The sequence below is a fragment of the Hirundo rustica genome, chromosome 6, assembly GCF_015227805.2.
Source record: "Hirundo rustica isolate bHirRus1 chromosome 6, bHirRus1.pri.v3, whole genome shotgun sequence".
NCBI lineage: Eukaryota > Metazoa > Chordata > Aves > Passeriformes > Hirundinidae > Hirundo > Hirundo rustica.
This window is the reverse complement of record NC_053455.1, coordinates 1,805,219-1,940,297: the sequence shown is the minus strand read 5'-3', so window position 1 is coordinate 1,940,297 and position 135,079 is coordinate 1,805,219. Positions and strand designations below refer to the sequence as shown.

General features: G+C 51.3%; 9 protein-coding genes across 13 annotated transcripts; 4 read left to right on the top strand and 5 right to left on the bottom strand.

Moving 5' to 3' along the window:
- Positions 1 to 19,642: 19,642 nt before the first annotated feature.
- ARF6 (ADP ribosylation factor 6) lies at positions 19,643 to 21,114 on the bottom strand. Its single transcript, XM_040067876.2, has one exon. It carries the CDS (start codon positions 20,798 to 20,800, stop codon positions 20,273 to 20,275), a length of 528 nt encoding a protein of 175 aa, XP_039923810.1. The 5' UTR covers positions 20,801 to 21,114; the 3' UTR covers positions 19,643 to 20,272.
- A 10,328-nt stretch (positions 21,115 to 31,442) lies between these two features.
- Positions 31,443 to 50,290, top strand: NEMF (nuclear export mediator factor). The gene is made up of 33 exons (XM_040066588.2): positions 31,443 to 31,598; positions 32,684 to 32,752; positions 33,070 to 33,172; positions 34,355 to 34,480; positions 34,562 to 34,710; positions 35,577 to 35,644; positions 36,502 to 36,588; positions 37,284 to 37,360; positions 37,749 to 37,819; positions 37,913 to 37,988; positions 39,233 to 39,295; positions 39,457 to 39,534; positions 39,824 to 40,032; positions 41,081 to 41,266; positions 41,568 to 41,631; positions 42,772 to 42,860; positions 43,492 to 43,595; positions 43,934 to 43,996; positions 44,110 to 44,222; positions 44,546 to 44,603; positions 44,905 to 44,963; positions 45,403 to 45,523; positions 45,904 to 46,186; positions 46,611 to 46,653; positions 46,737 to 46,786; positions 47,220 to 47,373; positions 47,663 to 47,740; positions 47,815 to 48,006; positions 48,440 to 48,472; positions 49,102 to 49,208; positions 49,284 to 49,327; positions 49,413 to 49,492; positions 50,036 to 50,290. Exons 1-33 carry the CDS (start codon positions 31,540 to 31,542, stop codon positions 50,111 to 50,113), a joined length of 3,234 nt encoding a protein of 1,077 aa, XP_039922522.1. The 5' UTR covers positions 31,443 to 31,539; the 3' UTR covers positions 50,114 to 50,290.
- A 288-nt stretch (positions 50,291 to 50,578) lies between these two features.
- LOC120753851 (kelch domain-containing protein 2-like) lies at positions 50,579 to 60,425 on the bottom strand. Its single transcript, XM_040066589.2, has 14 exons — positions 60,367 to 60,425; positions 58,756 to 58,922; positions 57,996 to 58,075; positions 57,078 to 57,195; positions 56,072 to 56,187; positions 54,918 to 54,999; positions 54,720 to 54,803; positions 53,735 to 53,815; positions 53,597 to 53,655; positions 53,325 to 53,434; positions 52,816 to 52,888; positions 52,126 to 52,213; positions 51,754 to 51,806; positions 50,579 to 51,405 (listed from the first exon to the last, which is right to left on the bottom strand). Exons 2-14 carry the CDS (start codon positions 58,909 to 58,911, stop codon positions 51,282 to 51,284), a joined length of 1,224 nt encoding a protein of 407 aa, XP_039922523.1. The 5' UTR covers positions 58,912 to 58,922; positions 60,367 to 60,425; the 3' UTR covers positions 50,579 to 51,281.
- A 1,821-nt stretch (positions 60,426 to 62,246) lies between these two features.
- KLHDC1 (kelch domain containing 1) lies at positions 62,247 to 82,627 on the bottom strand. 4 transcript variants are annotated; one of them, XM_040067143.2, is made up of 14 exons: positions 82,008 to 82,541; positions 79,517 to 79,587; positions 77,915 to 78,032; positions 77,214 to 77,332; positions 75,698 to 75,776; positions 74,767 to 74,850; positions 73,832 to 73,915; positions 71,551 to 71,793; positions 69,265 to 69,323; positions 67,497 to 67,609; positions 67,006 to 67,078; positions 64,271 to 64,355; positions 63,622 to 63,674; positions 62,247 to 63,221 (listed from the first exon to the last, which is right to left on the bottom strand). In XM_040067143.2, exons 1-14 carry the CDS (start codon positions 82,107 to 82,109, stop codon positions 63,047 to 63,049), a joined length of 1,458 nt encoding a protein of 485 aa, XP_039923077.1. In that variant the 5' UTR covers positions 82,110 to 82,541; the 3' UTR covers positions 62,247 to 63,046. The 4 variants fall into 4 exon arrangements, 3 of the variants coding, with proteins under 3 accessions (XP_039923077.1, XP_039923079.1, XP_039923080.1); XM_040067145.2 differs by lacking the exon at positions 82,008 to 82,541 and adding an exon at positions 80,326 to 80,598; XM_040067146.2 differs by lacking the exon at positions 71,551 to 71,793 and having other exon boundaries at positions 82,008 to 82,327.
- Positions 82,628 to 85,797: 3,170 nt separating this feature from the next.
- On the top strand, positions 85,798 to 100,413 carry POLE2 (DNA polymerase epsilon 2, accessory subunit). The gene is made up of 19 exons (XM_040067047.1): positions 85,798 to 85,922; positions 87,991 to 88,091; positions 88,924 to 88,999; positions 89,941 to 90,018; positions 90,711 to 90,804; positions 91,170 to 91,244; positions 91,492 to 91,575; positions 92,071 to 92,127; positions 92,490 to 92,538; positions 93,418 to 93,490; positions 93,925 to 94,097; positions 95,608 to 95,697; positions 95,879 to 95,933; positions 96,269 to 96,328; positions 96,426 to 96,503; positions 96,875 to 96,983; positions 99,164 to 99,340; positions 99,448 to 99,515; positions 100,237 to 100,413. The coding sequence occupies exons 1-19, from the start codon at positions 85,855 to 85,857 to the stop codon at positions 100,253 to 100,255; spliced, it is 1,584 nt and encodes a 527-aa protein (XP_039922981.1). The 5' UTR covers positions 85,798 to 85,854; the 3' UTR covers positions 100,256 to 100,413.
- Positions 100,414 to 101,278: 865 nt separating this feature from the next.
- On the top strand, positions 101,279 to 115,462 carry DNAAF2 (dynein axonemal assembly factor 2). The gene is made up of 3 exons (XM_040067046.2): positions 101,279 to 103,195; positions 111,930 to 112,076; positions 113,837 to 115,462. The coding sequence occupies exons 1-3, from the start codon at positions 101,279 to 101,281 to the stop codon at positions 114,323 to 114,325; spliced, it is 2,553 nt and encodes an 850-aa protein (XP_039922980.1). The 3' UTR covers positions 114,326 to 115,462.
- Positions 115,463 to 116,190: 728 nt separating this feature from the next.
- MGAT2 (alpha-1,6-mannosyl-glycoprotein 2-beta-N-acetylglucosaminyltransferase) lies at positions 116,191 to 117,670 on the bottom strand. The gene has a single exon (XM_040067048.2). It carries the CDS (start codon positions 117,668 to 117,670, stop codon positions 116,330 to 116,332), a length of 1,341 nt encoding a protein of 446 aa, XP_039922982.1. The 3' UTR covers positions 116,191 to 116,329.
- A 1,519-nt stretch (positions 117,671 to 119,189) lies between these two features.
- LRR1 (leucine rich repeat protein 1) lies at positions 119,190 to 126,731 on the bottom strand. 2 transcript variants are annotated; one of them, XM_040068484.1, is made up of 4 exons: positions 126,555 to 126,731; positions 126,383 to 126,481; positions 122,272 to 122,999; positions 119,190 to 120,039 (listed from the first exon to the last, which is right to left on the bottom strand). In XM_040068484.1, the coding sequence occupies exons 1-4, from the start codon at positions 126,729 to 126,731 to the stop codon at positions 119,787 to 119,789; spliced, it is 1,257 nt and encodes a 418-aa protein (XP_039924418.1). In that variant the 3' UTR covers positions 119,190 to 119,786. The 2 variants fall into 2 exon arrangements, with proteins under 2 accessions (XP_039924418.1, XP_039924419.1); XM_040068485.2 differs by having other exon boundaries at positions 126,562 to 126,635.
- Positions 126,732 to 130,170: 3,439 nt separating this feature from the next.
- Positions 130,171 to 130,771, top strand: RPS29 (ribosomal protein S29). Its single transcript, XM_040067875.1, has 3 exons — positions 130,171 to 130,331; positions 130,473 to 130,572; positions 130,652 to 130,771. The coding sequence occupies exons 1-3, from the start codon at positions 130,270 to 130,272 to the stop codon at positions 130,658 to 130,660; spliced, it is 171 nt and encodes a 56-aa protein (XP_039923809.1). The 5' UTR covers positions 130,171 to 130,269; the 3' UTR covers positions 130,661 to 130,771.
- Positions 130,772 to 135,079: the final 4,308 nt, after the last annotated feature.

Sequence of the window (135,079 nt, the reverse complement as noted above, 5' to 3'; positions counted from 1 at the left end):
CTGCGATTTATCTACAGGACTTGTGGTGTCAGCACTTCCTTTTGCACAGGGCTCGGATCTCTTCTTCAGAAGATAAAGGGAGGAAGTTGTGCTTTTTCTTCCCTGCCGGCTGCTGCTCTGCTGTGCCCTCAGCTTTGGGCCCGCGTCGCCCAGGTTGTGCCCGTCCCCGGGTGACAGGCACCTCGTGGGAGGGGGCTGGGTTGTGTCACCACCTGCGTCACCTCCTGTCAGCAGCTGTCCCCGGCGAGGGGGACGTAAAACCCGCCTGCTGCCACTGCTGCTTTGCAGCTGTGGAGAGGAAACGGCCGCTAACCAGGGCAGCAGGGAGGGGCCGCCTGTCCCCGGAGCCACCACGTGAAACAGCTGCTTTTTGGGGAGAAAAAAGGCCTTTGGGGAAGGGGAATGGGGTTCTACAGGGGCTCAGCTCTGCTGTTTCTGGAGAGGCTGGTGGCTGCCTGAACTAGGAGAGGGTGTGGAGGCCTCATGGAAAACGGGATGCGAGGGAGGTGATCCTGCTTCTTGCCAACCTCTCTGTTCTCGCACCTGTCCTGTTCGTCCCAGTTGGATTTGTCCCGATTCCTTGGAGAGAGAGCATGTTTTGGTGCCACTTCCATTAAACACAGGGACTCTTTGGAGAAGTCTGGCTGTGACAGTCAGGCTCTGCCTGGCCTCTGGGGTGCAGCGGGTGCCCTGGAGAACTCCTGTCCCTTGCAGTCCCTCCTGCCATGCCAGCCCAAATCTCCCAGCTCTCCATGTAAGAGAGCTCATCCTTGGGCTCTGCCTCCAGGCTGGCTGTGGTGGGAACCAGCAGCACCAAATCCACCCCATCCCAGCTGTGAACCCACCCTGTGCCTCACCTTGCTGAGATTTGGTTGTGTCCTCACAGGAGGGAGCGGGAAACCTCCCTGTGGGAGCCGGTTTTGGTGCCACAGGCAGAGGCATTTGGGAGTTTGAGGCGTTTGCCTAAAGTCACGCTTAAATTGCAGATAATTTTCTGGCTTGGTTTCAACCCCAGCTCAGGCGATGGGAAACTGTGGGTGCGGAGGTCATGCCTGATTTTCCTGGCAGAGCCGTGATGCTCCGGTGCTGGGTCAGCCCGTGCCCGTGGAGGGTGGCCGTGCCTGCCCTGTCCCTCTGGTGACAGCAGTGGCAGTGCCACCATCCCGTGGTGCCTCTGGGGCTTTGCTGGGCTGCTCGCTCCTGGCTGTGACAGCCGCTGGAGCTGTTCCAGTTCCACTTGGACGGAGGGAGCGCAGTGTGCGATGCCAGCTCAGCACCAGCCACATCAGCCACTGATGGCTTCTTGTCACGGTACCAGTCACAAACTGCAGGACCCACTCCAGGGGTGTTTCTCCCTTTTTTAGGACAAGCAGGAGATGTAGGGTAGCTGCCAGAAGGAGTTGCCGGTGTCCAGATCCGGCCATCCGTGAGTGATTCCCAGTGCTGCTGCAGAGCCCCTGGGACTGTGTGAGGCCAGGACCTGCTCCCACACATCCCACAGGGCTGGTGGCTTTGCTTGGGAAAGTGTCCTCCCCAGCTGTGTAATCGTTTTCCACGGCATGTAGTCCTGGACAAATGGATTCTCCTCTTAGAAAATGCCTGTAGCATTAAGGACAAGGGGTTTTATTCCTGTGGATCTCCTCCTGCTCCCCCCAGCTGCTGTGGGCTCCCGCTCCATGGGCAAACAGCTCTGTTAAACGGTGCCTTGGGTTTTTTCTGTGGCTGCTGCTGCCGTTGTGCCATTTCCTGAGCCCCACTGAGCAGAGCACGGTGACAGCGGCAGGGTGACAGTCACCAGCTCCGTGACAGGAGCTCACATCCAGGGGCTCTCCCGTCCCTGCTGCACCTGCCCCCACCTCACGGGGCCCTGGGAGGTGGGCAGGGCATGGAGGGCCTGGACATGGGGAATGGCTTCCCACTGCCAGAGGCCAGGGTTAGACTGGATATGAGGGAGAAACCTGGCTGTGAGGGTGGGGAGGCCCTGGCACAGGGTGCCACAAAACAGCTGTGTACCCCTGGATCCCTGGGCGTGTTCCAGGCCAGGTTGGACAGGGCTTGGATCAGCTTGGGATAGTGGAAGGTGTTCCTGTCCGTGGCAGGGAGCAGAACAAGGTGAGCTTTGAGGTGCCTTCCACCCCAAACCATTCAGGGATTTCATGATTTCAGACCCCAGGTGTTTTGGCAGCCCCACTGGGGGGGTGGGGACACTCCTTGATGGCAGTGGTGGTGTGGATGTGGCTCCTTGGCCCAGGACATGTTCCCAGCACTGCCCCACGAGTGCCTGTACGGCGTGTGGGGTGTCGGGAGGGGGATCCCAGCCCTCCCCTCTGAAATGTGTCAGTTTGATCTGCTTGCTGCTGGTGCAGTGTCCTGTCAGCCCAGGCTGGGGAAGCCGTGGGACCGCGGTCTTGTGGTCTCCTTTCACATCCTGAAACAAATAAAGTAAGTTTCTTTACTGAGGCTATGCAAACCATGAGTTTTGTGCCGCATAGAGGCCCCAGAGCTCCTGTTCCTGCACCTGTGGGCAGCCAGAGCTGTGGTTTCCGGCCCTGAGTCCGAGCCCCAGGACCTCCAGGGTGGTGGTGGTCCACGTTTGTGTCCAAGTTTAGTGTCTTCTTCTGAGGATCAGCTTCTCCCAGCCACCAGCCCATGTGAACTGGAAGAAAGATGGCAATGAGCAGAGAAAGCGGTGGCTGAAATTCTGTCAAACTGTTCCGGCCCGTGGAGATGTTTTTGGAGGATGCTTCCCAATTTTCCCTGTGGGATGGATTTCTGAGTCCACCCCGAGTTGGCCGTGAAAGGTTCCCCCCATCCTTGTGAGCTGTGGGACCTCGTGCCCAGGCACCACCTCCATCTCCAGCCCTGTAATTATCCTGTGCCAGTTCTTCCTGCCCTCACCTGCTCCCATGAGGAATGTGGGAGCAGCCAGGGGCTTATTGGGGTGACTCGGATCACGAGGTGAAACGCCTACTTTGGTGTGGCTGATTCTCTATTCCTCTTGTGCTCCTGGGTTTGCTTTTTTGGGGTTTATTAACAAAAAGGAAACCTATAAAACAGGAAAGGCTGCGGAAGTGAGAAGGCAGCAGTGGGCAGGAGGGAAGTGGGGGTGCCTTGAGAGGGGATGGGCTGGGATGTGGTCCCTGGTACCCCGCCAGCGCCAGTGGGAAGTGCAGGACGGCCCCGTGTCCAGAAGGACGCGTGGCAGAGCTCTCTCCATGCTCGCTGCCATGAGTTCACCCGTTCCCTTCCACGCGGAAAAAAAGCCGCGGTTTTCCCTGTGTTCCGCGTCTGCCCTGGAGGAGGCTTTGCTCGGGGCGATGCAGCGCTGGCAGCCTTGAGGCCCCATCCCGGCACGTCCCTGTCCCTGCTCGTCCCGGCCCTGCTGAGCCCGCGCTTCCCATTGTGCGGAATCCTCTGACTCATCGCTCTCTGCTCCGCTCCGGTGCGATCCCCGGCGTTTGTGTTCCCCTGCGGGGCAGCGAGCGGCCGCTTCTCCCCGCTCTGCCCGGCCTCCGGAGCCCGTCCCGCCTCCAGCTCAGCATCAGCACAATCCTGGCCTGGAGCAGGCGTTTAATCCCCCTGCGGGTCGGATCTCTGCGCAGGAGGGCGGGCGGTGCCGCTGTGCCCGCTGTGCTGGGGCTGGATGTTTCCCTGGCTGCTCCCTGCCTCTCCACGCGCGTCCGTGCCCTCGTGCAAGCTGCAGTTTCCATGCCCAGAGTGCTGCACGGAGCCGTTCCCAGTGCAGGCTCTAGGAACCCGGTCTGAAGCCGTGGATGAAGGTGGTGACGGTTTTCTGTGGGTTTTGCTCCCCCTGCCCAGCCGTGCCAGCCTGACCCAGCTGATGCCCGGTGGGCTCTCAGGGCTGGCAGGGCCGAGTCTCCACGTGTTGTCCGCACTTCCCTGTGGATTCCCAAGCTCCAGCTGCCCTTGCTGAGTGCAGGATCCCATAAGTTACCTTAAATAAAATTAAAAACCAGAAATAACCTGGAACAGCTGCCCCCAGGCTGCTGCTTCACCCTGCCGAGCGTGTTCAGGTGCTAATTCCAGCATTGCTGGTTTTGGGGCAGGGTGTCTCTTTTTTGAGAAGTGCACCATTTTTGGGTGAGCACATCACTTCTTTGGGATGTGCATTTTAGGGAGAGCAGCGTGGATCCAGATGTTGCTTCTCACAGCATTTTCTGGCACGTGCGGGATCCTGAGACATCCAAGAGCCCTGGCAGGAGAGGAAATCAAGTGGGATGGGACGGGTGGGCTCTGTGAATCCCACAGGAGCTGGAAGGTTCCCACTGGAGCCAGGAGTTCCCCAGGGAAGCCAAGAGGATCCCACCACCCACGCCATGGCTGAGTCACTCCAGCAGGTTTGGCACACTCAGGAGAGTTTTGCACCCACCACCCCCCGTCCTCCATTCCATCCAGGTGCCCAGTTTCCTTCGGATTTTGAGTGCAAGGAAGGAGTTAAGCAGCTACAGGCTTGTGTGGATTTGGGCCAGATATTTAAAGATCCAGGGCTGGGAAGGGAAAGGGGAGGTGTGATACTCTCCAAACGCTCCTTGCAAACACCTCGGAGGCTCCCACTGCCGGCGCCGTCCCCGCGCTCCCGACAGCGGCTGGTGGGGGAGAGGCAGAAAATGCCTTCCTCCTATTTTTAGCTCTTCCACGGTGTCATTAGAATAATCTGGGATTGGAGGATGTTGCTGTGCAAAATTGCCTGGGAAGGTAGAACTCCAAATGTGAAGATTTGGGATTCTGCAGGGTAGAGGTGATGGGGATGGAGAGGAGACACGTGGCAATGGTCCGGCGGGAGCTGCCCAGGGAGCACCGGTGGTGACAGGGACGATCTGTGCTGATGTGACACAGCAATTAATAGACACGTCCTTAATTACATCCCAGGAGAGGGGGTTTAAATAGAGATGAGGCACCTGCCAGGGTGGGTTATCCAGGCCAATGGGATGTGCTCAGCCCTGGGCCAGCGCTGAGGACATGTTTTCAGCCTTGTCAGCGATGCCACCAGGCTCCTCAGCTTGTCCACGACAGTGTTCCCTCAGTGCAGCCTTTGCAAATGCTGTCTGGAGCCCGCTGTGTTGGGAATAAAATACCTCAGGAAGAGCTGAGCTAAACGGAGGAGCTCAGCAAGGCCTTGTCAGGGAGTATCCTGTTGAACCAGGACCAAACCAGCAGAAACTACCCCCAGAAATGGCTCCCTCTGAGCCGGAGCTCATGCAGGAGTCACAGCTCTGGGCACTGGCCCAGCTCGCAGCCACCCTCCGCCCCCCCTGGGTCACCCGCCCTCATCCTCCTCCTCCTTTGCCCCTTGGACAACTTGGCAAAGTCCAAAGCTAAACATTAGCTCAGGTGTGGGAGCAGCTGCCAGTGGTCAATGTGCCGCCCGCAGCCGTCCCCTGGCCGGTTGGACCTCGTCCCCTTGGACTCAGCCTCTGTTTCCACATGTTTCTCCGCCTCATTTAAGGCACAGCCTGGTCCCTTCTGCAGCTCCTGGGGCCAACCATCATTTATGCACCTCCTACCCAATCTTTGCCCAGAAAAGCAATGTCTCCCTGATGCATCCTCCATGCCCCCACCAAAGCTCTTCCTCATTGTTCTGCTGCCTTTGCACCCTCCAGTTCCCCTTGCCTCCCTTTTCCTTCCTATCCCAGGAACTTCACCATCCCCAAATGATCTGATTTCACATCCCAATTGCAGCTTGAGTTCAGCCTGGTAAAAGCTGCAAATCCAAACCGTTGGGTTTTCCTTTGGCTGCGCTCTGGTCCTGGCGGGACCATCCTGAATTTGTCCTACCTCCATGCTGAGTCTTTTTTCCTTCTTGGCAAACAAGATCATGGAAAAAAAAATCTTGGGACCCTTGGGAGTGTGGCCAGGTTGGAGAGCATCCTCCATGCCAGGTTGGAGGTGGACCAGAGCATCTTCCTCTGCAACCAGATGTGAAACAGAGCTCACAGGCTCATGGCAAACCCTGAGCAAGTGGATATTAAGTCTTGGGGGATGAGTGGGACCCACGTGCATGTTTGGAGTGGGGCCTTGGAACCTGCTACCACAACCAAGCCAACTGGGAAACTGGGAAAAAGGAGTCACCCCCAGCAGAGTGACAGCCACGAGTCCCAGACCATCTCTCCTCCCTCACTCCTTGCCCCCACACAACTCCCCTCTCTCAGAAAGCTCGGGGTTTTTTGGGAATAAACCCCACTCAAGGCAGGGATGGGTCCTCCACCCCCAGCATTGCCACCCCACCCATCCCCAGGGCTCCCGCGGCTCCATTTGAACGCCGCTGGAGCGCGATCCTTGCACGGTTAATTGGATTTGGCCACTGCGACAGAAGGGCCGGGGATTAGGGTGAAGGGGAGGAATTACAGGCGAGGGCGGGGGCTGCCCTCGGGGTCTTTTGTTCCCAAGGATTATAGGCAGGGGCTGAGCGCGGGCTTGGATGTGGTGGTCGGGGTTGGATATTAAGAAATTGCGGTCGCCGTAATCGTGGTTGGGGTGATCACTTTGTCACAGCACCGCGGGTGGCCCCGGGGAGGGCGTGGGGGACATGGGACTGGCCCCTCCATGGACAAACCTCCAGCTGTCCTCAGGTTCAGAGCTCGGTGCTGGAAATGAAGGATGCTCCAGGTGCCTTTGCAGGAAGGAGGCTGCTCATCCAAACCCCGGGCTTGCCCAATGCACTGGATGCAAATACTTAAAAAGTGTTAAAGTAGTAAAAAACCCCAAAACTTGGTGGTGCCAGCACTTGGGAGTTTTGGCAATTCCCAGCTTGGGGAGGACATTGGATCTACTTCAGGTCGTCTGGGAGCTGATAAACCAGCCAGAGCATGGTTTATCCAACCAAACCAAAATTCAGAAGCCAGCGGAGGTGAGAAAGCAACATAGGACAGTAGCTGGAAGTCACCAAGTGACCTCCCTGCTCTGGAGACCAGGCATCCCCTGGATGAGGCAAATTCAACATGTTGTGGCAGTGTGGGAATTCCAGAGGCAAATCCTGGGGGCAAATCCCAAGGACTTGGTGAGGCAGCAGCAGCCGGCTCAGACCGTGTCACCACTCACCCTTTATCTTGGCAGGGCACTGCCATCCCCTCCCTCCTCCGTATTTATTTTGGGAGACTGGAGAGAGCAAGGCTCATCCGTGCAGGACCCAAATCCATCTGGGAGGGCCGGGAGAGCCGGGAGCTCCTTGGGGCAGCCAGAGCCAAGCAGGGCAAGTCGGAGCAGTCCAAGAACAGGAAATACCTGCTGCACCTCATGGCAGGAATTACAGGTGTGGCCACCGGGGCGTGGATGCCATGGACGGAGAGATTCTGCTCCAGACTCTGCTCCAGACTCTGCTCCCAGACTCTGCTCCCAGACTGCTCCAGACTCCTGGCTTCAGCTATAAAAAGGAGGATGAGTGACCAAGGCATCAGAAGTGCCCTTTGTACCCTACTTTGCTCCGGGCTCTCGGCAAAGTGATCACCACGGCCCGGCCCAGGAGGTGTAGGAAGAGGCACCAGCCTGCCTGAGGGTGGCCAGAAATCTCCTTTTCCACTCCAATTCCCAGCTTGCAGCCAATATCAACAGGTCTGGCAAAGCCAAGGATGTGATTTCACTCAGGGAAAAATGGGTGATTCCATAGGGATGGGATGGCAGCACAACGAGCCCTGGGCTCAGGTGTGGGGTCTGTGGTCAGCTGGACAATCTTCGGGTTTTTCACGCAGGAGAGCAGGGAGGTTTCACACTGCCCAAGGCGGTGCTTGGCGTCCACTGTGCAGGAGTTAATTGGGTTTTCTTTATGTTAATTGCGAGGGGAAGTGAAGAATGCCCTTAATTAATTGGAGGGCAAATCAGCCGTGCAGAACGGGCCGGATTTACCAACCCATGCACAAAAATCCCAGCTCTCCCCCTCGCCATAGCAACGGGAAAACGCAGGGGAGTCTGCTCATTCAGCCAAAAAACCACCCAGGATACCCTCCTGTGTTACCCTCACTGGTGAATGGGTCCTTCCCAGGGAAAATTAAGACTCAAACTAACATTTTTCTGGGATTAAAAGACTCCTGGGAAGATTGGGGTGCCTGGAATGGTTGGGTTTGCCTTGTGCTGAGGGGCCTTGGTGGGGTTTGATGGGGCCTGTCTTGACTGGAGGCATCTTGTAAGACCCAGTGCTGAGCCCTGGGAAGGTTGTTTGTTCCAGGAGGGATGTGCTTCACTCCAGGTTCTCCCACCCCACCCCTCTTCCCAGCGTGACCTAAATCCATCTGTATGGGAAGAGGGGTGGGATTAACATGCTCCCTTCTGCATAAATGATAATAATAAAAAAACCTGCCCTAAAAAAAAAATAACACAATTCACTCTTGTGAACCAAACTTTGGGAGCAGAGAAAGGCTTTGGAGAGACCCCAGAGCTCGCCTCCGCAGCCGCTCCCAGTGGGAAATGAGATGTTTTCTCCACTTCCATTCCAAGCCTGAAACATCCCTGCTGAGACAGCTGGTTCCACAGGTCCCAAAAAAAAAAAAAACCCAAAACCCACAACAACCCTGTGTGAGTATGAAAATCATATTGAAAAGAACTGAAATTTAATTAGGTCACATCCTTGTGATCTGGTGATGCAAATCAGCGCCTGGCACACCGGGGCTCTGCCTGGAAAATGTGACAGCGGTTAATGAAGAAAGCACGCCGGTGGGATTTCCCTCCCAAGCTGAACAGCTGGGGAGAACATCAGGAAAACTTCATATCCCTCTGGATTTGTGTCAGCTGAAACCCTCCTCTGGGGCTGTTCCGGGCCTGGAGCAAAACAGGGGCTCCCACCTGGGGCCACAGTGCGGGCGATGCTCATCGGCATCGGGGTGAAGTCAATCACTGCATTGGCACTGTCATTCCCACTGGAGATTTCCCAGGGAGGCCAACGGGCACTGCCAGCCCCCCGCTGTGGGATGTGGGTCAGTATCGACCTCCTGCTTCATCCACACCCACTGTGGGGGCCATGGATTGATGAGTGGGTGCTGCAGTTCGTGCTCCAGTTTGTGGTGCTGCAATTAGCCCCCCACATCTGGGGCCGTTCCCACCTTCCTTTTGGGGAGAAAACCCAGTGTTTTTTATACATGCTGTCCAGGACATGTCCTGGGTTTAAATCCCACACCCTTGGGGGATTTCTCATGTTCTCCCATATCTCTTGTTGCTTCTGGGATCAAACAACTCTCCACTTCCAGCTTTGGCTCTGGAAAATGAAAGGAAAACCTTCTCCCAACCCCAGCAGCAGCTTTCCCACCACATTCCCTTGATCCAGCCTCCTGCAACCCCACTTGAGATGTCTCAGATATTTTACACACACTCCTGAGTCTCGGTTTAGGAGGAGAGAGCCAGGCCACAGCTCCATTGCTTGGCAACAGATTTCCTTCCCAAAAATCCCACCCCAAACCCAAGTGTTATATATAATTCAGTGGGAAGGCCCGCAGGCAACGCCCTGAGAACGCAGCCTGAGCTGTGAGAGCTTTGTGGAGGGGATATTTTGGGAAGAGGGGAGTTGGTGCCGGGAAGACACGGCTGGGAGATGGGGAGGTGCTCCCGAGGCTTCACACTCGTGTAAAGGAAGGGCAGAAATGCCCAGATCCAGTTCCCACAAACCAAGAGAGGATGGTGTGTCTGCCCAAAAAAAGCACATGGCAGGACTTGGAGCCACATCAGAGCCTTTTTTTCCTTGCCATGAACCCCCAGCAGACCAGAGAAGCTGTGGCTGCCCCTGGGTCCCTGGAAGTGTCCAAGGGCAGCTTGGATGGGGCTTGGAGCAGCCTGGGATAGTGGAAGGTGTCCCTGCCCATGGCAGGGGGTGGGACTGATGAGCTTTAAAATCCCTTCAAGAAACAAACCATTCTGGGATTCTATGTGTGGTGTCACTGATCCATAAAATCTGGGATTTGTTAAACACAAACATAAGCCTTTTCAATTTTTATATATATATATATATATATATAAATAGATATCAATCTTTGCAATTGGAGCCAGTAGCAGTCTTTGGGGTTTTTCCCCTTTCCCTGAGCTCACCCCCAGCACAGAAGTAGATTTAGATCCAACTTAGATGCACATCTAAAGGCATTTCCATCCAGCTCCAGGCCTGAGCACGGCCCCACACGTGGACTGCAGCCAAGCTGAGCGTGTTGGATGTTGGCTCTGCTGCAGAAACATCATCCCATTCTTCTTTCCAAGAGCTCCAAGCTGACAAAGCAGCTGGCCTGGAAAGATGCTCGGGGAGCTCCAGCCCTGGATCACCCAGCCCTGGCAGCTGGGAAGAGCTGCTGGTCCTCCTGCTCCAGTTGGCCTTTTCCAGCTTTATTTTGAGGGGGCAGCACAGATCCCACCAAAGCTCACGGAGAAGTTCGGGACCTGCTGGAAGATGCCAAATCCCCAACCCGCTGCTTCTCCTGGATAACGGATCCTGCAAATGAACACTCCACGTGCATCCCCCTTCCAGCACAGTCAGGGCCTTTGTCAGGACAAGCAATGCCAGCACAGCTGGAGTCTGGATTTCCTTGTGTATTTGGGAAGCAGCTTCATATCTCACATTAATTGCTTTGTTAATTACCCTCATCCCCCTCCGCAGCGTCTCTGGGGGAGCGCCGATGATGTGCTCGTTGGCCACGCTGGATCACCGGGGCTTTTTCCCCAAGCCCTTTTATTTATTAGCTGGAATTATCTTCCAAACTAACAGGATTGAATATTTTTGTTCCACTTGGCCAAGACTTTATTGACCGTGGAGAGGCAGAAATCGCTGCCACACACCCACGACACGGGTGGAGACGCCAAGGTCGGGGACGGGGCGGCCGGATCGACGTCTCGACATCCCAAATCCAGAGACTTGGGGAAGCAGCAGCTTAGGCATCGCTTTTCCCTCCGTGCTGCTCCCAAAAGCCTGGCTGTTGGCACTTAACTGACTTCAGACACGCTGTATGTGCACATACATTCCTTGGCCATGCGATCAGACCAGGAAAGATTGCCTTGAGCCCAGGAACCGCAGCGGGAAGGAGGCTGGGAAGAGCCGTGCAGTCACCGGGGCGGGAGCGCTGCAGCCTCCAGAAAAGCTGCAGTCAACACTTTTTTTTTTTTAGGAGACGTGGTGCTAAAAGAGGAACCGCTGCGGGACGCGTGGATGGAAAGGCTGAGATGGGTGTGGGGAGGGGGAAGTGCTGTTATTTTGGCAAAATCCCTCTTTCCTCTCACAAATCTCCCTGCGGGAGGACTTTGTGCAGCACGAGCGGCTGTCCCTGCGTCCGAGCCCCTCCCAGGATCCCGCTCCAAGGAGCGGTGTCTCCCAGTAGCCCGGATTGTGTCAGGGACCGCTCCCACCGGCACGGCCGAGCCACAGGGTGCCCCAGAGCTCGCTCCTAGGCCAGCGGGCGATGTCCAAAGCACATTCCAGGTGGGAACCGTGGCCGGATCCAGGCACCATCCCCACGCTCCTACCACATGTCTGGAGGGCAGCAGGGTCTCAGCCCTCACAGGGAGTCTTGCTCCAGTCCCTCAAGCTGTGTGTTCCAGATCCTGCTCTGCTCCCACCCCGAGCTGCCATTGGAAGCTCAGCATCCCCAAAACAGCCTCAGCCCCCGACCATCAGGAATTTTGGCAACGCTGGCGTGGCCGAGCCATGGTGTGGCCAACGGGCTGGGATGCTCCGGAGCTGTGGCAGGAGCGGGGTTGAGCCCTCGGTTCCCCCGGGATGGAACAGGCCTTCCATGCTCCAACAGCCCAACTCCGGGCCAGGAGCGCGTCACTCACTCGCTGGTGCCGCACTGGAATTTGCATAATTCCAATTATGCTTCCAAAACGGGGAACAGGCTCTGACAACAACTCTGCAGTGCCTTGAACAATCAGAGAAGATGGAAAATCATTGTCTCGGACCCGATGGCCTCGCGAGCACCGTCAGCTGGCACCGAGTCAGCGGCGGGATTGCGGTGTGGGAAGGGATGCTGCAATCTGGGTTTTGCCATCGAAACCCATGGATATAAATGCGCTTGAGGAAGAACGAGCCTCCCCCAGGCACTGCTCTGCCTCTCTGTCCTCTTGTCCCTTCGTCCTCCACCCCCTGCTTCCCCAGGGGCCATCCCAGCTACCACAGCTTCTGCCTCTCCCAGGTTTCCCCTCTACCCGGAGGCAAAAGAAAAGCAGGAATGATGGAGCCGACCGCGAGTGCCATTGGCGTGTTGAGCCATCGCTGCCCACGAGGCGGGCGCAGCAGGATATTTAATCTCCCTGAGTCACCTCTCCCTCCCTATCTGCCATCTGCGAGTGCTCCGGCCTGAACTGCAGGTTTGGAAACAGGCTGCGGCTGTCCCGGAGCCTTCCCCGCTGCCGCCGAGAACGTTTTTGGCAACATGGGAATGCCGGGGAGTTGGTAGATGTTAAACGAGTCTGCAGATCCCATGCCTTAAATAGCACCTGGTTTCCCAAGGGCAGATGCTGGCAGGTGGGACAGAGCCCAGGAGGAAGCTGCGGGTGCCCCAAGCCTCCTCTGCAGACTGAGGAACCGGTGGCAAAACGCTCCGGGTCTGGTGTTTAATTGCCCGCGGTTAATTGGCAGTCCAAGGGAGGAGGAAGCCGCAAGGAGAGACGTCAATTCATAAACCCTCAAGTGTTGGGAAGCTCCAGATTTTCCGAAGGCTCGAAAACAGCCCGGCTGCTGAATAATGCATCAGGCTGCCGAGAAGTTGGCAAACACCGGAACCAGTTAATCCACGGATCCCTCTCGGATGCCAGCACTCCTCCAGTGCCAACGTGATTAACCAGTTTCACTACTGGGAGCGTTTCCGGGAGCTGGAGAGCCTGGAGAGGGGAAGGAGGAGCTGTGGAGCCCCTTCTCCCCCATGGCAGGGCAGGGCCAGGAGGACACTGCGATGGTGAGGAGGGGAAAAGCGAGTGTGGCATCAGGGCAAGAGGCTCCAGGCTTTGACCTGGAGGCCTTGGGTCAGGGAAACCCACGGGCAACTCCAAACAAGGTGGAAAAGCTGCAGCTCATCCTGGTAGGGAAGTGCATCCCCCTCCAAAAATCGTAATAATGGCCATGATGAAATGAAAAGCTGGGAAGTTTTGGTGCTGTGGTTAAAAGCGTAACCTCACATCCAGGGGAAAATGCAGGGCAGGATTTCTCCGTGAGGCATCGGCCAAACAGGTACGGCAGGAGCTGAGATCCTGAGATTGCAGGCAGCATTCCTTAAAGGAGAACAGACCTCTGCCCTATTCCCTGCAATATTCCCAGCCCTCCCTAAAGAGGCCGGAATGCTGCAGCCAACGTGGCCAAGAGCAGATCCAAAGCAGAGCTGCAGGAGAGCAGCAGGAGCAGCCCAGGAGCGTGGCCAGAGCCCGAAGCCCAGCCTGGCTGGTGACCCTGGCTCTCAAATGCCACATATTCAAAATGCTTGGAGGAGAGGGCCGAAGGATTTCGGATTCATTAAGGAGTCCAAGGTTGTAAGATGAGCCAGATCCAGGGACAGCTCGTTGGCAGCGATTCAAGTCCTTCCACAACGCAGCGCCGGAGGCCAGCGGCTCCCACACCGGCCCTTGCTGAGCTTGGCTCTTCCTGCAGCGAGCAGATGCCAGGGAAGATCATCCCAAACCTTTGTGTCAGGCAGCAAGGAGCCACCGAGCGCACCGGCAGCGTCTGTCCTGCTGCTGCCCCTCACCTCCCTACCCAAATTCTTCTATTTTCAGTGCTGATGTGAAAACCAGTCCAGTCTGAGTCATCACGGCCCAAAAAACTCGTTATATTGAAAATATGAGTAGCTCCAGAATACAGAGGATGGAATTTGAACACTTAACAGACATTCTTTGGAGGCAAAGGTAAAGCCAATCCCTGCTGGCCAAAGCTCCCTCCCGGCGGTGCGAGGCGGGTGCTGGGGTTGGTTACAGCCAGGGCAGCAGCCTGAAAGCCACAAGGACGTGATAGGAAAAGCTCCCCCGAGAGCTGGGTCAGTTCCAGCCTAATCCAGCCCCCGTGGGGAAAGGCATCCTGGCAGATGTTGAGCTAATGGAATAACCGCAGGCGCATCCCGCTCCAACGGCGCGTGGTGGAGGGAAGTGCCCAGCCACGGGCTGGTGCTGCTCCACAGGAGCCCCCTGCTTCAGAGGGGAAAATGTACAAAGCTCCTCAGGGCAAAAATAACAAATATCAACAGCAACAGGGACTCCGCAATCCCACGTTCCACTGCTAAAGTGAAAAGTCTCCCTTGGAGCAAGCACTCCAAGCCCAGTTAGGAGCTGTCAGCACTGGGCACGGCAGACCCTGGAACTCCCAGCCTTCATGGAATGAGTTCCTTCCCCAGTAGCAGCTTTGCAGGAATGGCCAGAGGTATTTTGGGGCTGGACTGGCACTGGATGCTTCCCTCTGCTCCTCTCTGTCCCCTGCAGCAATGAGCCAGGCAGGTGCCTTCCTCTGATGGACCTGCCTGGGATGAGAATCATCCACAAAAAAAGCGACGTCATCTTCTCAAAAATCCAGGATAATCCTGGGAAATGGCTTCTCTTGCTTCTGAGGTCTCCCAGCCAGCCCACCCTGTTCTCTACTCTCCTGTAACTACAGAAGCTGCTTGAGGTTTTCCCCTTTTCCCCCCAAAATGTAAAATGAAAGTGCATTCTCATAAAACAGCTCAACAATCATTGGATGCAATGCAGCGTTTGCTGCAGCTTTCCACATGTTTTCATGCATTGCAATGATGAGAGAGAAAATCTCCCCTCCTGCTCCATCAGAAACTTCAGGATGAAGCCAGTGACTGATCCAGGCAGTGGAAAATCAAACAAGGAATCCATTCTAGGCACAAGCATAGGGATAATTTTAGGAGTTCACAGAATCATAAAATCCTAGAATGGTTCGAGCAGGGGCCTCAAAACTCATCCAATTCCACCGCCTGCCATGGCAGGGACACCTTCCACTGTCCCAGGCTGCTCCAAGCCCTGTCCAGCCTGGCCTTGGACATTTCCACCTGTGCCAGGGCCTGCCCACCCTCCCAGCCAGGAATTCAGGCTTTTTTCTGCACCTTGGCTCCCTCCTCTTCTCTCTTTAACAACCAAGGGAGTCTTCACCCGCTGAGAGGCAGCTGGAGCACAGGGATCCTGTACAGATCCAGGAGTGACACCCCTGGGGGTTGCTCCCCCCTGAAAACCTCTAACAAAACCGAAGGGTTTTGTGTGTTAGCAATTTCCAAGCATCACCAATTTCCATCTCACAGGACACCCATTAAACCCTGCTGAAGCATTTTTCCTAGCTAAGGCTGTCTTGGAAGATGTAACGAAAAAAAAAAAACAGGAACAGAGGAGTGAAGTGCAGCCTCTGGAAGGGAAAACTTGAGGCAAAGCAAGGGCCAGAGCCTGTTAAACCACTGTGAGACTCAGCAGTGACTCACAGTTTGACTTTTTTCCCCCTCCTTTCTTAAGGAGGCCAGAGATACCTGTTCTTAAGCAAGAGCAGAGCCACTTCCTGGACAACCCCCTGCACGCCCCATTTCGCACCCATACAAACCACCTTCTGCAGAGCTCTGACTCACCCCTGCACCTTCCAGAGCTGACACTGGGTGAAAATTACACCACTCTGCTCTTGGGGTGCTCCCACTTTTGAAAGGGAGATGGATTGCGGGGCTCCACCTCGGCCTGAAGCCCTGAGAGCTTTTGCTCAGACATAATTCCGAAACGCGAGCGGCGCCGGAGCGCGCACGCGACCTCAGAAGAGGAACTGAGTCAGTCAGCGGTGGTGACACTCACTCACCAACCGCCCCTGGGAGCTGATGCTTCCCCACGAGACGAGGGGAAAAGGTTTTTTTTAAACTTCCAGAAAGCACCAAAGCTGAGGGGATTTCAGATTCCCCACACTGAGCCCGTCAGGTTGGACAGACATTAGAAGCAAATCCAAGATAAAAAGCACAGGCGTGTGTTAGAGGGAAGTCTGAGTCACAGCGCTCACACCGAGGCTGCTTCCACATCCTCAGCAGGTTCTCTGCCCCTGGCAGTGCCTTTTTTCCCATTCCCAAACCCCAGTGAGAAGGGAAATCACCTCAACTCCACAGCCCCTGTGCCCAGCTGTTCTGCCAACGTTTTGAAAGCGAGACACATTCCTTTGGAAGGGCTTGCGTTAGCGGGGATAATTTCCAGTTAGGAATGGCGGGCACGCTTTTTTGCAAGCCCTACCCGTGGGGACAGGGCCCTGTGACTGAGGGCAGAGCTCTGCTGAGGGCTGAGTCCCGGCACGGCCTGGTCTCAGGCTCGCCGCGCTCCGATGGGACGCGATAAGCGCCGGCATTTTGAAATGTGACTCACTGCTGCAGCGAGAGAGACACCGGTTCCCCCTGCTTGTCTCCCAGCTCCGAGGAGTTTAATTAAGTCAGAGTAAGTTCATTTACACAGCCACACCCTGGACTGAGAGCCAGGCAGAGCCTGAACAGCCTGGAAGGGGAAAGCTCCGGGGAGAATCGCGGCTGCGGTGGCCCCACGGCCCCTGTGCCCACCTGGCTGGACAATCGTGGAACCATGGAATAGTTGGGGTGTGAAGGGACCTCAAAGCTCAGCTCATTCCATAGGCAGGGATGCTGCTCACTAGACCAGGTAATGATGCTCCTGAGCATTCCCAAAGCTTTGCAAGGAGGAGGCAGTTCCAGGGCCGTGCCTGGCCTGGCACCTGCAGCTGCGGGAGCAGCCTGGGAGCCCCCGCCGTGCCCTGTGCCAGCAGAGCTCCGGCTGTGACCCCGCTGCCTGTCCCAGGGGATGGCAGCTGTCACAGGATCCAGATCCCACTGCTCCCCAGCCCCCCCGCAGCCCCAGCACCTGCCCAAGTCCTTTTATCGGCTCACTCGCGTCCTACTCAGGCACCACGGAGTCCCAAAGCCACATCTGTCGCTCCACAAGCACCCCTAGTCACTCATCGGCCCCTTTTGTCCATCCCTGCATGTTCCACAGCGGCCTCGTGGCTGCCCTTTCCCGGGAATTTCCTCCCTGGAACACGGCAGTGCCAGTCCCTCCCTGCCCTCACCTTCCCAAGTCACATGGGGCTGGCACCGAAGATGGAGAACCCTGACTATAAAGTGGGAATATTAAAGCAGCATCCTCCTTCTTCTACTTATAAAAATAGTCTCTCATTTAATTCTCAAAGGAATTACAGCCAGGCTTCCAATCTGGGAGATCCAGAACAGAGCCCTCTTTATGCCAGCACAACGCCCGACTGCGGCACCAGATTGCCCCTTTCTGCTTCTCTCATAATTCAATACAAGTGACATACCAGGAGAGCTCCGCTGTATAATTGCTTTATTTTCTGCTTATTAGTTCTTTACCAACACTACAGCCATATTGAGAACACAAAATTCCTGGGTACTTCAGTCAGGGAGATCACAGGCCACAAACTCAGTCACTTGGTCGGACACGATTGAACGCCATTCAAAACTTAACTCCATACATTCACACGAACACGGATCGATGCACTTGGAACTCCAGACTGGTTTGTTTCGTAGAGAATTCCCACTTTATCCTGCTGACAGCCACTACCTCATGCTGAGGTCCGGCTACAGCCTAGAAAGGATGTGTTGGAAGTGAAGCCTGTGGGTTTTTGTTCGGCGGCCGCAGCCGTTGGTTTCTGACGGCTCTGCCACACCTTCCAGTAACTTTTTCTCCCCCATCTCTTCCTCCCCACTCCCTCCCGGAAAAAAAAAAAAAAAAATTAAAAAAAAAAAAATCCAGAAGCAAAAGCAATTTCCTTTCACCTACAAAACAGAATTACAGAGTTACTTCTAAGGGGATACAAAACCCGTGAAGCCAACTTAATGCAAAGGCTGCCCCAGCGCTTGGAAACACAGGAAACCAACTCGGACAAAAAAGGAAGGTGTTGAAGTTGTCATGTTGACTGAGAATAGGTTTAAGAAAGTTCAAGAACCATTAATAGAGCTTCAAGTTTTCCAGTTTAGGCATTTACTTTGTGCTTGGCTATTTTATTGATGCTCCAGAAGAAAACAGTAACCATATTATTGTAATTTGAAGTTTTTATACCACCACACTGTTCATTAAGTTACAGCAACAGGAAAAGAAAAAGAAAAGCTAGAAAATAGAGCAATGATATTCCAATGGCAAAAAGCCTTGGATTAAAATAAACTAATCTCACTTCCTCTTCTTTAGGGCTGAGATGGAAGAGTTATTTCTACATTAAGCTTCTGCAGACTCTCTCTAATTCACAAAGTCCATCAGTGCTCTATCTTCTAGCACCAAGAACCCATCCAGTCCCATTTGCAACCCACATCCAGAAAAGTCTTTTTTTTTTTGGAACCGTACTCTAAAAGGACTTTGAAGTGCTCCAAAAGCATTGGATTTCAGAAGTGAATTCAGGACTTTTATCTTCCCATACATCTTTGGTAAGAGCTCCATGTACAAGGTACTCAGCATGCAGAGTCACCACTGCAGCAATGTAGTGTAATGCCCCCAATTCCATGTAAAACTTATATTCTTGAAAAGAGAAAACTATTAAGGAAAAAAAAAATAAAAAAAAGGAAAATAAAAGCCATTTTCTTCTGGTTTTGTAGCATACATTCCTAGAATTCCCCATCGGAGTTTTAACTCCTTGAGGAAATCTGAAGTTAATCCTTAAGGCTGAATAAGAACCAGCTGCTTTAACAGTTTGTGCACCCAGCGTTAATTAATACTCGATTGAGTTTTTATGCAAATACTCGCTCTGGGTGGGGTTTTTGACTGGCCAGTCCCAGCTACAGGCTGTGACATGGCTAACGAGCTGCTTTGCCCTTTAAGAACTAATTATGGAAGTTTACATTCAGCGTCGATTCTCTCTCTCTCCCCTCCCCGCTCTCGTTAGTAGTTACTCAATGGGCCTCAGACATCCAACGCAGCTCCCCTCCCTTTCCTACAGGACTACAGCAACACCCGGGACACGGGGAGGCTCCAGCCGCTCGCAGGAGCTCAGGCCAGGCTTGGAAAACTAAAGCAAGAAGTGATTTCCTCAAAATGGCCATTCCTGATGTCGAGCAGAGCTCGGTACGGAACTCGCCCCTTCTCGAGGCTCCAGCATGGGAAAAGAACAGTAATAATAATAATAACAACAACAGTTTCCTTCTTTCTGTTGGAAAGAATCAGGAATCCTTTCAAGGTTTAGGTGTCTCCAGCTGCCTTGAGATGGAAGCGAGAGGCAAATCAGAGCTGGACTTTTGCCAAAACATCTGATTTAAAGTCAAACTCGTTGCAACATTTTATTGCTGCATCTGCTGGAAAAGAGCCTCGGCCCGGGGACCGACACCAAGCAGTAAAAAACCTGCAACTTAAACCTCGTTTAAGACAAAAAAAAAAAAACAACCCAAAACCTGCTCAGTGCCTACCCTGGAACTACAGCATCGTTCATGCCTTGTTTGCTATGTGGTGCGGGGAGCTGGTTCTGCATCCCTCCTCATGCATGATGTATGGGCCAGAAGTTCCCAGCTGACATTCCAAAGCAGTTCTTACATTTCCCGGTGCCCCGATGCGCACTTTGAACACCTTACAGTGGAATTCCCACTCTCTGCCACTGCAGGCAAGAATTCCCCTCGTTAGCCTGAGCCGTGGAGCCAGACTGAGTCACTGTTTAGTTACAGATTAACAGAACTTTTTTTTCTTTTTTAAAAAAAAAAAGTCCTTAATATAAAAAGACAGACTGCGGTTTGATTTTAAGCAATGATTTTCAGTTTACTAGATGAAGTCGACCTAGCAACATATCCTGCAGGAATGCAAAAAAAGTAGCAATCTACAGCAAAGTGAGAGAAGAGAGAGAGAGAGAAAAAAAATATATATATAATCAAAAAAGTAGACCCAGAAAGCATACACTGAAAATGGACCCCCTCCCCCAACATTCCCCAAAATAATCAAACCAGCAAAGGGCTATCGAGAGGAAAAAAGGAAAAACAAAAAAAAAAGAACAAAACCAAAAAAAAAAAAGTTACTTAGCAAGTCTATAATGTGTCCTTCCCCTGTTTGCTGGAAGTCTGCCATAGCATCTAGTGCCTGTGTTCGTGTCACATTCGGAGGTTAGAGCATCCTAACGCCAAGCAGGAGGAGTTAGAACAGGAATCCAGCCAAGGGTGCAGGAGGAAAGGGTGGCAAGTGGAGAAAGGTGATCATAATCCTATGGATGCGGTTTTGTTTTTACTTTTCAGTAGAGAATCATTCTTCTGGAAAGCCACGTGGGTTATTTAATTTTTTTTTTTTTGTTTCTTTTTGTTTGTTTGTTTAATTTTTTTTTTGTTTTGTTTTGTTTCTTTAATTCTTTGTAGACTAAATAGTTCCTCTGCCATTAGGATTTATAATTGGACGTTAACCACGTCAGCCCTTCGTAGAGTCCATCCCCCGTCGTGGCACAGGAGGGCTGCACATACCAATTCCTATCCCTGATCCGGGTCAGGCCCAGTTTCTCCTGGATCTCGTGGGGTTTCATGGCGTCGGGCAGGTCCTGCTTGTTGGCGAAGATGAGGATGATGGCGTCCCGCATCTCCCGGTCGTTGATGATGCGGTGCAGCTCCTGCCGCGCCTCGTCGATGCGGTCGCGGTCGGCGCAGTCCACCACGAAGATGAGCCCCTGCGTGCCCGTGTAGTAGTGCCGCCACAGGGGCCGGATCTTGTCCTGGCCGCCCACGTCCCACACGTTGAACTTGACGTTCTTGTAGGTGACGGTCTCCACGTTGAAGCCCACGGTGGGGATCGTGGTCACCGACTGGCCCAGCTTCAGCTTGTACAGGATCGTGGTCTTGCCGGCCGCGTCCAGCCCCAGCATCAGGATCCGCATCTCCTTGTTCCCGAAGATCTTGGACAGCACCTTGCCCATCTCGGCGGCATCCAAGGGAGGGCGAGAGGGCGAGCGCCGGCCCGGCGGGGAAGGGCGGGCGGGGCTCAGCGCGGGCCGCGCATGGGGCGGCGGGGAGGCGGCTCCGCTGCTCCGCCGGGCCCGCGGCGGCGGCTCCGCCCGCTCCTGCCTCGGCTCCCGCCGCGGCGCCTCAGCTCATGGGTGCCGGCGCGGCGGCGGCGGCGGGAAGGTCCCGAGGGCCGGGGAAACGCCGGGGAAGCGCCGGGAGTGGCCGCGATGGCCCGGGAGCGTCCCGGCCGTACCTGAGGGCCCCGCGCGCCGCTCCCTCCGCCCGCGCCGCCGGAAAGGGGCCGCGCGCGCCCGCGCCCGCTTCCGCCCCGCCGCCGCCCCGCGCATGCGCCCGCGCGGCCCCGCCACGCCCCGCCGCGGCCCCGCCCTCCTTCCGCCCGCGCCTTCCCGCCCGCCCCGCGCGCCTGCGCCGACAGCGCCGCCCCGCCCCCGGCGGCTCCGCGGGAGGGCCGCGGCCTGGCCGCCGATTGGCCGGGGCGGGGCGGCGCGCGCGCGGCGCGCGGGGGGGCGGGGCCGCGGTGGGGAGAGGCGCCACGCGATCGCGCGTCAGAGCGGCGCGCGCGGGGCGCGGCTTCCAGGGGCAGGAGCCGCGGGACGGGGCGGGAGAGGGAGCGGGAGGGAAACCCTGCCGGGACATGGGGTGTGCGGCCAGGGAAACCCTGCCGGGACATGGGGGTGTGCGGCCAGGGAAACCCTGCCGGGACATGGGGGTGTGCGGCCAGGGAAACCCTGCCGGGACATGGGGGTGTGCGGCCAGGGAAACCCTGCCGGGACATGGGGGTGTGCGGCCAGGGAAACCCTGCCGGGACATGGGGGTGTGCGGCCAGGGAAACCCTGCCGGGACATGGGGTGTGCGGCCAGGGAAACCCTGCCGGGACATGGGGTGTGCGGCCAGGGAAACCCTGCCGGGACATGGGGGTGTGCGGCCAGGGAAACCCTGCCGGGACATGGGGGTGTGCGGCCAGGGAAACCCTGCCGGGACATGGGGGTGTGCGGCCAGGGAAACCATAGCACAGGTGCCCGGAGGAGCTGCGGCTGCCCCTGGATCCCTGGCAGTGTCCCAGGCCAGGTCGGACACTGAGGCTCGGGGCAGCCTGGGACCGTGGGAGGTGTCCCTGCCATGGCAGGGGTGGAACGGGATGAGCCCTTCCAGCCCCAGCCGTGCCGTGATTCAGCGATGCCTCATCGGGTTTTATGACTCCACGTTGTCTCGGGTCACTCCCTGTGATCCCCGCGGGTGAAACTCCACGGATCGGCGCTGGGGACACGCAGGGTTCGGGGCACATCCCTGCCCTGTGCCCGGGAGCTGTGCCCGGGCACGCCCAGCGCGGAGCGGAGCGGCTCCTGCACGCACACGCCGGGCCGGTCCCACAGCCCGCGGCCCGGGGCTGTGCCCGAGGAACGGGACACGGGAGCGGTGCCAGGACACGGGAGCGGTGCCAGGCTGCTCCTCCGGGCCGGGGCTGCTGGGGCACGGGGAGCACACCCAGCTCCTGTTGGGAGAGCCAGCCTGGGCTGGTGGCTGCTCCTGAGCTCGTGCAGTGAATGGGGGAAGCGGCACCTGGAGCTCAAATCCCGCAAAATCATGGAATCGCAGACTAGCCCGGCTTGGAAGGGAGATTAAATCCTGTCTCCTTCCATCCCTGCCATGGACAGGGAATCCTTCCATCAGGATGTACTTGATCTCTTTGGGGTCTCCTCCTGGAGGGCACAATGTGCATTCCCTTGAGGTTGTGTAGGATTGACTTCACCATATCTTCCCTTTCCCTTCAGAAATACCAAATTTTGAGTTGATTTATATGGCTGATGTCCTGGCACGTGGAAAGCAATCCCTCTTGGAGCTGCCCAAGGGAACGCTTTGGTGTCTTTAGGAGAACGGGAGGTTTCCTAGACTGCAGAACTGGGAAGAGATCGAGCTCTTTGTTGACCAGGGATAGGAGCGGCTGGAGCTGTGCCAGGGAGCTTTAGGCTGGAGATCAGGGAAAGGTTCTCCCCCAGAGGGTGATCAGTACAGGGGTTGGATCCGTGATCCCTGAGGGTCCCTTCCAGCTCAGGATTTCCCACCATTCTGTAATGTCAACAGAAGTTTTCGAGGAAGGCTTTGCTCTTTTCCTGCAGCGAGCCAGGAGGGAGGATGCCAAGGAAAACACGCCGTCCATGGCCTCCCCTGCTGACCCCAGGGCCCAGGAGTGTCCCTGCCTGCGCCGGGCACTGCCAGAGTTCACGCTCCGCTGATTAAACCAGCAGATAATGCTGCTAATTATCATACTGGATGGGGATTTACAGCAAGCCCTGATCCCGCTGGACGCAGCTGGTTCAGCCTCCTCCCTCACTAGCATGGGATATTTATCTAAACAGACAGCTAAATATTTGCGGGGGCTAAAATTAACCTCAGGATGTGGATATTGGTGGGGTTTCACTTGGCTCTGCTCCGTGTGACCATCTCCGTGCTGCTGAGTTCATTAAATCAGGCAGCACGGGACCACAAGGGTTCAGAATTGTAGGGAAAGGTGATGTCAGGAGCTTGAAGGTCCTTCCTTTGCCCATGAGCCAGAACCAGTCGTTCTTCCCTGGGCCTCGGAGCAGCTTTTTGTGCTGGCAGGAAATGACTTTTGGTGCTTTTGTTCCGACAGTGCAAAGCGTTGAGGGGAGGGTGTGCCCGTGCTGGGGTTGTTCTGCTTTCCTTTTCGAGAGCCGAGGGGCTCCTTTGGGGCGAGCAGCGTGGATCTCAAGGGTTAAATGAAAACAAAGCACAGGTGGTGGAACACGGGATGGGGTCTGGGATGCTCAGCTCCCCTCACTCCATGAAACCCCATGGAATGAGTAACTGTGGGGTGGGGAAGTGCCCTTTCCATCATCTGCTCCCCGTTTTGCACCCAGACGTGCTGTTCCTCGGGCCTCTCCTCTTGAGTCTTGGCTTTTTATTTCGCTTTGTTGGAGGCTACGTTGTCCCTCATCCTTGGGATTGCTGCACACAGCTTTGGCTCTGCCCGTTTCACCTGGCAAACAGCTGAACTCCTTCTGTCCTTTCCCTCCTGGAAAAGTGACGGGACCTGTGCAGCACCTGCCCAGAGTTTCTCTGAGCCGCTCCTGCACTGGAGCCTGTGGAGATCGGGCCCTCCCAGTGACTCAGCAGAGCTTCCTGCTCTCCTCTCCCCGCACAGGACCCTGCTCCCGTCCCTGTCATCCCTCTGCCTGCCCCTTTCCCGCTGTCCCTGGCTGTGCTGAGCTGCTCCGGGCTGTGCTCGCAGCTTCTGCGTGATCCATTGAGAGCACCCAAAATTGATTTTCCCCTGATCATCCACGGCTCAAAACCTGCCAGAGGGGAAGGATGAGCTGCTCATCATCCCACAGGAATCCCAGACTGGTGTGGGGATGTGGTTAGGTGCCCTGAGTGGCTCGGGGTGGAAGGTGGGGTCACCTCCCAGCTCCAGCAGGGCCGTCCCAGGGCGCAGCATTGTGTCCAGCTGCTTCTGGAATATCTCCGGGGAAGGACACTCCTCTCTGGGCAATCTGTTCCAGTGCCTGGTCAATGCACAGTAACGAGTTCCTCCTCAGAAGAGGAATGGGATTCACTCAGGCAAATGCTTTTCCACCTGTGCTGGGATTTATGCCCAAGGATCCTCCCTGCCCTTCAGGAAAACTTCCCAACCTCGGGAAGCACCTGCACCGGGGGAAGATTTGCCATGGCCTGGCTGTGCTTTTAAAGGAATCATTCCTGCTCTTTAGGAGGATAGAGAGCAACGAGACATTAGAGCACTCAGCACTTTGGGTCGTTAAGATCTCAAATTAGTCACTAATAAACTCCGTGCACGTCAGTCCTGGCGGCTCAGGGTTCCCAATCCCGCCGGGAATGGGGGAGAAGCTGGAGAGAGAGCACCACCTACTTTTGGAACAGTTTAGTGGAGACTCCTGTTGGTTTCCGTGAGTGCACAGGAAGAAGGGTAAACAGGAAGCAAATGGAAATAACTTCAGTAAATTAAAAATAAATAAATAAATAAATAAGGGCTTTGCTGTCTGAGGGATCCCACTGCTGCGTCCCTGCAGCTCACCTGGGAGAGCCAGGACATAACACAGCCTTTAAAATGGGAAATGGTTTGGAAAGACGGGTTCTTATTTTTAGGAAATGGGTGGAGGGGGTGGAAATTTGTCACCGCAGATGAAGTGGGATGGTTTGAGCAAAGCAGGTTCTTCATCTCAGGGTGGATATAAATCTGCTCCCTGTAACCCCCCTCAGGGAAAGAAATGTACCTCTGGGCACTATCTACTCCTTATAGCTCAGTCTTACACTGCTGATTGATTTTCAAGGTAAAATACCCCCAAAAAGCACTTAAAACACCCCAATATGTTCTAAAATTGAGGAAGATACCCGAAAATACCTGAAAAACGTGAGCTTTTAGGAGGGGTTCAGTTTCACACACCTGCCTGAGAATTAAAACCCTCCTCAGGCCCTTGGCAGCAAGTTACTGGGTAGCCCGCAGGAGTTAAATATTTTAAAAGCGAGTTGAAGGTTTTAAAAGCGAATTAAACGTTTGAAAAGCGAGGTAAATGTTTGAAAAGCGAGCACTGGCTGGCAGTGCATGGGGTGTCCCGTGTACCTGCCGGAGATTTACAGCCCAGAGAGCAAAAAGCGATTACGGTTATGACGTGAGCAGGGGTTGCAGCAAATACCTGTGGGACCTTGTGGGAGCTCAGCTGGGCCTGGCTGCTCCTTATCTTTCCTTCTCCCTCCTTATCTCTCCTTATCCGTGAGGAACCCCTGGGAGGGCGGTGCAGGTACCAAGGTTTGCATTTGTTGTTTTCCATGGATTCGCACGGCTGTGTTGCCGTGTTCTGCCCTCCACCGTGGGAGGTGAAACGCCAAATCAACCAAACCTCGAGGAAATTGGTACTCGTCAGTCAGAGAATTTTTATCTCTCTGGCTATAAATCAAATGCCAGCCACTTTGGACCGTCAGGCCAAAGCTGTTTTGACGTGGTGCAGCCCATCTTTCCTTGCTTCCCTCTTGACAGAGATGGGAAAAGCCTCTGTTGCACTGATCCTTCAAAGACCTTTTGTGGCTTTCCAAGGAAGGAAAAGGGAATATAATAACGCTCCGGGTCCGGTATCTGTGTTAGATAAATTCTCCCGTTGTGAAAACAAATGACATCCTCGATACAACAATGGCATTCCAGGGGTAGATTTGTCATGGAGATATCTGACACAATGGGCTGAGTCAGGGAGAGACGCCTTTCCCAGAGCACTCGGCCGGGTCATTCCTGCCTGTGGGCAGGGAGGGGTGGGGATGGTTCCCATGGGTGTCTCAGCCCTGTTTCCTGTGATTTTGGATGCGGCAGCGGCTGGGATTGGCAGGAAGCTGAAGCTGAAACCTTCAAAGGTGTCTGTGCTACAGGTGAAGTGGCACCAGAGACATCCCTGGATCTTCCCATGCCGTTAATGAAACGGAGGAGGGGAGGTGGGATGGGGTGTTGGAGAATATCCCGACAGCAGTCGGTCTCTGTCAGCCTGGCTGTGCTGAAATGATGCCGTGAGGATCCTGAAGAATCCATAAAATCCCACTGCTACCCTCAGGAGAAAGCCTTGTCCTGGTCTCCGGGTATTCTTCCCCTTGGAAGCGAGGAAGACTTTCCAAAGAGGGCTCCAGGGAAACCTCAGAGCCACTTCCAGGGCCTAAAGGGGCTCCAGGAGAGCTGGAGAGGGACTGGGGACAAGGGATGGAGGGACAGGACACAGGGATTGGCTCCCACTGCCAGAGGGAGACTGGGAATTGGGAGTTCTTTATTCAGAGGGTGGTGAGGAATTGAAACAGGTTTTCAATATCTTTGGATGCCCCTGGAAGTGTCCAAGGCCAGGTTGGACAGGGCTTGGAGCAGCCTGGGACAGTGGGAGGTGTCCCTGCCATGGCGGGGGGTGGAACAGGATGGGATTTAAGCTCCTTTCCCACACAAACCATTGAGGGTTTCTATGATTTCAGAATATTTAGGGTTTTTTTTTAATACGTCATAAGTACATGCAGATGTCTCTACAGGTACTGTTGGCAAACAGGCTGGGCCCTCCTTTCCCACGGTGTTCTCAGGAGCAGGGAGAGAAAATGAGGAGAGGGATGGGAACTGCCTGACCAAATCTTCATATGCCCAAATCCTGGATCACCACCACGGCAACACCAGCCTGAAAAACCCCGAAGCCTTAACAAGAATAAGAATAACTTGAGGCCCATGGTGGGATTTTGGGGTGTCCTGTGCAGGGCCAGGACCTGGACTTGGTGATCCTTCCGGATCCCTTCAGCTCAGGTTCTCTTCTGTGATTCTTTTGTTGCTTTGCCCTCGGGAGGAGGAGTTTTGGAGCTCAGTGGGATCCCCAGGCTGGTTATTTGTGGGGCTGGAGCCTGGCTTAGCCGTAGCTGTGTGCACAAAGCCCCAGCTCCAGATCGCAGTGGGATCCTGGAGCAGCTGCTCCCGCTGTGGGATGAGCTGCAGAGGGCAGGGAGCTCAGGGCTGAGCTCCCGAGCTGTCCCCAGCTCTGGCTGGGCTCATTTTCCATCTCAGCTTTCGGTGCTGCCCCTGGGCACGGCTCTGTCAGACCCTCTGTCTGCATCCTCACTGTGCCTGAGCCCTCCTCAGCCTGCCGAGGCCATTCCCATCAGATTTCCTCTAGGAAATCACGTCCCCTGCTTGCCCAAATCCCTCCTGCTAAGTTTTTTTTCACCTAGGGAAAAACGTGTGTGTCTGTGGCAGGCAGAAGAATCCCCGTGTCAGTGGCAGGAGGGGGGTGCCTGGATGTTTATTTCTCTGGGAATGGTTTGCCTTTCTCCCTTGTTTGTGGCTGCCAGGCCTCCCTCTCCTCAGGCCTCGACCCCGAAATCATTATCCTAATGCCTTTAGCCAAAACTCCAGCTGTCACCAACAGCTCTTCCTTAAGGAGATAAAAAGAGCCCAGAGCAAGATCTGGGATCTCTCCCGTGCAGCCCTGACACCCTTTAGGCTTCAGGCTTGTGCAGCACTGGGGGAAATCTTATTTTCCTTCTCTGAGATGGGATTGCCCTGTGGACTTTAGCCCTGGACTTTGCTGCGGGGGCTCGGGACGGGCTGGAAGAAGCGCTCAGACACGAGCGGGGCGGGCAGGGCAGGGCAGGGCAGGAGGTGCAGCCCTGCTTGGGCAGGACACGCTGGCCTTGACCTCTGCACCGGAGAAACACAATTCCGTGAGCCATCCAAGGGGAGAAACCAGCCGGATATTGCCATGGGATACCCGGGGCAGGTCTCTGTGACAGAGGCAAAACACAGAGTCAAGATGAAAAATCCTCAGTGAAGGTGTTCCCAGGCAGCTGCAGGGGATGGATAAAAGCAGGAAGCTCCTGAATTTTATTTCTTACTTTAGGTTTTTGTCATTTTTATGGCCTTTGCTGAGAATCACTCAGCTCATCACACCTGCAGGGAGCAGGCTGCCTCTCAGACATTCTGCAAACCCTTCTGAGCTCTCTCTGGGCACATCCCAGAGCAGGACCACGAATTTAAATCTCCTGCCTACAGCAGCACAACCTGGCCTGTCTAAACCAAAGCGTTGTGTCGGATGCTCTCTTGCCTCCTGCTCCTGCCGCTCCTCCCACGGCGCTGCTGCAGCACCGAGGAGCTCCCGAGGCCGCAGGAGCGGGTCCCGGAGTGATGGGGAGCGCTGGCAGCACCGAGAACCGGCCGGGCACGGTGGCTTGTGCCTGTAATCCAAGCTCCGGGGAGGCTGAGGCTGGCGGATCGCTGAGCCCGGGGGTTCTGGGCTGCAGGCGGCTGTGCCGAGCGGGCGTCCAAGCTAAGGCCGGCATCGATATGGTGACCCGCGGGGAGCCGGGGGCCACCAGGTCGCCTAAGGAGGGGTGAACCGGCCCAGGTCGGACACGGAGCAGGTCAAAGCTCCCGTGGCGGTCGGTAGCGGGATCGCGCCTGTGAGCAGAGCCTGCAGCGCAGCCCGGGTGACAGGACGGGACCCAGCCTCTTTTGGCATCTCTGTCCCCTGGCCCTGGCCGCTTTTGGCATCTTTTCCCCCTCGGGCCCGGCCCCTTTTGTCAGCTCTCTCTGCGCCACGGAGCAGCCACAGCAACAGGGAAAGGCAAAAGCAGGAGCAGGGATGCTCCTCCTGAAGATGCCGCGCCGGCCTCGCCCGCCCAGGTGGGAAGTGTCGGGATTGGGATCGCGGCAGGTGTGGCTGTTACACGGGGAAATGCCGCGTTCGTGTGCCGGGCAGCAGGATTTCCCTGGCTGCGAGTCCCCCAAACGCTGCCGCTCCAGACCCAGGCGCTCCAGCTCCCTCATTATCCTGCTCCGGGCAGAAGTTACCGGTGTTTGCTGTCACAGCTCATCGGTGTCCTCGGCTCCGAGCTTCACACCCTCAGGAGAACGCTGGCACTTTGGGAAGCTTTGCTCTACGAGGAGTTTTTCGAAGCAGGACATCCCTGATCCGCTGTGTCCGGAGCTCTCCCGGGGACAGAGCTCCCGGCTGCGCCTCACTCGGCTGGAAATGAACACAGCGCCGGGGTGTGCCTCCAAATGAGGGCTTTGTGCTGCCTCAGCAGCTCCAACCTCCTCAAAAACCATTCCTGTCCATCCGAGCGTTTTGAAACAACCCAGAGGGAGCTCAAGGACATTCCCGCTGTGTGGCCAGACAGAGCTCACACAGGCCGGATGTCAGGAAATATGCAGAGCAGCTGGAGCTGGGGGTTTCTGGATGGGATCCGAGTGCTGGGAAGGCTGAGGTTGGGATTTTGGGCTGCCTGAGGGAGCCTCTGATCCTAAATCCCACCGAATCTCTGGCAACAACGCCCAAACGGTGTAAAAATAGAAGAATTTGGGTTTGTGCTAAAGATGGGGAGGGGGAATCCTTTCCTCTGCCTGGCTGCTTCCTCAGCAGGGAAAACTGAAATGTGTGCTGGGGGTAAGATGGGGATGGAGGGAAAGGGGAAATAGGAGGGGAGGGAGAAGGAAAAGAAGAGAATGGGGAAGCGGAAGGGGTAAGGATGGGAAGAGGAAGGAGAGGAAGGGGGAAGGGAAAATGGGGGAGAAGCTGATAGCAGCAAAGGGGAAAGGGAAAGTGTTGGAGTCCAGGGCATTCCTTTGGCTGCCCTGGAGGGTCAGAGACCTGGGCAGGGGCTCTGGGACCCCGGCTTTCCCCGAGGAGAAAGGGGAAAGAGGAAGGATAATGAGAAGGGATAAGGAAAAGGAGGAGGGAGAAGAAGGGAAATGGGAAGGGGAATGGGAAAAGGAGGAAGAGAAAGGGGAAGGGGAAAGGAGAAACGGGGAGGGGAAGGAGGAATGAGAAGGGGGAAAGGGGAAGGGAGGAGAAGGGAGAAAAGGATAAAGGGAAGGAAGGAGAGGAAGGAGAAGAAGGAGAGGAAGAAGGGGAAGAAGAAGGAGAAGGAGGAGAAGGGGAAGGTGGAGGAGAAGGTGGAAGAGGAGAAGGAGAGGGAATGGAGAAGGAAAGGAGAAGAGGAAGAAGAAGGAGAAAGAAAGGAGAGGAGGAGGAAGAAGAAGAAGAAGAAGGAGAAGAAGGAGAAGAAGGAGAAGAAGGAGAAGGAGCAGCAGGAGCAGCAGCAGCAGCAGCAGGGTCGGGAGGCGGGGCAGGGGCAGGAGGAGGGCTGGGAGGCGGGCCCGGGGCGGCTCCACACAAACCGTATCGCCGGCGGAGCGGGCAGGCAGCGCCGGGCGCGGTGGCGCGCGCCTGTAGTCCCAGCTGCCGGGGAGGCTGAGCCCGACGGATCGCTTGAGCCCAGGAGTTCTGGGCTGCCGTGAGCTGTGCCGAGCGGGCGTCCAAGCTAAGGCCGCCATCAATATGGTGACCCGCGGGGAGCTGCGGGACACCAGGTTGACTAAGGAGGGGTGAACCGGCCCAGGTCGGACACGGAGCAGGTCAAAGCTCCCGTGGCGGTCAGTAGCGGGATCGCGCCTGTGAATAGCCGCGCCAGCGTAGCCTGGGCAACACAGAGACACGCGGGCTCCCCTTTTGCCACAACGCGCCTCCAACGCACCCCGAACCCCCGCAAATACCTTTTCACACCCCACACGCAGCCGCGCAAACACCGCCTCCTACTGACACACAACCTCAACGCACCCGCGCCGCAAACACACACCAATTCACACACACAAACCCACCCCAAACACAAACCTGCCCTCAAGTTATGCACACCCACAAACACTCACCAAAGGGGTCCCGCGGGATCTTTCTGCTGCCCGACACGGACACGCGTGTGGGCTCCTTTGTCCTGCCCAGCACAGAGAGACGCGGGACCCCTGTCCTGCCCTCCACACCCGCGGCATCCTTTTGCCACACGCGGGTCCCTTTTATGTCCCCCTTTTGCCGGCCTCTCCCGGGGCTCTTTGGTCATACACGGACCCTTTTTTGTCACCCCGGACCCTTTTTTGTCACCCCCGGACCATTCTCTCTCACCGCTGGGCCCCGCTCGCCGCGCGCCCCCTCAGCGCCCCCGCGCTCACAGCGCCTCCTGTCGGTGGCGCGCGGCACCGCCCCGCCCGGCCCGGCCCGTGCGCGGCCGCGGAGCGCCGGGGATTGGCGCCGGGCGCGACCCGTAGCGCCCGTGGGCGCAGGCGCGGGAGCCGTGAGGGGCCGGGAGCCTTGCGGGGCAGCCGGGATTACGGAGGGGCCGGGAGCCGGGATCCCTGTGGGTCTCGGCGGGCGGCGCCGGCGCCATGAAGTCCCGCTTCAGCACCGTCGATATCCGCGCGGTGCTCGCCGAGCTGCGGCAAAGGTACCGGCACTCCCCGCCCGTGCGGCCGCGGGGAGCGGGGCCCGGCCCGGTGGGTCCTGGTCCTGCCCCGGGTCTTGGTTCTGGTTCTGGCGCGGCTTCTCCGCCCCGCCGTTGTCTCAGGGTTGTGAGGGCTCTGCTCCTCCATCGTATCCTGCTCTCACAGCTCTGCCCCTCAGCACTGCCCTGCCCGGGCTCTGCAGGACCCCCTCAGTCCCTCTGCCATCCAGTGCCACCTCTGCCACGGCAGGGACACCTTCCACCATCCCAGGCTGCTCCAAGCCCTGGCCAGCCTGGACTTGGACACTTCCATGGGTTTGGGGCAGCCACAGCTTTTCTGGGCACCCTGTGCCAGGGCCTGCCCACCCTCCCAGCCAGGAATTCCCAATTCCCAGTCTTTCCTCCTTCCCTGCCCTCTGGCAGTGGAAGCCGTTCCCTGTGTCCCGTCCTTCCGTCCCTTGTCCCCAGCCCCTCTCCAGCTCTCCTGGAGCCCCTTCAGGCCCTGCCAGGGGCTCTGAGCTCTCCCTGGAGCCTTCTCTCCAGGTGAACCACTCCCAGTTTCCCAGTTGGGAAACTCCTCAGATCCCCGTGGAGCTCTGACGCATTCCCGGTGTCCAGGGCACTCTGCATGTCCAGCCCTGCTCTGAAGGGAGTCACTGACACCCCCAGGCCAGTTCAGTGCCCATACTGGGATTACTGGTGCCCTGTGCTGCCAGAGGAGCTCCAGTAGAACCTGTATATTTTGCACCCCTGCCACAAAGAGCAGCACGGGCAGGAACTGGCAGCTTTCTGCATTTTATCCATATAACATACAAATTTCTCCATTTAATTTCCCCCCCCTCTCTTAATTGCTGTGTCTTAAGAGCAGTTTCTCCGTCTCTCCGTGGTTGTTGTTTCCAGCTCATTCCATTAATCTTCCTTTGCTGCCCTTTTGGTTACTCCTTGGTAATTTATATAACTTGCTGATTTATCATAACTTGGTAATTTATCATAACTTGTCCTTCTGTGTACTTTTAATTGCCACTGGGCTTTTCCCAGCCAGTTGAGTTTTGGATTCTCCAGAGCATTCCTTGTTTTCTTTCTGGCAGCTTGTTGGGAATGAGAGTGAACAACGTTTATGATGTGGATAACAAGACCTATCTCATTCGCCTGCAAAAGTAAGGGCTTCAAATAACTTCATTTAAAAATTCCGTACAAATGCTGTGTGAAAACTAGATTTTTTTTAAAAAATTGTCTGCAGTAATTTCTGACCTGTTTTTAGTGAAATTCTGCTGGTTTTTGGTAAAACGCAGTAATTTTTACCCGAAGAGTTCTTAGGAAATGGGATCTGGAGAGGGAAACGCTGCAGGGAACACTCTGCAAAGCGGTGGGTGGTGGGGTGGCTGCTCCTGTGCCACGTGGGATCCCGGGGTATCCTCACTGGGAAGGGATCCCCGGGGGTTTTTGGGGTGCAGCTCCCTGGTTTTGCCCCCAGGCCGGACTGCAAGGCCACGCTGCTGCTGGAGTCCGGGATCCGCCTGCACCTGACGGAGTTCGAGTGGCCCAAGAACATGATGCCATCCAGCTTTGCCATGAAGGTAAACTCACCAGCGTCTGTTGTTTGGTCAGGTGTCTGGATATCGAGGAGGAATGTTCATTTTCTGTCCTTGGAGGCGAGAAGACAGGGAAGGGTTATCCCGGTGAATCCTGATCCAGGATTCCCTAGAGACAAGGGAAGAGCACGTGTGGCCTTGGGGTCACATCACTGTTGTTTGGTGCCTGAAACAGCAAATATTTAAGTTTATAAACCCACTGCTGATGTCCTGGATGTCTTCTGGACCTCCCAGACCTTTTGGAATGTTGCTCCAGCAAAATCCTTGCCATTCCCGCTGGATTGTCTGAGTTTTCGGGCGCTGGATGCGGCACCCTGTGATACAGAGTGCTCTGTTCAGTCTGCTGAGCTCTGGGGGTCCAGGCCTTGCTCCAGGCTCTCAGGCTGGGCTCCTGCAGGTGCATCCATGGGGATCCAGCCTGGGATGACTCCCATGGGTGCGTTCATCCTCTGGGTGCAGCCAGAAATGGCTCAGCAGGGATTCTCCGGGGTGGCTTTCCACGGCTGAGGGAATGCAGGGATAATCCCAGCTCCCTTTACAAAAGAAACTCTTAGCCTTTGAACCAGCTGCTCCCTGGAGCTAAACAAACAACATGGAAAACATGTCTTACTGTTAAGAATTGGGCACAATTATATTTATAATTATAAAAATGAAGGTGTTACTTTGGTCAGCGCCAACATTTTTGCTCTTGTGATATTTGAGTTAAATAGGAAGTGGTTGGTGCCACTGGAGGGCTCTACAGCCAACCATTCCCAGATGTTTTCAGGTGTTTCCCAGACATTTTTCCCACCCTTCTGATGCAGGCTAGACAGAGTTAAAGGATGAAAAGCCCTTCAGAGGGTACACCCTGGGCAGCGCAGGGGGACAGGGTGGACAACAGTCACGAGTTTTTGGACAGATACAAGTTGGGTCTGTTTGCATATCAGAGTTTAATTGCCCAATCACGCCTCCAGGCGATGAAGCCCCTTCCTCCAAGTTTGCCCCGTAGACGAATTCACTATATTTACATTTCCGGGCCCTGAGGCAGTCAGGGCATCCTCGAGTTTCCCCGCCCTCGAGTTTCAGCCCTGCAGAGGGATTTCCCGAGCAGAGCGGGAGGGCAGCAGCTGCCAGCCGTAGGTTTGAGACCCCCGGGAGCTGACGCTGCGCGCCTGCCCGTGCCCGCAGTGCCGCAAGCACCTCCGGACGCGGCGCCTGGTGAGCGTCAGGCAGCTGGGCGTGGACCGCATCGTGGACCTGCAGTTCGGCAGCGACCAGGCCGCCTACCACCTGATCGTGGAGCTCTACGACAGGGTGAGTGAGGGACGGCCCCCGCCGCGCCCCCGCCCCGCGGGCGCCCCGGGCGGCCTCGCTGAGCGTCCCCCGTGCTCCCAGGGCAACGTCGTGCTCACCGACCACGAGTTCCTCATCCTCAACATCCTGAGGTTCCGCACGGACGGGGCGGATGACGTCAGGTTCGCGGTGCGGGAGCGGTACCCGGTGGACGGCGCGAAAGCTCCAGTGCCTCTGCCGACTTTGGACAGGTAACATCACTTTCAGGGCTCCTCACTTGTGGGGGTTTTTTATCTTTTCTGTTGTTAGAGCCGGGGTTAACGCTCGGGAGATGCAGTTTATCGTGTTGGGACTCAGACATTTATTAATTCTTATCTGTTACAGTCTCACAAGCTGTGAGTTCTGGCTAACAAAGTAAAAATGGCTCTAACTCTGTACAAGGCCTTTTAAGCACAAACTGTCCAATTATGAAACGACACCTAAATTATTTTTACTTTTAACCCAATAACCAAACACCCATGGTCCACAATGCGGATTTTTCTACCCAATTACAAAATCCCACCCAGACCCGTGAGGAAGAAGGTGAAAAAGAAGGACTCAGCCTCTGCCCTAAATCCTGCACCCTGCTTTATCTCTGTTCCTGTGCTCTAAACCCTTCAGCTCTGAGTTTCGCACCCTGTGCTGTCACACACTTCTATCCAAACCACACACCCACAATCCCAGCGCTGTCACTCCATTCTGGAGCCTTTTCCACGGCCTCAGGTCCAATGCAGGGTTTGCTGGGGGGGTCAGAGCCTGGCAGCACAGAAAGTCTGGAATTCTCAGTGCCCGGGGTTCCAGCAGTAACTGGTGTATTTCTGGTGATTAGTGCAAAAGCGTCTGTGCCTCTGCCAACCTTGGCCAGGTGATTTCAGTCTCAGAGCTCATAAATGGTTTATTCATTGGGATAACCCCAAATTCGTCAGAGCTGTGAAGATCTTTGGGTAGTTCCTCACGTGTTACATTTTTTTAGTTTCATTTTTTAAGGCTGGAAGTGTTTTGTAGCTTCTAAGCAATGCAGTGTTGTTTTAAGAGCACGTTACTCTTTGGGACTGCAGCTCTCCATTTTCTCCTGCAGGTTAACTGAGATCATATCAAATGCACCCAAAGGGGAGCAGCTGAAGAGGGTTCTGAACCCACTCCTCCGTGAGTAACTGGGCTTTGGGGGAAGAGGGAGCGAGGTCACTCCCTGTGGGTTACGCTGTGCTGGAAAATTCGAACAACTCATCGCAGAATCCTGGAGTGCTTTGGATTGGGAATGAGCCTTAAAGCTCCTCTCATTGCATGGGCATGGGCAGCTTCCACTAGGGATTTATTTCCAGAGCTGAGCCTGGCAGGGGCTCTGCTGGAGCTCTGGCTGGGGCCGTTTTGCACCTGGTACCAGATAAGAGCTCCAAGTGTAAAGTCAGGTTTTCCTGAGCACAGAGCCAGATTTGCCCTGTGTGAGCTCATCAGAACAAGTTTGGTTTTCCTCCTGACCCCACAATGCTGCTCCAGCAAGAGAATTTCCTGAGCAGCTCAAATCACACCTCAGCATTACCTCCCCCATCTCTTAATTCTCTTTTTCATCACCCTTTTCTTCCTCTTTCTCTGCCCTGATCTCCTAAATCATTGCTATTGCTATATAATAATAACAATATTACTGTATAATTGCTAATTATTTGCCCCCCCAATTCTGGGGGCCAATCCAGTGTTGCTGTATCCATGCTGGAATTTGGTGTTTCTGATCCTGTCACGTAGGAAACCTTGGCCTCACGTGGTTTTACTGCTCCAGTTGCCAGGCACAGCTGCTCCACTCTAAAATCCCCACCATTTTTCCCTTTGTGGGAATTTTGGCTGTTTCTCACCCCCTCCTCTTTACCCACCCATCCCTCCTGCCCTTTCCCTGATTTTTGGCACTCTTCTCACACTCTTGTGTCCAGATTTTTTTTTTTTTTTTTTGAAATGCAAATTTTGAATATTTTCTACAGGTGTTCCTTCACGATTTCTTTTTTTTTTTACAGCTTATGGGGCCACTCTCATCGAGCACTGCCTTATAGAAGCTGGATTTTCTGGAGCTGTCAAAATAGATCAGCATCTGGAAAGTAAAGGTGTGATAATTTAAAAGCTGGGCCACAAACGTGAGGATTTTTATGTCTTTATAGCTTTTTTTTTTTCCCCCAAAGAGCTGAGTAAACCTGTGGTTCTGACCACGTGGTTTTATTTTTGATGTCTGTAGCTTGGGGACCAGCCTTGTTTACATTAAAACTCTTGATCTGTGCATAAATTGGAGATAAAATATCAGATTGTTCCTGTAGTCTAAATGGGTTTATGGTGAGACACCACCTCACCACGAGGTGAGTTCTGGTGCTGCAAAGGGTGTTTGACAAGAGGAATTCACATCCAAGTCTTCATTTGTAGCAAACATTGGGGATTTGGTAAAGTAGCAGCTGTACATTTATTGGAAAATTAAAGATTGGGGTAATAAAATCAGCAGGTATTTTCCTGCAGTCTTCTTTTCCTCGTGTGCTTTGTATTTGCCATAAATCCAGAGGAATTTTTCCTTCCTACTGCATTATGGTGCTGTAAAAAAATAACTTCTCGCAGCTTCTGGCTTATGCTTTGCCCCTGCAGCTTTAGTTTCATAAAGTTCATTTGTGGGGTCTTTTTTTTCCTCCTGAAACTCAAATCATTATGTGCTAAAAGCATCCAGATAGATTTTTATATTAAAAATTTCCCAGATGTAAGCTTAGACTCCTGTTTAACATGAGCCAGGGATGAAATATTTCTGCTGTTTTCTCTTCAGAAAACCTTGAAAGGGTTCTTTCAGCTCTAGAGAAAGCAGAAGAATTCATGGCCCTCACTGACAACTTCAGTGGAAAGGTGGGTCTGGGGTGGGCTGTCAGGTTTTGGAATTGCAGAGTTAAACTGGCGAGCAGGAATTCCTCAGGATGTGCAATTCCCGCTCTTCCCAGCTGTGGATTTTATTCCTGGGTATAAAAATTGCTCCTTTCCACGGGCTGGGCAGCAGTTAAATAACGCACAGGCAGATTTTATAAATCCTGGGAGATTTGCACTTGGGCTCTGATAGGTTCTGTAATAAATTCTGCACATAAACTCTGCATTTATGGGATTGTCCTGAGCGCTGGAAGAAGTTCCCTTCGTTTTCCAGAAGAAATTGAGGGTCAAGACAAGCCAGTGGGTCAGGCACAGCTGGGATTATTTATTGATGGTCCCTAGACAAATGATGGGTTTTTTTGTATCCTTCCAGGGTTACGTTATCCAAAAAAGGGAGAAAAAGCCAAGTCTGGAACCGGACAAACCAGCAGAAGACATCTACACGTAAATATTTGAAGTATTTCTTCCCTTCCTTGCTCCTAGTCTGCGTGACAGGAATTAGTTCTCAGGTGGTAATATCCAACGTGTGTTTTACAGGTACGAGGAATTTCATCCCTTCTTGTTTTCTCAACACTCAAAATGTCCCTACTTGGAATTTGACTCGTTCAATAAGGTACGGGGCTCTGCTGATGCTGTGCTTGGGTGCTTGAATTGGCTGCTGCTACAAAGGGTGATTAAAGCACGGAGCAGGGGCTGTTAATGAGAGCAGAGACCTTGGAAGGGGTGATGCATTTTGTGGATGGATGTTTGATGAGGAAAGGTGGAAGGTTTGATGAGGGAGGTGGAAGTTTGCAGTCAGAGGATCCCAGATGTTCTGGAGAGCTGGAATCTGAGTTGTCTCTGGAGTGAGCAGTTGTGACAGATGTCACATTTACACTCCTGTTACTGCTCTGAAAACCTCAGGGCCTCTTATTTGGTGTTTCCTTGGGCATTGTCCTTTCTGGTCCTGGACTCATTAACATCATTAACATCTGGAGCCGTTCATTAACATCTGGAGCCATTCACTGCCTCTTGTTCCTGACCTTCATCTCCAGAATTCCCACTCCACGCTCCTGCTCTGCTTCCTGCCTGACTTTCTGTCATCTCCACTTACCACAGAATCCCAGAACGGTTTGGGCTGGAAGGGACTCAGAGCTCATCCAGTGCCACCCCTGCCATGGCAGGGACAGCTCCCACTGCCCCAGGCTGCTCCAAGCCCAATGTCCAACCTGGCCTTGGGCACTGCCAGGGATCCAGGGGCAGCCACAGCTGCTCTGGGAATTCCATCCCAGCCAGGAATTCCCAATCTCCCACCCATCCCTGCCCTCTGGCAGTGGGAGCCATTCCCTGTGTCCTGTCCCTCCATGCCTTGTCCCCAGTCCCTCTGATGATCTAAACAGCCCCAAACCTTCCTCATCCCGTGCTTTCAGCGCAGCTGGAACACCAGGAGCGGTTCTGAGGCATTTTTGGGTCTTTGTGCTTTTGTAACTGACCCCGTGAAGCAGCGGGGATTCGGGGCAGACAGATCTGCCTTTGCAGCCATTTGACCTGAACCAAAGCAGCTGCTTTGCCTTCATTTCTTAGCAAATAAAAGGCTGAGCCATTGCTTGGCCACTTTTTTTTTTTCCTTCTGTGTTTGCAGTGAGACACAGCCCCGAGTGTCCTGCTGGACTCATCCGATGGGAAGGGAGATGGAGGAAGCTCCTGGAGGTTGTTTCAGCCTCTGGCAGCTCCTTTAGGGCTTTGCAGCCCCTTCTCTGCAGGGATCCTCCTGTGCCTGCTCCGAGTCAGGCCAGAATCTGGGGATTCTCCGGGCCAGAATCCGGGGATTCTCCGGGCCAGAATCCGGGGATTCTCCAACCTGCTTCTCTCCTGCAGGCCACGGATGAGTTCTACTCCAAGCTGGAGGGGCAGAAGATTGATCTGAAGGCCCTGCAGCAGGTGTGTCCTGATCCAGGCCTGGGCACCTGCGATGGCTCCCAGATTTCCAGAGGCTTCTCCTGCTTCTTGCAGTGATTACCTGATGCCATTTGGATTTATATGTCTATTTTTTTTTAAATTTTTTTTTTAATTTTTTTTTTTTGCCATCTTGCATTTAAAAGGAAAAACAAGCGTTGAAGAAACTGGAAAATGTCCGTAGGGACCACGAGCACAGACTGGAAGCTCTCCAGCAGGCTCAGGTAAGGGAGATTTTGGGTTTTAATTAAAAATACGCATAATGACACCACCATGGGATGGTTTGGTCAGGAGGGAACTCCAGTCCCATCCAGCTCCAGGGCAGGGACACCTTCCACTACCCCAGGCAGCTCCAGCCCTGCCAGGGCTTGGCAGCGCCGGCGTCGGACGTTCTCCCGTGCCGCCGTTTCCATCCGTCCTCGGATTTCTTCAGCGCCCCTTCCGCTTGTGTAAAAAAGCCGCCGCAGAGCAGGCGAGCAGCTGCAGCGTCTCCAAGCTGCTCCTTTCCCTAAGGAAGCTGACCAGCTGAAGGGAGAGCTGATCGAGATGAACCTGGAGGTGGTGGACAGAGCCATCCGCGTGGTGCGCAGCGCCCTGGCCAACCAGATCGACTGGACCGAGATCGGCGCCATCGTCAAGGAGGCGCAGGCGCAGGGGGACCCCGTGGCCACGGCAATCAAAGAGTTAAAGCTGCACACGAACCACATCACCATGCTGCTGAGGTGAGTGTGAGCGTGTGCTGGGAAACTCACACTGCAGCAGGAGTTTAGAGAGTTAAACTGCACACAAACACAAACCACATCACCGTGCTGCTGAGGTGAGTGTGAGTGTGTGCTGGAAAACTCACACTGCAGCAGGAGTTTAGAGAGTTAAACTGCACACAAACCACATCACTGTGCTGCTGAGGTGAGTGTGTGCTGGAAAACTCACACTGCAGCAAGTTTAGAGAGTTAAACTGTACACAAACCACATCACCGTGCTGCTGAGGTGAGTGTGAGTGTGTGCTGGGAAACTCACACTGCAGCAAGTTTAGAGAGTTAAAGTGTTCACAAACCACATCACCGTGCTGCTGAGGTGAGTGTGTGCTGGAAAACTCACACTGCAGCAAGTTTAGAGAGTTAAACTGCACACAAACACAAACCACATCACCGTGCTGCTGAGGTGAGTGTGTGCTGGAAAACTCACACTGCAGCAAGTTTAGAGAGTTGAACTGCACACAAACACAAACCACATCACCGTGCTGCTGAGGTGAGTGTGTGCTGAAAAAACTCACCTCAATCTGCAGCAGGAGGTTAGAGAGTTAAAAGAAAAAAAAAATCAAGAAAGAATCCCAAATATCTTTTCTGTACCCAGAAGTTTTGGTGTGAAAGCTGGGACGTGGCAAAGTTAACCCGTGAATTTTTGGTTGCCTCACTTTCAGAAGTGAGGTAATTAAGTGTTAGTTTAGTTCTATAAACAAGCAGAACTACATGTCAGTTCATGGAATAAACTTGTTTTCAGTCAGTTCCTTGCATTGGAAAAATCGAGCTCTTCATCTTCTGCTTTTGTTTTCTTTTCTCCCCCCAGATTTGGCTGACCCAAGACACAGAAGGGTTGGCACACGAAGCATTGCAGGGCTTCCTGTGTCTGCACAGGGAAAAGGGTTTAGAGGCTCCTTGGGCCGTTTCCAAACTTCTCCGAGGATTAAATTAAGAGCACATTGCACCGAGGATTAAAAATTAACCAGTTCTCTTTATCTCCATCTTATGATGGAATCTTTAATCTCTTTAGGAACCCATATCTGTTATCTGAAGAGGAAGAGGAGGAGGACGATGCTGATGTAGAGAAGGAGGAAGCAGAAGAACCAAAGGGAAAAAAGAAAAAGAATAAAAGCAAACAGCTGAAGAAACCTCAGAAAAACAAACCCTCGTTGGTTGATGTCGATCTCAATTTGTCTGCCTATGCCAATGCCAAAAAGTAAGATTTTTTTTTTTTTTTTTCCAGTAAATGTGTGTTTTTGTAGGAGAAATTTCTGTGGGTGTGCAGTTGTCGGTGATAATACTGCAGGAGGAAGGGTTTGGGGACATCTTGTTAAAAATGGAAATAGCAGCTTGTCCTGAGCTCTGGGATGGGAATTGCCCTGTCCAGAGCCCGTGGTGCAGAGCAGCTGCTCTGGGCCTGTCACAGTGGCCGAGTTTTGAATGCCAGTTCTGCCTGCGATAAGTGGGATGAGGATGAAGGGGTGGCTGTGCTGGCATTTCACACTCGTGTCTCACAGGTACTACGATCACAAACGGCACGCCGCCAAGAAAACTCAGAAGACAGTGGAAGCTGCAGAAAAGGTATCTGTGGTTTTTTCCCTTGGATTTTCGGAGATATTTGAAAGGAAAAATCCAATGCTGAGCCAATGCTCGGTGGGAAATCCTGAGCTGATCTGAGCAGCCCTAACGAAACATGAAAGGGAAAAACAGGGAAAGGGAAAGGGAGAAACAGCCAGGCTTGGTTTGTTCTTGACACTTTGAGCTCGGTGGAGGATTGCAGATCCCTGGTGGAGCCTCCTTTTCCAGCAGTAGCATTGGGAATGCTCAGAACAGGTGGACTGTTGGAGTCCAGGGCATTCCTTTGGTTGCCCTGGAGGGTCAGGGACCTGGGCAGGGGGGTCTGGGACCCCAGCCCAGAGCCCAGGGCTCAGAGAGACACTGGATTTGATTTCAGTCCGTGGGAAAGACTTCCTACACTGAGAGAGGGTTTACAGGCCACAAGAGTGTGAAAAATAGTAGTTTAGCTTATCACAGGGTGAAAAACCAGTAATTTTAGATTCCTTTAGATTCACTTCATTGAAGTGAATGGGGCAAGATGGAGAATTTGGGGCGTTGTCTCCTTCTTCATTCTCCTTCCCTCACTCCATTTCTGCAGTGATGTTGGCACAAAGTAGTTAGTGAGGATTGGGTCAGAGTAAAGATGACCTTTTTAGTATTAGTGATAGACATTGGTAAGAAATAGTAAATAAGAAATACGTAGCAATTAGTATAAAAGATAAGGACAACCCAGCTCGGGGGGAGACGTGAGGAGTCCATGCAGCTGCAAACATCTTGTTGGTCACTGAGAAAATTGTAAGATAAGAAACAATAAATGAAATATGCAACCTTGAAAAATCTAAACGTGAAGACTCCGTCTCTTCCTTTGGTTTGGCTCAGAGCTGTGCAGGGGGGCAAAGGACCCTGAAACCACCTGAAAAACGGGGAAAGCCCCGACAGTGGAGATACTGACAGACCAGGATTTAGAGTGGAAAGTCAGTGGAAATCCTTCCAAAATCCAAGAGCTGATCGTTTCAGCTCTGCAGGGTGGCGTTTGAAGAGCAGGGCTGGGTGGAGCCTGCTCTGTGCTCAAGCCCAGAACCGTTTCCTCCCAACTTTCCCAGCGTTCAGTTGGGAATTTCAGGATCCCTGCTGCAATGGTGACGCTGCTTTCTGTCCAAACAGGCTTTTAAATCAGCTGAGAAGAAGACGAAGCAAACCCTGAGGGAAGTTCAGACAGTCACCACCATCCAGAAGGCCAGAAAGGTCTATTGGCAAGTACAGCTCCATGGCCCTTCTCCCATGGCCCGTGCCAGGATGGATCTTCCCTGGCTTTGGGACTGGAGCTCTTTAGGATTTCCGTTCTTTAGGATTTCTGAGCACTGCACTTTGCGTGGAGTCTCCTTAAAGGTGCTTCTCAAAGTCAGGGAATCCCAGAATGGTTCCCAGGGACAGCAGCTGTGGCTGCCACGTCCCTGGAAGTGTCCAAGGCCAGCTTGGACGTGGTTTGGAGCGGCCTGGGACAGTGGAAGGTGGGGACTGGGTGATCTTTAAGGTCCCTTCCAACCCAAACCATTCTGGGCTTCTGTGCTTTAAAAACCAAACAACCCAGACAAAACCTCAAAGCTTTCAATCACCCTAATGACTGAATTGTTAAAATAAAAATGAGTGGGAGGACTGTGGTGATGGTGCTTCTTGTTCCATCTCCAGATCTCACTGCCAGTGATGCTGTGGTTGTCCCGTGCCTTGTTTTTATGTCCCAGGCCTGTGGATGGAAGTAGAAATATTTCCAGTGTCATCAGTTGTTGAGATGGATAATCCTGAGTTTGGTATCAAAGACCACCTGTGCAGTGTCCTGTTGGTTCCAGGTGTTTCTCACACCGTGGATTTGCTGGAATTTGGCAGGTTTGAGAAGTTCCTGTGGTTCATCAGCTCTGAGAATTACCTGGTCATTGCTGGCAGGGATCAGCAGCAGAACGAGCTGATCGTGAAGCGCTACCTCAAACCAGGTGGGTCCACGGAGGGGAGGGGTGGGATTCCTCCTCCTCCCCGGCCCTGGGCGTGTCCAGGAGTGACATGGGAAGGTCTCTCTGCCTCCTCCCTGAGCTGGGCCTCGGATCAAAGGGAGTTTTGGTGGCGGGAGTTCCTCCCGTGCCACGGGGCGAGAGCAGCTTGGATGGGCTCCCCTCAGGAGCGCAGGAGCCGATTCTCCCTGGGACAGGGATGGATCAAAAAGCTGCTGTGTCCCCACCCTGCCCCTTGCAGCCACACCAGGCGCTTCCATCTAAGGCTGGAGCCTCCCCTGGCTCCAGGGCTGCGTGCACCTGACAAATCTCCCGTTCCCCAGGGGACATCTACGTGCACGCCGACCTGCACGGAGCCACCAGCTGCGTGATCAAGAACCCCTCAGGTACCTGTGGGGCCCTGGGCGCGGGAGCTGGCGGCGGCATGGGGCTCAATCCTCCCTTGGGGGGCTCCCAGGCCGGATTAGGGCAGGGTTTGACGGCTCCTGGGTGTTCCCAGGTGAGCCCATCCCGCCGCGGACGCTGACGGAGGCCGGGACCATGGCCCTGTGCTACAGCGCTGCCTGGGACGCCCGCGTGGTCACCAGCGCCTGGTGGGTCTCCCACAGCCAGGTGAGCTCTGCAGGCAGGAGCTTTGCAGCCACAGCATCCCAGGGGAGTGGGATGTGCTCAGACCTCTGTGTGAGGGTGCGGCCCTCACGCCAAAGCCGTGGTGGTTTTATTCCCCGAGCGCTGCTGAGCTTGTCCTGGGTTTGTTTGCTGGGATGCTCAGCCAGGGCTCCTAAAGCACAGTGTGTGGTTGGGTTGGGTCGCTGCAGAGGGCAGGAAGAACCCCTTGGGTGCAGAGCCGTTCCCAGGAGTTCAGCTCCTGTTAAACTTCAATCCTAGCCTCCTGTCACAGAGACTTTCTACAGTTTATCCTGGTTTTCTCTCAGGTTTCTAAAACCGCCCCCACGGGAGAATATCTCACCACCGGGAGCTTCATGATCCGAGGTGAGGCACGAGGGAACAGTGGGAATGGGATGTTTTCCCAAAGGCGCTGCTGGGCTGTCCTGCAGTGGCAGCAGATCCCACTCTTCTCCCAGAAATCTCTTGGGAATGGCTTAGTCTGAGCCCTGGGCAGAAGTTCATTAACTCAGCTGCTTTTGAGCTCTCCTGTTCTCATCCCAGAGATAAAATAAGCCCCAGTGTAATTTTTTGGTAGCCTAAAGCCTCTCATAAAAACGAATTTTGGAAGCACATCCTGCAGCATGGCTGCTAAACCTCCTCACGAGACTCTCCCTTTGTTTTTCAGGGAAAAAGAATTTCCTTCCACCTTCCTATCTGATGATGGGCTTCAGCTTCTTGTTTAAGGTACAGCTTTCCCCATGCAGCTCCTGCTGGCTTTTGTAATTTGCTTTGAGCTGCAGGAGGTTTATTTTCTGCATCTCGCTTATCAGTATATTCCCAATTACTTCTTTTCCCACTGGGACAAATCCCATAAAAGGCTTCTTGCTGATAATGACTCTGCTTTCATCTCCATCGCAGCCCAGTGTGCTCTGTCTGCATTTCAAACAGACTCTGCGCCTTCCTGCCTCTGCCAGGGTTGTTATCCCGGCTCTCTTTGGAGCCTGGAAGTGCTCAGGGAATCCGGGAGTGCAGCTCTGTGTGTCACCCTGACTTCTGAGCTTGGCACACTTGGCTCTGCTTTCGTTTTCTTGCCAAAAAAAGCGTTAAAAAAGGGAAGAAGAAAAGCTGAGTGAGGTGTTGTGCGAGCACCACCAGGCCTGACACAGAGGCTCCTCGTTTTCAGGTGGATGAAAGCTGTGTCTGGAGGCACCGGGAGGAGAGGAAGGTCAAGGTGCAGGATGAGGATCTGGACACGGTTTCCAGCAGTGCCAGTGAGCTGGTGGCTGAGGAGGTGGAGCTTTTAGGTACAGGGGAAGGGCTGGGGGCTGTGGGTGCTGCTGAGGGATCCTGCAGGGCCTGGGTGATCCCTGAGCTTGGATCACTGACAGGAATGGCTTCCCACTGCCAGAGGGCAGGGATGGATGGGAGATTGGGAAGGAATTCCTGGCTGGGAGGGTGGGGAGGCCCTGGCACAGGGTGCCCAGAGCAGCTGTGGCTGCCCCTGGATCCCTGGCAGTGCCCAAAGCCAGGCTGGATGGGGCTTGGAGCAGCCTGGGACAGTGGGAGGTGTCCCCGCCATGGCAGGGGTGGCACTGGGTGGGATTTAATGTCCCTTCCAACCCAAACCATCCTGGGATGATGGCTCAGTTTGGTGTTCTGTGTTTTCCTGCCCTGGGTGCCCCAGATGGAGGAGACAGCAGCAGTGAGGAGGAAAAAGCTGAGGGTGAGGAAGCTCCAGAGGGTGAGGAAGCTCCAGGGGATGTGGAAGCCACAGCTGAGAGTCCCCATGAGGAGGGTGCTGCTGAGCTGGAGCAGGGAGGAGGGAACACTCCTGCTCCAGAGGCTGACTCCGAGGAGGACGATGGAGAATCTGAGGAGGAACATCCAGAGCCCAGGAGGGAAGTGAAGGAGGAAGAGGTGAATTACCCAGACACCACAATCGACCTGTCACACCTTCAGTCCCAGAGGTGAGAGCAGCAGCAGCTGGGGCCCCTGAGGGTCTCCTAAACCCTGCCAGGACAAGGCTGGGATGTGTTGTCATCCCTTCTTTCCATGCTCAGCAATGGGAATGCTGCCTCATTTTCCTTTCAGGGCTGCTCACACCTGACAAAGTGAGCCCTGAGCCAGTTGGGTGGTGCTCCTGGGGCTGTGTGCCTGGGAAGCTGCACCCTGGGGCTCCCTCAGTGCCCTGCCTGTTTGCTGTGTGTGTGTGTGAGAGGAGCTGGCAGCTGAGATGGTTTTCTGAAGTGAATCCCAGTGTTCCTGCCTTTCCCAGTCACACTGGAAAAGATGAAAGTCCCAACCAAGCTGCCCAGGTTTGGGCTGTGGTTGGTTTGTCCATGGGGAGCTGCCCTACATCTGCTGAGGAGCTCCTTTTCCATCTCCCCACAGATCCCTGCAGAAAACCATCCCCCAAGAGGAAGAGCCCAGCTTGGTAAGGTCCCAGCTCTGCTGGGTGGCCCGGAGCAGTGGGAGCTGCTGGGCAGGACCTGCCCTGAGCTGCCTTTCCCTCCTCAGGGTGACAGCAGGGCCCAGGGCCGGAGGCATCTCTCTGCCAAGGAGAGGAGGTGAGAGCCAGGGGGAGCTCCAGGGAATCCCGGGGTGGTTTGGGCTGGAAAGGAGCTGAAATCCCATCCCATTCCACCCCTGCCATGGCAGGGACACCTCCCACTGTCCCAGGCTGCTGCAAACCCCATCCAGCCTGGTCTTGGGCACTGCCAGGGATCCAGGGGCAGCCAGAGCTGCTCTGGGCTGTGCCTCCCCCCCATTCCCTGCCTGCTCCATGCCCACTGTCCATCCTGCATTTCCAGGTGCTGCTCCTGTCCTTTGGGAATGCTGGCTGGGAACAGTTTCACTCGTGGGCTGGGGGGATTTTCTGAGGAGGGGCTGTTTCCAGTGTTCCTCTGGATCCCTGTGGCAGGGAGGCAGGGTGGGAATGCTGTCAGGAGAGCAGCAGCCTCTCATCACAACAGATGAGGAAGCTGTGATTGTTCTCCTTAGAGAGATGAAGAAAAAGAAGCAGCAGAACAACTCGGAGAACTCGGAGCTGTCTGAGGAGAAGCACAAGGAGACGGAGACAGAGAGCCAGCCTCCAGCTGCTCCCAGCAGCCACAAGGCTGCCCCAGCCCCTCAGCCCATCAAGCGGGGCCAGAAGGTGAGCAGGGGAACCCTGGGCTGAGCTGTTGGCACAGAAATGTGGACAGAAATCCCAGATTTCCCAGACACCCCCTGGCTGCCCGCTGGTTTTAGGCTGGTGGTGGTGGTGCTTTCGGTGGTTTCAGGACGATGGTGGTGGGGGTTTAGCACGGAGCTCACTGGAACCAGTCCCTCTGAAAGAGTTTGGGACACGGGGAAGGAAAAGAACACGTGGGGTCAGCATCCATGGTTGCAAAACTCTTGCTAAGAGTTGTCGTTTCTGAAGCTGTTGGTGTTTCCTCCTGCAGAGTAAAATGAAGAAGATGAAGGAGAAGTACAGGGACCAGGACGAGGAGGACCGGGAGCTCATCATGAAGCTGCTGGGGGTGAGGGGGGAGCTGTGCCTTCCCCGGGCCCTGGTGGCTCCGGGCCCCAGCCCTGACCCCCTGTGTCACCACAGTCCGCAGGCTCCAACAGGGAGGACAAAGGGAAAAAAGGGAAGAAGGGGAAGACAAAAGAAGAGGCAGCAAAGAAGCAACAGCAGAAAAGCAAAGCCCAGCGTCGTGCAGTCACTGGGGGCAAGGAGCCCCTCGCAGCGGGAATTCTGCACGAGGAACAGGACCCAGGCCTGGATGAGCTGCAGGAGGAGAAGGTGAGGAACAGGGTGGGAAGGTGAGCAGCTCTCTCCTCTCCTGTCCTTGTGTCTCTCCCTTCCTGGGGCTCTCCTGGCTCTCGCACCCGGAGGCTGAGCAGCTCCCCAGGGATTCTGGGCTCCGTGCAGAGCTCTGTGTGTGTTGCCAGGGCTCAGAGAGCCCACTGGATTCCCAGAGCAGCCCAAAGCCCTGCAGCAATCCCTGTGCTCATCCTGTTCCCAGCACAGCCAGAACTGGGTCTCGGAGCAGTGCCGAGGTTCCCGTTGATCCAGCCTGGAGCCGGGCTTTGGTGTCTCTGGGCTCCATCTCCCTCCCAGCTCGGCGTGTGCCAGGCAAAGCAGAGGCTGATGACAGAACTGACTGAGGCCAGGGCAGGAAGAAGCAGCTCCGTGGTTTCTGCAGCCCTGATGTGTTCTCTGTTTGTGTGTGCAGGAGGAGCAGGACCAGGAGCAGCCGGGACTGGAGGTAAATAAATGCTCAGCTCTGTCAGTGCCGAGCTGTGTTCCTGCTGGGACTGGGACGTGTGGGAGCCCTCCAGGACTGTCTGAACCCACCTTAACTGCAGCTTGAAAAATTCCCCTCCTTTTGTGCCTGCCCTGCTCATCTCCACATCCTCCACAAGCCCAGAGCTGGCTCCGTGGATGCTTGCCCTGGTGGCTCTGGGCTGGAGGATGACACACTGAGCAGTGCAGGTTCTTCTTTAGTTTCGAAATTTATTTACATGTAAAATTGTTTCAAACTTTCCTGTAATTACTTCTGTGTAATTGCAGGCTGTGGGTGTTGCCCAGGGCTGGGAATTAGTGAATTCCTTTTCAATTCCTTAATGGAGGAGGATAACGGTGTCTGCTGGGGGAAGCTTTGGGTAACTCCATGGGGGGCCCCAAAAACCAAGATCCAGCAAAGATTTTAGTGATGAAACAGCATCAGCCACGAATCCTGCCTTGGGAATTCCATGCCAGCAAAGTGCTCATGGAACCAAGGAACAGCTGGGGTTAGAAGGGACCTCAAAGGCCGCCTGCTGCCACCTCCTGCCCCGTGACCCCAGGGAGGGCCGAGCTCAGGGCCTGGTCCCAGTGGAGCTCTTTGTGTCCCAGGACAGCCAGGCCCTGCTGGACTCCCTGACTGGGCAGCCCCACCCCGAGGACATCCTGCTCTTCGCTGTCCCCATCTGTGCTCCCTACACAGCCATGGCCAACTACAAGTGAGTGGCAGTACCCTCCTGGGAGGGGCTCTGTGCTGGGGTTGTTTCACGTACAGAAACCTTTCCTCTGGGCAGGTATAAAGTCAAGCTCACTCCGGGCACACAGAAGAAGGGCAAAGGTACGGTCTGAGAGCCCTGACTCCTTCCCTGTGCTCTGCCTGCCGGTTTTCCAGGCTGTTTCACTCTTGCCCATGTTTCTTCCAGCTGCCAAGATCGCCTTGCACAATTTCATGCAGTCCAAAGAAGCCAGCGCACGAGAGAAGGATCTGTTCCGCAGCGTCAAGGTGAGGCTTTCTCTGCAGTGCCTCCTGTGCAAGGCAGCAGCGAAACGTCCGCAGTTCGGGGAGGAGATGCTGCCAAAGCCGAGCAGTGCTGTGGGTTATTTCAGCACTGGAGTTTGTCAGGGCTCCTGGGGAAGTCAGAGACTCCTGCTTTGGTTTGGGGTGGAAGAAGCTTAAAAGCCACCTCAGTCCGTGGGCAGTGTCCCAGGCTGCTCCAAGCCCCGCTGTCCATTCCAGCCTGGAACGCTTCCAGCCGCTCTGGGAAAGCTGTGCTGCCTGGGAAGGAGCACCAGGAGCAGCCTCAGTGGCGGCACTGGGCCTTTTGTTTCTGCATTGTGTCACTCCTGTGACAAAAGCAGCAGCTTCCCAGAAACCCTCTGGGGCTGGGAGGGGGAATTCCAGGTGCTTGCAGGGGGAGTGGAGGTTGGAGGTGTCCTGTGGCTCTCTTCCAGCCAGGTGCTCACCAGGGCCAAGGAAAGGGATCATCCCAGTGCTCCAGAAAGCCTTTCCTGCTGTGGTCACTTCTTCCTCTTCCGTGTTTCCTAGGACACCGATTTGTCAAGAAATATTCCTGGGAAGGTGAAAGTGTCTGCGCCTCACCTCCAGAACATGAAGAAGAAGTGATTCCGTGCGGGGGCCCTCGCCCCCAAACCGGACCCGGGGCTGGGACAGACGGACACAGACCCAGGCCCAGGCCTGAATTCCAACTCCCAGGACCTCACTCCTGGTGGTTTAGCTGGACTCTGATACAAATTGCAGATAAACACGGAAGTAAATCGCTGCCGTTTGGTCAGGAATGTCCTTCCCTGCTGCCGCCTCTGTGTTCGAGCGCTCGTTCCCCACCGCTGGGCAAAGGCTCTGGAATCCGGGGCAGGAAAACTCGGGGCTGTTCAGGAGGGCAGCTCCAGGGGGAATGCTTCCTTTGGGAAGGTGAATTGTGTTTCCCCCCCAAACACTCCCTGGCTGTGCAGAGAGGGGAGGCGCAGGCCCAGATCCCCCCAGCCCAGCTGTGCCTGTGGAGGGGAGGAAGAGCAGGGCTGGGAGTCGGGATAAAACCCGCGGGATCTCTCAGGAATTACAGCACAGGAATTGTTCTAGAAGTCAACGCTTTTAATTGGGTTTTTTTTTTTGAAGACAGCTTAAAACATGGTTCCCCCCTTGCCCCCAGCAGCACGGCCCGGCCCTGTGCCCCTGGCTCTGCCCGTGTCCGGGGCTGCTGCAGGCGCAGGGAGCTCCGTGGGGCTGGGAACAGGCACAAGCACGCTCACTTACACTCGCAGGGCAGAATATCTGCTACCTAAGGTTCACAACTGAAGTTCCACAACATAAAAACTCAAAAAAAAACCCCCCAGAAAAACCAAAAACAAACCCCCCCAAACTACAGCCAAGCAGAGAGCAGCGGTGCTTTAACATCTCGAGGTTTACGACAGTTTATCGACTGACAACGGGACAACTTCCAGATCCTGCTTCTAACTTCCAGATCCTGCTCCTCTGACCTTAAGCAGCTGTGGCAAAACGTGAAGCTGCGCACTAAACGCCACTAGGGCCGAGGTGTGCTCAGCGTCATTCCCAGCTCCTCTCCCCACGGAACATCTCCCACTCTCGGGGTCGGCCTCACGCCCTCGGGGCGCGGACCTGCTCGCAGCTTAAGCTCAGGCTGGTCTCCTCTGGCATTCAATACATTTATTGGAACATCTCACACAAAAAGAGGTTCTCTCTAGGCCATTCACATGCACGGGAGGGCGAGAAGCGACTACCTACACACGGAGGGTGGAGCACACGCCTTTCCCTTTCAGGAGCCCGAGGTGTTGTTGCTGCCGAAGCGCTGGTTGACGCTGTGCAGCAGGTGCTTGGGCAGGCAGTGCCACGAGCTGGCCAACATCTCCTTGAAGCAGATCACGGCCTCGAGGCACAGCCTGGGAACACGGGGCTGCCCTCAGCATGGAGCTCCCGCCTCGCCGCAGCTCCGGGGCTGCCCGGGGGAATCCTCCGGCCTCAGCCCTGGCAGCGTTTGCGGGAGCTGGAAATGTTCTCCCCGCCCCGCTCGCCTTAGAATCCCGGGGTGGTTTGGGTTGCAAGGACTTTAAATCCCATCCCACCCTTCTTCCATGGGCAGGGACAGCTTCTACCATCCCTGCCCAACCTGGCCTTGGACGCTTCCAGGGCAGCCACAGCCCTGCCAGGGCCTCCCCACCCTCCCAGGATTTTCTCCTGCCAGCTGAGCTGGGACACGACGGTTCCACGCTGAAGTTTTGCTCTCTTACCTTACCAGAGATCTCGGTTGTAGGGAGAACACGAGGATTTCGTTACTGTGAGCCTGGAGGGTGGCACAGAGACAGAGAATTGGTTCTGTGGGCACTCAGCAGCAGCCAGAGCGGCCCAGGCTCACACAACCACGGAATCAGGGAATCCCACAACGGCTTGGGCTGGAAGGAGCTCAGAGCTCATCCCATTCCAACCTGCCCTGGGCAGGGACACTGGAGGAAGCCTCCAGCTTTACCCCAAGGGACTTTGCACGGGAGCAAAGCGCTCCCCCCTCAGGCTTTGTGCACTTTTGTGATCCCCACGAGATGAGGATGCTGGAGTGATCCAGCACCGCAGGTCCCACGGGAAGAGCAAGCTCAAAACCAACTCACAGCTTTGGAATGGGCCAGAAGGTTGTTGGCACAGCCCCCAAAGATGATCACCTCGCCCTCCTCGCTGGCACAGGCCGTGTGCCACAGCCTGGGAACAGAAAGCAGCACTGTGTTAACCCCAAATCCCAGCTCGGGGAAGGTCCCTCCCCATCCCAGCCCGGCCAAAGGCAGAGAGCCAGCAAACAGCAGGGCTTTAACTCCTTAACCTGGCTCAGATTGCTTCCCAAACCACAGGGAGGAAGACTCGTGTTTTCCACGCCACACTCATGCATCACACAGGGTTTGGGGCTTTAAACTGCAGGTGAACAACTCCTATTTCCTCAGCAGGAAGCCAGGAACAGCCCTGGGACTGCTCAGGATGAGCCTCGGGCAGGACCTTGGTGACACCGAGGCAGAGCAAGGACACCGGTCCCAGTGAGCTCTGGTGCTGGCACTGCAGCTCCGAGTCCTCTGCAGCCACATCAAACCCTGATTCCCGGGATCAAACCCCAAACCCCGAGGTCAAACCCTAAATTCTGTGTTTACAGCTGTTCCACAGGCTGAATTCTGGGAGCACGCAACAACCTGCACCTCTGGGACACGTGGAAAAGGGGAGCTGTGAGGAGGAACCAGTGTCCTCTCTCTGGCAGCCAGCACCAGGTGCTCCCACACCCCTTCTGTACCAAATTTCCAGGGAATTGTCTGCCATACCTTGGTTTTTCAGAGTAGTTATGCTCAAACTGTACCCACTCGTTCTTGCTGATACAATAAATCCAGGCATCACCTGAAAACAAGCAAAATCCCAGATAAAACTGGGATTCTGTCAGTTCTGTAAGCTGCTGCAACATACAAATACCCTGGTGTAGCACATCCCATTTCTGTCCTTAGATAAATCAAGCATTTTAGGAAAAACCCTGTAAAAACCCTGGCTGCTGTTTCACAACAGGTGTTCAATGCAACAGAGATTTATGGGGGTGAAGGCGGAGAACTGCAAAGCTGTCACGAATTGCAATCTGCACTTTTAAATACATTTTTAGAGCAGATGAACTGCTGGAAGTTCTGAGGGTGTCTCCACGCCCTCAGCAACTCCTGCTCCGTGGAATGAGGAGCTGGAGGACACGGCAGGAATTCAGAAGGAATTTAAGGCAATCACCCAACTCCTGTGCAGAGCTGCTCCAGAGCACAGCGGCACCACACCAAATCCCTTTGGAATGACTTACTCAGGGGCTGCTTGTCCGTGGTGAACCCTCCAAAGAGGAAGAGGTGATCCGAGGAAATCGGCGTCAAGGAATGCCACGATCGGCCGACGGGGCAGATGCCTTGGGTGAGTCTGGATTGCAATAAAAACACCCCAAATCACCAGCAGGGACAGCAAAATCCCGCTGCTCTCTCCTGCTCTGATGATTTCTCTCAGATTTCTCAGACACATAAGGACAACTTTTAATTTCTCTGGGCACAAAGAGTTTTACGCGGATCGAGTCCGAGCACGCACATTTCGTTCCACTCCCACGTGTCCAGGTTCAGGGAGTAGAAGTCGTTCATTCTGGACTCCTGCAACAGAGCAGAGCGTGGCTCAAACCTCCTGCTGTGCTCTGGGTTTGAGCACAGGTTGGAAAGGGGCTGGGCTTACCCTGTATCTGCCTCCAAACACGTAGCCCCTGTTCCCAACCGTGGCACAGGCGTGAGCGGCTCGAGGGGACGGGGTCTTCCCCTGGGAAGGGACAGGGACAGCACAAATCAGGCACCGGAGGACAAGAGAGGCTCAGCTCCGCTCAGATTTAAGGCCAGCGAGGAACAGGGTGAAAAAAGGCAGCCAGTGAATCATCCTGTGTGCAAGGCTCGGGGTTTTGTGATGGATGGTAGATCGGAGAACTCATTAAAAATGGGGTTTGTTTTGTCCCTCCTGAAGTGTGTAAATTCTGCTTTTAGCACGGGGCTCAGCCACAGAAGGCAGAGCGTAAATGAGACAGCGACATCATAAAACCTGATGTTCGTGAATCTGTCCAAGGCCAGGTTGGACGCTGGGCTTGGAGCAGCCTGGGACAGTGGGAGGTGTCCCTGCCACGGCAGGGGTGGCACTGGGTGGGTTTTGAGGTCCCTTCCCAGCCAAACCACTCTGGGATTCCATTAAACACCATTTTTCTTGACTTTCTGAACTACCTGAGACCTGCATGAAGCAATCAGAGCAATTCTTTGGCAATCTGGAGTGCCTTGTCTCGTATTTCACTTCCTCCAATCCTGGTGGCTACACCAGCCCATTTCCCTGTTCCCGAATGCTCCTGGGACGCCCCAAATGCGTGGATTTGCAATTAGCAGCGTTTAATTGTCTCCTGACCACAATGCAGCACCCCAGGGACAGGTACCAACCATCCCCTGGCAGTGAGGGTGACAGCAAAACACAAATTCCACAGCCCAGAGCACCTGAAGCGCCAACCAAAGCAAGGGACAGGAAAAAATGGATGAAGACAGATCAAAATAAAAAGCAAATGTCCTCCTTTTGCAGAGTGGATCTCTCTAAATGAATGGTTTAAATTCAGTGGAAATGCCTCCAAGAACACTCCTAAATAGCATTACTGAGCTGTGACTTAATTAACTGATAGCAAAGCGTTAATTACCGTAGTTATAGGCTGGCTCCAAGTGAAAGTTTCAAGGTCCAGAACGTGCACGTGGTCGTTCCACCCTCTAGGAAGACCTGAATTCTTAAAAAAAAAAAAAAACCAAACCAAAAATAAAGAAGCAACAAGTTTTAACAAGCACTGATTAAAAAAAAAATATTAAAAGTTGAAACAGGAACAGCTTCCAGGGTTACTTACCCAAAAAGAGGTTTCATCGAACTCAAATGTTCCACGTTGTTTCCCTTCAGGAAAATAGCCATAGCCTCCAAAAAAGATCAGCCTGGAGGAAAACATGGAGCAAGAGCTGTGAGAAATTCTGTCACGTCTGTCGGTAAATATAAATAGAAATAGAAATGCTGTGCTCAGAAAACCAGGGAAGCTCCTTTGGTTTTGCAGGTGTTTGTTGCCTCACGGATCTTCCCACCCACACTAAATCCCTCTGGAGCTGTTTCCAGCCTCAGGCTCCCCAGCTTTGCTCCACTTCCAAACCCAAGCAGCTGTCAGGGTGTGCAGCCTGGCCACTGCACTTTGCCCTCTGCCACGCTCTTCTCCTGCACTTTAAATGGGAATTACCTCCAAGTTGTTATCTTTGGGGTTTAGCCCGTGTTAGGAACTGGCAGGGCTTTGCCAGAAACTCCTGCAGGATTATGGAGCGGCACAAAACAATCTGCAGCACCTAATTAACCACCCACAGCTGCAGCGCTGCACAGATTCCCATCTAAACTGATCCTGTCAGGTGTGGCCATGAGGAGCTCGCTCCCCACATCAAGGACCTGAAAAAGCAGCACTGTGGGCAATTCCAGAGTCACGGAGTATCCCCGGCCGGAAGGGACACACGAGGATCTTCCCACCTTCCCTGAGGCTCTGCAGCAAATCCCACAGCAAATATCCTGACCGGGAGCTCTCTCAATGGAGGGGCCAAAGCAGCACAAGAGCGAAACTCCAAAATCACCAGGATGGTTTGGGTGGGAAGGGACCTGAAATCCCAGCCAGTGCCACCCCTGCCATGGCAGGGACACCTCCCACTGTCCCAATGTCCAACCTGGCCTTGGGCACTGCCAGGGATCCAGGGGCAGCCACAGCTGCTCTGGGAATTGCAGCCCAGCCAGGAATTCCCAGTTCCCAATCTCCCATCCATCCCTGCCCTCTGGCACTGGAAGCCATTCCCTGTGTCCTGTCCCTCCATCCCGTGTCCCCAGTCCCTCTCCAGCTCTCCTGGAGCCCCTTTAGGGGCTCTGAGCGCTCCCTGGAGCCTTCTCCTCTCCAGGGGAACATTCCCAGCCCCACGGTGACTGCAGGGAGGAGGAGGAGGGAGAAGCCCAGAAGGAGCAGAGCCCTCCCTGGGGCCTCACCTGTTCTTGTGCACCCACACCCCCAGCTTGTCCTTGGACGAGGGGGGCACCCCCTGGCACTCCACTCTCACCCACTGCAGCACTTTGTCCGTGGATCTGGCATTTAACATGTAGAACTGGGAAAACAAAGAGACGGTTTTTAAACTCACACGGTCAGCTTAAAGCTTGAGTCTGCTGTTAAAATGGCAGCTTTAAATTAACGTGTGTTGGCACAGAAATAGCAATAAATGAAAAGTTCTTTTCCTAGCTGGAAAGTAGAGCACTGAGAATGTTTGCAACAAAATATGGATTCACAAATCCCGATGTTTTTGCAGCTCAAACGCTTTTTACAGCACTAACAGGATTAGGGACGCTGAGCTTCAGCAATCCAAAAGCTGTTGTGGGCTGCAACGAAGGTGTGTGCAGAGCACAACTGTCTTACAACTAAAAAATGGTTAAAAAGTTCCCAAAGTGACGTTTTCCACGGTGCTACCCCTTCTCTGCATTTATACAATCGTGCACTTACATACAGGAACTGCAGTGTAAGAGTGCCACAGCAGGAAATGAAGAAATCACACCTTACAAACGAGGTTTGCCTCAAACTGTCTGCAAAACCCCCTTCAAACTCCTCCTCTTTTATATTTACATATGAAATATATGATCTTGAATTTAAATACGTAAACTACACATTTATACAGACCAAAACTATTTAATTTAAGTCACATTGCCAGACTATCAGAAAATAATATTAATTAATAAATCTGGTTAATGGGAGGGTGTTTGGTCAGTGATCTTGGAGGACTTTTCCAACCTAAACGATTTTGGGATTCTGGGATTACCACAGACTCCGGGGAACAGAAACACTTCAAGCCACCCCAGACCAGCTCCTGATATTATCCAGGCAACTCTGGCAATTGCCATCTTTTAAAATCAGCCAGCTCAGCGGCAGGGACACGATCCAGCCGCTGAGGGGAGTTGCACAAGGACAGGAGCGATGCCAGCTTCCAGGGCTGAAGGAATTCCTCACCTTGTTGGTGTTGCCGCGGGCGTGGTGCCCCCCGAAGAGATAAACCACTCTGTCCACACACACGGCACAGCTGCCAGACATGGAGGGGGGAACATCTCCCTCTGTCTTGCTCTTCTTCCTGCAAAAAACCCCAGGGTGGAATGGTTCACCTGCTCCCAGTGAACCGCTGGAGGGTTTTGGCGACAACAGTTCTCAGTTCTTCCCCCCTTTTCCGATGTAACAATTCACAAAAATACTCTGTTGTGATGGAGGGGAGAAGGCAGTTCAGTTAATACATGGGTTTTTTGGGGGTAGGAATCCCATCTGCCCAGCTCAAGAGTTGGGAATGCTCAGAAGCCTCAGGCAAAGAGGATTCACCTGTGCAAACTGCAGGTTTCCACCTTGCTCCTGGATTTTTTCCTGTTTGTAATCATCATAAGCACAGAAAGGAGATTCCAGCCCGTGCCCAAGGTTGTCCCTGACCCCAGGGAAGGCTGGGCGCACGGCTCCACAGAAATCCCACTTCCTGCAAAGCACTGAGCAGCTTCTTTGGCTGCATCGACCTTCAAAAACAACCCCTGAAAAGGCCAAACACTCAGCAGGGATTCCCTGACCACCGCCGGCATCAGAAGTGATACAAACACAATTTCCAGCTGCTCTATCCTATCCCAGGAATCCCAAAACACCTCACACACTCCTATCCAGGCTGCCTGTCCCAGCTGCCTCTCCCACTTCATCCTGGAAAAACATATTGGACGCTTTCACAGAAAAAAAAACAAACCACCAAACCTGAAATATTTTACACATTTTTGCAATAGTTTGATAGGTGGGAACAAAGAGATCAGGGGATTCTCTCCCTGCTCAGTTCCTCAGCGTGCTCTCCACACCAGTTTAAGGATTTATCCATTTCTCTTCCCCCAAATGAATGATTTACTGTACCATCTTCCAGTTTCCATGTTGTAGATCCATATTTCATCCCTAGGAAGGTAGAAGTCATAAAATCCCCGGACCTGGGCGTTCTGCAGGACAGGTCAGAGAAGGGGAAGCAGCGTTAGGAGGATGTTTGACACAGGGGATTACAGACTCCTGGGAATGCTGACACCCCCTCTGGGACCTGATCCCAGCACAGATCACAGCAGGAGCAGTGCCTGTACTTCCCACACTCCTGCGCCTCCCACCTGCACGGAGAGCAGGAATCAGCCTAATTTAGCACCTGCTGGGGACAATCAGCTCCCAGCAGAGCCAGAGGAGGCTAAATGTTAGTTAAACCTCTGATTTACAGCCTGAGCCAGGGAGCAGAAAGGAGCCAAAAGCTCTTTCTTTGTTCCCCCACCCCCCTCCAGGACAGGAGCTTATTTACTGAGTTCACTGACGATAACTTTGTCACTGAAATGATTTTGCGGCGCTGCGCTCCCCGAGGTGTGACAACAACAAACACCCAGAACACAGTTGTGCAAATAGAATCACCACTCCCAAGGTGCACAATTCCAATCAGACGCTGCTCCCTTCGCCAGAGGCGAACAACACCCCACAGAAACCCCCGCGTCTCCGCCAAGGCTCAACACCCGCCATTTACTTCGACGTTGCAAAACACCCCCGAAGGCCGCGTTACAAACTGTCCGGGGGGAGGAACGATTTCCCGGAGTCGCTCCGGGAGGGATGGGGACACAACTCCCGGGCCGGGGCGGAGGAGCTGTACCTTGTATCCTCCCCAGACGTACATGCAGCGCCCGTCGGTGACGGCCACGTGCCCGCTGCGCTCGGCCGGGCTGTCGTTCTCCAGCTGCTCAAAGCCCTCCTCGGCCGGCGCCGGCAGCTCCTCGTCCGCCGGCAGCTCCTCGTTCTCGTCGGCCATCTCGGGACGTGCTGCAGGCACAGGGACACGGAATTCCTTCAGCTGGATCAGCCAGGGCAGCTCCTTGCTCCTGCACAGACACCCTAAATCCCACCCTGGGCAGCGCTGGAATGGAGCTCCTGGAGCTCTGGCAGCCTCGGGAATGTCACCATTCCCTGGGGAGTGCCCAGCACCCCCCGGGGGAGGAACCTTTCCCTGAAATCCTCCCAACCCGCCCTGACACAGTGTGGGGCTTGGAGAAAAAGAGGGAGAACCCAGGAGAAGCTGCACACGGATGGAGTCAAACGCATTCCAGCGGTGCACGGTTTATAATGGTTTCAGTTGCCAATGTGACTCAAAGAGTCCGTTTTAAAAAAATATTTTAAATCTTATCTATAAATACTTTGATTTGCCCAGAGAAGCTGTGCCTGCCCCTGGATCCCAGGCAGTGTCCAAGGCCAGGTTGGACACTGGGGTCTGGAGCAGCCTGGTACAGTGGAAGGTGTCCCTGCCCATGGACAGGACGAGCATTAAAGTCCCTTCCACACCATTCCACAACGTCAAAAAAAAACCCTCAAAAAAAACCCCCCAAACAATCCAAAGGGGAATAAATTTGACAGCTTTGCCTACAACAACAGCAAATCCCAGAGCTTTTCAGCGCTCCCCACACAAACCTTCCCACAGCAGTTCAGCGCAGGACAATGTCACCTGTCCTACACAAAATTCCACAGAACCAATTGTCCCTGCTCCAAACACAGTCAGAATGCCAAAGCCCAGACTGTCCAGGGAAGAAGACACAGATCCAAAGCTCAGGGAAGACAAACAGCCCAAATCTGTGCCCCCAAAGCCAAGGAAAAGGACCTCAGCGGGACAATCACACCCTGCACTCCAGGCTTGGATGTTCTGGCTCTGATATTCCCTCACACCGCTCCTGAGGGATTTTTGCTGTTTAATTTTAATCACTCGCGCCACAGAGACGCTGCGCCACCTTCCAGAGGTTATCTGTGAGCTTTAATTACGATTTCTAATTTAGATTAGCAAACCTTGCCCACAGCTCCGTGAAACCTGCCCGCTTCCAGCTAGCGGCGTCTTCACCGCCTCCGAGGAATAACACATAGATAATATTTATATATATAATACGTATGTATCACATTCTATTATTCATTTTACCCCTCAGACGCTCTGGGCCGTGTCCCTTCAGCCATTTCCCCCTCAGCCCTGCGCGCTCAGCCCACCACCCCTCACACACCGCGGCGATCAGGCGGGGGCTCCTCACGACACGTTCTTCTGTCGCGACATGCCCGCAGGGCGGGGGGGGGGCCCGCGGGGGGGGGGGGGGCTCCTCACGACACGCTCAACTGTCGCGACATCGCGCCCGCCCGAGCGCTGCTGCCCGACGCCGTTACCGGCCCGGCCCGAGCCCGGCCCGCGTCCCTCAGAGCCCCGGGAGCCCCCCCGGGCCCGTCCCGCTCCTACCGCGGCCCCGGCGCTGCCGCTCCGCCGTCCCTCCCTCAGCCGCGGCCGCGCCGCAACATCCGCCGGGCGGGCGGCACCTTCCGGCAGCGCCGCGCAGGCGCGGGCACCGGGCACCCCGAAATCCGCCCTGAGGGCACCCGAGCCGGCCCGAAAATGAACCTGAGGGTACCTGAACTACGCCAGAATTCACCCTGGGGGCACCGGGTACCCCCAAATCCGCCCTGAGGGCACCCGGGCCAGCCCGAAAATCACCCTGAGGGTACCTAACTATGCCAGAATTCACCCTGGGGGCACCGAGTACCCCGAAATCCGCCCTGAGGGCACCCGGGCCAGCCCGAAAATCACCCTGAGGGTACCTAACTATGCCAGAATTCACCCTGGGGGCACCGGGCACCCCGAAATCCACCCTGAGGGCATCCGAGCCGGCCCGAAAATGAACCTGAGGGTACCTGAACTGCCCCGAAATTAACCCTGGGGGCACCGGGTACCCCGAAATCCGCCCTGAGGGCACCCGAGCCGGCCCGAAAATCACCCTGAGGGTACCTGAACTATGCCAGAATTCACCCTGGGGGCACCGGGCACCCCGAAATCCGCCCTGAGGGCACCCGGGCCGGCCCGAAAATCACCCTGAGGGTACCTGAACTATGCCAGAATTCACCCTGGGGCACCCGAACCAGCCCAAAAATCCACCCTGAGGGCACCCGAGCCAGCCCGAAAATCACCCTGAGGGTACCTGAACTACCCCGAAATTAACCCTGGGGGCACCGGGTACCCCGAAATTCGCCCTGAGGGCACCTGAACCACCCCAAAAATCACCTTCAGGGTACCTGAACTACCCCGAAATTAACCCTGGAGGCACCGGGCATCCCGAAATCCACCGCAAGGGTACCCGAACCAGCCCAAAATCACCTTGAGGCTACCTGAATTACCCCAAAATCTGCCCTGAGGGCACCTGAACCACCCCAAAAATCACCTTGAGGGTACCTGAACTACCCCATAATTCACCCTGGTGGCACCAGACACCCCAAAAATCACCCTGAGGACACCTGAACTATTCCAAAATTAACATCAGGGCACCCGGACCACCCCAAATTTACACTGGGGATATCTGAACCTCCCAAAATCAACACTGGGAGCAAAAATTAACCATGAGGGCACCTGATGCCCCCCCGAATTCACATTTGGGGCACTTGAGCCACCCCAAAATTAACATTGGGAAGTCCTGATCAACCCCAAAATTACCCATGAGGGCACTTGAACCCCCCGAATTCACACTGGGGGCACCTGAACCTCCCCAAATTAACCATGAGGGCACCTGAACAACCCCAAAAATTTACCTTGGGGGCACCTGAGCCCCCCAAAATTCCCACTGGGGGCATTGGAACCACCCCAAAATTAACCTCGGGGACACTTCAACCTCACAAATTCACACTGGGGGCATCTGAAACCCCCCTAAATTAACACTGGGGGCATCTGAAACTCCCAAATTAACCATGGGGAGCACCTCAGCCCTGCCAAAATTAACCTTGGGGGAACTTGAACCCAACAAAATGAACCCTGGGGGGCACCTGAGCCCCTGCAAATTAACTTTGGAGGCACCTGAATCCATCAAGTCAATCCCAAACCCCCAAAGTCAAACCTTGGGGGGGCACCTGAGCCCCCCAAAATCAAATCTTAGGGCTCAGGGGAACATCTGCACGCCCCCTCCCCAAAAAAGGAGGGGAGGGAGTTCAGCACATAAAATCAGGCTGTTAAAATAACCAGTCACAAAAGTTCCTTTTTGAAACAAATTTGCTCACCCCAAAGCCCCTTTTCCCCCCAAATAATTAATTTTTACAGATTTTAAAACCATCAAAAATGTGTCCAAATGCCTCTTGATGCAACTCTCTACAAAATTTTAATGACTGTGCTCCTGTTAACGAAATATTTGAAACAGAAAAATAACCAGCACTACATTTGCTTTTTTTTTTCTTTTTTAAACAATAAATAAGCAACTTTGTCGTTGTGTTTTTGGTTTTTTTTAAACAAGAACGAAATATAAACTTTACACGTCCAAAATACAATATACAACTTATTTCCAAAAGGACTTCCTGATGGCAGAAACAGCAAAACCAGGTGATGGACTCAAGTTTTCCCATAGAGACCAGGTGATGTTGCTCGTTGCAGCTTTTTCTTTCAAGTTTCACAATTCCCTGATGGCTTTTCCTACTTGGAGTGTGAGGTGTGGGGCTCCACAGTTGGATTTTGGTCAGAGCCTGGTGGAATCAACCTTCGGTGGTGGTGGTAAATTTGTTACTTTTAACACTGACAAAGTGTGAACATCCCCAAGACACCGAGGTGAATTCACCTTTTTCCGGAAGGCTGATGGGGATAAGGCCAAGGAGGATTTTTTTTAGACTTAAACCACATTTTATCCAGCTGAAATGGGTCACGTCCCCTTCCAAAAGAACAAAAAGTTGTGAGGGCTGTGTGGTCAAAACCACGACGGCAGAGGTGAACAATTATCTAGAAATGAAGCTGTTAGCGGTTTGCCGTAACGCAGGAAACCAGAGATTCCCATAGAAAGGATTTGTTGCCAAACTTCACTCAGAAACCCAGCTGAACACAGAGCTGCAGTGGAACAGCAGCAAAGTTCATGAACAAACCGCTCTGAGGTGTCCCAGCAGCTCCCTGCCCTGCCTCATGTGGAGTGGAGCTGGCTTTGTCTCTCAGTCTCAGCTTTCCTCTCCTGCCTGTGGGTCATGGCAGCCCAAAAAGTGATTTTTTTCAGCACCTCCTGCAGAAGTTTGGATGGCAAGCGGGGAATTTGCTTCTCCAGGAGAGCTGCGTTCTTCCCAATGCAGTCAAGACACAGCCTGAGGAAGGGAAATACAAAAAAAAAAGAAAAAAAAAAAAATCGAAGTAAATGGTTTATATTCTAACAAATGACACCTAATCGAAGCTGGTGACGTGCATTAATTACAGGTGTTAATTACAGGTGCTGATGTGGAGGCACGTGCAGGGAATTACACAGCACCAGTGATTCAACTGCAGCATCACACGCTGAAGGGTTCAGGCATTTCCTGAGGAGGTAATTGGGGATTTCACCCCATTTCTGCAGGAAAGGGCTGGAACAGCACCTGGGATAGTGGGAGGTGTTCCTGCCCATGGAACACGGTGGGATTTAAGGTCCCTCCCAGCCTGAACTGGGATTAAACCCTAATTTTAAACCCTAATTTTAAACCCAAACTCTGGGATTCTGTAGCTCCAACTCACCTGAGCAGGGAATAAGGCTGAGTCTGAAATATCAGTAAGTCACTGCAGTGACCCTGATCAAGGGGAGAAAAAGAACCATTAGAGTGGCAAACAACTCCTCTGCCTCAGCAATTTTCTACATTAATGTCACGTTTGTTACCACGTGCACGGTTTAGAAACATTATACTTGAGCAACTATTTGTAAGGAATCTGAATTGCAAACTCCTTTTTATCCTGTCAGTCAGTCTCAGGTGGGGATTCCTCAGTGGAATCAGCAGTGTGTAAATTATAATTAGTTTACAATCCGCAGTGTGTAAATTATAATAATTTCCTCAGTGGTGTGTAATTCGTAATGGTTTCAGTTACCAATTTGAGCAAATTGTTTGAGCCAAAATCAATCTGGTTTTGGTGGTGTTTTTTTTTTTTTTTCAATTAGAATCCTAAATAAAAATATATTTATTAATTGATTTGTTCAGAGGTTTTGGACTCCCCATCTGTGGAAGTGTCCAAGGCCAGGCTGGATGATGCCTGGGACAGTGGGAGGTGTCCCTGCCCATGGCAGGGGGTGGATTAAATGGACTTTAAGGTCCCTCCCACCTGAAACCATTCCATGATTTTTTAATGAATGATAATTGTCCCAGTGATGGGATTTATCGTGCAGTTCACTGACCGTGTCCATAAAGAGCAAATCGTCTTTGCTGCCCCCGAACACCATCACTTCTCCCTCCTGCCCGAGGCAGGCTGTGTGCCACAACCTGGAAATCAAACCAGAAACACAATCAGTGCCCAGGAAACGGGGACTTGTGTGTTATCAGCAAGACAGAGACACTGTTTCAGAGGTAAAGAATAACACCTTCAAATATATTACTTGTTTGTTCAATAATATAAAACAGGAGAGCAATGTGACTCCCCGCCTCATGAGAGTTGTTTTCATACAGACCAATATATTTTGTCATTATTTGACTTTTCTGTACTCCGGGCATATAAACTTGGTCGTATTTATCACCACAGTGGAAAATTTTTAGGCAACTCTACAAACGGACTTTTTGCCAAGCTTTTCCCACTTTCTTTGGTTCAGAAGTACAAATTTGCTCGTGCCTTTCAGCCTGACACAGATCCCTGAGCACCTGGATCTCCGGTTCTCCTGTTCCAGCCTTACCCTTCCCCCAGGGATTCCTGGGATCACTTTCTGTGAGGCAGTAACTTACATCACACCAGGGAAGGCTGATGATAAAGACCCCACAAAAGCAAAGCCTGACTTTACAGTCTTTACAAAAAAAGCCTGATTTATTTTCCGTGATTACGTTTTTCTGGTCTATCGCCACACTGCTGATGGACTTCAGAGCTGCCGAACCGAAATCAAATGCACCGCTGAAGTTCCACGCAAAAATAAACGTCCCCACTTTCCTTCTCCCTTCACATCAGTCCTTAGGAGGTTACCTCACCTTTTCCCTTCCTCATACCTGTGGACAGATCTGTCTCTGCCTGATCTGCATTAGGGAAACTCTGGGCTTGGTCACGGAGAACACTGGGAAGCCTTTCCTGCCTGGACTCTGGTGACATCCTAGCTCGCAACCTGAGGCTTTTCCTACTGCCTGAGAGTTTCTGTCCTCCCATGGGCTGCTCTAACTTATCACCTAAACATTCTAACAAAGCACGTTATTGAGATCACACAGGGCTCTTCCAGCTCCAGCAACAGCATCACACGGGAATGAAAACATTGGGAATCCAGGTGTTAAACAGTTTGTTCTCTATTGAAACCCGGCAGGCAAAACGTTGGCTGAAGTAAAGGTGATGGACAGAGGGGAACAGTGTTTTCTACCAATTCAGGATCACCTGAGAAGGCAATTTGTTAGAAACTGCTAAAACTTGGAGGTTGAATGAAATTATCCTCTGCAGAATTTGGGGAGGGAATCAGAATCGCAGAGAAGCATCAGGAAAAGACACTGATGGATTTTATTACAAAATAAGAGAAATATATAAAAGAAGTACACGTAGAGGTACTGCTGCTCTGCATTTTAAGTTCTAAGAGCAACTGAACTGATTTAAAGCTTTTCCAGTGCAGAGATCCTGCAGAAAATAAAATTATGGTACAGATGCTTGACACTCAACCAGTTCAATGTAGGGACAGGCTTTTGGTGTGGCTCCTTTTATCCACATTTCCAGGAGCCACCCCAAACCCCCTGGACACATCCCTGCTCCAGGCGACCCTGCCTTGGCAAGGGGGCTGGACTGGAGGATCTCCAGAGGTCCCTTCCAACCCCAGCATTCTGGGACTTCCCAAAAAAAGTCAATGAGCTGTTGGGGTTTGGCAGAAGGAGGGGAGGTCCTTTAGTTCTATAAAGATTTAGGTCCAGGAAAGCTCCTCAGCCCTAAATCCTCAAATCCCCTGGAAGTGCCTGGGGCTCAGGAATCCCTGATGCTCCCAGCCAGCCCCGCTGCAGAGCAGGGCACAGGGGTTGTTCCAGCTGAGCTGCTGCTCCTGGGGCTGCTCCCCAGCACATCCCAGCCCTTCCCCAGGAAAAATCACATCACAGGGAAGGCTTGGGAGACTCAAGAACTGAGCACAGCCCCCTGGCTGCTCCTGCTGTGCTGGTTAAAGACTCCTCAGTCCTTAAATACCATCAAAATATCACTGATGGTAAAACAAAATATTTGGTGAGGTTGAAGTTGGAGTTTATTTGGGCTTGAAAGAGTTTGAAGGGTAAGGAGGCAGAAAAGCCGGTTTGGCTGTGGCTGCTGTGTTTAGAGGACAGCCCAGAGTAGGATAAAACAGGAAGACAATTAATTGAGGTGAAGATATTTCAGTAACAAGGCGGGGAGCAGAGCGGAACCGGACGTTTTTGTATCAGAAAAAAAAAATGATATAAAATGGTGCTGGGAGTTCCTGGGTGAATGCAGGGAATGAATGTAATGAAAATGTGAGTATTTACAATCTACAGCGAATCAGTTCAATAGATTTTAACTCAGAAACACAGATAATGCTTCAAACACTGGGTTAACACTCAATTTTGCCTTTGAACCCTGAGAGAGGCAGCAACTTCTGCATGGTTCTCTCCCCTTCCTGTTTCTAATCATGTGTAAATATTAATGAGTTTTCATTGTTCTCCTTGGTGATTCATTCCTCCAATTTTTATGGTTTTGTTTGCACAATTTGGCTACAGAGCACCAGATTAGTTGGACACCCAGATCCTGCACCACAAAACCATCTTTTCATGCAAATAGGCACCAAATACACAAATTAAAAAATGAGGTATGAAGGCAAAAAAGGCATTAAAGCAAACTATTCAACCACACTGCATTGATATTCTAAATTCTTCTTTAAAAATACTGTTCAAGAATTTAAAAATCAGTTAATTCTGGAAAACGATTCCATTTCAGCACACACGATTTGTGTTTCTGTACCTGGGCCTGCTCTTGGGCAGATGGGTGAGCTGCTTCCATCCATTTGTTGCAATGCTGTGGATCCAACCATCACCTGCAATGGGAGAACACCCAATAATGGGGTTTTTGGGACAAAAAATTGTCTTTTTATTGCCACAAACAGCTCTAAGAGCATCTTTATTTAGGTAGCAGTAACATCAGCACTTCATGAAGCTGCATCTTCTTTCACTCTTTGTAATTTAATGCTGAAATCTGGAATTAAAACACACCTAATTCTCTTTCTTTCGGGTAAATTGAGAAAATCACCTCCTCCCAGTGGATTTATCTGTGAAATTATTATTTATCTTAAAATAATTTTTGCTAATTTCAGGGTTTTTTTTTTCATGGAAACAAGCTGCCTTTTCTACTCCTATAAACTCTCCCACAGCCCGCTTGTGTGATCTGAAACGCACAACAGAATGATAATAACTATTTAACCGTTATTAAATATTTAATGATAACTAATTACTTACTCAAAGGAACATTATCAGAGCTTAGTCCACCAAAAAGGAAAAGTCTGTCATCCCCTATGGGGGTCAGCGTGTGCCAGGAGCGATCTCGGGGTTTCTCTCCACTGATATTAATCCTGGGTGAAACAAAGAAACAAAATCCCCCAATTTTTCAAACAATCCCGAAAATTAATTCAGCAGAGAATTTCAGTTTTTCCTAGAACCCCCTTGGGTATCTTCCCAGTGAAAAATCAGATTGAATACCCAAATAAATTGCATGTACATGTAAAGGGAACAGTTAATCGAGATAAAATTGGATGAATCCTGAGGGGCTGCAGGCTCTCCACTCCAAGGAAAATGTTTTTAAATGACACCAGGATTGTGGCTTTACCTCTGATCCAAAAGCCACCACCTCTTCAACCTGGTGCTCACCCAGACTTTGAAATAAATATTAGTAAAGAGGGGATTTCCTAAGTACAAAACAGATGGAGGTTTATTATTGATAAAATCTCCTGTTAAAAAACAGAGATTTGAAATCTGTTTCAGCTGAGCTGCATTGAAATTGATTTTATTTTAGTTGGGTTTGCTTGAGAACGTGAACAGTAAAGATCTTGATATCCCATAAAAACTAATTTATCAGAGATAATTAAACAGGGATTGCAAAAGTGCCCTGCTAAATTTGGCACTCGAGTTCAGGCCAAGCTGCAATATTTATTTGAATCTAAGTGAAGAAAAGAGGTTTCTAAAATTGGCCAAGGGGCAGCCTGGGCTTTGATGGTTAAGAAAAAAAATATCAAACAGATACTGAAAACTGATAATATTTCAATTTTCATGCACAAGAAATGATCCCAGTACCAGAAATAACCAAATATTGAAGGGCAATTTAGTAGAGCTCAAGGCAGGGAAAGCAACTTGTGGGTGGTGGCAGCTGAAATGAATTTTGCAATCTCCTGCTGGATGATAATCCTGGTTCATGTTATGCAATTCCTTAAGAAAGCTGTGTAGAGTTGAGTAGGGAAAAAACCCTTGACTGGTTAGGAAATAAAATCATTATTTATTAATAATAATTATTTTTGTGATTAGGAGATGAAAGACATAATGAATAAACACAAACAATTTATCTCCCCCGAGGTGCCAACAGCAGCAGACACTGTGAAAACTCTTTTTTTTCCCCCCAGTATCTTAAATTTTTTTTTTTTTGAGTCTTGAATATCTTTTTTCAGTCTTTCCAAGACTCTGCAGAGGTGCTGCAACAGCTGAACAGAAGATTCCTAAATTCACAGTGATCCAATATACAAATATAAAAGTATTTATATATATGATACTAAATCATGGATAAGTCTTATGAGCTATTCTTGGATCACTATATAGAAATAACTTCAATTTTGGAAAAAAAAATCTGCATTTTTTAGGATTTTATGGCCTTTTATGGAAGAGACCTTTTCCCAATCTGTGCTGTAACGAGCCCAACTACAGACAGTAAACCCAGCGAAAATTCAAAAAGCCCTAAAAACCTGGAATTCCATATGGATAAATGTACCCAGCCTGAAAATGAGGGTGTTAAATCACTCCGTGCTGTGCTTTAAACAGCACCATCAACGCTCTGGTGCAGAGCAGGAAAAGCTCAGTAACCACTATTGAATTCAATTCAATTGAAATCACAATCCAGCAGCTGTTAGGAGTCCCCAAACCCTCATTCTCCTCTTGGAAAAGCTGCAGGAATAGCTCTGGAGCTATTTAACGTGTTTCCATCTTCTAAATTCAGTTTTAAGTGTTACAAAAGCAAACCTACCTTCCAGACCAAGTCCAAGTGTCTAAATTCAGGCAGTGCAAATCGTTCATTCTGGTTTGCTAAAACAAAGAAATAAAATCCCACTCGGGTTATTTTAAGCAAACAATGAACAAAACATTTCAGTGAGGCCTTCCTGGGACAGAATATTGCAAGTACCAATAGTCTGAAGGAATCTGTACCCACGTGCCTTAATATAAATCTGAATTATGTGGCCGTTGAAAAGCTTTTCTCCTCACAAAAACCATGCAACTCTCGGGGAAGTGCCTGGCAGGAATATTTCCAGTCATGCAACAGCGCTATGGGGCCAATTTTAGCTTCTAAAGGTGAAGAATTTTGTGGTGTTTCTCCAGTTCCTGCAAATGTTTTTAACTTTCCATCCACAGAACTCCTGGCAGGGGAATGCAGAAGGTGTTTTACTCTGCTATTGTTGCCTCCTGTTCTTTTCCTTGACACTGTGATCAGAAGTTTGTCTCCTCCTGTCTGGTCACTACTCCTGGAGTATCCTGGTAGTGCTGTACTTTGTACATTCCCAGAAAAAGTTCCAGCATTTGTGCTTTTCCCTCTTTTCCTTTCACCAAGTGACCACCAGCAAGGTTTTAGGACCCTTTAGCATTTGCCATAAAATAAAACTGGAGATCTTTTCCACTTGCTTATCTGCCTGGGATTTGAGATGCTGGAAGTCTCTGACTGCCTTGGGGGTGGTGGAGAAGGTGATAAAAGAAATCGATTTCTTTGCTTGACTGGGAGCTGGGATCCCCCTGGGGACTACAAAAACCATCTGGGAAGTAGGGAAACGTTTCTTGCCTTACCTTCCAACTCCTTTTCTCCCTGGGCAGTCCATAGATCTATTAGAAAAAGCCTTTCTCCAGCTTGCAGATCCTCCTGAGGCAGAACTAGGCTGAAAGGAGCGGTTGTGCCCCTAGGAGCGAGGCTGAGGGACTCCCAGAGCTGTCCAGCAGAGCTCTGGGAAGTCTCTCAGGGATTTCAGGGAACAGCAAAGTTTTCAGGAATGCTACAACCTCCTCTGCCAAGTGCTGCTAACCCTGCTGTCCTGGGAAGGGAATGGGAACCAGCATTCTGGTGAGGGCAACAGGATAAAGACAAGCAGATTGTGTGGGGCACTGCCTGAGACTTTTTATCCCTCAAGAGGGTGACTACAAACAACCAAGTGTGGTCCAGGGAAACAGATCTGTCTTCCATGACAACTCTATCCCAATTTCCTGCTCCTTCTGCTGCCTTGGAAGGGGATGAGGGCATCAAATCATCCAAGCAGAAATGCAGTCGGGATCTTCTGCACATTTGGGGCAAACCCAACACCCTGGCCTCTACAACTGGAAATATTCAATCATGCTGGAGTAATACAATTTGATATGAAGGATATCTACCAAATAAAGTTGCTGTTATGTTGAAAATCAAGGTTTCGAGAGGATCCTGTTCCAGACCTCCTCCCTGGTTTTCCTGTCCTAGGCATCAGGCAGAAGATGGAGAAGTTCTCTGTTTCCTGCTCCCTGGGAAATCAGTGTGTTATCATCTCTGCCTTCTCCTGATTCAACAGCTGGACAGATGCAGAATTACAGCAACCTCATTTTGAATTCAAAACACCACCTAGCTGTCCAAGAGCCAGGCCTTTAACAAATAAAAGCACCTTTCTAGCCAGCCCTTCTTTGGGAAGCTGGAACCACACAGGATCACCACTTGCCACACAGTTCTCATGCAGCTGCTCCCAGATTTCTGTTTCCAGCTCTATTTCACCATTCTGCTGCCAATCCTAAAATGATTCTTAATTGGCTTCACAGCACCCAGCCTCCAAAGAGGGCTGGCATTTCCCTTGGAGCTCCAAGGGCTCCTGAGACACCCTGCTTATCTCTGGCAAGTTCCCTTCTTTGCAGCCCAGTGCACGTTAGGCAGGACCTGCTTTGTCTCAGGATTAGCACCCTGAAAAGCTCTAAGGGTGACATTTATTCCCAGCTCACTGCTGGGACAGGGAATTCTGCAGCTCTCCCTCCTGGATTTACAATCAGCTATTCCAGCTCCAAGCTTTGCCAAGAGGATTGCAGCTCCGTGGATCTTCTGAGCTTTGCTGACAGGAGGGGGTGACAGGAAATACAAACATGCTTACATTAAGGCATCAGATGTGTGAAGAGCTGCTGCAAAGGCTTTGGCTTATTTACTTCATTCTCAACATGAAATTTTTCCACTCAAATCAAACACAAGACTCGCATCAACTTCTGGGCTAACTCTCCTTCCTTCCCACTTTCTCCCACTTCTGTTTTTCCAGGGGCTTACCTGAAGGAACTGAGTCCACATAACACTTCTGAGCCTGTTTTCAAATGACTCCTGGTACAACTGATTCTCATCATCACCATCACCATCATCATCATCATCTTCTTTTACCAGTTCTAGCTCCAAGTTTGGAAAAAGGTGCCCTTTCCTCCCAGAAAGATGAATAGGAGAAGCCTCATGACACTTCCTGGCCCTTTCTGGTTCCTTGCAGAGCCTTTTCCCTGGGAAGATTTGTATTATGGTGAACTAGAAGGAGAAGGAGGAGCAGAGCAACCCCATGTTTGCTCCTTAATTTCTGGAGAAAAGCAAAACTTCATCCTTTGGGGAGGAATTATTGCTGGTGTCGGGAAATTTAAGTGTTTTTCTGCTGCCTTTAGCCTTTTCTTTTCATGGCTTACATTAATTCCTCAAGCCCCACTGAATGTTCCCTCACCTTTTTACGTCTCCTTCCATTTATTTCTAGGATAGAAAATGGATCAATAATAATCAACCAGGTGAAAATTACACTTGCTGCTCTCCTACAGAATTAAACACAGCTTTCCACAATTTCACTCTTCTCTGACACGGGCTCCCAAGCGGTTTCACTGAAATTTAGCAAGTTTTCTAAGGAAGCTGAAGAGAAAAAAACCTTTTGAGATCAGAATGCTGTAGTCAAACAGAGTTAAACAGAAGCCTGAGGGCAAATCCTTTGAGGGCAGTGCAGGAATGACAAGGTGAGCTCCAGCAACATCAGAATTTCACTGGCAGAGGCTGCAGGAAAGCCCAGCTGGGTCAGAGCAGTTCAGGGGTGCAGCAACCCCGGGGTGAGCACAGAGCCCTGAGGGAGGGAGGCTTTGGAGATGCTCAGGAGGAACTGGCAGGGCAGGACCAAATCATCCAGGGAACCTTTACATCTCCACATTTGGGGTTTTTTTGCTCTCAGCTCCCCGAGGGAGGAGCAGGACATGGCTGTGGGTGCAGCTGTGAGCACACAGGGCAGAGCAGTGCAGGGCAGAGGCACGGGGCTCGCTCAGGGCACGGATAACCCTGACTTTTCTCAAATCTCTTGGTTTCCTTCAGCTATTTGCAAACCCACTTTGTCCAAGCCCACAGCTCCGGGAGGTGCTGAGTGCAGCTCTCTCAGGCTTGAGCAACAATTCCAGAGATCCTGAATCAAAGGTCACATAATGGCAAGAACGAACAGGATCAATTTTAATTATTTCCTTTTCTGTTTCCTCTGGAAAGGCACTTAAATAAAAAACTCCCTGCAGCTGTGGGAGGCAATGGAGAGTTGGTCACTCTGCCCCTGCCTGGTGTGTGGGGCTGGTTTCTCTCTGGAAGGAGGGCAGATTTGCCAAAGGAAATGTCCCAGCAGCAAAATCAGGGAATGGGGAACAAAGTGCAGTTTTACACTGCTTTGTTTGCCAGGATTTGGGAATACAGGGCCGAGGCTGTGGCACCTTTCCAAGGTGGAGCTGGAATATGTTCATTCCCAAACTTCTTTTCATTCCCTTCTCTTTTTTGTTTTTTGTTTTTTTAGACCAGAACTACAGGATCACAGCACTGGGAGCTCTCAGAAGCTTCTTCACTGTCACTTTTTGGAGATAGAAAACATCCAGGCTCATCCTCTAGCTGAGTAGGATTAAAGGCTCTAAATCAGCTGTAGTGAAAAGAGCTAAAAACTTAAATTAAAATTAAAACACAAGAGTGCACAGTCACTGGAATGGGAAGGGTTTTGAACTTGCCTTACAGGACCTGTTTCTTACATCAGAGCCTCAGCAGAGCGGAACTGAGTAGAAAATCTCCTTTAATTAGCGCTGGAGAAATTCCAAATGTTGCTGAGAGGTTCGAGTATCTCCCTGCTTACCAGGGGTGGCTTCGTGGGTTTTAATCAGGGGGGTGGTGCCTGTGGCTTTTTTCAGTTAAAAATTACACAGCCACAACCCAACTCTAAATTATACAAGCACAGATTGCATCCTTTTGTCTATTACCTCTTCCAGACATCTGCATTTCAGTCACTTATGAGCAAAAAAGTGGCAAAATTCAATTATAAACTCAGATCTGTTATTTACCACACAATCATCCGCGTTTTACCTCTTCTGGGACAATCATAAATATTAGAGACAGAAATATTCTTCTTTTTGTAGAGGGTGATGACAAGCAGCATGCTGGATTCAGAGCCCTGAACATCCAGGTTAGGCCAAGGAGATTTGGGATTTTTTTTTTTTTTTTCCTACTACAAAATGACAAAACAAAAACAAACTGCCAGAAAAATAACATGACTGTCAAGAAAATATTGAATTACCAGCACTCGTCCTCCGAAGATGTAACCTTTATTTCCCAGCACAGCACATGTGTGAGCTGCTCGAGGCTGAGGTGGATCTCCACCCTGAAAGAACCAGAAGAATCCTTCAGAACATCAGCAAATCTCCTGGGCAGTTTTATTTTCTGACCTACAAATCATCAGGAACTGCTACTAAAACCTCTGCAAGTCACAACTGAAAATTTGATGTTATATCCACCTGCCAAAAAGCCTTCCCTGTGGAAATCAGAACCAAAGGTGGCAAAGCTGGCTTCTGCTTTGCCATGGTAATTTTAGATTTAGCATTTGGTTTCATAGGAATTTTAGAACATCTTGTAAAGCCCATAAAATGCTGCCAGACACTCTTGAAAACATACGACTTCTGCTGAGTTCTTACAGAAACTCGCCTGGATTTTATGAACTTTATGGAATATTTTCATCTCGCTGAGGCAGAGCTCTCCTGTTACCAGGTTATCCATGTTAATTATTACATGGATACAGTTTTCCAAAGGGCTGGAGCCCCTCTGCTTGGAGCCAGGCTGGGAGAGCTGGGAATGTTCATCTGGAGAGGAGAAGGCTCCAGGGAGAGCCCAGAGCCCCTGGCAGGGCCTGAAGGGGCTCCAGGAGAGCCGGAGAGGGACTGGGGACAAGGGATGGAGGGACAGGACACAGGGAATGGCTTCAGATTGGAAAAGGGGAGATTTGGGTGGGATTTGGGGAAGGAATTCCCGGCTGGGAGGGTGGGGAGGGGCTGGAATTCCCAGATTTGCTGTGGCTGCCCCTGGATCCCTGGCAGTGTCCAAGGCCAGGTTGGACATTGGGCTTGGAGCAGCCTGGGACAGTGGGAGGTGTCCCTGTCCAATTTCTATAGCACAATAATTATTCAGAATTCACTAAAATCCCAATTGTATCAAGATGTGAGACTAAAACCCACTCACTCGAATTGTTGGTTGAGACCAAGTCTGTGTGGTTGTATCAAAAACATGAACATCATTGTGCCATCCCCAGAATATCTGTCCTTCCTAAAAAAAAAGGAAGAAATTAAAAATTATGTCTATTTAATTTTAAAATCTTTCTGCTTATTGAAGGACACAAACCTGGAAGGGATGTGTCCAAACAGAAAACACACTAAAACAGGTTAATTTCATTAAAAGATGTGGTGGTGTTTTTAAGAATGCTGCAGCAGCTTGGATTCAGTTGAAGGTCAGCAGCACCTGGGGATGTTCAGGCTATTGACACCTGAAAATTGGCTTTGGGCCCCAACATCAGACACTGCAGCAAATTTCACCTTCTACATTTTATTGTAACACACCGAGAATTAAATAAACTGTAAAAAACAATTTTTGTTTTTTAACACTGGATGTCAGGAGCTTCCTGTCAATACTCTGCTCAGTCATCTTTCTATTAATTATAAGAAATTACTGTAGCAAAGTTGATAATCCAGGCATCTTTCTGGAGAATACATTCAATAAATTAACTCAGACAATTTGTCACTTAGACTTGGGAAGCTATAAATTCCTGAATGTTACTTCAAAGAAATAAGTAATATTTTTTTTTCTGGGAGTTTCAGCTTTAAAATATGCCTTCAGATTAAAATCTTGCCTTTTCTCTGCTTTGACAGCATTTAATTTATTGCACTCCAAGGCCAGCACTGGGAACTTGGAATATGTGGAACAACCACCACTCCCAACGTGCAATATCTGCAATTTCAAACCTTCAGAAGATTCCAAATTTGCATTTCTGCTGATGCTCTAAATAAAAGAAAAATCAGATTCTCATGCTCATCAAGGATGATAAAAGGGATTTTTTTTTTTTTTTTTTTCCCAATCAGAAAGCACAAATCAGTGGGAATGGGGACAAATCCCTTACCCAAAACGCATCGTGGACATCGAAACAATCGCTGAGCTCGTTGTGCTTCCTGCAGCCGTAACCTCCAAAATAAATTAACCTGAAACAACAAAACCAGTTCACTGAGCTCTTCTGTAAATAAGATTAAAATGAATAAGCAGCATTAATGACTATTTTGGGTTACTGCTGCACTAGCAGTAAAACAATGAGAATATTTTGTGGTGCACCTGATGATGCAAACCCGAACAAGGTGAAGGTCACACCCTCAGCAAACCTGACTGAAACCCACACAAGGAGATCATTCAAGACACCTCCAAGTCTCTGTTCCTCTCTCCAGAAGTTTATTTCCAGTGCTGCTTGCAGGCAAAAATGGGAAATAACAGCCAGGACAGTGAAATGCCTCCTTCTCTGCCCTTCCCCAGTGACGTCCCTGTGCTCCTGCTGTATTTTTTGACCTTCTGTGTCCAACTTTTGGCAAGAAATGTTCCCAAGGTTAGTCCCACAGGACACAAAAAGTCTCTTTTTGGCTCAAAACAAGAATTTTTCAACCAAGCAGTACTGAATCTCCCATTGCAAGGATGCTACACACCTCCCAGCCCAACATTCCACCCAGGAAAGGGCCACTCCTAAATCACCTTTTTTACAGCAAAAGTTCCATTCCATCACCTAAAAGAGGTGATTTTCTCAGCATGCAGATGACACCACACTCTCAAATAAATGCATTTAGTTTTGAATAATTTTATGTTAACAGCTAGAGAGCTGTTCAAATATCTGTATTTTCCTATCTCCGGCAGTTAAATTAGAATTACAAAACCAAGATGTGGCACCCAGGGGCATTGCAAGAGCTTATGCAAAACCTCTTTGGCTGTGCAGTCCAGAAAGAGATGAATCATTTCCATCTGATAATGTTCACAATAAATCACATCCTGACTCGCCTGTAACAGATTTAATAATAAATCACTGACAGGGCACCTGCTTGTGATCACTTCTGCCTCATTATCCAGACATTTTCCATAATAAACACGAAGCCTGGAGTATTTCTGTTTAGCCAAGTCTGTTTTCTAAACACACTCGGTCACTCTGCCAACACAAATGTCCAGGCTGACTGAGTCCTTGCAAGATAAAAATAATCACTGAAATGCCTTTGCAACTGCCAGCTGTTAAAATCCTCGGGAATATACTGAATGGAGTTATTGCAGGAAAATATTTAATGCTTAAAATAATGCTGATGACACAGAAAGAAATTTCATACTGTTTTTTAACGTGTTAAAATCACATAATAGATGCATAATCGCTTTCTGAAGCATGAAACATTCCACAAACTTCCCCTGAATATCCCACCCCTCTCCTAAAGTGGGGTTTTATTTACCATTAGTTCAGCTCACACGTGAGGAAACTCTGGTACAAAGTTGTTTCAAAATCCCCCAGCAAGTCAAGCTAAAAATCAGAATTTCCTCCATCCCAAACCTGAGTTCTCTTCATATTTTAACACCTTCCCTCTCCAATTAACACCAATTAAATCTTTTTAATGTGTTACCTGTTTTTGTACACCCAGCAGGAAAGTTTGTCACGAGGTGTGGGAGGTTGACCTTTAAAATTCGTGATTTTTTTCCACCTGTAGGTTCCGGTTTTTGTTCTCAAATTGACGTAATACAGCTTGAAAGGGAATTAAAAAATGACAATGTTTTCAGTATAAAGCACAAATTGCCACCAGAAGAAAAACACCCTCAGAAGCCTGGAACTAAAAGAGGAACTGGCAGTGAGTTTACAATGGCAAATGCACCACAAAGTTCGAGTGGGAGAATTGGCAGAAAGTTTCATGAGAGGCTCCATTCCACTGATTTTCTACTCAGGAGCCAACTCTGCCTTTATTTTTATTAAGTGATAAAACAACTGACTTCATCTCTTCTGTTAATTCAGTTTTCAGTTACAAGGAAAGCTGGTACAGCTCTATTTCAACCTGAATTATTACCTGGTTATTTAAAGCAGTGAATTGCTATCAAAGAGCAAAAATAAAAGTGCTTTTCGGAGATTAGTCTCAAGGAAGGTTGTCAAAGTACTTTTTACAACCACTTGGGAAAGCACTGGTACAAATATAGAAAGTTTTAGAATAATAAAGCTTTTCCTCCGATTTCTCTTTAATTCAAATACAAATACACCAGATAAACAGCAAGGTCAGGATTAGTACTTATTAAAATACAATGTTAGGGAAAAAAAAACAAACAAAGGCTACAATACCCGATTGCTGTATCCTTTATCATCAAATCCCCCAAAAATGTACAGCTTCCCATTGATGCTGGCCCCACAGCTGCCTGACATGGAGGTGGGTAACTCCCCTTCCATCAGGTGCATTGTCCTGCAATTCAAAAAAAAAAATACATCAAGCCCCTTCAAATCTGCCAAAATGTAACAATCCCAAACAGATTTATTCAGAATTTTTTAGACTTAAAAGGTGAAAATACAGTTTGGGCCATAACTAGGATCAGGAGCTGTTAGGAGTGTGTTTATAAGGTTATCTTGGTTTTTCTGGAGGTGAAATTCACATTAGGAGAGCTTTAGTGGAGCTGAAACATTAATTATTTGAAATCTGGAAGCACTATTAACTCCAGGAATTCCTGAAATGAGAATGTGGCACTGCTGGGATGTCAGAAATGGAAAACTGAGGCTCCTGAGAGCTCAGCCAGGTCAGGAGCAGATCCTGGTTAAATATAACCCTGGGGAAAAAAAAAAGTTCTGTTTAACTCAGATCACTTTCCTGATCCCTGGGAGCACAAACTGCTGCACTGGGACAGCAGGGAAAACCAAGGGGGTGTGAAGGGGTTTTGCGCAAGCCCTGCCCACAGGAAAAGGACAGCAAATCATGGGGAAGGAAATGGGGAAAAAAAGGGGAAAAGCGAGGTGGGAAAGGGGAAAAAATGGGGCAAAAAATGGGGGGAAAGGGAAGAAAGGGCAGAAGAGGAAAGGGGACAAAAGGGGAGAGAAGAGCAAGAAAAAGAGGAAGAAGGAAACAAAAAAAATGGGGGAAAGAAGGAAACAAAAAAAATGGGGGAAAGAAGGAAACAAAAAAAATGGGGGAAAGAAGGAAACAAAAAAAATGGGGGAAAGAAGGAAACAAAAAAAATGGGGGAAAGAAGGAAACAAAAAAAATGGGGGAAAGAAGGAAACAAAAAAAATGGGGGAAAGAAGGAAACAAAAAAAATGGGGGAAAGAAGGAAACAAAAAAATGGGGGAAAGAAGGAAACAAAAAAAATGGGGGAAAGAAGGAAACAAAAAAAATGGGGGAAAGAAGGAAACAAAAAAAATGGGGGAAAGAAGGAAACAAAAAAAATGGGGGAAAGAAGGAAACAAAAAAAATGGGGGAAAGAAGGAAACAAAAAGGGGGAAATAAAAAAATGAAAAGGGGAAGAAAAAGTAAAGTGGAGGGAAAGAGAAAAAGGGGAAGTTGCGAGTTATTTTTGAGTTGCAATGTATACGGAATTAATACCAAAAAAATAAATACATAACTGTAAGTAGATCAAGAGCCCAAGCAGGCAGTGTTTAACTGCTCTGACATAAAAGTTAATGTAAAAAAAAAAGAAGCCAAAATAAACTGCCAAGTAAATGCACCTGTGTTAACAGAGCCTGGAGCCAACCATTTCCAACATCCCCTCGCACACAGTCATTAGACTTCAGCAAGGGTTTGTGCTTCCTGGAGTTAATTTGCCAGCACAGGTCTGTCCTTCGGTGTTTACATTAAACACCTGCTATTTAACATGACCAACGCCCCCGAAGGCTTTTCCCTGCACATCAGTGCCAAGAATCAGCTTTAGGTAATAATTCAGTGTAAATAGTGCCACTTGCCATAGCCCACTGTCCATGTCATAGATCCAGAGCTCATCGCTGGGCAGATAAACTTCATTTTCTTCAATGGACTGAAAGGGGAAGGTGCAAATGTTAAATCAGCTCTGCTTTTGGTGTTTGCACATGAAATGCCAAGCCACGTTTCTTAGCAACGCCGAATGAGCTTAAGGAAATCAGCTACCAGAGCAGAAGTCACACCCCGGTTGTTACTGCTTTGATCATAAAACTAATTTATTTTAGAAATAAACGACTTCATTTCTCCTCAGGACCGCTCAATAAAGGCACAGATTGACCAGCTTAACATTTCACCAAGGAAAGGTGTGAAACAACATCAACCAACAAAAGCTTTGAAGCTCCTGAATTAAAACTCATTTTAGATACTTGTAATCAGGAACTGTTTCCATTGGCATAGTGGAAAACTGTAGAATAAAAAAAATAGAATATAAAAAGCAGACTGGAAACACAAAAAGCTACTTGCAGCAGTAACTTGAAAGACCAAGATGTCAAATATAAAGGAGAAAATTAATTCTTCTGTGGGAAAAAATAAAGATTTATGAAGACTCCCTTAATGACAGAGGTCATTAAGAAAAAAAAATAATAATTTGGGAACTAATGATGAAGAAAAACAACAAAGAGGAGAGGAAGCCCAAGAAAAAATGCAGTACTCATGGTGAGTAACAACTACAGCATTAATTACTGCCTTGGCACTAGAAAGAAATTAAAGCCTGACAGTGAGTAAGCAGCCAGAGTCAGTAAATAAACAAAACCAGGCTCAAAATGAAATGAATGTGAAGCAGTTAAATACAAACCTGAAATTTAATTAGTGACAATTCAGCTACTGATATTGCTGACTTGCCTCCAAACGATGCTTTATCATGACTTTCTCACTCTGAAAGGTGCCAAGCAGGCAGGTACATCCCAGTTTTGGTGCATTTATTCTGCCAGGGGCCTCTGCTCTGCTGTTACACACTCCTGGCAGCTTCTGCAACGTGCTCAAGTTGACTCAATTTAATCTGGATATGTCAAAGGTCGAGCACTTGCTCCAGAAGCAGCTCTGAGCAAACACACCGATGCCAAAAATAAAGTTTGCTGGGCGGGAGTGCACCGGCAACACGTGAGAAATGATTTATCTGTGTTAAGGGCTGCTTATAGAGCAACGGTTTTCATAATTTTTTCAACAGATAAATAAGTAAAACTACTAAGAACGCTTGCAAAGTTTAGCTGCTAAACTTCATATACGTTGTCTGTTTTGAATGTGCCATGAACACACAATTTTTTATCAGAAAACCTTTGAAAACACTGTTTGGGCTCATTAGTTCAACCTCGGTTTTAAAGACCAGAGCATAAAAAACTACTAAAGATTACCAGGGATTTAGGGGATATTTAGTTATACAGAGTATCATGGAGTTTAAATCCGGGAGTCTTCCACTAGAGTTCTTTGTTTGAGTACGGAAGGACAAGCTCTGAACATTTTAAAGTTATCTTAGCTCATGAAAAATATAGATAGAATATGAAATACCTTTATAGAATATAGAATATGAAATATCTTTATAGAAATAACAGTTTCCACCTGATCAAGACCAGGAATTACACCAAGTACAGGTTATTTTCAATTTTATGGCCAATGTGCACAGACAATGAACAGATAGATATAAACAGAAAAACAACAGGTAAAAATAAGTGGATATACTTAATGTAGTATCATTCTTAGCTCCCTTCTGGGTTGAATTCATAGAGTTAAAAGACACAAGGACTTAAGACAGAACCAGAAGTGTAATTTTTATGAAAAACAAAACCAAAACAAAGCAAAAACACACACGAAAAAAAAGACTGGGGTTTAGCCTGCCACCAGCTTGTTTTTGAGGTGACAGCAATGCTTTATACGGGAGGAAAACACTGTAAGCACCACAATAAATAAAAAAAGCGAAGACTCGGCAGCGAGAAGATGAATTACACCCTGGTAAAAGCTGAGACACACAATTACAGCCGTCGAGGCTTGAAGGGAGACGCGCTGAGGAACGAAGGGCGCGTTGGGAGGGGACGGGAGCGAACCAGCTCCACCAGCCCTTCCCCACACGTGCTCCGTGACGGAGGCGGCTGCGAACGGGGCAGGAGGAGGGCGCTGATCGCGGTCTCCCCGCGCAGGGAAAGGGCGGCGAGACGAGGCCGCCGGAGCGGCCGCCGCCATCCCCTCAGCGCCGTTTCCTCAGCGCCGTCCCCGCCATCCCCTCAGCGCCGTTTCCTCAGCGCCGTCCCCTCAGCGCCGTCCCCGCCGTCCCCTCAGCGCCTCCCGCCGCCATTCGAACGGCGCGCGGCCGCCGCAGCCAATCAGCGCCCGCGCCGCGGCCCCGGGCACCCGCCGAGGGCTGAGGGGTGGCGGGGGATCCCCCCCCCCACACCCCCTGCCCCGCCCGGGGCTCCGCTCCCCGCGGCCGGAGCTGGCTCCCGGCGCTCACTTTCCCGGCTCCCCCGCGCTCCCTGCCCGCCTTACCACGTATCCTCCCCACACGTAGAGAAAGTTGCCGTCCACCACGGCGCAGTGGCCGCTGCGCTCCTCGGCCACGCAGAACTGATCCGCGGGGTCCGCCGCCATCTTGGGGGGGGAGGAAGAGGAGGAGGAGGAGGAGGGAGGAGGAGGAAGCGGCTCGGCTGCCTCAGGGCTCGCGTCCCACCACCGCCTCCTCCGGGTGAAGCTGCGGCTCCGCCGCCGGTCGCTTCCCTGGGGCGGACGGGAAGCCAGGAGGGTCGAAAGTGTGGGGCGGCACCGGGCGCGGGTCGGGATGGGAGCGGGCGGGGAGCACCGCGCTGACCCCGGTCCCGGGCAGCAGTGCCGGGCTGAGGCGTGAGGCGGAATGAAGCGTGCTGCGGGAGGATGTGAATAATGCGGGAGGATGTGAATAATGTGCGCGAGAGGAGGAAGAAGCACCGAGGATAGGAGAGCTAAACACAAACCACAGGGCAAGAAGGGAAGGAGGAGCTGGGTCCCAAAGGGGGACGGGGTTTAAAGCTTCGGGCAAGGGCATGGAGTGATGGACAAGGGGGAATGGCTTCAAACTGCCAGAAGGCAGGGATAGGTGCGATATTTGGAAGGAATTCCTCCCTGTGAGGGTGGTGAGGCCCTGGCACAGGGTGCCCAGAGAAGCTGTGGCTGCCCGTGGATCCCTGGGAGTGTCCAAGGCCAGGCTGGACACTGGGGCTTGGAGCACCCTGGGATAGAGGAAAGTGTCCCTGCCCATGGCAGCAGTGTAATGAGATGGGATTTAATGTTCCTTCCAACCCAAACTATTCCATGATCCTCTGGATTCTGTGATAAAACAAGCACAGCAGACCTTCCTGTCTCTCTGGAGGTGAGACAAGCCACGCTCCTGCCAGAAACAGCAGCTGGTATTAATTAAAGAGTTGGACGGTTCCAGTTCTTGCTCTGTTTTATCAACAACAGTCAGTTCCAGCTGAATCTTGTGTCTGGCTGGAATTAATGGCATTCAAAATAAAACAAGTACAGCTCTCCAGAAACAGTAGAGTAGAACTTGGGAGAAATGTACACTTTAGCATCTTACAAAAGGGCACCAGAAAGTAATTGTAAAGATTTCCTTGTGACAGTAGGACATATACTTCCTCTGTTGGATCTAGGAGGGAAGATGTTAATTATTCACATTCATAAACTAGTAATATTAATCACAGAATCTCCTGAATTGAAGAGACCCACAAGGATCATCCAGTGCAGCTCCTGGCCCTGCCCAGACACCCCAACAATCCCACCCTGGGCACCCCTGGCAGCGCTGTCCAAACGCTCCTGGAGCTCTGGCAGCCACGGGAATGTCACCATTCCCTGGGGAGCCTGGGCAGCACCTTCTGGGGGAAGAACCTTTCCCTGAAATCCAACTTAAACCTCCTCTGACAACTCCAGGTATTCTCTTAGTGGTGACACAGATATCAGCACCTGTCCTGAACTCTTAAAAAGAGGCAATGTACTGATGGTGCATTGGGATGGTGGTTAAAATGCAGGAGTCAGCATTTGGATGAGGTAAAAAAAACATGGGAAGCAGACAAACTCTATCTATAGATCTCCAGGTCAGGTAGAGCTGCAATGTGCTGTCTCAGGAGATGGGATTTTGCCAGCGGGGCAGTGACAGACGTGAAAATGAGCTGTTTGTCAGTGTAACAAAACAATTCCATGGATCCAGGTAGATCCACGCTGGCTGATCCTGGACCACTGGGCTCTCTCCAGCCACTGTGATGTCCAGCAGCACCACGGAAGGTGACGGAGACAAAGATCTGGGCATGGCTTGTAGAGCTCCAGATGGCTCAGTGAAACACAAGGCTGCAGCTCACACTGGAATACTTTTATATCTCTGGTGGGAGGCTCCAGGCAACCTAAGAGAGCCCCCAAATCCAGCAGGATGCTGTAGGAGTGTGCTTTACACTCCCTGTTTGGTCATGGCTTTAGAGAAAACTATTTTTGGATGAGGGGCACATCCCTTCTCCAGGTGCACCTTCCTTCATGTGGTGAGACAGGAGCTGAATGGCAAGATCAGGTTTTCTTAGAAGAAGAATAAGCAGTAATTTTAGCAAATGATGCTACTTATGTAAGAATTGGGCTTATAAATTTGCACCTAGCTGCATGCCTGCAACGAGAAATGAATCATATTTCCTGCCAAAATAGCTGAGACCTGTCAGATGGCAGCTCTTTGTCTGGAGAGAGTAGCAGCAGCTTCATCCATGAGCTCACTCCCCCTATGAGGAGCGATTATAAATTATGCAGTTGAGAATGGGCCATAGAAAATAGCTGGCATTTTCTGTCTGTCTTTAAATCCCTGCAGTCTTTCGATCAAACTCTCTTTCAAGAGTTGCTTTGTGAGCCTTCTGTGGAATCAAGCTGCACTTTGAGAGATGGGGATGAGTGCTTGAATGAAGCATCAGGTATTTTCCATCTGGAGACAAGGAAGCTACCCCATAATCCTGGAGCTGTGGCTTTCCCTGGATTCCTGGAAGCATCCAAGGCCAGGTTGGATGAGGCTAGGAGTGACCTGAGACAGTGCAAAGTGTCCCTGCCCAGGGTAGGAAGTGGGATGAGATGAGTTTTAATGTCTCTGCCCGTCCAAACCATTCTGGGATGCTGTGATTATGTAAAAACAGCTCTGGAGAGCAACCTGTGCTCGCAGGACCAGTTCACAGCCAGATGTAATTGACGGATGTTTTGTGGCAAGAAAATCTGAAGTGAGAGAGACCCTGGAGATGCAGAGGAACCTGTGCTGGGCCTACAGGGAGAGAGGAAGGAGAAATATTGTGAGGTACAATACCTTCTAAAGGAACAAAGTGATACCGTGGATAATTGTAATTGGATAATTGTGTCAGTCACAGTGAATGTTTTTCATGGAATTAGGGAATTATTTAGTTTGGAAAAGCCCTCTATAAACGTGGAGTCTGCCAAGGCCACCGCTGCCCCTTGTCCCCGTATGCCACGTCCACATCGTGTTTAAATCTTTCCAAAGATGCAGACTCCACCACTGCCCTGGAAGCCTGTGCCAGGGATGGACAAGCCTTTCCATGGGGAAATTCCTGCTGCTGTCCACCCTGAGCCTCCCCTGGCCCAGCCTGAGGCCGTTCCCTCTGCTCCTGTCCCTGTTCCCTGGGGGCACAGCCCGACCCCCCCGGCTGTCCCCTCCTGTCAGGAGTTGTGCAGAGCCACAAGGTTCCCCTGAGCCTCCTTTTCTCCAGGCTCAGCCCCTTTCCCAGCTCCCTCAGGAATTCTCCAGCCCATTCCCAGCTCCGTTCCCTTCTCCGGACACGCTGCAGCCCCTCAGTGTCTCCTGTCTCGAGGTGCCCGGAGCTGCCCTCAGGACTCGCGGTGCCGCAGCTCAGGGGCCGCCCCAGGCCGGGTCCCCACACGGGCAGAGCGGGTTCGTGCCGGCCTCCTCCGGCGGCGGGGCCGGCCCGGGCTGAGGGGGGCCGGCCCGGGCTGAGGGGGGCCGGCCCGGGCTGAGGGAGGCCGGCCCGGGCTGAGGGGGGCCGGCCGGGGCTGAGGGGGGCCGGCTCGGGCTGAGGGGGGCCGGCCCGGGCTGAGGGGGGCCGGCCCGGGCTGAGGGGGGCCGGCCGGGGCTGAGGGGCGCGCCCCGGGCTGAGGGGGGCCGGCCCGGGCTGAGGGAGGCCGGCCCGGGCTGAGGGGGGCCGGCCCGGGCTGAGGGGCGCGGCCCGGGCTGAGGGAGGCCGGCCCGGGCTGAGGGGGGCCGGCCCGGGCTGAGGGAGGCCGGCCCGGGCTGAGGCGGGCCGGCCGGGGCTGAGGGGCGCGGCCCGGGCTGAGGGGGGCCGGCCCGGTCGCGTTTGGCGCCATCGCCGCCATGGAACCGGAGCGGCTGCGGCGCCGCCTCAGCTCCGCGTTCCGGCTGCGGGGGCTCCTCCTGCGCCCGTGAGTAGCACCGGGCCGGTTCGTGCTCCGGACCCACTCCGGACCCTGCTCCGGAGCCGCTCCGGCCGCGGGGATCGGCCCCGGGCTGCGGCGCTGCGGGAAGGGCCCGGGGCCGCTCCGCGTCCCCCGCGGCGCCTCCTCGGGTTGTGCTGCTGCCGTTCCCGCCTCTTCTTCCTCCTCCCCCCGCATCCAGGCTCCCCCAAAGTCATCTTTGCCTGTCTTGCTGCTGGGCCCCTTCCTTCCATCCGTCCGTCCATCCCTCTCATGACTCTGGGTGCCACCGAAAGCTGCCCGTGGTCTCCACTTGGAGCACTCCTTGATGCTGGTGCCGGGTGCTTGGTTGAGTTTTTTGGTCTGCCTCTGACCCTGACAACTTCCTGAGTTCCACTTGCTCAGCATTCTTTGTTGGAGGAAGAAATGGCATTTCCAAGGAAATGGTGCATTTTCAAATAGAATAGGATGTGTTACTTAGAGATGCAAAAGTCAATGAAAAGGGATTCCTGCTTGCAGTGGAAGGTGTAATTTATAAGAGACTGGGTCTCCCATTGCTCTTATTTTCCCTTTCTTTCTCGTGTGTTAATATCAATTAAATTCTCTTTCTGCTGTGAATGGGATGTGATTATTTTGGACAGTGCCCTGATACTTTCATTAGAGAGGAGCACAAGTCCAGAACTCCTGACTCCACAGTTCCATGAGCTGAGACATTTTGAAGGTCAGGCTGATCAAAATGCCAGTTTGGTTGGCCCACACATGACATTAATAAGAAAATTGTTATCTTTAATGAGAGGCTGTAAGGTTGAGGGAAGAACCGAATGTCTAAATCTTGTATTGTTGAGAATTAAAATAACTCATATTTCAAAGATGCTGATAAACTGGAGCAGATCCTGTGGAGGCTGTTGAGGTGTTCCTGGGCTGGAGGCCATGGTGTGTGAGGGAAGCAGGAAGAGCTGGAAGCTCAGCTCTGGTGACATCCCAGCTTCAGGGCTGCATCCAGATCTGGAGTCCAAAACAAGAGGGATGTGGAGATGCTGGAATGAGTCCAGAGCGGCCACGGAGCTGCTCCGAGGGCTGGAGCCCCTCTGCTCTGGAGCCAGGCTGGGAGAGCTGGGAATGTTCACCTGGAGAGGAGAAGGCTCCAGGGAGCGCTCAGAGCCCCTAAAGGGGCTCCAGGAGAGCTGGAGAGGGACTGGGGACAAGGGATGGAGGGACAGCACACAGGGAATGGCTTCCAGTTGCCAGAGGGCAGGGATGGGTGGGAGATTGGGAACTGGGAATTCCTGGCTGGGATGAAATTCCCAGAGCAGCTGTGGCTGCCCCTGGATCCCTGGCAGTGCCCAAGGACAGATTGGACATTGGGGTTGGAGCAGCCTGGGACAGTGGAAGATGTCCCTGCCCATGGTAGGGAGTTGGAATGGGATGGGATTTATGGTCCCTTCCATCCCAGACCATTCTGGGATTCTGTGATTAGAAGGTCAGAGAACCTGACATGGAGAGGATGTGAAGGATTTGGGGTTTTTTAGCCTCAAGAATGGAAGATTCATGGGGAGCTAATCCCAGTCTTCCTAAAAGTGGGAAGTGTTCTCAAGGATGAACAGTGACAGGGCAAGGGACCACGGGCACAAGCTTAATTTAATTCTTCATTGTAATAGTAATTAAACTTTGAAGTTGATGGAGTAGAGAAGTGCTGGAATCTCCCTCACTGGAAATACTCAAGGCTTGGTTCCACGGGGCCTTGGACAGCATAACCCAAACTCTGCCTTCAGGAGAAGGTTGGACCACACGGTCTCCAGGATTCCCTTCCAACATGGAATTTTTTGTGTGAAATTCCCTTCCAACGTGGAATTTTTTTGTGTGAAGCTGAGCTTCTCCACTTCTTTTCTTTGATATTTTCCATCCCGATGATTTTTTTTCCTTTGGCTTAAACCGAGGTGCTGTTATGCAGTACTAATTATTTCTGCTTTTTACCCACAAGCCGTGTGGTGATGATGGGCACACCTGCCAAAATCAGCACAGTTTGTGTAAACTGTTGAATATTAATTGCTCTTTGTGCTCTCTCCTCTGGGATTAGGGATGCCCTGAAGTATCTCACTGAAGCTTTCCAGTCCACCAGCGAGGGGGAACTTGACGATATAATTGAAAATGTCATCGATGCAGTTGAAAAGCAGTCTTGTAAGTAAACAATTTCTTTTTCTTGAGCCGCCTTTCCTGGCATTTCTGATGTTACCAAGACAAAGAATGCTACTGGCAGCAGAGGCACTGAGGTGTCATTGTAGTGTAAAGGGTTGATTGAGATAAATGTATGTTTTGGCCTTTTATTTTGGGTAAACACTGAAGTTTGCAATGTCAGCAGAAGACATTTGTGCCATTTAAAGCGTTGGCAGTGCAGAACATCCTGACTTTTCCAAGAGTAGTAACATTTTTCAGTGACAGTCGCTAAAAGTCTGGACATTGTTGTACCTCAAACCGTAATTTTAAATATTAAAATGGAGAGAGACCGTGGAGTGACAGGGGACAGGGAATGGCTTCCCACTGCCAGAGAGCAGGGTTAGATGGAATATTTTGAAGGAATTCTTACCTCTGAGGGTGGGGAAGCCTTCAAACTGATTTCAATCCATGAAAACAGTGTGCCCATCTCCAGAATTAATGTTGGAATAATTATGGCAGCAATCCGTGTGATGATGTCCTGGAACCAAATTAACCTCCAGAATGTGAAAGCTCGGCTCTCACACATTTGTGATATATTTGGCAGCTTGGCATAAACTATAATTGTCTCGTTCTCCATGTTTAGGGAATTCAGGGTGGGCACAGTGTGTGGGGGATATTTTTTCCCTAGGAATGTGTCCTTTTGGTGGCAATATTAAGTGATCCATCGTGTGTCATTACAGAAAACATGTATTATTTGTGTGTATTCCTGTGAAGAGACTCAGCCATTGTATATGAAATACTGGAGGCCCACTTCCCTCTTTGCTGCAGCTTTAATCCTTGGGATTTTTCTTCCCAGTGTCATCCAATATGATTGAGCAGCCCGTGGTGGAAGCAGCTGTCCAGGAATGCAGCCGGTCCCCAGACGAGGCCATGTAGGGTGACGTTTTTAATTTGTTTGGAAATTCTGGGAGCTGCTGTCATTTCCTTGTTCCTCCTGGGGAAGTGGATGCCAGGCATTTTCTGCGGAGCTCCACGTGCAGTCATTGCTCCGTGCTTTTGCCTTCGTTCTGGAGGCTGGGGGTTCTGAGTACAACCTGGAATTCTGGAATTCAGCTGCTGGGGTTGTGTGTGGTGTGTGCCGCAGGTTGAATATTAACCAGCACCTCTGCCCGTGCTTTATTTGCTTTGCTCTGCACGAAAGTTATCTCAGGTTGCTTTTGTTCCTTTCTTTTCTGAAAGCACTTTGGAAAAGTTTTCCTCTGGGGTGCCTGCTCCTGCTTTTCTGTTTGGTTTTTTGAAGCCCTGATTGATTTCCCTTCTCTGATAACAAAGTGTGGAGCAATTACTGGAGTTTTGGAGAACTTTGTGATCCCGATGGATGCCTTTCCATTCGTGATACAAAGCATGAAAAGAGGTGGTTTGCTGGGCATGTCAATTAGATCCTGTCATCCCACAGCCTCTCAGCATGGAGAAAATTTGGGTTTAACTTTGCTCCTTGCCTTTGGAATCTTTACGATGCAGATGGTCTGAGTGTGACTTTTCTTTGTGGCGCTTTTTCATACTTAATGTAGTTGTTTTTTTTTGCTGCAGAAGTGAAGAGAAATCCGTATGTACAGATTCTCAGTGCAGAGTCCTGAAGGGAAAAGCTCTACAGATCACAGGGACAAGGCTTTTTAATTATTTAACCTGGAGATGCACAAGAAAATTGAATATAAAATAGAATATGAAATAGAAAGAGAAATGGTGATAGGGAATGAAGCAAATGTCATTTCATCCAGCATATTTGTTAGTTTGTTTCATCCACTCACACCTTCAGAGTTGGTTTTGGTTGCAAGGTAACATTCAGCTAATGCTGTTACTGTTCTTATTTCAGAGAAAATGTTTTCAACATTATTGGAGCCTTTGACATTCCACGTTATATTTATAATTCAGAAAGAAAGAAGTTTCTGCCGTAAGTCTCCCGTATTTTAAGTTTCAAGCACTTCCTGTTTTAAGAACAAAGCCTCTATTTCTATAGGATAAGTCTGGTTTTAATCTTTCCCTCCTGGCCCTGTTCAGCTGAAGCCTCAGTGAGAAAGGTAATAAATGTTTAAGACCATAAACCAAGTTTATGCCACCTAATGAATAAAAAAGACAGTGAGGCTAAGGACATACATCACTGAAGGTAGTTGGAGGTTATTTTGTTCTCACACTGGGCTGTTTAAATTTATTTTTGCAATAAATTTGATCTGTCTGTTGCCTGTATTTATCTCTTAGACTGTATCTTGCAGCTCCCTGAAGCCCTGGGGGGTTTCTAAGGAGAGCTCCAAACGGTAGAAAAGAAAAATTAGGAGCAGCTGGTGAGAAACTGGAGGAATAATGCTTTTGTCCACAACTGCTTAAAGGCATAACTGTTTTTTTTAAAGTGGATTTCTGCAGAGGCCTCTTTGTGTGGATGGATAAATCTCAGGGCCTGTGGGACAGAGGGGAGGGAAATGGATGTAGAAATGCACCAACACAGGAGTTCCTGAGCAGGAATGTCCCTCACGGAGCACCTCAATCCTGCTGCAGCTTGTGCAGCCTCCCAGGCCTTTTAGTTCAGTAAATCATTTCGATGTGTGGAACATCCCTTTGTTGAATGGTGACTGTGCTAATTCCTTTCAGCCTGTCCATGACTGACCTGCCTGGGCCGAGTTTATTCGGGACTCCCAGAGACAAGGCAGAGCTGTTCCGGGAGCGCTACTCCATCCTCCAGCAGGTCAGGAATCCCTGCAGGTGCCCACAGGGATGTAGCCCACATCTCCTGCCAAAAATACATCGTGCTACTGCACCTCTCTGCCTCCTAAACTCTCTGCCTTCCCAGCTTGTCACAAATAACTTCTTTTAGCAGCCTTTCGGGTGCTTTCATGACTCTTATTTTACACTTAGTTTTATTATCTGCTGTTATTGATCACCTGTTTCTTGGAAGCACATTCTTGTCAAAGGGACTGAATTATTAAAAGTTGCTGGATGAAATAGAGTAAGAACTTTCTGAAGTGTTTTGCATGGTGCTTGTAGCAAACTGGCTTTTTGACAGTGCTCGTTTATTTTTAAACTGAATCACTTCAATTTCGGTTTCTGCAGAGGACTCACAGACATGAGCTGTTCACTCCTTCACCGGTTGCTGCTCATCCTGATGATAGCAAGAGCAAATTCCAGGTAAAAAATGGGAGTTCTTTCCGGTTTTATAATCACAGCAGTTCTTTATGCTAGCAGCCATTATTGGGAATCCTCTCCTAAGCCACGCTCAGAAATACAGCTGTGATCTTTGTAATGAGCCTGTATCCTCTGGCTCATTTCTGTGTTTGTGTAGAACCCTGTCCTGTGTGGGGCTTTGTCTTGCATGGGGAAAGGCACCTGGAGATTTGATTTAATTCTGATTGGATCCTTTGCCTTTGATCCCCAGCTAAAGACAGTAGAAACTCTCTTGGGCAATACAGCTAAAGTGGGAGAGGTGATTGTGCTTGGGATGATCACTCAGCTCAAGGAGGTGAGTTCCTTTTCATTGTGGAGTCTCTGACCACTGCTCATCCAGTGCTATAATACATTCAAAAATGAGAAAACTTGAATATCTCACACTTGTCCCATTCTAAGAGACTTTTCCACAAGCAGTCGGTGCTGGTGTGTGTGGAAAATGTCTTTCTTTGTCTTCACACTATAAAGTTTTTACGGCAGCAACCAGAAGCAGGTAGGGTTTTTTGGCATGTCCATTCTCGAGAGGCTGGAGCTTCCAGTGGCTGAGTTTGGACCTGCCAATGCCCTGGACTGTGATTTTAGGGAAGGAAGCACCAGCAATTCCAGCTGCAGCGGCTCCCAGGGAAGCTGCTGAGACACATTTACCATAAACTACATCATTTTCAGTTCTTGCCAGCTTAAAACATTAAACCCAGCCAAATGATTTCTAAATTCTGACTGATAGATGCTTCTGATTGAAGCATTTGTGTGTTTGGTATATCCTGCTTTATTAATGTATCCTGTTTTTTAGGGGAAATATTTCCTAGAAGACCCCACAGGAGTGGTCCAGCTGGACCTTAGTAAAGCAATATCCTTTTGCTGTGATGGAAGAGCTGGAGGAATTTCCTGCATGATTTTAAATTGAACAGTAAATCAATGCTGGCCATTAAAAATTACATATTGAGAGTTGCAGCTCTGTCTTTCTCCTTGGTTTCCAATTCCTTGGCTGCTGCAGCTCCTGCCTTTCCTCCCCATGGAAGCAGAGCTTGTTCCAGTTCCTGGACTCTCTTTGGACTTACCTGCTCAGGTACCAGGGAATTTCCAGGCTCTCCAGGCAGCCTGAGAACTTGCAGTGCTGTCCAAATCTATTACACCAGCTGGAGAGCAAATTTTGGTTAAAAAAAACCCCCCTACTTTAAGAAAAAATACATTCCTTAACCTTCCTTGCACCAGTTCCACAGTGGGTTATACACTGAATCCTGCTTTGTTCTGGCAGAAGGTAAAGCAGACTGGGTTTATTTTTTAGCTTGTAATAAATTATTCTGTTAAACCTGTGGCTGCCAGATGTGGCTGAGCGGTCTCATTTTGGTGACCACCATCGAGTTTGTGACTTAGATTTTTTGCCTTCAGCTTTTGCTGTGACCTCTGGAGGCAAAGAGGAGGAATTTGAGGCTATTGGGGGCCGTGAGGGTCTGGAGCAGCTCTGAGGATTGGCCCCAGCATGCTTGGAGAAGTTATGACTGGATTAGGAAGACAGCCTGGAATAACCAAAGGAATGATTTAACAATCTGAAAATGCTGCTTTGTGCTGGCAAAGCTTCGGTCCTTTAATGAGGCTTCTCATTAGGGTGATGTAAGAGCTTGCAGTTTTGGAGCCCTGTTTTAGCAAAAGAAAAAAAAAAAGAAAAAAAAAGGCTATTTCTGTATGTGGAATGTTCCCCTGTGCAGGATGCAAGATCTCAGTCTGTTTTCTGGCGTGTCTTAATGTAGCAGAAATGAGAGTGAGGACACACAAACATCGCCCCGTTCCTTCTGTTCTCAACAGTGGGATTTGAGATGAGGAGCCCTCCCAGGACAGGGCCAGCAAAATGATTCCTGGTGCCCTGCATTCCTCCTCCTTGGCTTGAAGGGCTTGTTCACGTGCCTGTGCAGCAAATCCGTTCACAGAAGTGGCTGGGGATAAAAAAAAGCAGTTGATTTCTTGCTCAGCCCTTTTTCCATGCGGATCTTTCCGTGCTCTGCTTCTGTGGAGCTGCCACAAGAGAGGGATTGATGGAGGCTGGGACTGGCAGTGCAGCACAGCTGCCAACTCTCTGACTAATGTCTAGAATGCTGTTAGAAAAACTTAAGGGTAATTTTGCTGTTCTAAAACCTCCTAGGCTGGTATGAAGATGGAGTTTTTCATGTGAACGCTTTTGGATTTCCGCCCACCGAGCCTTCTGCTACCACGAGGTACAAAAGTGACTTTTGGCAGCCTCACTCCGTGTTTTCCTATGGGTTTCTAAGTAAGATCATTGTTATTTTGTAATTTCTCTGACATTCAAGTATGGTACTTTTCCTCCTCCTCAAATGCTTTAAAATAAATATCATTTAGGGAAGCAATTCTGGGACTCACAGGCACTAAAACCTGTAGGGTTGGCACAAAAACGCTTCCAAAGGCCTTTGGGTTCTGCATATTGATGGAAGTTGGGATGTAAGCGCTTCTCAATTGCAGAGCCAGGTAACTGGTACATGGGAATGATAAATTCCTTGTAGCTGAGAGAATGGATCCCTGGGATAGTGGAAGGTGTCTCTGCCCATGGCAGGGGCTGGAATGGGATCAGCTTTAGGATCCCTTCCAACCCAAACCGTTCTGGGGTCCTGACTGGGGCATTTTAATGATGCAGAGCCTTCTATGGGAATATAAACTTCTTTGGAGGACCTTCCTCATCGTCAGTGAAGGCTTCTGCGAAGCTGAAGCAGCTGGAGGAAGAGAATGAAGATGCCATGTTTGTGTTTGTGTCTGATGTGTGGCTGGACCAAGCTGAAGTGCTGGAAAAGCTTCGCATTATGTTTTCGGGTAGGTGGGAATTGCTTTCACTCTAAACCTTGTTTTCGTGACTTGTTCCCATAAATTCTTAGTACAAGTAGTGCTTTGACCGGTAGGCATTTTTCTGGGCTGTGGTAAGAATGTTTTCCTTGCTCCTGAAAGTTCTTCCTGGGCTTAGGTCAAAGACAGCTCCTCAGTTCAGAGCGATGAACGTTGCTTCCCACTGCCAGAGGGCAGGGATGGATGGGAGATTGGGAATTGGGAGTTGCTGGCTGGGAGGAATAGAATTCCCAGAGAAGCCAGACTGGACAGGGTTTGGAGCAGCCTGGGACAGTGGAAGGTGTCCCTGCCATGGCAGGGAGTTGGAATGGGATGGGATTTAAGGTCCCTTCCGACCCAAACCATTCCAGAATTCTGGGATCAGTAACGTGGACAACACTGGGACAAACGAGCGTGTACGAATTGTTCCTTTGTATTGCAGCAGTTTTGGAACAGCTTGTTTCTCCTGCCTCGGGCAGAATGGAAGTGTGAGAGAGTGCCTGGTTTAAAAACAACCCAGAATTCAGGGTGGGAAGCCACTCCTCACCAAAAAGGAACTGGACACAAATTAGCAGAGTCCTGCAGAAGTTACAAAACCAGTTCAGTATCTGGATCAGAGCTGGCAAAAATCCTGGGGACAAACTGAGCCCGACCCAGGACTGCAAGTGTTGAGGGCAGAAAAGGACTTTGGTCAGTGAGATTCATGTTCTGAACTCACCTTGCATTTGCTATTTTGAGGCTTGAACAGGCAAGTGATAACCGTCTTAATTATAAACCAAATGAGCAGCTGAGGGGGAGAACAAGGGAAAATATTGATGAGCCATTTCTCTGGGATAAGCAATTCTGTTCTATTTACCAGCCCCTTTGAAAACCAGTGAAGTAAATCCAAGTGTGATTCTGTGTGTCAGGAAAATGGAGAGTAACTGGGATGTGAGCTGAATGCCTGAGTGGCTGTTTCTATTTTTATTTCAGGGATGGGAATCAGGTTTCTTTTTTCCCCCCTTTGCTCTGAAGCGGGGTGATGGGTGAGCACTCAGCAGATCCTCAAACTGCTCAGGCAGTTCCAGTTATTGCTGCTTTCTAGTGCCAAGGGGGGAATTGGATGTTGGGAGAGCCCTTAATTGGGAATGATCATGGAGGTTAATAGCAAGCCAGTGCTGCCTGCTTGCTGTTCTCCTCTCGAAGGCAATAGTGCATTTTAAAACGGCATTATTTATTATAATTGCATTTGGTATAATTCTCTGACTGGGTCAGCAGTTGGATACACACAAACACTGCTGGAGTTCAGCCTGTAAATGCCAGACGCCTCCCTCAAAGTGACATTTGTACGTTGCCATCGCCTTTTGGAGCTAAAACCAGCCCGGATCGAGAAAATCAGTCAGTTGTATTAATAGCAGCAGAGCTTGAGGAGCTGTTTCAGTTCCTGCTTTCCCTGGAATGGGCTGAGTGCTGGAAGATGCTGGAGTGAATGGATACACTCACAGATCCTCTCTTTTCCCAGGTTATTCCTCTGCACCTCCCACCTGCTTTTTCTTCTGTGGAAATTTTTCATCTGCGCCATATGGCAAAAATCAAATCCAGTCCCTGAAAGGTAGGGAGGTTTTTATAAACAGCCAGACACGTGCATTGAATTAAAATAATGATGGCAAACAAATGAAGGAGAGAGCAGAAAAGAAACCCTTCTTTTTTAAAGTGCACTGCAGCACTGAAAGGGGGGCATTCACCCAGGGTGTGTTTATTTCTAACCAGGTGCTGTGTCCTGTTTTTCCCAGGTTCTTTGAAGGCTCTGGCAGATATTATATGTGAACATCCCAGCATCCATAAAAGGTAGAGAGCAAGGGGAAATCTCTTTGTTTTGTGAAGCCTTTAATTACTTGAAGAAGCTGAGAGTGACCCTGTTTTCTCTGTCTTGTGAGCCAGCTGTGATTAGATAAAAAGCTGGTTTTGTAACAGGCCTGCAGGTTTGTTTGGCAGCAGGATAAGTCTGATTTTATCTCAAATAGCCTGGGCATGGAAACTGCTAATTAGGGAGCCAAGGTCTCTCCCTGGAATACTTTCCTGGCTCCTGCTCTCTAAATTCAGAACATCAGACCCAGTTTTTAGGATCAGTTTATATAAAAGAGATTTGTTAATTTAATTTTTCTTTTTTTTTTTTTTTGCAGTAGTCGTTTTGTGTTTGTCCCTGGTCCTGAAGATCCCGGGCCTGGTTCTATTTTACCAAGGTCAGTTTGCTTCACTTCCTCCAATCTTGGAATTTTGAGTGTAATTTGAGTTAATGATGATAAGAGTCTTTGTTGATACCTCTGCTGTTTATTTTAGACCCCCCCTGGCTGAAAATATCACTCAGGAATTCAGGCAGCTGGTGCCATTTTCAGTTTTCACCACAAATCCCTGCAGGTAACCACAAAACTGCTATTTTTTATTACAATTTCTTTTTTTTTTTTTTTTTTTACTAAAAGAATTTTCAAAACTACAGATTTTGGGGGAAAATTTGTCTTAAATTTTATCAGATGAATACGATCCTTCACTTGCACGAATTGTAACTAGTTTTAAATACATTAAGACATTAAAAAAAATCAGTGAAGAAAGGAAGTAGTGCTAAAAAAAATTGATATTGAATATAAAATTCCTGCTCAAAAGCATCATGTTTTTTCTGAATCAGAAGGAGAAGAATTATTTTCATCCAATTGGCTGTATTAGAACTTGATAATGCATCTTCCTCATTTTTAGGTCAACCTTAATTAATTTCACTGCTGTTTCCCACTCAGGATTCAATACTGCACCCAAGAAATCATTATTTTTCGGGAAGATTTGGTCAACAAAATGTGCAGGAACTGTGTCCGCTTCCCAAGCAGCAACATGGACATTCCCAACCACGTGAGTGAGTCGAGTCCACCACTTTTTTGCCAAGATTTTTGATTTTCTTGATCAGCAGGGCTGGATTTTGGGGGCTCTGATCCTCATCCTCGGGACACGTTGCGTGAGTAACCCAGAGGGGTTTTAAGGAGGATTTATACATTTAGTTTTCTTATTTTTCTTTACATTTTGTCAGGAAAATAACTCAAACCATGATACTCAACCGAGTGTGCACCAACCATCAATGTCCTGCCAAGAAAAACGGATTCCTGAAGGCAAATTGTAACGCAAATTGCCATTTTTTAAAGATTTGATGGGTCGCCCAGTGCCATCTGCAGTAAAGCAGCAGGTCCCTTGCTCTAAAATTCATCTCTTGTTTTGTCTGCTCAGTTGAAATTGCAATTCTGCTTCTCACACATCAGCACAGTGCTCTGGGTCGTGGTTCCTTAATGAATCCACAGCAGGAGCTGATGGGATTTACTGATATAATTGGATGAGAACCATCCAGTCCTGGCTCCTTGCAGTGATGGATGGAGTCTGGTTTTATTTATTTTACAGGTTTTTTTTTTGTTTGCTTGACTCAGAAAGTTGTTTTAGCTCAGTGAGCACCTCCCATGGACACTGAGGTACCTTGCTTTTGTGGGCACGTTTGCATTCCTGACACTCCCCTGTCCTCACCCAGGGTTTTCCAGGAAGGAATCATGAAGGAAATGTAGAATTGCAGCACTTTGTGCAGGTTGTTTCTTTTTTGCATACTCCATTTTTCCTCTGCCTTCTTTGCCTATTTTATTTCAGCCACCAGTGTAAAAAAAAAAAAAAGAGAGAGAGAGAGAGGGAAATTTTGTCACTAAGAAAGGAAAATCATCTGGGAATCAAATGATTTCTGTAGTTCAGGGAAAAGACTTCTTCAGCACGGTTCTTGTGGTTAACTGGAAAGCAGTAAGGAAAATAAAAACCAAAAAATGAGAGTTGTGGCAGTGTTGGTACTTTCTGGGCTGGAGGAACAGGTGAGTGGATTCTCCTGGAGAGTCTGACTGATGAGAGAATTTTGACATCTTCAAATGCTGGCTGATGTGCTTTAAAAAGGCCTTTGTGTATTAAAACCCCCACAATTCAAGAAAGGAAAGAGCAGCACAGTGCTGGAGAAGAGTCGCTGCTTTACTCTAGAAATCATTAATAATCAGAAAGAATGAAATACAAAACAACCCCAAACCATTTCCATGTTCAAAAATCTTCTTTATTAACACACGCTGCAAGTGCAGGGATCAACTGAGCTTGCAGCAAACATTTCAAACCAAGTGTTTGTGGGGTGTTTGGGTTTTTTTTTTTTGCAGTTTGTAAAGGCCATTTTATTCCAGGGGATAAAATGGTAAATGTTTCAAACCAAGTGTTTATGGGGTTTGGGTTTTTTTGCAGTTTATAAAGACCACTTTATCCCAGGGGATAAACGTTTCAAAAAATCCAAAACACCCCACAAACAATTGGGTTGAAACATTTATCCTCGAGAAAATGGTCTTTACAAACTGGAAAAACAACCAAAAAAACCCCACAAAAACAAACAAACCAAACCAAACAAACAAACAAACCCACCAAAAATCCACACAAACACTTGGTTATTTCAAACCAAATATTTGTGGGGTTGGTGTTTTTTGGGTTTTTTTGCAGTTTGTAAAGACCATTTTATTCCAGGGGATAAAATGGTAAATGTTTCAAACCAAGTGTTTGTGGGGTTTGTTTTGTTTTGCAGTTTGTAAAGACCATTTTATCCCAGAGGATAAACACTTCAACCCAATTGTTTGTGGTGTTTTTTGGTTATTTTGCAGTTTGTAAAGACCTTTTTGTCCCAGAGGATAAACGTTTCAACCCAATTGTTTGTGGGGTTTTTTGATATTATTTTTGCAGTTTGTAAAGACCATTTTATTCCAGGGGATAAAATGGTAAATGTTTCAAACCAGGTGTTTGTGGGGTTTGTTTTGTTTTGCAGTTTGTAAAGACTATTTTATCCCAGGGGATAAATGCTTCAAACCTTTCAAACCAAGTGTTTGTGGGGTTTGGGGTTTTTTTTCAGTTTGTAAAGACCATTTTATCCCAGGGGATAAATGTTTAAAAAAATCCAAAAAACCCCACAAACACTTGGCTTGAAATAACCAAGTTTTTTGTTTGTTTGTGGTTTTTTTTTTTTTTTTTTTTTTTTTTTCCAGTTTGTAAAGACCATTTTGTCCCAGGGGCACCTGAGCCCGCTGCCCCTGTACGTCAGCCCCGTGTTCTGGGCCTACGATTATTCGCTGCGGGTTTATCCCGTGCCAGACGTGCTGGTCACCGCTGACAAACACGACCCCTTCACTGTCACCAACACCGACTGCCTCTGCATCAACCCTGTAAGATCCCCTGAGCCTCAAATCCTAACCTCCTCGCTCCCTGCACTGCATTTTCCTCACACAAATGTGGTTTTTTTGGTTTATTTTTTCCCCTTTTTCTTCCACAGGGTTCGTTTCCCAGAAGTGGATTTTCCTTCAAGGTGTTCTACCCCTCCAACAAGACAGTTGAAGACAGGTAAATGGATTTTTCTTTTGTGCTGTGTTTCTGATTAGCAGGAGAAAAATGACAGAAAATTGGTAATATTTGAATGTTCCAGCAGCTTGATTTACACTTTGCGCTTAGGCAGTGTAACAAATCCGGAACGAAAAGCAGTAAATTTAGAAATTGCAAATATCCATGATGGGAAGCACAACCCAAAAGTAAAAGGAGAGGTGACTGCACTGCCAGATTTTCAGTGATACAGGCCTAATTGGGAAGCAGATTTGTTTCTGGGGATGATGGTTGTTACATTAATTCAATTTAGGAACGATTTTTGCTTCATTTCGTGAGAATCATCATGCCCAGAAGCCACTTTCAGGCTTTGATTTCACATACCTTTAATTCTGCACTTACTCATTCCACTGACTGGAAAAAAGCCAGCTGCAACACCAAAAAAGTATTAAAATATATCAAAGGGCTTAAAATGGATGAAAATTTACCTGTTTAAATGATGGCATAACCCATTAAGAAAAGCAAAAATTTATCTTCTTCTTGGAGAGACCTTCCCATGGAATTGGTAATGGGTCAGCCCATTTAATTTCTACTTGACTATAAAAACTATCACACCATGAGACACTTTAGGTCTTTAAATAGTGAAAACATGATCAAGTCTTTCCTAGATAAAGAAATAGAATAGCATTGTGAACTATTAATTAAAATAAACCTTGTAAATACTGTTTTTCTTTGGTATTTTCAGCAAGCTCCAAGGACTCTGAATTTCTGTGGCACTGAAAAACAGCACTGAACCCACGTGAAGCCAGCTGTAGCTCTTATTTAACATGCCTTAGTTTCACGAGGTATTCTGGACTTTTTATAATGAATGTCAAAGTCAAAACCCATTTGTTTTGTACACAAATAAACTTTTACAGGAAAAGATGCTGGTGTCAGTTTAGATAAAGTACAAAGTCACAGTGAAAAATCATTAGCAAAGCATAAAAAAAGGCAAGTGGAGGAACCAGCTGTATCAAACAGGAAAGGAGCATCCTAAAATAAAAAGAATTAAAGATAATGAGCACTTGGATAGCTGGTTATCTGCAAGGAAGTCTGGAAATGGGGGTGGGATTTTTCTTTGGGAAATGCCCAGGAAAGATCTGTGAGGTTTTTTTATACTGGCAGCACCTATCTGAAGATTGTGTTAATGCAGACAGGACAGAGAGTGCTGAATGCAAGGACACGATGCTGGAGAACTTCTGAAGTCTGGGAGGAGGAAAACTTGAGGGAGGAGAGCGGGAAAGAGTGAAAGCAAGCCCACACCTGCTCCAGGTGCCTGTGGGCATGGAGAGCACAGTGGGGCTCCCCAAAGTGCTCACAGCAGGTGTGGAACAGAGGGGAGCCCCGGCACAGGAGCGGTGCTGGCAGGAACGAGGAGGGACAGGGGCACACGGGCTCTGGGGGGACAGCAGGGCTGGGATGGAAGCTGGGTCCTGGATTGCTGAGGATTTCAAAGTGCTCTGTGAGGGCATGGCAGCGGAGCTCAGAGCTCTGCGATGGGGAGGGAACATAAGCTTCGCAGGATGAGGAGGTGACGGTGGAAAACCAGCCCTGCTGCTGCAGGGAAGGAAAGGAAGGAAAAGGCCAGGCCGTGGCGGAGAGGCCGCGGCCCTGAGGGACAGCCGCCATGTTGTTTGCCGTCTCCATAGCGACCGCCGCGCCGCCGCCATCTTGTTTACCGTTACCACAGCAACGTCCGCCATCTTGTTTGGCGTCCCCACAGCAGCGCTCCGGGCCGGGCCGGGACCATGGCGGGCGCGGGGCGGCTGCACGACCTGGACCTCAGCGCCGAGGAGGCGGAGCGGCTCCAGCGCGCCTTCCGCGACGAGCGGTTCCGGGCGCTGTTCGCGGAGTACGCGGCCGAGCTGACCGACCCCGAGCAGCGCCGGCTGTACGAGGAGGAGGTGGCGGCGCTGGAGCGGCAGCGCGGCGTGGAGGTGCGCTTCGTGCACCCGACGCCGGGCTTCGTGCTGCGGACGAGCCAGGAGGGCTCCCGCCGCTGCTACATCAACGTCTGCAGCAACGCGCTGATGGGGGAGCCGCGGAGCCGCGCCGAGCGCGGCGGGCAGCGCTGGGAGCTGCCCTACAGCCTGGCCCCGGGCCGCGAGGAGCTGCGCCCCGGCGGCCGCCGCCGCCTCCTGTACGACGTGGTGTTCCACCCAGCCGCGCTGCGCCTGGCCGCCCGCAGCGCCCGCTTCCGCCGCCTGCTCTGCGACACGGCGCTGGAGGCCGTGGAGAGCCGCTGCGGGGTGCGGCTGGACCGCAACAACGCCACCGTCCTGCGAGGAGTCTCCTACAAGGGCGTCCCGCAGGCGCCCGTCATCCGCTCCCCGCTGCCCGGCGGCGCCCCGAAGCCGCCCGACGACGGGGACTCTCCGCTGCCGCCCTTCCCCTTCCCGCCCGCCGCCGCCCCGCCGCCCGCCGCCGCAGGACCCTCGCCCGCCGCGCCCCCGCCGCCCTCCGGCCCCACCACGCCGCGCTGGAGCATCCGCCACCGCTCCTACGTGGACCTGCAGGACTACCGCCACTGCCGCGACTCGGCGCCCAGCCCGGTGCCGCGGGAGCTGGTGGTGACGGTGGAGCTGCCGCTGCTGCGCTCGGCCGAGCAGGCGGAGCTGGAGATCCGCGGGCGGGAGCTGCGGCTGGACTCGCAGCGTCCCGCCTACCGCCTGCGGCTCCTCCTCCCCTACGACGTGGACGAGAGCGGCGGGCGGGCGACCTTCAACCGGGCCCAGCGGCAGCTGCAGGTGACGCTGCCCGTGGTGCTGCCGCCCGGCCCGCGGGAACCGCCGGGCCCGGCAGGGGAGCGGCTGGAGGCGGCCGAGCCCGTTGCCCAGCGCTCGGAGGAGGCAGGCCCGGCGGAGGAGGGCGGCGGAGCGGCTCCACCCCCGGAACTCGGCCCTGGCGGCGCGGTCCGGAGCACGTGTGGCGGCGGGGAGCCCGGTGATCCTCCCGCCGAACCCCCGGCTGAGGCACTTTGTGATCCTCCCGCTGCTCCATCTGCCCAGCCCCTCGCTGAAGCAGCCGCTGAACTGCCCGTAGAACCACTCTGTGATCCACCCGCTGAACCCGCGGGTGAACCCCCTGTTGATCCAACCTCTGAACCCTTTGCTGACTCCCCTGCTGAGCCCCCCGCTGAACCTGCCACTGACCCAACCTCTGAACCCCCTGCTGGTCCAACCACTGACCCCCGCTCTGATCCCTTCACCGAACCCGCCACCGATCCACCCGCAGAACCCCTCACCGAGCCCCCGGACCCACCACTGCCCTGCTGCGGCGCCGCTCCCCCCATCGCCAGCCCCGAGCCAGCCATGCCCAGCGGGGACACCCCTCCGCTGGCCCCCGAGGGCCACCCCGGCGAGGTGTGCCCTCCCTTCCGTGCCCGGCAGGACGAGGCATCCCTCACTCTGCTCCTGCTCGTGCCCGGCATCCAGCCGCAAAGCCTCCACGGGGATGTGGGCACGCACCACTACAGCCTCCGCTTCTGCACCGACGCCGCTGCCTTCGCCCTGTTCCTGCGGTTCCCTCCCGCGGCCGCGCTGGTGTCCCCCGAGAGCAGCGTCAGCGTCTCGGCCCACAACGCCGTGGTGGGGCTGGCCAAAGCCCCCGGCAGCACCGGGCTCTGGGACAAGTTCAGCTTCGGCCTCGACCCCTCCGCTCTGCAGGTAACGGTGGCACGTTTGGGGCGTCACCCGCCCGAGGTGCGGCTGCTCTTTGCCGAGCGGGGTCTCAGGGAGGTGTGAGGGGCAGTTGGAAGTTGCTGCTTCCTCCGAGAGCTGCTCCCGGATGTCAGAGCTGTGACCTGATTTGTGCGAGTCTTGTACGAGCAGCGCCAAGGTCACACCACGGAGCTGACACCTTCGTCCTTGAAATTAGAACGACTTCTGCTTCCCGTACCGATTTTTTTCTAAGGGAAATTCTGGTGATGAATGAAAACTTGTGCTTGTGTCCTCTATGTCCTTAGTGTTCACTTTTAAAGCCCTGCTCGTGCTGCCTGTTCACACAAAGAAAGATCTTTATGATACACCAGGCTCGCACACGTGTCCATACACCGCCATGAAGTGTAGGGGGGGTGTCCCTGTGTCTGTGTTTTGGGACAGAATTCCCATTTACAGCCACAGGAACATTCATTAGTTCAACCAGAGCAGAACAGCAAGCAGCAGCTGTGAACTGTCCCAGTTTGCTGGGGTAAATCTTCACCTGCTCTGTCTGAATATGATTCTGATTTAGTATTTTCTGATTTTATGGGTTGTTGGGCAGTGATGCTCTCGTGGTGGCAGAAAGTGTCCCCAAAGGGATGCCCACCTTGTGACACTGTTCAGAACCACTCACACAAGTTTTGTGGAGAACCACGTTGCTCTGTGAGGAACTTTCAGAGAGTTTCTCATGAGCTGGGATTAAAGCTGCACAGCTCTTGTGTAACCTTCCAGCCATGGGATTTGGAGTTTGGCTGGAGCTGAGAGCAATAAAATCCTCTGCAGTTTGGATCACGTGCCGTGGGAGTGCGCGTCCAGAAAGCTGGCAGGCTTAAAGTGTATCCACTGGGATAGCCTTGGCTTGGAGCAGCTTAATTGCTCCATCCCTCCAACTAGAAATGACTTGTGCATGATTTTAAAAGATATTTATCCAATTAGTGTTTGTGCAGCTGAAACCACGCTGAATTTCCCATTAAGCAGCCGCACACCTTTTACAACAGCAGCTCCTGTGAAGGAGGAGCTGATCATTTCGGGGAAGTATCAGAGATGATGAATTTATGGAGAACCACCCACGCTGAGCTGTCTGCAGAGCATTTCCTTTGCTTTTAGCGGAGCAGGAGCCTGCAAGTCTGTGCAAGTGGGGCCACAGAACACTCAGTGCTGCTGTTCATTGCTGTGATCTGGCACTGCCTGCTGCTGCCACGTCAAAATAGCCACTGTGTAAACTCCTGCCTGTTTTCTGTGCAGGTACAGAGGCTGCCCAGGGCACTGGTGGAGTCCCCATCCCTGGAAATGCTCAAAAAACCTGAGGATGTGGCCCTTGAGAACATGATTCAGTGGTGAACGTGGCCGGTGGCTGCGTCGATGGTTGGAAGTTTGGTATATGGATTTGTTGTTGCAATTGGAGGAACATTTTGTGATCAAAAGTTGTTAAAAGGCCACCCAGTAATGAGATTTTTGACTCTGTGAGTTACAAAAAGCCATTGAATGTGCTGATTTTATTATATATTGCAAAATGCTTTGGGTGGAGTAGGAGAAAGAGATTGGGCATTAGTCATCAGCTTCCCAGCCATTCATTCACAGCTGACTCCAAGAGATTCTCCTGGCCCCCAGTCCTTTTGGACACTGGGCCTGCAAACTGAAGCAGGAGAACTGAAGTAATTTATCCTGTTTGCTTTTTTTTAAAATCTGTGCTATTTCCCCAAAGTGCCTGAGAGCTGCACTCGCTCAGAGTGAAGGGAGAAAAATGAATATTTAATTGGAGCCACTATTACATGCTGCCTTCTGGCCATTAACCATTTGTTCCTGGTCGCTTTTCTTCTGCTTATGTTGATTTCTTCAATTTGTCTGATGCCACCTTAGGGGTTTTTCTGCCTTGAGTCTCATTCCATAAATCAGAGCTGTGGTTCTTGCACTGAGACCCGTAACGAGTCGCATCAGTCACTGCAGAGTGCAGAGCAGCGCCCTGTTAATGCCTTCAGGGAGGTTTGGGGCTGAGGCCAGCAGGAATTTTCTCCGGGAGCAAGAATTTTATCCTGGACCTCCCAATCTGCTTCTTGGTCATCTCCTCTCGCGCAGCAGTGCTGCCAGAGGATGAGGATGGGGATTCAAAAGGGAATTGTGGAATGGTTGGGGTTGGAAGAGATCTTAAAGCTCCAGAATCCCACCCTGCCATGGGCAGGGGGACACCTTCCCCTACCCCAGGCTGCTCCAAGCCCTGTCCCACCTGGGCAGTGTTTTTAACAGCTCTGGAATTCCTGCTCTGCTCTGTTCTGGGAAGTTGTTTCCTGGTTGCAGATTCCTCACTGGGTTAGTTCAGAGTCTGCCCCTGGCTGGTGCCTCGTGCCACGGTGGCTGTTCAGCTCCTGCCCAAATCATTCCAGTTCCTTCTTGGAAGCGGGTCTGATCCACATACTGGTAAAAAGAGGGAGTTGAGCTCATCCTTAGAACGCCGTGCTTGAAACAGAACTTCAAGAGCTGCTTTTCCTTTTGAATCCCTGTGCTGGAAGATGATCTGTTTAGAGCTCAGTTTCCACAGATGCTGAGCAGTTGGAATTCCCACCCCAGCGAATTCCTCTTTTCAGGAAATCTTTACAGTGCCCTGCTCCTCCCTGGACTTTAACTGAGAGGAGTTTCCCTCCTTGGCCCAACCAGAATGTCCACACTGCAGCTGGGCTTGATGATCTTGGAGGCTTTTTCCATCCTCTTGGTTCTGTAACTCGTTATGCTGGCCAGAAATCCTATAAAAATAAAGATTCCATAACTTTGGATGTCGTGGGCTTAGGGTCCCATAGTTCAGGGGTTTAAGAGCCAGTTTTTGTCACTGCTCTGGTGCTCGGTCGCTGCACCAGAAACCACACTGCTGATCCTTCTCCAGGCCTTTTTTTTCCAGGAATAATCTCATGACCTGAGGAAGCTGCCTGATTTCCCCACTGCCAAAATCTCTGCTCTTTGCCTCCAAATACCGGCCACGGGCTGTGCTCTCTTCATTGCAGTTCACCCTCTATAACCTTCTACACCTTTTGCATAAATCCTGGGAATTCAGGCTTGGGGAACTCCTGCTTCAGAGAATTCCCCTTCATTTCCAGACAACACAGCCTGGGGAGTAAATGATGAAGGAAGAACGGCTGGGAGTTAAATAACCATTAATAAAAGTTGTGAGCCTGCCAGGCAGGGTTTCTGAGAACGTGTCCCAGTGTGTCCTGGTTGATGGTAGTGCTGGAGCTGGGCAATTATGTAAATTGTGCCTTTGGAAAGCACTTGGAATGTCTTGGAATGTTTGGCCTCCTGAGGTTAAATGCTCGGTCCCTAACAGAAATAAAAAGCAGTTTTCTAGGGGTGCATTGAGCTGCTGAGACTTGGCGGGGGGGGGTTTCAGTTCTCGGAGCGTGTGAAACACATTTGGCAGGTAATTAATTCTGCCAGCAGTTCTGGGGTCGTGTCTGCTCGTTTTCATGGGATTAGAAAAAGACTGGTTCATGCAGGAATTCCCTTTTAGCTGATCCACACCCTTCCTGCCCTTGTCAGAGGCCTGGGAAGGTTTTGTGCAGAGGATGTGTGCTCAGCCCTCTGGTCAGCTCCCCCCGGGTCCCCCTCGCTGGGCGGGGAATCGCAGCCAGCCCGTCCCTTTCCTAAAAGACCCCGTCAGATCTCCTGCAGAATATTAGGACTGAACTCACATAAACCCCCACGGGGCTCCAGAGAACGGCAGGGAGCAGAGCAAAACAGAGGAAATACTTCCTCTGCTTTCCTATGCATTGCTTTTTGTTTTAACATTTCCAGGCTGAAAAAGATTATACTGAACATTCCTGAGGAGTTCATGGTTGGAGCTGAGTCCGAACTATGCTGTGTGTGAGGGATCCAAATGGGAATTGCTCAGAGATAGGGAAGTTTTGTTTAATTTTTCTGGGAGTGTTGAGGCCTCTGTGCAGGATGTTCTACATGGATGTGATTTTTCTGCTTGGCACAGCCACCAGTGCCTTGTGAAGGAGAGCTCCTGGTGCTTTTTCCTTCAGAAAGCAGCTGGTAAAAAAAGACGTGGAGCTGCTGGAGCAAGTCCAGAGAGCTGGAGCCCCTCTGGAGCCAGGCTGGGAGAGCTGGGAATGTTCCCCTGGAGAGGAGAAGGCTCCAGGGAGAGCTCAGAGTCCCTAAAGGGGCTCCAGGAGAGCTGGAGAGGGACTGGGGACAAGGGATGGAGGGACAGGACACAGGGAATGGCTTCCACTGCCAGAGGGCGGGGATGGATGGGAGATTGGGATGGAATTCTTCCCTAGGAGAGGAATTGAGCAGAGGTCACAGAGTGTCCACTCATTAATTATTGAACCCCAGACTGGTTTGTGTTAAAGGGACCTCAAATCCCACCCAGTGCCGCCCCTGCCATGGCAGGGACACCTCCCACTGTCCCAGGCTGCTCCAAGCCCAATGTCCATCCTGGCCTTGGGCACTGCCAGGGATCCAGGGGCAGCCACAGCTGCTCTGGGAATTCCATCCCAGGGCCTCACTCCCCTCATATATCCAAGAATTCCCAAGTCCCAATATCCCATCTGAGTGTCCCTGTGTGGAGCTGTAGGTGGCAGAGTTATGTTTCTGCTGGCACTGGGGCCATGTGGAAGAGGCCAAGGGCTGGAAGTGCCCCTGTGGTCTGTGCTGGGCTGTCCCTGTGCTGGCTGAGCTCAGAATTAGGGCTCCTGTGGATAAATGTTCTCTTTGGTTGGAGAGTCAGCCAAGCATGAAACCTTGAGAGCCGTGTTGGGAAGGGTAAGACACGGATGTTTGAAACCTTTGTCACCTTTCATGGAGAAACCCATCCTGGAGAGCTCTTTTGCCCTCATTTCCGAGTTTTTTGGAGTTGTTACACAGTTTCTTTGACAAGGTTATAATTTTCAATTTCCCAGCTACTATAAAGCAGTGTAATAGTCAGGGGTTACTTCTAAGAAGGTGCTGCTGGAAACTGGGGCTGTTGCATGTAATCCTACAGCAGTTTATTTTTGGTTCACTTAATTCTGTGCTCAGCATTTCAAGACTCCTGGCAAGTTTTTTGGGGAGGTCAGGGAAGGACAAAGAAGGAGAACATAACAAACTTATTATTTCACATTTTTCACAGTAATCTCTTTCCCAAGCTACATTAAGGGCCATAATTAGTTTGCTTCTGCTGTAAAACAAACAAATTTCTGAATAGTCTTTAATTGGTAGCTGCATTTTGGGAATAACGTGACTACACAAAACAGTTGTGTCAGGAAACATTATTAACCTACTGATGAAGCTCATCAAAGCTCCTTTGGAGCTGTTTCATCTTGGCAGTCATGAGCACCTCAGAAAAGTTTTAATTTTGTTGCATGTACCAAAACTTTGAGCTTCAAATTCTCAGGTCTCAGAGCTGCTTTGCGCTGGGACCCCACGGATGAAGAGGTCAGGAAATCCGGGTCCTTTTCCACATTGGCACGAATTGTTGTGTTTTGATGAGAGAGGTTGTGGCTGCCCCATCCCTGGAATTGTCCAAGGCCATTTTGGATGGGCTTTGGAGCAGCCTGGGGTAGTGGAAGGTGGCCCTGCCCATGGCAGGGTTGGATCTGGATGGGATTTAAATCCCCTCCCAACCTGAACCATTCTGAGATTCCCCGATCCTCTCATTTACAGGAGCCACAAAAATAATTTAAGCCTCGAATCCTGTCCTGCTTTTCAAACTCACAACCTGCGTGGGAGGTAACTCTGGATGGAAACTGTCTTCAATTTGGATAAATTAAAGCAGAATACACCCGTTTGGGCGCTGAGGGCAGCCGTGAGGGGAGCGGCTCTGCGCTGTCGGTGCTGCGAGACGCAGGGACGGGTTTGAATGATGAAGTGTTCTAGAAACCAAAGTCATCCCTGCTAACGTTTATGTTAATTTGGTCTCAGTTTAGTCACAGGGAAAAATGAATGTGTACCAAACAGCAGATGACAGCGTGTGCAGGGAAAAACAAATTAAATTCGAAGTTGCTAAGAGAGCATCATAAATACCAGAAAATAAATGGCTTCAATGGAAGAATTATTTTACAGGGTCATTGAAATCAGCTGCAGATGGTTGTCCTCTGTTTGCTCTGGCTTGGAAGGCAGAGCAGGCTTTAGAATAAATTCCTGAATCATTTTTTTCCAAGGTCTGTGCTCTGATAACATCTGCAGTAATATAAATGCCTCGGTGTGTGCTCCCCGTGAATGCAAAGTCTGAGTTACAGCGGCTGGTGGAACAGGCAAATGATAATCACCTTATTGACAACAAACACTTCCCAGGTCCATGATTTATGGCAGGCCACGGGGTAGGAATGGGATAAAATGGTAAATCCTTACGGGAATTCGCTGTTGGGCTGGGATGGAACTTGGTAAAACTGGTTTGCAGTAGTGAGTCAGAATTGAACAGAGCACCATCGCATGTGGTTACTTTTTTATCCTCAGTTAAAGTACTGATTAATCATAGAATTACAGAATATCCTGAGCTGGAGGGGACCCACAAGGAGCAGAGTTCAGCTCCTGTCCCTGCACAGACCCCCAACAATCCCACCCTGGGCACCCCTGAGAGCGTGTTCCAAATGCTTCTGGAGCTCTGGCAGCCTCGGGAATGTCCCCATTCCCTGGGCAGTGTCACCTTCGGAGGGAAGAACCTTTCCCTGATTACAGACCTCCCATTCAGTTTTGCTTTTTCAACAACATTTTCTGTGAAGAAAACAAATTCTTTTGTTTTTAATCAGGAAGAAATTCTCCAGAAAGATTCCGCGCGTTTGTTGCCAAATTGCAAAATCCACAGCCACGGGTGCCAGATGCAGATTTCAGAGGGAAAAGAGATTGTTTTCCTCATTTTATGAAGGAAAAGGAGGATGGGACTTGAAGCAGCCTGGTCTAGTGGAAAGTAATTAAAGGTCCTGAAATACATCCCATGGCAGGGAGTTGGAATGAGATGAGCTGTAGGGTCCCTTCCAACCCAAACCATGCCCTGATTCCCTGACTTTTGTTTTTCAGCTGGGTGAGGAGGGTTGTGCTTTGCTCCCCTTGGAAGTGCGGGCAGGGCACCCAAATCCCAAATCCCCTCCAGGGGAGGCTGAGCTGTCTGTCTGTGCTCTGTGGGCCAAGAAATCCGGGGCAGAGCTGGGAATTCTTCTCCTGAGCCGCCCAAGGATCGAGTTCAGGAGCTCGTGGGAGTTTTTGTGCCGCACAGATTTTGTGTCTGCAGCCCCTGTTGCTGTACTCTGACGCCTTCCCCTGAACTCTGCAGAGTATTTCCCCAGCTTGGAGCTCTGGCAGATCCCACTCTGGCAGGCAGGAGAGGATGCAGCACGAGGGAATAAGAATTTTAGGCTTTGCATGCAGAAATGCAAGAAGTAGGGATGTTCAGAGAGGGGTTTCAGTCAGGGCAGCTCTGCTGCACTTTAATCTCTCCCCAAACCATCCCAGCATCCAGTGCTGGCTCTTTGCCTGGATTGTAATCTTCCCAGCTAGAGAATGAATCCAATCCTCTGCCTTCAAAACCCAACAATACCAATGTTATGACTTTCCATATTGTGATTTCTAATTTAACTAGTGGAAAAAATAGGACTCTGGCTTATTTTTCCAATCCTGGTTAATTTTTTTCTTTTCTTTTCCTTTTTTTTTTTTTTTTATTTCCCTCCAAGTTGACAGTTAGATTTTGTACCTCAGACACAGTGTGACATCTGGCTGTGCATAAGGCTCCATCCACAGGGGGCCAAAAATGTGCAGAATTGCCTTTTTGCTTCTCGGTCTGCAAGATGTCAGCGATAATTGAATTTAACTTTCATCGGATTGACAAGAGGGTTGAACTGGACCGAGAAATTGAAAAGTGTGACTTAACGTGGAAGGTTTGCAACTTGTCCCTGTTATTTGCAATTAAATAAGGACGGTAATTCCCAGAACTTAAACTGCTCCTCTAGGTCAGACCATTTTTATTGTGTCTGTCCTCACCCTCAGCCTACACAGATGATGCAGGAATAACACAAGGACAGGGAAAGCTCTGCAGTTCCTATGAAACAGCCCCTCCAGGATATATTTTCAGGCCTTTAATTACCTGTAACTGATTTAAATCTCTAAACCTGTAGCAACACGTTTCAGGTTGTTTATGAACAGCCTGGAAACACACCCCAGGCTGTGTCTCTGCCTGTGGATACCTCTCCTTGGGTTTTTTTTGTTTTTTTTTTTCCTTCCCAACTGGCTTGTCTGTGGAGATCAGAGCAGCTCAGTGGCTGGGTGTGAAATGGATCCAGCCCTGAGGGCTCCAGATCTGAGCTGGGAGTGAGGATCCCGCAGTGCCTCTCCAAGGAGGTGTTTGTGTTTTCCTACAGACAGACAGGAGACAAACCCACAACACCTTCCTGGTGTTCAGACAGGTGAGGATGGTGGAACGAGGTTGGTACAAATCATTTTTCAGAAAGAGTCTAAATCTATGTATTAGTCACCCATCTAAAGAGAGAAATTATATTTCTTTAATATTTGATACCTTGCAGGTTTGTACTTTCAAGCGAAATTAGCTGAGCACTGGTCTTAATTCATTTCACCTCATTCTTTGAATGTCTGGCTTAGAATTTCTCTGTCAAAACTTGAGCGTGCTGTGAAACTTGGGAATCGCCGTCCTGGCTTTCTTTGCAGTGAGTTTTTAGCCCCAATCCCCCTGAAGTTTGGCACAAAAAGAACATAACCTGCTGTTTTCTCTCTTTTTCTTTAGGAAAGATTGTTTGTCAGCGAGGAGAACGTTGATGGATTTCTAGGCGCTGCTTTCTGCCCTTCCCCTTGCTCCCAATCAGCGCTGGAAAGCCAACCATTAATTGAAGTGCTGGATGTTACTGAGGACAGAATTCAAATCAGGGTGGAGGTAAGGATCCAGGAGCAGCACAGGCTGATTTATGTTCTTCAGCAAGATCCTATCAAATCCCACTGAAACAGCTTTGTTCCTGTTTTGTCCTGAGGAAGCGGGGAAAACCCAGGACTGGGGTTATCTGCGAGTGGAAATGTCAGTTTGCAGAGGTCAAGCTGGTGTTTGTGCCATTTAATGTGAGCAAAGGAGTGAAGCCTCCTCCGTTTCGTTTGGAAGATGCAGAGCTGTGATCCAATAATTTAAAAAGTTCCTTTTTCCTTGCAGGAGTAGCTCACTCACTCAGCCTTGTACAGGTAGAGAAATCCTGGAGGGTTTTGTCTGGGAAGAATCCTGCCTCATCTTTATTCAGTCCGTGTATTGGAATACTTGGTGGGTTCCTGTTGTGTAGATAATTAAACATGAGGCTATTAATCTTAAACACTGGTCTCAAATTCAATCCTTGTAGTTTCAGGCCTCATTCAAGCTCTTCTTCCTCTGTCTAGAACAGGACAGGCTGTTTCTGGGATCTGCCACAGGATTAAACTGTCCTCCCTTGGCAAAATAAATGGACACGGGAAGAAATCAAAATGTTCATTTTGTAAGGAGGAAAATGTGAGGTAAACCCCCCACGTTCACTGGGATTTCTGGGTAGGCACTGCATCCAAAATTCAGATTAAACTTTTCTTAAAGCAAAGATAAAAAAGCAGGAACGAGCAGGTCACTGCTGTGGCCATGAACTGGGGCCTGCTGCTGGGGTTAAAGTGTAGCTGCTTTATTGGGAGGCAAGTTCAGGTGAAGCACACGACCTCTGGAACAGGGCTGGAGGCCCCAGGAGTTTCACAAAGATTGTGGATCCAGCTTAACTTTCACAGCTGCTGTGGGTTGGACATAAAAAAATAGAAATTCAAAGTGTTGGAGAGCAGATGAGTCCGTTTTGGGACCTGAAGGCAGCTGAGGTACCTTAAATCATCACGTTCCTGCTCCTGTGTGGGGCCAGGAGTTGGAGTTGATGATTCTTGAGGGTCCCTTCCAGCTCAGGGTGTTCCACGATCGTGTTCACGTGGGAGAATTGTCCAGGTTGGAAAGGACTGGCTTGGGTTTCTCATGTTTCCTGCTGGGGTGAGCAGTGGTTTGGGGGTGTGAGAAAGAGACTCTGCATCCATGAATCCAGCTGCTCTTGGATAGATCCCTGCCTGATCCTGGCTCTCCACTGACAGGGATCTATGAATTACCAGCGTTTTTTTGCCAAAACACCCAGTAATGGTGAAATTGGGGAAGTGCTGTTTGGACAGCACCTCTCCCAGTTCCTCCTCTCCCGAGGCAAAGGGCAATTCCAGATTAGTTCCACAGGCCAGTAATCTCCCTAATTGCATGGTTCCAACCTTGCACCCAGAGCTGAGATCCCCTGGCTGATTCTGTGGCCGCTGGGGTTTGGAGATTTGGGATCTGGGTGTGGTGAGTGGCTGTGGCTGCTCTGCCCTGGCTGCTGCCCAGCGCCGTTTCCTAGAGCAGAGGAAGCCCTGGGCAGGCAGAACGACCTCCCTGCCACTCACTGCCACGTGCCAGGCAAGAGCAGGAAAACCTCAGCACTTGGCTTCCAGAAGGAGAATCATGGAATCACAACCTGATTTGGAACCCTAAGGATCATCCGCTTCCGACCCCCTGCCATGGGCAGGGACACTTTCCACCCTCCCTTCAGTGGGGTGATTCCAATCTCTCCTATCTTTGCGTGCACAGTTTGTTCCAGCTGTAAAATAATTCATTTATTTCCTTGACAGCCAGGGGAACGTGATGGAGAGGGAACACTTGGCAGCTCCGGGGGAACCGCCAGCAACAACCCCGAAACAAAGGCAGAGACAGAAACAAAGTGTCCCGCGGCTGAGGCGCGTGCTGCAGGATCCAGCCCAGCTCCCGCCGCTGGAACAATGGGAAAAGCAGGCTGCGGTTCACACCATTGTTTGCAGCGTGAACCTCCTGCCACCAGTTCAGCGATTCCCGGCGGATCTGCGAGAGAGGAGCCCGATTTAGAAAACGCTGCTGCGGCAGGAGACGCAGCCCCGGCCCCGGGCTCCGGAAAACAGGGAGAACTGCCGGGGCTTGGGGATGGGGATGGGGATGGGGAGGCAGCCCCGGGGCTGGGCAGCGGGACACGCTCCCCCATCCTGCGGGAGGTGAACCCCCAGGACGGGAGCGTGCGGATCCTCCGCGACCACCGAACGCGCTGCCCCGTGGCCTTCCAGAACTCTTTGCTCTATGAGCTGGATTAGCTTCATTGTTTTAGGATTTCCTTCTCTGGTTTGATGCTTGTTCTGACTTCCACGTGCTGCTGGTGGATGATTTCAGGGCTCAGAGGGGGTCATGGGTTCCCGCCGAAACCGGCGCAGCACCGAAACTTTCCGTTGGTAACAGTTTTAACGATTTCACGGCAATAATTTTCCTTACGAGAAAAGTTGCAGTCGGAGGTGACTCCGAGCTCCTGGGGAAAAAAAAAAAATGTATCTTTCTTGTTTACATAAATTTTTTATTCTCTTCCCTCGTTTTAGGGATTATTTGTATATATCCTCGGTCTAATGGCTCCCTCGGGAATTGAGCAGTAGTCATCATTTTCCAAACCTTTCATTTTGTGATAACTGCAGGATTAGACTCGCAGTGATTCTTAGCAATCAAATGAAATTTCTAATTACCCGGAGAAGTTCTAATTAGTCTCCTAGAAATAATCAGCATTTATACCCTGTATTCCATCCTAGTGCTGTGCTTCAGATCTGCAGCACCCAGATATCCCCAGCTGAACAAATTCCATTGCACAAGAACATCCTCTGCGTGCGCGTCCAAAATATTTACAATTGGTGAAATGGAGTCTCTTTATCCAGATTAGATTTATTTTTCTCCGTTTCCCTCGAGTTTCAGCGTTTCTCACCTCCCTAAAGCACAATAACCAAGAGAACACATCTAATAATAAACTTCCTGTTCCCCTTTCTCACTGATGCTGAACCAACTTCTGTTTTCGTTGGAGAGGTGCTTTAGAGGAGAGTTCATTTTGCCTCCTTTCAGGGCGGCTCTGGCATTGCTGCCACATTTCTCTGTGAAACACCACTTTGGGTGCGTGGTTTCAGAGTTCAGCAGGAGCCACAGCTGCCCAAAACACCTGCCCTACCCTCCAGGATCCTGCTGGAGCTTTGCTGGGCTCAGCTTAACCCCATCAGCTTTTTGGGAGAGGTCCTTGAGGGTGAGGCACCAGCACAGCTTCAGCACCAGCCCCGACCCAGTGGAACAGAACACGGAGCGATTACCTTGCAAAATCGTGCTTAAATAACCCCTGGAAAATAGAAAAAAGCGGCGTTTTCTTTCTCTGCCACATTTCTGTGATCTACAAAAGCTGCACAGGTGCTTCTGCCACAGCTGAGTTCAAAGAGGAGCGGCATTAAAGCTGCTGTAGCACTCACACTGCTCCACGGCCCCAGCTCGGCCCCTTCCCACCACACAGCAGCAGTTTTTACACAGCTCATCTGAAACAACTTCCTTAAAAAAAAAAATCCAAACAAAAGGGGTGTTGTGCCACCAATTTGCTATTCTTTTTCTGCCTCAATTAATGAGTATCATTTAAAATTTAATGAAGTTAAATGCACACTGCTAGAAGGGGTGATGGCACGTGCCCAGCCCTTGGGATTAAAGAAGAGAAACTCCCCCCGCCTCCTTCCCATCCTGACTTTTTAGGAACACGGGATGACATCATCTTTTTTGCTGACAATCAAGAACTTCTCTCTAGGCTTACAAAACAACGGAATTTTTATTTCGGCAGAACTAAAAAAATCATATATTTATCTACATCGTAGTAAAAACAATGAAATTTATTTATTTGTTGTTGTTTTTTTTTTTTTTTTTAATTTTCATCCTTCATATATCCATCGACACAGCGCAACCGAACCGGGACTCGGGGATCGGGCGTGAGGTGAGCCCGGGTGGGACCCCAGGCACCACCAGAGCTTTGAAGCACCAAAAAAGATGCACTTAAAAGTGTTCTCCTCCTCCTCCTCCTCCTCCCAGCAAACACAGCAGCAGGTCACTTTTTGCGTAGGGGCTGCAGCACGTCACCCGTTTCCAAAACGTGGTTGCCAAACATGAGAGATTACTATTTTGGGACACCTTTAACAAGAATGTTTATTCATATTAAAGCAGAAACCAAACTCATAAATGCCGTTTTATACACGTGCGTGCCTGGAAAAGACACAATGGAACAACTCAAGGAGAAAAGGCGGCTGCGAGGAGGATCCTCACTGGAGTCTGCGGTAACTCTTACAGAGCTCGTGGTCCCTGATGTCTCCCCACCCTCCGTTCTTGACGTGAGGGGACAGGGGAGCCATGGAGTACCTTTTACTGACACTCATCGCCTCGGGAAACAGGTACTGTTGGTTGCTGTTCAAGAGAGAATCGATTTTGGCACTCTGGGTGGACGGTCTGCAGGATTTCTTGTGGTGCATGCCACAGTCCCCCGTGTGAAAAATCCTGGGGATTTCGGGAACCAGCACTTTCCAGAACTTTGGAAGACAAGAGACAGTCAAGTGCTGCAGAGTCCAGTCCCAGTTGTAATCATCGTAGGTGCAGAAGGCGTCGGTGCACTCGATGAGCTTCTGGTAGGTGTCTCTGCCGAAGGCCATGCCCATGTTGTGCTCCGTGGACTTCCACGTCTTCATCTCCACCTTGTCGGCGCGGCCGGCGAAGCCGCCCCGCACGGGGCTGTAGGTGCCCAGCGACACGAGCTGGCACTCGGGGCACTCCCGCTGGCGCAGCGCCCACAGCCGCTTGAGGACGTGGTAGAAGTCGGGCGCCAGGTAATGATCCTCCTCCAGGAAGAGCACGGGCCCCGCGTGCTCCCGCAGCGCCCGCACGCGCTCCCACACGAAGTGCAGCTTCCACCACCAGTGGTGCTTGGTCTGAGCGAAGCGAGCCTCGCGGTAGTGCCCGAACGAGTCGGGGAACTCGGCGTTGATGCAGCCCAGGCGCAGCGCCGCCGCCTTGCCCACGTCGCGGGGGCAGTCGCGGGGGTCGTGGCCCGGGAACTCGCGCGGGTACAGCTGGATGCTGAACGGGAAGAACACCTGCAGCACCGGGCAGAAGTCCACGCGGGCCGCCAGCCGGTTCAGCTCCTCGGCCCACAGGTCGTGGCTCAGCACCAGCAGCACGTTCTCCACGCCCGGCGCCCGCCGCAGCGACTCGAGCAGCAGCCGCAGGTGCTCGGCGCGGTCGTGCACCTGCACCACGAGCACCGCGTCGGGCCGCGCCGGGAAGCGCTCGGCGTTCCGCACCGGCTGGTCGAAGTTCAGGCGGTACACCAGCGAGCGGTAACTCAGCGTCGCGTTCTCGGACAGCACCTCCGCCGCCACGGCGGCCGACGCGTTAGCGGCGGGGCGGCGCGGTACCGGCGGCGGAGGCTCGCTGACCCGCGGCGGCTCCCCGGTGCTACCGGGACCGCCCCGTTGCTGCTGCTGCTGCTGCTGCTGCAGCTGCTGCTGCCGCCGCCGCCCGCCGCCGCCGGTGCCCCAGAGCGCCAGGGCGCAGAGCGCCAGCGCCAGCGCCAGCAGCAGCACCTTGCGCTTGTAGACGCGCAGCCGCATCGTCCCGGCGGCGGCGGCCCCGCTCCGCCGCTCCCGCCGCCGCCGCCGCCGCCGCTCCCGCTCCCAGCGCGCGCGCGCCGCCGCCGCCCCGCGCGCACACGTCGCCGCTCCCCATTGGCCGCCGCCGGGGCAGCCGCTGCCTCGCCATTGGTCGGAGGAGCCGTCAATCGGCTCCGCGGCGCTTCCGCCGCGCGGGGGGGGCGCGCGCAGCCTCCGCCGCCGCACCGCGCTCTGATTGGGCGGCGCCGAGAGGGGGCGGGGTCAAAGCGTGAGGCGTGGGGCGGGAAGGGGCAGAGAAATCCTTCGGGATTGGGGAAAAAAAGGGAAAATAACTCTGGAAATGCAAGGAAAACACACGAAAATCGTCCGGGATTCGCGGGAGTAAATATAAAACATATTTCTATAAAATATAAGTGAATACTAGGTTTGAAATCTATCGCGTAAAAAATTAATCTGCAGTGACAAGAATAAGGCGAGAAACTCTAGAAATGGAGGAATAAGATAAAATAATTCTAAGATTGAAAAGAAAAAAAATTAATCTTGACAGAATAAAATAAAATAAAATATTTCTTGATTTGAAAGATTAGGGCTATAAACCCATCCTTGAATGGTAAGAATTAAAACATTCAGATTAATTATTTCTAGAATCACAATCACATTCACATTAATTAATTCTAGAATCAAATTACTCCAAAGTTATCAACATTATTATAAGAGCAAAATAATTCCAGAATTGCAAGAACAAGATAAGGACATCATCCTAGATTGGCAATTAAAATATATAGAAAGATAAAATAATTCCGGAATTGTAAGGTAAGGACAAGGTAAGAAAACCATCCTGGGTTGGCAAAAACAAAACAAAAATAGAACCAAACAAAACCCAACAAACTATTCCTGGACTGCAAGAATGACAGAATAAAATCATTCTAGAATGGCAAGGAAGAAGAGAAAACTGTTCCAGAATGGTAAGAACATGAGAAAGTATGTATAGATTTGAAAAAATAAGATAAAATCTAGAATGGTAACAGTAAGAAGTTCATTCTAGGATTGCAAGAATAATTTACTGTAGATTTGCAAGAATATATTAATAAAATAGTTCCAGAAAGGCAAGAATACAAGAGGGAGAAAAAAATTCTAGAACTGCAGGAATGATGAACTTAAAAATCACTGGAACGACAAGAATGTAAGAAAATAATTCGGGAATTGTGAGAATAAGAAAAAAACCTTTCCATGAAGAAATCTTCCCAATATCCCAATTAAACCTCCCCCGGCTGGCACTCGGTGTCACTTCAGTGCCATCACGTGTCCCAGGGAATGGGATTCCTAAAAACTTCTGAAGGGACCTTTGTTCCCCGCTGTTCCCATCTCCCAGTCACGGGGCAGCTGACAAGACAGGAAAGAAAAGGATTTGTGGATACGCTCAAACATTTTGGTGTCTTCCCCGCGAAAACACCGGCAGTTGATTCCTGGAATTCACCCGATGGAAAACTCCTCAGACAAAACACAACCCACACGTCTGTGGAAGGGTTTCAAAATTTATTAAGTCAACACAGTGAAACAAATTCAAGAATGGTTGAAACGGGAGGATTTAAGAAACGAAGTTTCAGGCACGTGTTTAGGAAAAAAGACATTACTGGTATCACAAAGAGAGAAACCCCCCCCCAAAAAAACCCCATTTGCTCTGCTAAAAACCCAGCAATGCTGGTCCCTGCTCCAAGTGGGAATGTTGTAACAGAACCTTTAAAAAAAGAAGCACCTGGAATTCCGTAACCGGTCTGGATGCGATTTCTCCTCCACTGGGAAGAGCGGAGTGCAGTCCTTGCCCATGGGCAGAGCCCAGAGCCTCCCCGTGGGTAAATCTGGGATAAATTCACTTCCGAGAAGGAACCACTTCCCCCCACAAAGCACAGAGAACTCCGAGCAAAGCCCCGGGAACGGGAGAAGGGAAATACATTCTAAGGAAGGTTCTCTCCGGCTCGACGTTCGCGTTCCAGAGGAGATTCCGGCGGGGGAGAAGAGCCGGGCCGGCTCAGGCTGCTCCCCGCGCTGGCAGAGGGATTCGCCGCGGCGGGGAACGCCGGCAAACCAAACTCCCGCGGGCTCCTCCGTCCTCGCGTCACCCGTGGCTCTGGAGGTGCCTGTCCAGGAACTGGGAGTAGCAGTCCAGGGAGCAGAAGTAGCAGAGGACGGGAGCGTCGGTGCCGCCCATGTTGTCCACCAGCACCACGGTGTGCGCCACGTGGTGCAGGTTCATGGTCACCGTGATCTGGATGAAGCTGCTCAGGCAGGCGCTCCCGCACCGGCACGTCTTGGCCACTTCCAGATCCTTGCACAGGTGGGAAGGGAGGAGGTGGCGGCCGTAGGGGATTCTGTGGGGCGAGAGCAGTGAGGGTGAGTTCGTCACAGACTCTGTACCTGTGGCACCCGAAGGCAGTGACGGGACACGGGCACCAGCCGCGAGATGCCGTTCCCAGGGCACACGGTGCTTTGAGTTTCAGCTTCCACGTTTTCCAGATTCTGTGCTGCGCTGGGATGTAACCCTGAGTTTCATATAAAGTGTTAGCCAGGTCTCCTCACAGTGTAGTGAGACAATCCTTTTACAACCCCAGAACCGCTGCAGCTTCTGCCCCAGAAACAGCAAATTGAGGAGAGCAAACTGAGAGGATGGGACTGCATAACCCGAAGCTGTAATTGGGCAATTAACCCCAATATGTAAATGAACCCAAACTTATAAAACTCATGACCCTGGTCCACCCTGGGTGCAGCTTTGGCCAGGCTCTTGTGCTGCCCCAAGTGCCTCCTTTGAAGGCCTTTTAATAAATCCCCACTTTATTCCTTTAACTCTGCCCAGCCTGTTCCAGGTGGCCTCTCAGGGCATCACACCGACACGGAAAACCCAAACCCCACGGATTTGGGACTGGCCAGGAATGAAATGCCACTTCCCACGGCAGTCCCTAAGGACATGAACTCCGGGAGACACCACGACAGGGAGCTCACAGCAATCCTTGACAGCCTGAGCCACCGCCAGTGAGGGAATTAGAAAGATTAAGAGTAATGAGAGTCAGAGAATTAAAGGAAGATTAAGAATAATGAGACAACTGGGCACATTCTGTTCTTCCCTCACATTCCCTGCGTTTGCCCCTGGCCTGGCACAGCACCCACGAGTTACTCCTCCCTCTCTTACACCCAGGAGCAGCAGCATTAAAACACAGCTCGGAGAAAGCGGGAGATGAACGGAGCCTTTTGCAGCAGCACTGCCCTGCAGGAAGGAAATTAAAAGTTCTCCTGCGCCACAGCTGTCTCCATCCACTGTGTCAGCAATGACATCCAGAGTTGGGAAGGGGAATTGCTCCTTTTGGAATTTACGGCGGAGCAGTGTGGAGTCTGGGGTACCAAATAAACGATTCCCCTGAGCAGTTCTGTCGGGGCAGCTGAAGTGTGGGTCTCAGCAGTGCCCAGCTGGCACTCCAAACTCAGCACAGATCCCACTGACTCATGTCCTGCCTCCACCTACACATTCCCAAGTCTTTCCACACACCATCACTCACACAGCTAAGACTCCTCTGGGTGTTTTTTGTTTTTCACCACCTTAATTTCAGAACACCCTTTTTTGCTGGGAAAAGCATAATCAAGAACTCTGGTACTTTCCCAGAATGAAGACTGATTTCCAAACATTATTTTTGCGTCTTCTGCTTCTGTTTCATCTCTTTCTCAAGGTTTTTACAGGAACTGAAATCTGACCACTGCTATGGGATTAAATCCTCTAGAAAAAAGCCTTAATATTTACATCAAACCCACTGCAATTATATAAAGTTGGGAAAGGAGACGTGTGGGGTTTAATTATAAAATCAGCAAGGTCAGAAGTGAGTGATTTGTCCCGGAACATGTGGTGGCTCAGCTCCCTCCAGGGTGTGCCCGTGGATGCCTTTGGAGCAAATTTCTGCACAATCACCCCGGGTTCATGGGGCACTCCTCACCCTCAGGGCAGGAACGGGCACAGGACGCAGGTCAGGGACACTTCCAGCCTCTCTCTCCCCGCTTTCTGTGCCGAATTTCTGTCTCTGTGCTCCCTCCCCACCCAGAGCAGCAGCTGCACAAAGGATCAGGGGTGCAGCGATGGAAGCGGTGTGGGGGAAGAGGAGGCAGCTGATAACAAACAGCAGCCTGGGAGGATGGTATTTACTTGGTGAAATCGTATTTTTTAAATTACCTCAGAGCTGAGCTGCTCTGAAGGAGCCAGAACACCCTCACTGCAACACCAAGGGAAATTAGGAGCTTAAGGAAAACCTGTGGCAGGGAGAAGCCTGCAGAAGAAGTGGCTCAGGGTTGTAGAACTGACTCTTTTTTCCCAAAGTTGGCCAAAAATACTCTGTTCACCCACCAAAACACTTCAATCTGTGTCTTTCCTTAAATGCTTCCAAAGGCACCGATTCCCTGCCTTATCCTGACGACCTGACAAGGGGAATTCACAGGAATTTTAATCTTATGGAGTTAATGGGTGAGAGAACAGGCATGGAGGGGAAAGGAAAGCACCAGGTGAGGGAAGCTGAGGGAGGACAGGAGCGAAGGAGCAGTGCCAGCTGTGCCCTCCCTGCCCTCACCTGTGGTTGACGGTGGCCCTGGCGGCACACTCCAGCAGAGTCGACGGGATTTTCAGCTGGATGTTGGGAACCAGCGGGTTGGGCTGCTCGAAAGGATTGCCGAAGAGATCCAGGTTCTCCAGGGAGAGCTTCCTGAAGTCACAGGGCAGGAAGGGCAGCTTGTTGCGCGCCGCCGACAGGAAGCGCAGGCGGCTCAGCTGCCCGATCCTGCAGGGCAGGCGCAGCAGGGCGTTGTCGTCCAGCCGCAGCTGCACCAGGCCCCGCAGCTGGCAGAACTCAATGGGCAGCGCCTGGATCTGGTTCTGGCTCAGGTCCAGGAACTGCAGGGATTTCTGCAGGCCGGAGCTGCACAGGGCCCCGCTGAAGGCCTCCAGGTGGTTGTCGTGCAGGTCGAGCTCCTGCAGGCACACCAGGTCCCCCAGCGTGGCCGGCAGCTGCTTGATGTGGTTGTGGCTCAGGTCCAGCTTGCGGAGCTTCTTCAGGCACAGCACCCTGGCGTCGATCCTGGCCAGCTTGCAGTAGGAGGTCTGCAGGTGCTCCAGGGAGAAAGGGAAGCTCTTGGTGAGGGGATAATCCCTCCTGGATGTGATGATCATTTTGGTTTTGGGCTTCTCCACGTCGGAGTTCTTTGCTGGGACCAGAGGTGAGAGAGGGAGGACGCCGGTGTCGTTGCCGTGGTGAGCCAGTCTCACGGCTGAAAGGAAAGTCTTTAAACTGATCACATTTGCCTGCAGGGGAACACAAGGCTGGAGTTAAAAGTTCATTATCCTGGTTATTAACACTTCCTGAGCAGTTCTCTGTGTGTCACTCAGCAGGGAAATGGGATGGAAGGACCAGCTCTGCTATGAATAATCTGAGACAAACCCTGCAGCACCCGGGGAGGAACAAAGCACCGAATCCACAGCTGGAAGTGGAGGACAGAAGAAACCCTGATGTGCTGGGAGCTCCCTGAAATCCACCAGGATTTTGAACAAACACACACGGGGAAATCAGAGGTCTAAAACCTGAGGCAGTAATTCCTGGAAGTTGCTAGGAAGGAAGAGGATGGAAGCCGGGAGTTGAATTCAGCAAAAGGAAGGTGGAAGCATAAAGGCAGGTGAAGTCAGTGCTTGTGGCCACACAGAGCTCTGCCTGTGCCAGCAGCAGGCAAGAGGGAAACTCTTGGCAAAGACCAAATAACGCTTGAGGTGGGATACAGTATTTTAGCAGTAAATCCCAGGACTGGCTGTGTTGGAAGGGATCCTAAATCCCATCCTCTTCAACCCCCTGCCATGGCAGGGACACCCTCCACTGTCCCAGGCTGCTCCAAGCAGTTGGCCTTGGGAACTTCCAGGGATCCAGGGGCAGCCACAGCTTCTCTGGGAATTCTATTCCAGGGTCTCACCACCCTCCCAGGGAAGGATTCCTTCCCAAGTCCCACCTACTGCTGCCCTCTGGCATTAACGGCTCCCACTGACTCTCCACATCGGATTATCAACTGATCTGTGTTTTAAAGAGAGATCCAGAAAGCTCTGATGCCATCTGTTGCACTGATTTAATTCACTTTTATGAACATTTCTGACCAAATATTTCCCTTCTAGATTTTCCAGCAAGTCTCTGCTTGAGCCGATGTGCGGCTGACAGGCGCTGAGCTAAAAAGTGAATTCCAAAATAAAATCCACAATGTGGCCATGGAAGGAAATGGAAAGAACAAACCTGGAGTTCTGGGAGCCCAGAGGTTGTCCTGTGCCCCCAGCTGTCACCTGCCCCAGTGACACATTTTGTACCTCAAAGACAATTCTGCTCCTAAATGTGTTTGTTTAGCCCAAATTTGAGAGAGTTCAGGACTAGAGCACCCAGCACAAGGAAACAAAGATACTGGAGATAATCCTGGATGGAAATGTGAGAGAAATAAAGACTTTAAAGGCCAAACTTAAGTGACTGTGTCTGTAAACCAAAATGATCATTTTCCTCAAGCATTCCAAGCACAGCTCCTGCTGTGACACCTTCCAGAGGTGGGGAAGATGCACAACAAACCAACCTTTGTATCCAAGCTTATCCAGAGAAGCTGTGGCTGCCCCTGGATCCCTGGAATGTCCCAGGCCAGGCTGGATGGGGCTTGCAGCAGCCTGGGATAGTGGAAGGGCTGGATGGGATGGGATTTAAGATCCCTTCTATCCCAAACCATCCTGGGATTCCAGGACCACCAACCCTCACTGTCTCAGCCAGTCGAACACACACATTTACCTAAAAAATTTCCCCTAATTCCAGGCAGATTTGTGGCATTTCCAGAACAACCAAAACGGGAATTAAGTCCAAAAAGTCCTCCAGATCTGCAAGGACCAAGTGAAATGAGTATTGTACACACCATAACAAAGCTCCAGGCAGGATTTCTTTGCTCTCAAGCACAAAGCACAGTTCCCTAAGGGCCGTGTAGGATCTCCAAAGCTCTCGCTGAGAGACCCCTGAATGTGCTGAGGAAAACACTCACACATCTGAAGGGAAAAAAGAAAACGCCAACAATTATTTGGAAGAGCTCAGGGTGCAATTCCCTGCCACAAGCCCGAAGCCTCAGCCACAGAGATGATGTTGGGAGAGGAGTCTGAAGGGTGTTGATGCCTCCCAAGCGTCAGAGCTCCGTGAAAATGCCGAGGAAATCGGAGCTGAGGCGGATCCGGGGAAGCAGGCTGGGACCTGCTGAAGGGAAATAAACCCCACCAAACACCCAGAATTTATTGTTTCTGCTCCAGGGGCGAATGCTCTGCGCTGACGTCTCCCAGCTCCAGTCCTGAGCTGGCTGAGTGCAGCAAATCCAGTGCCCGGCACAGCACAAGCAGGGGGATTTCACGTAACCAATATTCCCGTTTCCAGTAGTTGGAAATCTCTTTTCCACAAGGTTTTTGTTCGTCTTGGAGAGTTAAGAAGCTTTTCTGTAACGAAGTAATAAAAATCTGGCAGAAAACTACGGAAAAGTGATGAAACAAATTTGGGTTCTGGATTTGGAGAGCTTAAGAGGAACCTGTAATATTTTGAGATAAACTTTTTGGTTTCTCACTCTTCAGCAGAGAAAATTCAGAGTAAAGGAAGCAGAATTTATTCCGAATCTAATATAAAAGCCTTAATTTTTCCAAAACACAGAGCACATTGGCTTCTAACAGGAAAAAAAAAAATAGCTGGGTTTGGTGTGCTCCCTTCCTATTTAACCCTTTAACAGGTTCATAAAATTCAGGCTGCTTTCCTCAGATTTAGATAACAGAAAGGAAAAAGGATTTCCTAAACCAGCAATCAACATTACTTGCTTTTATTTACACAGCCTGACTCTAAAGTTTCAGGTAAGAACTCACAGAAGTTTTAGAGAACCTCTCCCACTTTTCTCTCCTGTGGGGCTACAAAAGATTCTTGCAACAGGCACAGAAGAAAAGGACACGAGAATTTAGTGATAATACGTGATTTTTTTCTTTTTTTGGTGGCTTTAGTGCTGTTAAAAACACTTTACAAATCCTCCAGGAGCTGTGAATAAGCACAGTGGTATTTGAAATAAGGGGAGATGGTGACTGTGTCCTGCTCTGTGTGCTTTGAAAGCCATGGTGAGCACACTGATGGTTTTGTCCGTGAAATCAAGAGGATTCTCCAGTTCTTTTTTCCATGACAAAGACTGTAAGGAACAACTATTCATGAAATTTAAGGTCAAAGATCAACATTGCATCAGAGGGTTGAGAAAAGTTTTTTTCTAAAGAAGCTGTGAAGCAAAGCATGAAAATGGACTTCTGAAGCCGAAGAGGAAGAAGAACACAGCCCAGAAGAAAAAGGAATGCCTTTCCACTGACTGAGCAGGGATGGATGGAATACTGGGAAGGAATTCCTGACTGGGAGGGTGGGGAGGAGCTGGAATAGAATTCCCAGAGCAGCTGTGGCCGCCCCTGGATCCCTGGCAGTGTCCGACATGGGGGCTTGGAGCAGCCTGGGACGGTGGGAGGTGTCCCTGCCCATGGCAGGGAGCTGGAACGTGATGGGATTTATGGTCCCTTCCAACCCAAACATTCCGGAATTCTAACGTCCCTTCCCCCCTTGCCGCGGCGGGTCGGAGCCTGTTGAGCCGCGGCTCCGTCGCTGTTCCCGGTGCCGTTCCCACCTTGCTGAGGCACAGATCCACCGCGGGCTCCCGCAGCCGCACCGTGGCCTTTCCCTCCTCCACGAAGCGCGTGAAGAGCCGCTCCACGTTCTGCTGCACCTGCGGGCACAGCGGGCTCAGCGGCCGCCCCGGGGCACCCCCGCCGCGTCCCGCCCCCCGCCGCCGTCCCCACCTTGTACCGAGCCCCGCCGCGGTCCCGCGCCGTGCACACCATGAGGTAAATCCCGGCACCGGCAGCGCCGGGCGGCCGCCCCAGCGACACCAGCGCCCGCGCCGCTCGGCCGCGGCCCCGCAGCCCGCAGGTGGGCAGGAGCCGGCTGAGCACCTCCACCTCGCACTGCAGCCGCATCCCGGTCCCGGTCGCGGCCCCGGGCCCGGCCCGCGCAGGGCGGGCGGCGCCGCCGGGGCCCTCCCTCGCCGTGCGCGCACAGGCGGCCGCCGCGCCGCCTGCCCGCCGCGCTGCCCGGCCCGCCGCGCCGCCCGGCCCCGCTCGCCGGCCGGGGAGAGGCGCGGGGCCGCCCGGAGAGCGCGATCGCGCGGCGGGAAGGGAGGGCGGCGGCTCCAGGGGCACCGGCGGCTCCAGGGGCACCGGCGGCAGCGGGCAGCCCCAGCGCGGGGCCTCAGCGCAGCGCCCTCCGCGCGGGACGCGCCGCTGGCACCTCCTGCTGGAGGCGGCCGGTGCGGCTGGGCGGGAAAGAGCCGGGGCGGCGGGCGGGTGTGAGGGGACACGGAGTGTGAGGGGTAATGGAGTGTGAGGGGACACGGAGTGAGAGGGGACACGGAGTGAAAGGGAACATGGAGTGTGAGGGGATACGGGGTGTGAGGGGACAATGGAGTGTGATGGGACACGGGGTGTGAGGGGACATGGAGGGAGAGGGAGCATGGAGTGAGAGGGAACATGGAGTGTGAGGGGACACTGAGTGTGAGGGGACAGTGGAGTGTGAGGGGACAGTGGAGTGTGAAGGGACAATGGAGTGTGAGGGGACACGGAGTGTGATGGAACACGGAGTGTGAGGGAACATGGAGTGTGAGGGGACATGGAGTGTGAGGGGAGACGGAGTGAGAGAGCACACAGAATGAGGGGACACGGAGTGAGAGGGAACATGGAGTGTGAGGGAACATGGAGTGTGAGGGAACATGGAGTGTGAGGGGATACGGAGTGTGAGGGGACACAGAGTGAGAGGGAACATGGAGTGTGAGGGGACACGGAGTGTGAGGGGACACGGAGTGTGAGGGGACATGGAGTGTGTGACAAGTGCATATTATATGGGTCTCCGCAAGATACTTACATATGTATTATGTTGTATTGATTAGTAGTGCTGTTATTAATATTTTGATACTATGGTAAATGTAGTTTTGTAGTTTAAATGTAGGTTTTGTAGTTAAAATAGAAACTATGTACGTGGGATTTTTTTTTTAAAGAGAGGAAGGGGGTACTCGCAAAGTGATAGCAGCCACAAGATAACATAAATCTTTCAGAGAAAAAGAATTTATTAATCCCTTATCAGAAGAGACCAGCTTCTGCCTCGCTCAGCCCTGAAGACGCCATAGAGATTAAGGGGAAGAAAGTGACACTGACCAGAGAGAATTCTTTCTTTGAATGGAATTTATGCACCATGTATGAGATGTATGAGTATTCAACAGGCTATTGCTTTTAAGAGTTAATCCTCTGTTAACAGGCGTTCTTTTTTGGAGCTTGTTTGCCTGGAAAAGCACCAAGACCTCTGTAACTTTATTGTCTCGTGTTGTCCTAACCCTAACTGTCCAAATGTTTATTACTCTAATTCTATTACTATTCTATACTCTATTCTATTACTTTTCTGTACTCTAATTCTATTACTATTTTTATAACCATCTTATTACTATTAAACTTTTAAAATTTTAAACCAAGTGCTTGGCGTTTCTCACAGAGGGTGTGAAGGGACACGGGCTGAGGGGACATGGGCAGCTGTGGGAGGACACAGAGGAGCTGAGGGTGTCACCGAATCTCAGGGACTCTAAACACCAACAACGAGTCAGGTTTAGAAAAGAGATACTGTTTATTCTGTGGAAATTAGGCACGCCAGGGAATAAGAAGCAAAATGATTTATACACAAGTTTACGTAAATCTGCCCATCTAATCCCCAGTTCTGCCTACCTAATGCACAGTCATGGTCAAGCACGACATAAAATATAAAGTTTGACATAAACATCAAGTGAGGCATAGCGCACCTGGTGACATCTGTTGGCATTGAAAAGAGGGCTTAAAGGGGAGAATGGTGTCACCAGGAACGGAGCAAAGGAAGGGACAGAATTCTGTGTAAGGACATCGAGGGGACAGCAGGTGTGAGGGATGGGACATGGAGGTGCTGAAGGGATGGTGAGTGTGAGGGGACAGAGAGGAGCTGAGGGGACAGAGCGGAGCTGAGGGGACGCTGGAGCTGAGGGGACAGAGCGGAGCTGAGGGGACAGAGCGGAGCTGAGGGGACACGGGAGCTGAGGGGTCGGGAGCTGAGGGGACAGAGCGGAGCTGAGGGGACAGAGAGGAGCTGAGGGGACAGAGCGGAGCTGAGGGGACAGAGCGGAGCTGAGGGGACAGAGCGGAGCTGAGGGGACAAGAGCGGAGCTGAGGGGACACGGGAGCTGAGGGGACAGAGCGGAGCTGAGGGGACAGAGCGGAGCTGAGGGGACACGGGAGCTGAGGGGACAGAGCGGAGCTGAGGGGACAGAGCGGAGCTGAGGGGACACTGGAGCTGAGGGGACAGAGGAGCCGTGGGGACACGGGAGCTGAGGGGACAGAGAGGAGCTGAGGGGACAAGAGCGGAGCTGAGGGGACAGAGAGGAGCTGAGGGGACAAGAGCGGAGCTGAGGGGACACGGGAGCTGAGGGGACAGAGAGGAGCTGAGGGGACAGAGCGGAGCTGAGGGGATAGAGAGGAGCTGAGGGGACAGAGCGGAGCTGAGGGGACAGAGAGGAGCTGAGGGGACAGAGGAGCTGTGGGCAGTTGGGTGTGATGACAGCAGCTCCGGCTTTGTAAGCGACAGGAGGGCGCAGTGAGGGCTTGGTGTCGGTGCAGCCCTGCCAGCCCTGAGCCAGCTTTCAGCACATTAACGGCCACTAGGAGGGGAAAAAAAAAAAAGAAAAAAAGAAAAAGAAAAGAAAAATCGGGGCTTCCTTTGATGAGTGTTTGTGGGTGTGCATAACTTGAGGGCAGGTTTGTGTTTGGGGTGGGTTTGTGTGTGTGAATTGGTGTGTTTGCGGCGCGGGTGCGTTGAGGTTGTGTGTCAGTAGGAGGCGGTGTTTGCGCGGCTGCGTGTGGGGTGTTTGAGGGTATTTGCGGGGGTTCGGGGTGCGTTGGAGGTGCGCTGTGGCAAAAGGGGAGCCCGCGTGTCTCTGTGTTGCCCAGGCTACGCTGGCGCGGCTATTCACAGGCGCGATCCCGCTACTGACCGCCACGGGAGCTTTGACCTGCTCCGTGTCCGACCTGGGCCGGTTCACCCCTCCTTAGTCAACCTGGTGTCCCGCAGCTCCCCGCGGGTCACCATATTGATGGCGGCCTTAGCTTGGACGCCCGCTCGGCACAGCTCACGGCAGCCCAGAACTCCTGGGCTCAAGCGATCCGTCGGGCTCAGCCTCCCCGGCAGCTGGGACTACAGGCGCGCGCCACCGCGCCCGGCGCTGCCTGCCCGCTCCGCCGGCGATACGAGCTTCGGCAGCCGTGACGTCACGGGGCGGGCGGAGCGGCCCCGCCCCGCTTCGTGACGTCACAGGTGGGGCCGGGCCCACAGGGCTGGCGGCGTGACGTCACAGGGCGGGAAGCGGGCGCCGCGCGGTGCACGCCGGGAGGCGCCGTGAGGGGGTATAAGGGCGGGCGGCCGCCGCCATCTTTCTCTCGGCACCGCGCAGCCATGGGCCACCAGCAGCTCTACTGGAGCCACCCCAGGAAGTTCGGGCAGGGCTCCCGCTCTTGGTACGTGCTTCTTCTTGCGTCCCCCGGGTCGTGGTTGCTGGCTTGCCCCCTCTGCTTCGCGCCTCTTCCTCTCACGTTCCCGCTCTCCTTCCCCGCTGCCATTCCCCGCCCTCACCCGCCCTCTCTCTATTCCCTTCGCAGCCGCGTGTGCTCCAACCGCCACGGCCTCATCCGCAAGTACGGGCTGAACATGTGCCGGCAGTGCTTCCGCCAGTACGCCAAGGACATCGGGTTTATCAAGGTGAGCCCCGCGGCAGCGGGACGGCGCTCGGGGGTGCCGGTTCCCGCTGACTGCCCTCGTCTCTGTCGCTCTCTTGCAGCTGGACTGAGCGCCGGGAGGATGAGGAGACAGCCGGGAGCTCCCGGGGCGTCCCAGGGCCTCCCTGACACATCTGCAGCGTCTCGACTCAGCCGTACTTAATAAACGGTATTCTAACCCAGCTGGAAGTGCGTGTTTCTCTTCTGTGCGGGTTTTAGCGGCCGTGGGGATTCTCTGCGCAGCGCTGCTCCCGGAGTGTGGCTCGGCTTCCCAACCTTCCAGTATCCCGGGCTGCTCCAAACCCTGACCAGCCTGGCCTTGGGCGCCTCCAGGGACCCGGGGGCAGCCACAGCTTCTCTGAAGGGAATGAGTTAAAGACATACTGAAATGTGCAAGAGGTCTGGGATGAGGTTTCTGAGGTTCCTTAGAGGGAATTACAAGTGTTTGGGGGTTCTTCTGCTGCTCAGGGGACTGACCAGGTACTTGCTCTGCTCACATGTCAAATGCTGAGTGCTCTGCAGATCCTTTGGGAATTCCCAGGAGCCTTCGTAGTTATTAAATCAGTGAGATGAGGTGGTATGGAGGGAACAGGAGCAAACACAGGTGTGCCTGTAGCAAAAGCTGAGGGGCTTTTCGCAGAATTTGGATTTCACAGGAGAGATCATCACAGAATTTGGGATGGTTTTGGTTGGAGGGGACTTTGAAACCAATCCAATTCCAGTCACCTTGCGCTGGATGGTGGGGAAGCAGCTCCTTCCACCTGCTCCTACTGAATCCATGCGTGTGTGGCACAGGGATGAGGATTTGGCATCACCTGGGAGCCCTGGGGAAGGGCTGGCTTTCCTCACCTGGAGGTGCTTAGGAGTGCTCACTCATTTGTAGCGAGAGATGGTTAAATCCTGGTTCTTGCCAGGAAACTCTTCAGTGTGAGGGTTCTACAGTAAAAAATAAAAATACTCACTTGCTCTGGTGATGCTTTTGGGCTTTTTCCCCCTCCCGGTTTTTGTCGACGGACGCAGGGAGGGGAATACTGTGGGATGTGTTTGTTTGGCTTCGGCGTTGTTCTGAAAAAACGAAACCCTCACTGCCTTTTTAACCAAAATACCCAGTTTCTAAGGGGGTTTAATTGAGGCATAAAAGTTCAGAGAAACACAAAATCAGTGAGGATGTGGAATGCTGTGTCCAGCTTTTCTCCTGCTGCCTCTCAGAGGTGCTTGAGGCGCTTCCCAGTGGGAAGTCTGTGTTTTTCCCAACATGTTGGGCGCAGGAGGATGCTCCCATGCTGGGAGCCTTGGAAATGGCGGCAGGATTGGAATTTTTTTGGATTCTCAGCTGTAAGAACTGTTCCAATCAGGCAGGGAATTGTGGATGTTTGTCCATCTTTCCTGAGCAAAGCTCCTTCCTGATGGTGAAAGGGATTTGGGATAATTTTCCCTGGGCTGCCCTGAGGATTTGCGCCCCAAATCTCTGCCAGAACATTTTTTTTTTCCTCATAATGGGAAACAAAAATAAATGGAATAGCTGAGATGGCAATTGCAAAGCAAATCCCTGCTGAAACCAAAGCTAAAATATGTTCTTGAATTACCTTGTAAGCATTCCAATACCTCCGCTGGCGCCTAATTTTGTAAATTTACAAAGTTACAATTGCCTTTTCCCTCTCTTGCTGCTCCCATCTTTTAAGCCTGAGGAGAAAGTGGTGTAGGATGAGCTGTAATTCCTTTTTACCTCATTCCTGCCTTAACCAGGTATTTATTGTCCAATACACAACGGAGATGAGGTGCCAAAACCTTGAATTTCCCGAGCTCTGTGTGGAAATTGCATTTTGTTCCTGGTGGCTCCGGTCTCTGGAGGTTCCTGGATGTGAAGCTGGAATTTACTTAGATGCAAAGTAATTCATAAAGAGCTGCTGATTCCCCCTAAAGAACAGGTGAAATCAAAATCCACTTCAAGGACTTTGCATCAATAATAAGCAACTAATAAATGTTTTCCTTTAGGGAAATAAAATGTCCCACTCAGAGGCAAGGAAAATACGGTGATGCCTTGGCTTTGGGAGAGAGGAGCTTCCAGCTGCTGGAATTGAGTTTAGAGGGGATCTGCCCTGCTGCAACCTTGCTGAATTGCACTGGATTTTGCACCAGATAAAAATCTGTGCCCCTCACAGGCTCTGGGAGCAATTTCAAAGGCTTTGGGGAAAACTTTTGGCTTCTCAGCTGATCCCGAGGCTGGGAAAGGAGGCTGAGAGTGCTGGGACAGGAAAGCAGCCCCATTCCTGCTGGGAATCCCTGTGCTGTCCCTCCTGTGTCCACGGGGCCGGGCTGGGGGTGATCTTCGGGCTCTTCTCCCTCTCCCAGGTGGATCCCAAGCGCCTGGATCAGGAGTTCCCTTCCCCAGCTGGGATAAGCTTTCAGCTTGATACTCCCAGTGCTGACATTCCCGAATTCCTGCGGGGATCAAGCTCCCCCTGGGGCGGTTTGGAAGCTGCGGGTGATGCTTGGAGTGACACCGGTTTTAGGGCTGTCGAGCATTCCAGAGCCAAGCTGAGGGAAAGGGACAAACCCAGGGGTGGAAAGGAAGGGAACCTCCGGAGGGTGGGAGCAGGGCCAGGCAGCCTGAGGGGATACAGGGAATTTATCCAAGCACACAGGAATTGGGAACAATAAAGCCCTGAAAGTTAAATGTGGCCAGCGCCATCGAGGGTGGCAAAAATGCTTCCAAAGGACCTCGGTGATAAAAGGAGGAGCAGGGAAAATGTGGATCCTCTCCTGAGGGAAACAGGAGAGCAAGGGCTGGAGCCAGGCTGGGAGAGCTGGGAATGTTCACTTGGAGAAGGGAAGGATCCAGGGAGTGCTCAGAGCCCCTGGCAGGGCCTGAAGGGGCTCCAGGAGAGGGACTGGGGACAAGGGATGGAGGGACAGCACACAGGGAATAGCTTCCAGTGCCGGGGAAGAGCAGCATTCCCAAAGCCAGGGCAGCATTCCTGCTCCAGGAGCAGCAGCTAGATGGCACCGCCAGCCTGCAATTCCTCCTCCTGGCTGTGTCCATGAATCCCAGCTTCCCTCCATAAGCTGGAGCGCGCAGGGATTTGTCCTGCGGGTTCCCTGTCCCTGCTTTCGTTTGGAAAAATCCCGATGTTTTGTATCCTAGGTGTGGGACAGCAGGGCTGGGGCAGAGCTGAGCTCTCCTTGCTCCCACTTGAGTCTTTGTGACACTGGAAGCAAAATTCCAGCTGCTTCCTTTCCTTTCCTTTCCTTTCCTTTCCTTTCCTTTCCTTTCCTTTCCTTTCCTTTCCTTTCCTTTCCTTTCCTTTCCTTTCCTTTCCTTTCCTTTCCTTTCCTTTCCTTTCCTTTCCTTTCCTTTCCTTTCCCTTCCCTTCCCTTCCCTTCCCTTCCCGATTTTCTCCTCCTTCTTCACCAGCCCGTGCTGAGCTCTCCTCATCCTCTCTGAGGCCCCGAATATTCCTGACCTGGGGGCTTTTATCCATAAATTCATTTTTGAAGACTCAGACTCAGCCAGTGACATTTGGGTGTCACTTCCCGGGGCTGTGCTGAGCTCGAGGGAAGCATCGCTCCCGCATCCAGCACCAGAGATTTGGGTAAATCCCGTGGATCTGGGTAAATCCTGTGGATTTCTCCCTGCTGATTTCCAGCACCGGGCTGGAACTGCAGCGATGCTCCCACATCCCAGATTCCTGCTTTATAATTTCATTTATTCCTTTAGCACAGTCCTTTGCTAAACTTTCTCTGTCTCATAGTTGGGTTGAGCACAGGGTGTGGCACCTGCTGAGCAGGAGAATTTTCCAGGAAATATTTCTCCATGGAAAGGGTGCTCAGGCCTTGGAATTGGCTGCCCAGGTAGATTTGGAGTGCTCATCCCTGGAGGTATCCAGGGAATTCCTGGATGTGGCACTCAGTGCTCTGGCCTGGGGACAGCTTGGACTCGACGATCCCAAAGATTTTTTTTCCAGCTCCATGATTTTGCTCCAACATCCAGGAAAATCCAGGCAGATGGGATCAGGCTGTGTGGTGAGCAGAAGAGCTTCTAAATAAAACATTCCCAAGGGCTGGGAAGGAGGCACCAGTGGCTCTTGTTGGGAGTCTGTTCCTTGCAGACAATGTTTATTTATGGCACGGAGAAATCTATTTCCGCCCCATCATTTCCATAACGGAATATTTATGCCAACAGCCGCTGAATGCTCCTTGACTAAACTGAAAAGTATTTATTCAGTTACAAATGTTTACTTGTTTAGTGGTAAAACCGCTTTAAACAAACTCAAGAAATCAAATTGGCGCCTTCCCCGCTCGCGGGATTTCCGCGGTTTTCCAAGCATCGGCAACGGACGATGTTGGAATTGTCACTGCAGCTCGGAGACCCTCTTTGTATTTGCACTTTTAATCGCGGGGAGAGTTGGTTTAGGTGGGATGTTGGGAAGGAATTCCTGGCTGGGAGGGTGAGGAGGAGCTGGGCTGGAATTCCCAGAGCAGCTGGATCC

Bases quoted from the DNA above. Each gene is read 5' to 3' on its own strand.
- LOC120753851 (XM_040066589.2), bottom strand. From the start codon at position 58,911: ATGGCCGACGAGAACGAGGAGCTGCCGGCGGACGAGGAGCTGCCGGCG. The intron at 56,188-57,077 runs GTGAGGAATTCC...TTGTTTTCCCAG, and splicing joins CCCGCGGCAACACCAACAAG to TTCTACATGTTAAATGCCAG. The intron at 51,807-52,125 runs GTGAGTTGGTTT...GCCACCCTCCAG, and splicing joins TTCTGGCCCATTCCAAAGCT to GCTCACAGTAACGAAATCCT.
- KLHDC1 (XM_040067143.2), bottom strand. From the start codon at position 82,109: ATGGCGGCGGACCCCGCGGATCAGTTCTGCGTGGCCGAGGAGCGCAGC. The intron at 75,777-77,213 runs GTAACACATTAA...TTGTTGTTTCAG, and splicing joins TGCTGGGTGTACAAAAACAG to GTTAATTTATTTTGGAGGTT. The intron at 73,916-74,766 runs GTGAGTGGGTTT...TGGTTCTTTCAG, and splicing joins GGTCTCAACCAACAATTCGA to GGTGGAGATCCACCTCAGCC.
- NEMF (XM_040066588.2), top strand. From the start codon at position 31,540: ATGAAGTCCCGCTTCAGCACCGTCGATATCCGCGCGGTGCTCGCCGAG. The intron at 41,267-41,567 runs GTAAGATTTTTT...CGTGTCTCACAG, and splicing joins GCCTATGCCAATGCCAAAAA to GTACTACGATCACAAACGGC. The intron at 43,596-43,933 runs GTGGGTCCACGG...CCCGTTCCCCAG, and splicing joins GAAGCGCTACCTCAAACCAG to GGGACATCTACGTGCACGCC.
- RPS29 (XM_040067875.1), top strand. From the start codon at position 130,270: ATGGGCCACCAGCAGCTCTACTGGAGCCACCCCAGGAAGTTCGGGCAG. The intron at 130,332-130,472 runs GTACGTGCTTCT...TTCCCTTCGCAG, and splicing joins GGGCAGGGCTCCCGCTCTTG to CCGCGTGTGCTCCAACCGCC.
- LRR1 (XM_040068484.1), bottom strand. From the start codon at position 126,731: ATGCGGCTGCAGTGCGAGGTGGAGGTGCTCAGCCGGCTCCTGCCCACC. The intron at 123,000-126,382 runs GTGGGAACGGCA...GTTCCCCTGCAG, and splicing joins TGGATCTGTGCCTCAGCAAG to GCAAATGTGATCAGTTTAAA. The intron at 120,040-122,271 runs GTGAGGGCAGGG...CTCGCCCCACAG, and splicing joins AGGGCCACCGTCAACCACAG to AATCCCCTACGGCCGCCACC.
- MGAT2 (XM_040067048.2), bottom strand. From the start codon at position 117,670: ATGCGGCTGCGCGTCTACAAGCGCAAGGTGCTGCTGCTGGCGCTGGCG.
- POLE2 (XM_040067047.1), top strand. From the start codon at position 85,855: ATGGAACCGGAGCGGCTGCGGCGCCGCCTCAGCTCCGCGTTCCGGCTG. The intron at 96,504-96,874 runs GTAACCACAAAA...TTTCCCACTCAG, and splicing joins TTCACCACAAATCCCTGCAG to GATTCAATACTGCACCCAAG. The intron at 99,341-99,447 runs GTAAGATCCCCT...TTTCTTCCACAG, and splicing joins ACTGCCTCTGCATCAACCCT to GGTTCGTTTCCCAGAAGTGG.
- ARF6 (XM_040067876.2), bottom strand. From the start codon at position 20,800: ATGGGCAAGGTGCTGTCCAAGATCTTCGGGAACAAGGAGATGCGGATC.
- DNAAF2 (XM_040067046.2), top strand. From the start codon at position 101,279: ATGGCGGGCGCGGGGCGGCTGCACGACCTGGACCTCAGCGCCGAGGAG. The intron at 103,196-111,929 runs GTAACGGTGGCA...CTTTTTCTTTAG, and splicing joins TCGACCCCTCCGCTCTGCAG to GAAAGATTGTTTGTCAGCGA. The intron at 112,077-113,836 runs GTAAGGATCCAG...TTTCCTTGACAG, and splicing joins GAATTCAAATCAGGGTGGAG to CCAGGGGAACGTGATGGAGA.